We start from the raw sequence: 140434 nt of genomic DNA, 5'->3' as shown, positions 1-140434 counted from the left end.
AAGAAAGAAAGAAAGAAAGAAAGAAAGAAAGAAAGAAAAAGAAAAAGGGGAAGGAAGAGAGGCAGCCAGGGACTTTAAAAGCAGCATGTGTTTCTACTGCCATCTAGCGGTCAACCTGGGGTTCTGAGAATCTGGATTTTCTGAGACAATCCGGAGCGGTGGGGGTGAGATGGGGATTGAAAGAAAAACGTTACTAGATATGTGTACATCTTCCAGGTTCGTAAGCACATTCTGAGCAACAACGAGAATAAATCTACACACAAATGCTCATGCGCTGAAAAATAGTCACGAAGATGCTATGTAGGAAGACTGGAGGAGGGAGTGGGAATCCTGGGAAGGGACGAGCGGAATAAATATGATCAAAGCACATGATACACCTATATGAGAACGTCTGTGTGCGACCAATATCTGTTTAGGATGGATAAAACTTACATTTAAAAAAGAGCATCAGGGAACGTTAAGAAGGACATTTAAGGCCAGGGGTGGTGGTGCAGAGGCAGCCTGGCCCAGGCCAGCCAGGCCAGGGCTCTTTTACACTGATAAGCCCTGTCTCGAAAAACAAAACAAAAACAAACCAAGAACAACAAAAGCAAACAGACAAAAAGGGACGGGGGTGGGGGGGGGGGAGGGCAGGGCGCAGATCTCCATATTTTGAGGGCGTCAGCGTTTATTGTGCGTGACTATATGGCGTGTTCGTCACTCCCCAAAATGAAATCCCATTCAAACTAACACGTATTTTCCGCTGCGAGTTTTCCATCCGCTTGAGCAGCTGAACTCGATGTCTTACACAGAATTCAAATTAAGTGTGATACGTGTGCACAGATCTCTCTCCCTGCCTCCTTCCCCAACTCTGTCCTGACAAAGGAACAGGTTGTTTTTATGCCACCCCAGGTCTTCATATCCATGCACTAAAGGCATTGGAATAAATGCTAACGGGATCCTGAGGTGCCCTTTGCCTACTTGCTTGGCTCCACTGTTGTAAAGAAACGGAGAGATGCTGCCACCTGTTGGTGACACCGCGAATTATTTGCATTTTAGGCAAAACAATTTCTGCATTCAAATTCACATTCCGAAATTCAGCTGTGGTCTCCCGATGAGTGTATAAGATATTGAGTGCTCCCATTTAACCCCCTCTATGTCTCTTTGCCTGCTTTCTGTCTTTTGAGCAGTATTCGCTATAGCTAAGTGCGTAGCTGCAGTCCCTGAATTTGGGCAGCTAAGACAGCAGGATCCAGACTTAAAGGCCATTCTTAGCTTCAAAGTGAGTCAACTTGGCCTAGAAGAGACCTTGACTCAAAACAAACAAACAAATAAACAAAACAAACAAGCGCAAAACACCAAGTGTGTGGAGGCGGGGCGGCGTGGGGTGGGGGATGTATTGTTGGATGCTCTGCTTCTTGGTCACGTGACACGAGGCATGGGAGCTCACGGTTACTGGGCTTTTTCATAGGCCCAGAAATATGAAACCAGGTTCCCGTGGACTAAAACACGTGAAACTGAAACAAAATAAGTCTTCCCACTCTTTAAAAACAGAGTCACCACAGTGTTGATCTGCCAACACACGGCTGTTCATCTGCTCCGCGCGGGGCTTGCTCGCTTTGTTTACGCTACTGTAAATGGATTGCCTTCTGAACCTGTTGCCTGTGTCTGTGAAGACGGATGGTGTTTGCAGCCTTACAGACATCGGTTCTTGTTTACAGCCACTTTTCCTGTTGGTTCTCTTTGGTTTCCTGAGTTAAAATTATTAGCATTTACAAGTGTATGAATCATACTTCTTCCCCCCTCACCCCGCGCCCCCCGCCCCATGTTTATTTTCTTGCATTTATATATGTGTTGTGTTTGATGGGCATCTTTGGCCCTTTCGTAACTTTAGTGTAATGACTCCATGGAACAGGAAGTTGGGAGCTCTAAAGTTGGAAACTTTGTTTTTGTTTTGAAATACATGTAGGGCTGTGTGTGTGTGTGTGTGTGTGTGTGTGTGTGTGTGTGTGTGTGTGTGTGTGTGTGTTTTAACCATGCCAAAGAAGGATTTCAATCTCACTGGCTTTTAAAATCAAGACTGAGGGGTTAGCAGTGTAGGTCACTTGGTGAATGCTTGCCCAGCATTTGTGAAGCCAGCGTTTGCTCCTCAGGACCACGTAAAGCAGGTGTGGTGGCACTTTATCTCCGCACTATGGGGGCAGAGGTTCGGCTGCAGGGGGCGAGGGGGGGGCAGCGCCATGGTTAGGAGGACTTGCTGAGTGAGCACAAGAAGCAGCAGCCGAACATCTTCACCCACATTGCAAAGCCAGGCCACCAGAAAACACCTGCAGCTCCAGCTGGGAGGCGCCCAACACCCTTTTTTCTGGCTTCCGCTTGCACACACACACACACACACACACACACACACACACACACACACACATGCACACACACTCGCAGTCACTAAATCTTAGAGGAAATTTCTAGGTCACCCTCAGCTACATTTCAAGTTCAAGGCTAGTCTTGAGACCTTGTATCAAAATAAAAGACAAAGAACATTGACACACAAAAAAAAAAGCCAAAAAAAAATAATAATAATAAATCCCACACACAAAAACAAAAAAACAACCAAAAAACAAGAATAGGTCCTTGGCCAGGGTATATTGAATATGCTGATACTATTTTATTTGGAAATTTTCATTGATATTTATAAAATGCTGATCTGCATGTTTCTTCCTCTGCTCAGGTTTTTTGGTATTGTCATATGCACTTCGTGAAAATAATTTGAATGTCTTCCTCTTTTTGTTTTTGTAGGCTCTACATTTGCTAAGTAGCGTCCTAGTGCTGTGGTCCTTAAGGGAGGGCAGAATTATCCCGTGAAATTGTGTAGGCCTGGTGCTCTATGAGCGAGAAAGCATGTCTCTGTTAAATTTTTCCTTATTTCTCCCATGAAAAGTAGTTGCTTTAGATTTGTTTACTCTAAGGTAGGTCCCATTTTTCTATAATTAAAGCAACCTTACACCTATGTCTTTCAAGCTCATTAGCACAAGCTTGTGCAAATTAGTCTCTATTTAAGCAATTTTCTGTTGCTATTATTTCCCTTTTGTATTTTATTCTGTGTTTTTTTTTTCCACTTTCTCTTTGTTGTCAGTTTCTCTCCACTGCATCGCAAGGGCTACCATCAGCGGCCCTTGACTGGCCACCAACTTTCCTCCAAGAGCCGCTGACCCTTTAGCAACCACTGGAACCTACTAACTGAAGAGAGACGACGTTCTGTCGTTAAGGATTCTGAGTTGTTCCGGAGCAGAGTGTATCTGCCTGGCAGCATTGTTTCCGTGGGTGGGGGAGAGCTGGACGCAGTATCCGAGCACCGGGAAGGAGGCTCGGGAGTTCAAGGCCAGCCTACACTACCTGTCTACTTTAAGGCTATCCTGGGTTATAGGAAACCCTGCTAACAAAAACGTACCTACTGGACAGTGAGAGTACGGGCTCCTGAGAAGTTTTTCTAACTTCTGTCAGAAATGTTTACTTATAGGTTCTTGATGGTTTACGAAAGCATTCACCTTATGAGTTCCAATCTGTGTAACTGCTTTGACTATGCGCTATGAGCTCGGGTGTGTATAATTTTGTGATTGGTACTTTTCAGAAATAACTGTTTTTACATCCCGTTTCATACATACTTTTGAAAAGATTTCTGGTGGGTTTGTGTGTGTGTGTGTGTGTGTGTGTGTGTGTGTGTGTGTGTGTGTGTGTACAAGTGTCCTGCCTGCCTGTCTGTTTGCCTGCCTTGTCTGCCTGCCTGCCTGCCTATGTGTGTGTACCACGGGCACATCAGGTTACTCCTGAAGGTCACAAATCCCCTAGAACTGAAGTTATACACAGTTGTGAGCCACTACATGAGTGCCGGGAACCAAATCCGGATCGTCTGAAAGAGCAGAAAGTTTAGAGCTTTGCTTTATTTAATTTGTGCCTGAGTGGTGAATTGCAGTATCCCTCATTAGTTAAAAATACATTTTGAGGGATCTGGAAAAATGACTCTGCTGTATGAACACTTGCTGCTTTTTCAGAAGATCCAGGTTTAGGTGCCGGGCCCCACGTGGTGGCTCCCACCATCCATAGATGCAGGGGATCTGACATGCTCTTCTGGCCCGAGGGCACACACACATACACATACAAATATTGACAACTATACTTTGAGGCAGAGTTTGCCTAACCTGCTCAGGCTGGCCTTGAATATGCAATCCTCCTGTTTCCCCTCAGCCTCTCAAGAAACTGGGATTCCAGGCATTTATGAGCTCTTCCTTTGTTTTTCTTTGCTGCATATACATTGGTTTATTCTTTAAAAACCTTGTTAGTTGATACTCTTTGGGGTTTTTGTTGTTGTTGTTGTTGTTTTGGGGTTTTTGTTTTTTGTTTTGTTTGGTTTTTTGGTTTTTTGGGGTTTTTTGGTTTTTCAAGACAGGGTTTCTCTGTGTTAGCCTTGGCTGTCCTGGGCTTGCTTTGTAGACCAGGCTGGCCTCGAACTCACAGAGATCCGTCTGCCTCTGCCTCCCTAGTGCTGGGATTAAAGGCGTGTGCCACCACGCCCGGTGTGAATCAGTTTTAAAGAGTGTGTCCTATGTGTATCATAGAATGTATTTTGTTTTATAAAAAGAAAATATTTATCTTTTAGAGCGCCATAACATAACTGCTGAAAACAGTGTGGTAAGTGAGAGAAGCGAGACACAACTGGGCATATGCCTCCACTTTCTAGGCTAGCAAACCCATAGACAGAAAACCAGTTGCTGGCTGCCTGGGGCTAGAGGTACATAAAGGAAAATGCGAAGTGACTGCTCGTGGACCTGGGGCTTCATTTTGAGGTGATGAAAATGCTCTAAAATAGATAATAGATACGAGCGAACTGCTCTCAATATATATACAACTGAATTGTACACTTCAAATGGGTGAATTGTATCTCAATAAAGCTGTGTCTAAAAACTTTTCTTTTCTTTTTTTTCTTTTTTTTTTTTTTTTGGCTCTGTTCTGCTGCCATCAGCTCTACTTACTCTCCTGGCACACAGTTCTCTCAGCTCCACAATCGATTCGAGTGCAGGCTAGAACGTTGCCAGGAAGATGCCTGGCGAATACTCCATGGTAAATTTGCATTTCCTACCCAAGCCTCTGCCCTGAGCGGTACACAGCCTGGACAACCTTCTAAAGGCAAGCCTGACTGCAAGCCTTGGAAGAAGACAAGCGCTCTGCATGTCGTGCCATCTGGTCTCCCAACAAGTACAGTCCTCTGGACCCATCTCGCTAGGACTGCATCCCTCTGTGCACCCACCCTACCCGCACTGTCCTGCCTCTGGAACTCAAAGCCACCCTCTCTCTCTCCTGGTTCTGGACTAGCCATGCTCCCCACACGGTGGTTCTTACCCAAGCCCAACTGTGATAGGCTCTGACCTCATGTGTCATATTCTCTCCCAATTATGTCCTGTCCGGATCTTCCTAGACCACATGATGCTCTCATGGGGGACTCAACTGAAACTGCTATTTTAGGTTTTGGGGATCCTTATTTGTGGATCATAGGCACTGAGAACTGGTGGGTGGAATCCACTCTGAGCTACACAACCATTTTCTGTTATCTTCCTCACAAGTGTCAGGATAGCGTCACTTACTCTAATGGACCTCTGTCCTACATGGAGACTGGAGACCACCATCATAGCGTATTTCCCAGGATGGTACCCCAAGCAAACCTCTGTCCTGTTCATAATTCTCATCAAGTGCCTTTGAGATTTCCTGCCTGTAGGATATTTTGCTTTCGAAAGTGTGTGTGTGTGTGTGTGTGTGTGTGTGTGTGTGTGTGTGTGTGTATGTGTGTGTGTGTGTGTGTGTAAATGCATATATAAAATTTACTGGTTTTCCTCTTTTTTTCTCTTTCTCCTTCCCTTCTTCCCTACTGTTTATTATGCTTTGTTATCTTTTTTATCTATTATTCTCTCAGACAATACATACCAACCGAATCTTTCTCCTGCTCCTTCCTCCCAGCCCCCCAACCTTCCTTCTACCCCCCAGATCCAGTGTTCTTCTGTTTCCCTTCAGAAAAGAGGAGGCCTTCCCAGGATATAAACTGAGCACAGCATAGTAAGATGCAATAAGACAAGTCACAAACAAGACAAGGGACAAACCAAGGCTGGGTGAGGCAACCCAGGAGGAGGAAAAGGGTCTCAAGAGCAGGCAAAGAGTCAGAGACACTACCCACTCCCTCTCTTAGGGGGGTTCCACAAAAATCCGAAGCCAAACAACCAACACATATTTTCTTTCTCGGTCCTCTTGCCATTTGTATATAAGAGGGTTATTGGTTTTTTTAAATTTTTGTTCATTTACATACCAACTGTAGCCCCCTCCTTCATTGCCTCTGGGTCCCCCTCTCCCTCAGTAATCTCCTCTAGTCGTCAGAAAGGGGGCGCCCTCCTCCCCTATCATCTGACCTCAGCCTATCAAGTGTCATCTAGACTGCCTGCATCCTCTTCCTCCAGCCCGGTAAGGCCACCCCGCCAAGTGGAAGTGATCAACTTGTGGGGGCCAGAGTCCATGCCAGAGGTAGCCCCACTTGCCATATTATGGGACCCACAAGGAGACTATGCTGCCTTTCTACTATATCTGAGCAGAGGGTTTAGGTTTTCATCACGCATGGTCCATGGTGGATGCATCAGTTTCTGCAAGACCACCACACCTCCCTGGCCCAGATTTGTTGGCTCCACTGGTCTTCTTGTGGAGCTCCTGTCCCCTCCAGGTCCTTCTATCCCCCAACTCTTCCATAAGACTCCCTGTGCTCCACCCCCAAGTTTGGCTGTGAGTCTTAGCATCTGCTTCAATGCCCCACTGGGTGGAGTCTTTCAGAGGACCTCTATGCTGGGGCATCCTGTTCCTTCTCTTCAACCATTTCTAGTGTCTATTCTGTTTGTCCTTCAAACGAGAATTAAGCATCCTCCCGAGGGTCTTCCTTGTTATTTGGTTTCTTTATTTCTGTGTATTATGGTATGGTTATCCTGTGTTATGTGGCTAATATCTGCGTATAAGTGAGTATATACCATGCCCATGCATGTCTTTTTTGGGTCTGGGCTACTTAACTCAGGATGATCATTTCTAGTTCCATCCATTTGCCTGCAAGTTTCAAGATTTCCTTGTTTTTAATAGCTGATTGCAAATGTATCAGAGTTTCTTTATCCATTCTTCAGTTGAGGGACATCTAGGATGTTTCCAGATTCTGGCTATTACATATAACACTGCTATAAATATAGTTGAACATCTTTCAGGTATATGCCCAGGAGTGGTTATAGCTGGGTTTTAAGATAGGACTATTCCCAAATTTCTGAGAAAGTGCCAGATTGATTTCCGAAGTGCTTGTAAAATTTTGCACTCCCACCAGCAATGGAGGAGTGTTCCCCTTACTCCACACCATTGTCAGCATGTGCTGCCACTTGTATTTTTGATCTTCACCATTCTATTGGATATGAGGTGAAATCTCAGAGTCATTTTCATTTGCATTTCCTTGATGACTAGGGATGTTGAGCATTTCTTTAAGTGTTTCTCAGCCATTTGATAGTCCTCTATTGAGAATTTTCTGTTTAGTTCTGTACCCCATTTTTTGGGGATATTTAGTTTGGTTGTGTTTAATTTCTTGAGTTATTTATATATTTTGGATATCAGCCTTCTTTCAGATATAGGGTTGGTGAAGATCTTTTCCCAGTCTATAGGATGTTGTTTTAGTCTGTTGACAATGTCCTTTGTCTTACAGAAGGTTTTAAGTTTCATGAGTTCCCATTTATTAATTGTAGATCTCAGAGCCTGAGCTATTGTTCTGTTCAGGAAGCTGTCTCCTAGGCCAATGAGGTCAAGACTCCTCCCCACTTTTTCTTTTTCTTTTCTTCTTTTTTTTTTTTCTCAGTGTCTGTTGTTATGTCTCCCTTTTCATTTCTGATTTTGTTGATTTGTGTACTCTCCCACTGCCTTTTAGTTAGTTTGGCTAAGGGTTTGTCTATCTTGTTGACTGTCTCAAAGAATCAGCTTTTAGTTTTGTTGGTTTTTTGAATTGCTTTCTTTGTTTCTAATTTATTGATTTCATCCCTGAGTTTGATGATTTCCAGCCATCTACTCCTCTTGAATATGTCTGCTTCTTTTTGTTCTAGAGCTTTCAGGTATGCTGTTAAGTTGTTAGTATGGGATCTCTCCCATTTCTTTATGAAGGTGCTTAGTGCTATGAACTTTCCTCTTAGGATTGTTTTCATTGTGTCCCATAAGTTTTGGTATGTTGTGCCTTCTTTTTCAGTGAATTCTATGAAGTCTTTAATAAATAAAGTGTTGTTCAGTTTCCATGAGTTTATAGACTTTCTGTTATTTCTGTTGTTGCTAAATTCCAGTTTTAATCCATGGTGGTCTGATAAGATGCAAGGGGTTATTTTGACTTCTTGTATCTGTTGAGGTCTGCTTTGTGACCAAGTATATATGGTCAACTTTGGAGAAGGTTCCATGAAGTTCTGAGAAGAAAGTACATTCTTTTGGTTTTGGGTGAAACATTCTGTAGATATCTGTTAGGTCCATTTGATTCCTGAAGTCTATTAGTTCCATTATTTCTCCATTTAGTTTCTGTCTCAATGATCTATCTATTGGTAAGAGTGGAGTGTTGAAGCCAGGTATGGTGGCACACACCTTTAATCCCAGCACTCTGGAAGCAGAGGCAGGTGGATCGCTGTGAGTTTGAGGCCAGCCTGGTCTACAAAGTAAGTCCAGGACAGCCAAGGCTACACAAAGAAACCCTGTCTTGGAAAAAGAAATACAGAAAAGAAAAGAGTGGGGTGTTGACGTCTCCCACTATTAATGTGTGGGGTTCAATGTGTGATTTAAGCTTTAGTAATGTTTGTTTTACAAATGTGGGTGCTCCTGTGTTTGGGGCATATATGTTCAGAATCGAGACATTTTTCCTTTGGAGGGTATGAAATGTCCTTCTCCATCTCTTTTGATTAGTTTTGGTTTAAAGTCTACTTTATTAGATACTAGAACAGTTACTCCAGCTTGCTTCTTGGGTCCATTTGCGTGGAATACCTTTTTTCCAGCCCTTCTCTCTCAAGTAATGTTTATTTTTATTACTAGGATTAAATCCTAATGCTAGGATTAAAGGCATGCAACACTGCTGCCTGGCTATAAGATTTTTTTTAAATATATAATTACTATTTCCATAAAAATACTTTTGAGAGAAAATGTTGGGCCTTAAACAGATAGCTGTTTAGATTATGTTTTGAAATAAACACTTTGACACAGTAAGCATTATTAAGCTCACTGGACAGTGTTCATTTAAATTCTTGAGATTTGATTAGTAAAGCCTTCTTTATGAATTTCACCCATATTGCCTCACTTTTTAGACACCTGAGCTGCTGTATTCTTAAAGCCTGCTATATTTGGAAGCTAACATTAACATAAAAATCCAGGACAATACATATGTAAAGCGTGGCTGCCCTATATTGAGACAAGTAGCTTTGCCTATGGGCACGGAATTTAACAGAGCTATCAAGTTTATTTATCCACACCTGCCCTTCTGTCAGAGTGTTTATCAAGGGGGAGTGGGGAGGGGGAGGCCATCCTGAGAGGAAAACTAATGAATGCACTCACATCACTCCAGTGGTAAGTATACTTTAGGTAAGCAAACTTCTTATAAGAAATGTGACTTTTAGTGCATGCTGAAAATTTATTATTTACTTTGAGTCACTATCATGTTGACATTGTGGGTCTTCGTTAATTTTTTAAAACGGCAAATTTGACGTCACTGTCTATGTATTTTAAATTAAAATGCTTGAAATGTGACTTAAACATACCTGCTTGTAGAAAGAACAAGTAAGCAAGATGAGATGTTGGGTTTTATCATCAGTTGTATGTGTAAATAAATGTTGCGTTAAGAAGTGACTAACGGCGGCGGCGTTGGCAGCGGCCGCATCGGCGTCGGCGTCGTCGTCGTCGTCGGCGTTGGCGTAGTACACCTTTAATCTCAGCACTCAGTAGACAGAGGCAGGTGGATCTCTGAGTTTGAGTACAGCCTGGTCTACAGAGTGAGTTCCAGGACAGCCAGGGCTACACAGAGAAACCCTGTCATGGTGTGGGGGAGGGAAAAGAAAAAAAGTGACTATAGTTTAGTATTGATTATAGATGTATTGTGCTTGATATTTTAAAGCACAAACTCCTTTGTATATTTAGAAAGATTTGTTTAAAATGTATTTTTAGCCTCCAAAGATATAGCAAAGTTTCCTCTTCTTTGTCCCTATTTCTTCCTCTTTTCTTCTCTTTTGCAAAACTCAGTCCAAGACTTTTTAAAAAAGATTTATTTATTTATTATTATATATGCAGTGCTCTACCTGCATGTACACCTGCAGGCCAGAAGGGGGCACTAGATCACATTATAGATGGTTGTAAGCCATTATGTGGTTGCTGGGAATTGAACTCAGGACCTCTGGAGGAGTAGTCAGTGCCCTTAACCTCTGAGCCATCTCTCCAGCCCCACAGTGTAAGACTCTTAAAGGTGCTGGTAACTTACATTTCATGTCTATTCTGAAATCCCAGCTCTGTCTTCCTGCCTGCTGCTGTGTTATTCCCATGGTGCTAAAGCTAAGGGAATCCACGCAGAAAAATAACAATAGTAATGGATAACAAAATACCAAATAAGATATAAAGTCATGAGTCTGTATTCATTTAATTAAGAAGATAAATCAATTGAAACTTAGATGAATAATGAGAACACTTATGAAGCCTCATGTTGTCGCTGCAAAAAATCCCGACTTGTTATAATGATGGCAGACCAGCGCTATAGGACCCTGGATTAACCAACCTGCTAAAGAGAATATGATGAGCCAGACCAAGCTAGAGCACACATCACTCCAGCATCTTGCTGCTGTGTGGTTGTCTCTAACAAGTTACTCCAAATATATGATAGAAAACACAACTGTCAGCCGGGCGTGGCGGCGCACACCTTTAATCCCAGCACTCGGGAGGCAGAGGCAGGTGGATCGCTGTGAGTTCGAGGCCAGCCTGGTCTACAAACTGAGTCCAGGACGGCCGAGGCTACACAGAGAAACCCTGTCTCAAAAACCAAAAAAAAAAAAAAAAAAAAAAAAAAGAAAGAAAGAAAGAAAGAGAGAGAAAACACAACTGTCATGGGGTAAGGATTTGCATAAACCACAGCAAAGGAAGTTGCCTTATTCTACAACACCTGGGCTTTCAGCTAGAAAGACCATAACTTCCGGTGGTTGAAACAACGCAGGGGCAGAATAGTCTGAAAGTGTCTTTACCCAGTTTGTTGTCTGGCGGGGAAAATTCAAAAGTGCTGGTCTTGGTTTAGGCCGTGAAACAGAGAAATCTACGTACGGCATGTGTTCATTTTCTGACAGCCCTGACACAGAGTCATCTGAGAAGAGGAAATCACAGTTGGGGAAAAAAATGCCTCCATAAGACTTATGTGAGGGCAAGCCTCTTGGGTGTCGTCTCAATGAATTCTGGGGAAGGCATGGTGCCAGCCCGGGGCAGGTGGTCCTGAGAAGCATGAGAAAGCAGGCTGAGCAAGCCACGGTGAGCTAGCTAGTAAGCAGCACCCCGCCATGGCTTCTGCCTCAGCCATGCCTCCTCTGGGTTCCTGGCCTGCTTCAGTGCCTGCCGTGGTTTCCTTCAATCATGAACTGTGATGGGGAACTACAAGCTGAGATAAACCCTGGCCTCCCCCCGTTGATTTTGGTCAGTGTTTGTTGTTTGTGTGTTTGTTAGCATAACAATAGAAACCCTAACTAGGACATGTCTTCCCCATATGACTTTGGTGATGAGTTCTGAGATCCAGCATCCAAGAGGGACAGGAGAGATGTTTCAATAGGTATGAGGCTTTTTCTTTTTCTTTTTCTTTCTTTCTTTCTTTCTTTCTTTTTTTGGCTTTTTGTTTTTTGGGTTTTTTGTTTGTTTGTTTGTTTTTGTTTTTTGAGACAGGGTTTCTCTGTGTAGCCCTGACTATCCCGGACTCACTTTATAGACTAGGGTGACCTCGAACTCACAGCGATCCGCCTGCCTCTGCCTACCGAGTGCTGGGATTACAGGCGTGCGCCACCACGCCCAGCCACATCCACTTATTTTACAGCGCAGACTGGCCTTGAGTTTGGGATCTGCTGGGTTTACAGAGTTGGGTCATCTTGCTTGGCTTCAGGCTCCACTTCTTATTCTTTTTAAAAAAGATTTATTTATTTATCGTTATGTATACAGAGCTCTGCCTGCACGTACACCTGCAGGCCAGAGGAGGGCATTAGATCACATTGTAGATGGTTGTGAGCCACCATGTGGTTGCTGGGATTGGAACTCAGGACCTCTGGAAGAGCAGTCAGTGCTCTTAAGCGCTGAGCCATCTCTCCAGGCCCATCCACTTCTTATTAATAGAGTGATAAAGCCACATTGCTGAAGGTATGACGTAAGAGCAAAAACTAATGGAAAACTCATTCCCCCCTCTTCTAAGTGGCTCGGGATTTTTGTGTGCCTACCCAAATCTTTCCTCTTTCTTTTTTTTTTTTCTTTTTCTTTCTTTCTTTCTTTTTCTTTTTCTTTTTTTTTTTTTTTTTTTTTTTTTTTTTTTTCGAGACAGGGTTTCTCTGTGTAGCTTTGGCTGTCCTGGACTCACTTTGTAGACCAGGTTGGCCTCGAACTCACAGCGATCCGCCTGCCTCTGCCTCCCAAGTGGTGGGATTAAAGGTGTGCACCACCATGCCCGCTTTTCCTGTCTTTCTTAACCAACAGCTTTGATGAACATAATTTACATAACTCCTGCCTGTTTTGTGTGTACCACACAATGGTGTTTAGTAAATTTACATAGTGTACGGCCATTGCCACAAGCTACCATTGGAACATTTGCATCACCCTGACAAGGTCCTCATGTCCATTTGCAATAAATCTTCAGTCCCCTCCCCAAGCCGCCTCTGCCCTCCCCCCCCCCCAGGCCCAGGTAACTTGGCATCTGCTTTCTGTCAGCTTAGCATTGCCTTTTCTGGACATTTCATATAAATGAAATAATACAACATGCAGTCCTTAGCGTCTGGCTTCTTTCACATGTAGGAAACAACTTATTTAGGATTACTGGGGAGTTTAAGCATGCACCTAATCGTTATGTTACATGTACTCCCAGAGGTGACTACAGGAGTGCAAAGCAGATACCTGTGAAAACCAGAACACCAGCGTGAGCTGCATGGGGAATTATGAGAAAGATGTTTGGATCAGTTCAATGTGATCGCTAACAGATGTTGAAAAACTGCTTCTGCTTAGTAAGCATCGAGGAGACATAACAACGTATTTATAAACTAGTATGTTCCCTTGAGTCTCGAGTTCTCAGCTCCCTACATGTGTAGCATATTGCTTTCAAAATATGCACATGGTGTAATGCATATGAGTAGTGCTTCTTTGTATGGCCATACAGTTAATTCTCTTTATTTCTGTCGTTCATAAGTTTGCCGTGAATACTGAATTATATCAAACACTGAATCACTGTCCCAGAGGCAATGTAAGATTAGGTTCCTGTCACGTGTCAGACTTGCATCAATCAGTTCATCACCAGGTAAGGCTGGTGGTTTTGTTGCTGTTGTGATTGTTGGTTGTGGTGGTTTGACTAGGTATGGCCCCCACAGACGGATGCGTTTGAATGCTTGCTCCATAGGGGGTGACACTACTGGGAGGCGGTGGCCTTGTTGGAGGAAGTGTGCCAAGGTGGGGAATGAGCTTTTGAGGTCTCAGATGCTCAAACTAGGCTTGGTGTGGCATGCACGTCTGCTGCCTGCGGAGCTGGATGTAAAATTCTCCGCTACCCATCCAGCACCATGTCTGCCTGCACGCTGCCGTGCTTCCAGCCATGATGATAATAGACTAAGCCTCTGAAACTGTAAGCCAGGCCTCAGTTAGATGCTTTCTTTTATAAGAGTTGCTGTGGTCCATGATGTCTCTTCACAGCGATAAAACCCTAAGACGTGGTTGTTTAAAGAGATCGTATTTAATATAGACGTGTTGAACATGGCCAACAGCTCTCTTCAGGCTCTTGTCTAAAATGGTCGTTTAGAATCCCACTCGCCATTTCTATGCATTCTCACCAAGGCTTATTATTGAGTTTCTTCTTCCTCCTCTTCCCTCCTCCTCCTCCTCTTCTTCCTTCTTCTTGATAGGCTCTTGCTCTATGTGGTCCACATGGCCTCAGACTTGTGATCTTCCGGCTTCAGCCTCCTGAAAGCCAGGATAATAGGCGTGCCCTATAGCACTTGGCTTATTGCTTTTTTTGTAGCAAGTATTTATAGTATGTGTGATCTCGCCATGGTTTTGAGCAGTCAAGTGTGAAGGCCCTAAGTAAGAAGAATGCTTGGTAAGGATGAGGACCAGCAGAAGGCAAGGCAAAGGCAGATAAGATGGAAGGAGTACCACCAAGTCTTATGGGGCTTTGACTTCCACTCTGAATAAGATGGATGACACTCAAAAACCAGAGGCCTAGAACCAGACCAATAGGACTCATTGCAACGAACATGTGGAAGATGCGAGGGTATACTGTGGGACACGCTACAGCTTCCACGATGACATGTTTCCCGTGTTTTGTTTTGCTTGTTTGTTTTTTATTTTCTTTTAGGGGAGGTTGCAAGGGCAGAGGGTGGGTATGAGGGGATGGGGAGAGGAGTGGAACTGGGGGGTACATGGTGTGAAACTCACAAATATTTAATAAAAAGATTTTTAAAAGATGATGTCACTAGGGGCTGGAGAGGTGGCTCAGTGGTTAAGAGCCCTGTCTGCTCTTCCAAAGGTCCTGAGTTCAATTCCCAGCAACCACATGGTGGGCTCACAACCACCTATACTGAAATCTGGTACCGTCTTCTGGTGTGCAAGCTCACAATGCAGGCAGAACACTGTATAAATAATAAATAAATAAATCTTTTTAAAAAGATGATGTCACTAAATGATGTTTAGCAGATGAGTCGATGGATCTAATATAAGTTCTGAGAGGTTCACACTGAATCCTTTGTTGCAAACAGACTATAAAGAGCAAATAATACTGAGACTGTTTAGGAGGCTGCTAATATAATCCAGAGAGACATGGTAGGAGCTTAGGTCACAATAGTAGCAAGCAAAAGTGGTGCAAAGTTGATTGGGCTTGAAGATGTTAGTGTTAATTTTATAAAATTTTTATTAAAAAAGTTTTATAAAATTTCTCTCTTAACCCGGTTATCACACAAATACTTGCCATTTTTTTTATATTATTTAAACAAGCTTCACAGCACAAGAACTGAGCAGTTCTCACTCTATTCTTAACCCTCTAAGCTAATTTTGTTTCCTCCCATTGTACATTTCGCAGATACTTGCACTCTGTAGCCTTCCCTGTTCCATACCTCTTTCCTGGTCCCTTCTGGACCACTGCCTGTGGCTGAGAAGACCCTGGCTAAATTCTCTAACTCCTCCTCCCTTGGCTGGCAGGAAGTCCAGCCCTATTCTCTCCCCTGCTCAGTGATTGGCCATAAGGTGCTTTATTGGCATGTCAGCCAACAATTGGGGAGCAGAGTTTATTCAACATTGAGACAGGAGATTCTCAGAACAAGGCTTGCGACCACATATGGGAGGATACAGGAGTCAGCATTTGAATTACACAATAACCTTATGCCTACAGATGGATGTAATTGCACTTCCTCAGAATTGATAAAAGGTGAGGACAAAAGAGAGTGGAGAATTGAGGAGCCATAAGGATATAGGTTGCATCCCCCGGTTTAGTAAAGGGTGTTGGAAGATGAAATTTGAGGGGTAAACTCAAGAATTCATTTTGTACTCCAAGTTTGAAATGACTGAAATCTATAAAAGTTATAGCCCTCAGTGGGAACTTTCCAGTAGGTAGTTATTACACCTGCAAGTCTTTCGCCCAGGTCAAAGACCAGGGCTATGGATATAACTTTAGGAGTGGCCAGCACAGGGATATTTAAAGCTATAGTACTAAGGTGAGATGCAATGTGATGGATGGACTTGACTAATCGCTTTTGATTAAGGTGTCTAAACCTGAGCCCTGGGGCACTACAAAGCTTAGAAGTCAGGATGAAAAGGCACTAACATGAGAATCAGATGAAGTCCAAAAGACTAATGAGGTCTGAGGGGGAGAATTCAAGAATCTATTCAAACAGTAGCCACCCCACTTACACCATCATGAATTCAACTATAAAAACCAGGACGCTTGGGAAAGGAAAAGTGAAGACATCTGTAAAAGACAAAGGATTTATCCATAACAGGGTCAAGGTGACCTTAGAAGGCCTCTTTACGGTAGAAAGAGGAGAGTTAATAACTGGCAAAAATCGTTCTGTCCACGATTATCGCAAATGGAAATATGAAGTAAAGTTACAGGAAGTAGCACTGTGTGTCATTTTACATTTTGCTATGGTGATCAAGTGTGATCAAAGGCTTGGGAGCCTTCAGCCCAATGGACACTAACAGATCCAGCAGTTCCCATCTATGCCTAGGCCTTAGACCTAAAGGTCTAAGTACTTTCATACATAGTACTTTCAACAGTCTATCACAATATGGCTACTGTACATTGAGCATTTTCTCTGCTTTCCAATGTTCTACCATTGAGCTCTACCTTGTCCCTCCATTCACCTTATTTCCTAGAGTTTGGATCCCAAGTGTCCCGAAAAGGGCCATGAGGGGAAGGCTCACTCTTCAGGCACCACTGGTAGTTGGAAGAAAGTTCAGGACGTAGGCCAAGTGGGAGACCTTAAGTCACTGGGGTCTGCCCTTGAAGGGAGCTGCAGGGCTCCTTCCTTTCCTCTTCCTTTCATTTGTTTCACAGCCATGAGTTGAGAGTTTTTCTCTGCCTGGTGCTCCTGCTATGATGTGCTGTCTCGCTTGAAGCAACAGGGTGAAACAATCATTTACCAGGATCTCTCAAAACACGTGTTAGAATAAATAGTTTCTTGTTATGAATGGATCATTTCCTGTATCTGTTATAACAATAGAAAGCTAACTAACACAAGTATGTCCTTTAATCATTAGCACATTCTTAAGAGACAAGGACTATTAGCTCACATTTCTGAAATGACAGAAAAGAAGTCATGAGTCAAGAATCTTAACCAGGGCTGGGGAGATGGCTCAACCAGTAAAGGGCTTATCTCGTAAGCATGAAGGTCTGAGTTTGGTTTCCAGAACCCATGTGAAAATGCAGAGCAGGAAGCAGAGACAGGTAGACCTTTGGGGTTCACTGGCCAACCAGTCCAGCCTAATTGGCGAATTACAGGTCAATGAGAGACCTTGTCTCAAAAGAGGTAGGTAGTATTACTGAGGATGACACACCTACACACACACACACACACACACACACACACACAAACACACTCACTCACACACATCTATACCCATTAGAAACAAAGACAAATCAACAGCAACAAACTTGATCAAAGGAGCAGAGATGTGATTCAACACCGAAGTGTGGTTAGCACAACAGAACTTTGTTTCCATGCCATACTGCCAAATCATGGTGCTGTGGAACTCAAGTTTCATCTGTCAAGGCTCCTGAAATCTTGAGAGAAGACCAAAAGAGCTGAAGCTAAAATCTTCCCTAAGTGTAACAGGGCTGGCCTATATATTCTCTTTCAGCTTTGTTAGTCTTACAATCTGACCTTCTGTGAAACAGTAGCTGTGTGGTTGGTGTATTGGGGGGGCGGGCGCGGTTATTAACTAGCAAAGCACAGAGGCCCTGAAAAGCTAATTGTTCCCTTGGAAAAGAAACGATTGGATTCATATAAGGATGCGCCCTGAAGGCGAGAAAGGAAAGTAGGTCAAGTAGTCGCTGATACAAATTTCAGCTCGGAGAGATTAATGTTGGCTTCTTCGCACTCGTATAAGGATCAGTTGCTATTTTCCTTCCTGTTCAATGTGACTATAAAGGACAGACTCCAAAAGGTACCCTAAAGGAATCCTCACCATCCCTGGAGTCAGCTGCTTCTGCACCCTGCTCGATATTAGTGTTCTGAGTTAGTGAAAATCCATCTACACGGGCGGGAAGACTTGACGTAAGATGCGAGGTCTACTTAGCCTTCCTGTAAAAAGGAAGACCACGCCTTTTAGAATGCAGACTTCAATGCCTAAAGGAGACGATGGGCAATTACTTAGAAATAGAGGCCAAACCAAGAAGCTCTCTTACTCCAAGTTCACTTTGGGAGTTTTGTTTTTTGTTTTTGCTGTGGGATCACATGGAAAGAAAAACAAACACACAAACAAAACGCTACATCAGCAAGTCTCACGGCTCAAGGTGAACATCCATGTTCCCTCTTTCCAACCAGCTACAGCACATGGCAGCAAAGACCCCGAGGGTTAGTTTTGAAAGACTGGTTTTTAATAATAAGGCTCCATCTTGCTGGTTTTCGCCAATTCCCATTTAACTCTTTACCACTTGCCCTGACTGGTGTCGGCATTTTCTTAATTAATGATCAATACTGGGGGGGGGGGATGAAATGGGGGTTAGGGGGCAGCCCATTGTATGAGGTGCCACTCCTGGGTTGGTGGAACAAACCAGTAAGCAGTGCTCTTCCATGGCCTCTGCATCAGTTCCTGCTTCCAGGTTCCTGCCCTGCTTGAGTTCCTGTCCTGAGTTCCTTTGGTGATAACACTGGATGAGGAAGTATAAGCCAGATAAGCCCTTCCTCCCCAGCTTGCTTTTGTGTTGTGGTGTTTCATTGCAGCAATAGAAACCCTAAGGCACCATGGATAAAGCTAATGCTGGGTGAGTTCTGCCCATTTTGAGTTGTTTGCTTCAAGGTTAAGCAGAGGCTCATGTCAGTCCTCGTTGTAAATCCTTTGTGAGTGACAGTAATGGTTCCTCCGTGGTGATGTAGGGGAATCCAGCTCCACTCTTTATACTTGTGAAAAGGTGACGTGGCAGCCATAGGATGGAAAGTTTGAGAACATTCTGTGCTGCATCATGGGATAGGTCCTAACAATTTAAAATTCATTTTTATCCAGATACTTTTTCCAGTCACATCCAAAGCTATTATCTTTATGTAAGCACAGACCAGAAGACAAACTTAGGTGGGTGTCATTTCCCAGGTGCCTGCCCATTCTTTTTCTTTTTTTTGAGACACTGGTCTGGAACTGCCAAAGAGCCCCAGGAATCTTTCCATCTCTGCTTTCCCAGAACTGTGATTATAAACACACACACACACACACACACACACACACACACACACACACACCTGTTTATCTGTGTTTTTAAAGAAAAGAAGTCATCTCTAGAGCCAGCACTTGGGTCCTCGTGCTTGCCAGGCAGACTGAGCAATCTCCCCAGCCTCTCTATCTTTAAAAGGGCTTTAAAAAAATGTGTATGGGTGTTTTGCCTGCATGGATGTCTATGCACCACATGAAAACTTGGTATCCTTGGAGGTCAGAAGAGGACACTGGATCTCCCTGGAACTGGAATTACATATGGTTGTGAGCTTCTAGGTGTGTGGGGGGGGGGAGGGGTGAGAATAGAACCCCAGTCCTCAGGAAGAGCTGCCAGTGAGTGGTCTTAACCATTGAGCAATCTCTCCAGTCCCCATAGCTATCTTTTATACACTCAACCAGTCCCCATTTTTTAAAACTTCTCATTTTAGAGTTTATTCGGATCACCTTTAATATAATAATTTGTAAATGCTTGATGGACATGTCTTTTTTAAGGGAGTAGAAAACATCTGTCCTTCGCCTAGTGCTAATCACATGGGAAATATGTAAAAATACTCCTGGTTTTGGTTAGACTATCCTGGTTAAAACAAAAACAAAAACAAAAACAAAAAACCAACCACTGTTACAATTCCCTTAAGTAACGAGGACAATTACAGAAAAGGAATCTCAACAAAGCTCAGTTGTCCACAGGAAAAACATGATATACCTAGCAGAATTAGGCTGTAGCATATCTTAAGTTGCACTATGCAGGACAGAGCACAGACTCAAACAGTGGTAGTCCAGTTTCTCTACTTGCTTCTATAGAGGGGCATTTGAGAGCAGAAAGTAGCCAACTGTGGTCAAATCTGATGAGCAATTATGCAAAAACCTAAGAGCAAATGGAGCATTTTCAATGCAGCAGTATTATTAATACTCCCCCTGAAGGGCTGTCCATTAGGAATACGGGGGAGGGCCCTGTGTGCTTTTAGAAGGGCCTTACATTCATGGTGTCAGGTGGCCTCGCCTCATTTCAACTTGAATTTTCTTCCATTTCTACATTTTTTCCTATTTTAAATTGAGCTTACTGAAGCAGCATTTATGAATTAAAACTTATATGTTTTCATAGCTTTGACAGATACATTGTGTAGCAGCTGTATCTCAAGAAACAATAGCTCCCCTGCCTCCCCCAAATCTCTCACGTCCTTTTGGTCAACCTCTCCTACACCCTAGTCAACAAATGTTTCTTTCATATATATATACTATATATATGCGCACATACATAGGCTCACGCCATACCTATACTTTTTAGTTTCGAGTATTTCACTGAGAATGGTATCTATTCATTTTGTGTAGTTTGTCTCCAAGTAGATTTCACTGACCATATGTGCCAACATCTGTCTATATAGTCACTAATTAAAGGGCTCTCAGAGTGCTTCTAGTTTTAGGCTGTTATAAAATAGTATGTCTTTGTTTTTGTACATATGTGTATCTGCTTGGATTGATATCTAGTGGGATGTCTGGGTCATAATGTAAGTGTATTATTGATTTTTTTTTTTAAAAAAAGAACTGATTTCTCAAGACATTTCCCCAAGTGTTTGTTCAATTCTGCATTTCTACTAATAAATGTTTTGGTTGCTCTCCATTCATGGCATTTGGACAAAAAAAATAACAAAGTAGACTTTCATTGAGAGGTATGTATGTGTGTATGTATGCACACATGTGTACAAACACATGTAGAGGCTATACGTCTACTAGAATCTTCCTGGATTGCTCTTCACTGATTGGCTAGGCTGGTCAATGTATCCCAGGGATCTGCCTGCCTCTGAGACGGCAATCCTAGGTTCACACCACCAATATATCTGTCTGTTATTTTCTAGTACTAGATAGGTTTTTACAGAGGTGCTGGGGATCCAAACTCAGGGTCTCAGGTTTGTATCTCAAGGCAAGTAAATAGCAAGTGAGCCATCTCTTCAACACCTCTTATAGATTTGATGTTCATTTCCCTGATGGCCATGATGTTGAACATCATTCCACGCACTTACTTGCCTCCAAAGTATCTTCTTTAATTACTAGTAATTCAATTAAGCACTCATTTTAAAGCTGGTTTTCTTTGAGGGGTAAAACTTTTTTTCATATTCATTGGATATAACTTTACTGTGTTTTAGAAATATTTTCTCCTAGTCTGCTACTTGTACTTAAATGTTCTCTTTTGCTTTGTTTTTCTGTTTTTTGAGACACAGTTTCTCTGTGCAGCCTTGGCTATTCTGGACTCGTTTTGTAGACCAGGCTGGCCTCGAACTCACAGAGATCCGCCTGTCTCTGCCTGCCTGAGTGTTGGGATTAAAAGCCTGTGCCAGTGCACCCAGTTGTGTTTTAATTTTCATAGCAGTATCATCTTAAGATCAGTGTGTGTGTGTGTGTGTGTGTGTGTGTGTGTGTGTGTGTGTGTGTTTTGAATATAGATGGCTGGGAGAAAACCTGTTGGTAAACTGCTTGTTATGCAAGCAGAAAGAAGCCCTGAGCTCAATCCCCAGAACCCATGTAAAAATGCTTAAACTGGTGGCAGGCACACACTTGAAAACCCAGGCCCGGAGAGACAGCCCCACTGACAGACTTGCAGTCCAGCTGGACTATCCTTACTTGGCAAGTTCCAAGTCTCTGGGTGATCGTGTCGTAAAGAACAAGGTGAATGGCACCTGAACGACACCGGAGTCGCATCTCTGGCTTCTACACCCATTTGCATCTATCCTTTATCTTTTAGTGTTAGCCCTTGCCATAATGTGTTACATATATCATGCGCACACAAACACACTTACTTTAATGGATTATGTTTTATGTTCTGAAAAGTGGTTTCCTAGCCGAAGATCATCTAGATATTTTTTTTCCTAAAAGTTTTATAATTTTACATTGAGACTAAGTCCACTTTAAGTTGTTGCACAGGGTACAAGCCTTGAGCTGATAGGCTGAAGTACTTTTTTCCTCTTTGAAATGATATATACAGGGCTGAAGATGTGACTCAGTAACAGCCTATTTGCCTTGCATACCTTGATCCGCAGCACCTAGAAATTTTTCGTTCAATAATTTTAGCCTCATGTATTTCCTTTACTATCTTGTTTTGTTTAAATCACTCTTGCTATGTAGCTTAGGCTGCCTTGAACTGTCAACCCTCTTACCTTAGCTTCCTGTTGCTAGCACACTCGGTTCCTTTTTGGAGAAAGTCAGGGAAGATATCGTAGTTGAACTGAGGGTTTTTTCACATGCAAGGATGTGCTAGACCACTGAGCTGTATCTCTGTATTTTAGGTGGAACTTCAACTTGCCATCTTTCTACTTAAGTCTCCTGGGTAGTTTGGGATTACAGGGTTGAGCCATTAGACAAGTTTTTTTTTTTTAGTGATCTTCATTTAACAGGCAATGTATGTATAATCCAAGGAAAGAAAACCACCTAACTTTGCTCTGACAATCTGATAGCTGCTGATGAAAGGGTGCTTTCTAATCTCATTCTTTAGAAAGGCTCAATAAGTGTTGGTAGGGGGGCTTCTTGGTTCTTGTCTTCCTGAAGGACTCAAGAAGCAGAAAGTTTCAGTATAAGATTATCAAAGCAAAGCATATGGTCCCAAGATACAGTGGGATATACACACAAGGGGTAGGTTGTAGCCCAGCAGGTGGATTTTGAGGAAAACTTTTATAAATCTTTATGAAGTGGGTGGCATATCAGAGAGGTAAGTTGTAAGGGTTAGTGCTGTCAGTTAGACAGAATTGAACACCTCCTTGGGTGTAGGTCTCTAGAATTGGCTGCAAGGGATTATCTTATACTAACTGATGTAGGAAAGTCCGTCTTAACTATGAGTAGGGTCACTCTCTGGGTAGGAGACCCTAAATTATATAAAACGGAGAAAGCAAAGTTGAGCACTGGCTTTTATTCATTGCTTTCTGCTTTCCCACTGTGGACTGTGATTGGCTGCTTCAAGTTTCTCCTGCCTTGACTTCTTTGCCACGATGTACCTTTGACTGTTAGAATAAACCCTTTCTCCCTCAAGTTGCTTTTGTCAGACTATTTCATATCACAGCAAGAGGAAAAGGAAGACATAAGGTGATCCTCTTTCCCCCCAAAATCACGGTGAATAGAGCCTCCTTTCTTTCTTTCTGTATGGCTTTCGTAAGGCTACACTGAAATGCTAAATAACAACAACGGACAAAATGTGGCACAGGCATTGATGGCTACTCCTTTAGGAACGAGAGGTACTCTCATTTTGTTTACTTTGATATTGTCTCATTATGTGTGTGTGTGTAATACCATAACGGAGAATACAGTAGCTAGGTAATCTTGTATTTCGGAAAAGTAGGTGGTAGTAATCTATGAAGTCCACCTATGAAGGACTGTAGCCATCCACACCTGAAAGCTCTAGAACAAAAAGCAGACACACCCAAGAGGAGTAGATGGCTGGAAATCATTAAAGTCAGGGCAGAAAGCAACAAATTGTAAACAAAGAGAACAATTCAACAAATCAACAAAACCAAGAGCTGGTTCTTTGAGAAAATCAACAAGATAGACAAACCCTTAGCCAATCTAACTAAAAGGCAGTGAAAGAGTACTCAAATCAACAAAATCAGACATGCAAAGAGAGATATAATAATAGACACCAAGGAAACCCAAAGAATCATTAGGTCTCACTTCAAAAGCCTATATGCCACAAAAATTGAAAATGTAAATAAAATAGACAATTTTTTGACAGCTACCAATTACCAAAATTGAATCAAGATCAGGTTAACAAATTAAATAGTCCTATACCTTCTAAGGAAATAGAAACAATCATCAAAAGTCTCCCAACCAAAAAAAGCCTAGCACCAAATGGATTCAGCAAAGAAGACCTTCAAAGAAGATCTAATACCAATTTTCTTTAAACTATTCCACAAAACAGAAACAGAAAGAACATTACCAAACTCATTCTATGAGGCCACAGTCACCTTGATAGCTAAACCACACAAAAACCCAACGAACAAAGAGAATTTCAGACCAATTTCCCCTATGGACAACAATACAAAAATAGTCAATAAAATACTTGCAGGCTGAATCCAAGAACACATCAAAAATATCATTCACCATGACCAAGTAGGCTTCATCCCAGGCATGCAGGGTGGTTTAATATATGGATATCTGTCAATGTAATCCATCATATAAGCAAACTGAAAGAAAAAAAAACACACATGATGACTTTCTTAGATGCTGAAAAATACAACACCCATTCACGTTAAAAGTCTTGGAGAGATCAGGGATACAAGGCACATACCTATACACAAGAAAGGCAACATAAAACAAGCCTATAGCCAACATCAAACTAAATGGAGAAAAACTTAAAGCAGTTCCACTGAAATCAGGGACATGACAAGGCTGTCCACTCTCTCTGTATTTCTTCAATATTGGACTTGAAATGTTAGCTAGAGCAATAAGACAGCTAAAGGGGATCAAAGGGATACAAATGAGAAAGGAAGAAGTCAAAATATTACTATCTGCAGATGACATGATAGTATATATAAGTGATCCCAAGAATTTTAACAAGAAACTCCTACCGCTGATAAACATATTTAGCAAAGTGGCTTGATACAAACTCAATTTAAAAAGATCAGTATCCCTCCTTTATACAAAAGACAAACAGGTTGAGAAAGAAATTAGGGAAACTATGCCCTTTACAATAGCCACAAAAAAACCTAAAGTGTCTTGGTGTAACTCTAACCAAGAAAGTAAAAGATCTGTATGAAAAAAACTTCAAGTCTCTGAAGGAAAAAAAATTGCAGAAGCTATCAGGTGATGGAAAGATCTCCCATGCTCATGGATTGGTAGGATTAACATAGTAAAAATGGCCATCTTACCAAAAGCAATATACAGATTCAATGTAATTCCCATAAAAAAAGCCAATACAATTCTTTACAGACCTTGAAAGAACAATTCTCAACTTCATTTGGAAAACCAAAAACCCCTGAATAGCTAAGACAATCCTATACAATAAAAAATCTTTTGAAGGAATCTCCATCCTGGATCTCAAGCTGTACTATAGAGCAACAGTAACAAAAAACTGCATGGTACTGGCATAGAAACAGACAGGTGGATCAATGGAATCAAATCAAAGACCCAGAAATAAACCCACACACCTATGTTCACTTGATTTTTGATAAAGAAGCCAAAACCATACAATGGGAAAAAAAAGACGGCATCTTCAACAAATGAGGTTGGTCTGACTTGTAGAAAAATGCACATAGACCCTTATTTATTGCACTGCACAAAACTAAAGTGCAAGTGGATTAAAGACCTCAACATAAAACCAGACACACTAAATCTGCTAGAAGAAAAAGTAGGGAAGAGCCTTGAACTCTGTAAGGCAAAGGACACTGTCAACAGAACAAAACAACAGCCTACAGACTGAAAAATGATATTCACCAACCCTACATCTGACAAAGGGCTAATATCCAAAATATATAAAGAGCTCAAAAATTTAAACACCACCCAACCAAATAACCCAATTAAAAAACGGGTACAGAACTAAACAGAGAATTCACAACAGAGGATATCGAATGGCTGAGAAACACTGAAAGATATGCTCAACATCCCTAGTCAGTTGAAACTACTCTGAGTTTCCATCTTACACCCATAAGAATTGCTAAGATCAAAAACTCAAGTGATAGCACATGCTGGTCAGGATGTGGAGAAAGGGGAACACTCCTCCATTGCTGGTGGGAGTGCAAACTTGTACAACCACTTTGGATATCAATCTGGTGCTTTCTCAAAAAATTGGGAATAGGGCTTCCTCAAGACCCAGCCATCCCATTCCTTGGAATATACCCAAAAGATGCTCCACTACACAATAAGGTTCAAAGCAATTTTACTCGTAATAGCCAGAACCTGGAAACAACCTAGATGTCCCTCAACCAAAAAATGGGAAAAGAAACTGTGGTTCATTTACACAATGGAATACTACTCAGCTATTAAAAACAAGCAAATCTTGAAATTTGCAGGCAAGTAGATGGAACTAGAAATGATCATCCTGAGTGAGGTTACCCAGCCCCAAAAGACAGGCATGGTATATACTCACTTATAAGCGGATATTAGCCAAATATACAGGAAAACCACACTACAATACACAGTCCTAAAGAAACTAAATAACAAGGGCCCTATGGAGAATTCAGAAGGACAAATAGAACAGACACCGGAAGCAGTTGAAGAGAAAGAATAGGAAGGAAGTGGCCCACCAAGGTCCTTGGAAAGATTCCACCCAGCAGGGGATCCAAGCAGATGCTGAGACATACAGCCAAACTTTGATGTGTAGAGCAGGGAGTCTTATGGAAGAGTTGGGAAACAGAAGTACCTGGAGGGGTCAGGAGCTCCACAAGGAGACCAACGGAGTCAACAAATCCAAGCGGAGGAGTTGTAGTGCTGCAGAGACTGATGCACCAACCAAGGACCATGCATGCTGAGGACCTAGACTCTCTGCTCAGATGCAGTAGATAGGCAACATAATCTCTTTGTGGGTCCCATAGTATGGGGAAAAGGGACTACTTCTGACATGGACTCTGGCCCCCACACGTTGATCACTTCCCACTGGCAGGGCAGCCTTGCCAGGCCACAGAGGAAGAGGATACAGGAGGTCCAGATGAGACTTGACAGGCTGAGGTCAGTTGTTAGGGGAGGAGGGCTCCCCTTTCTGAGGACCAGGGGAGGGACAGAGAGGGTACAAAGGAGGGAAGGTGTGACTGGAAGGCAATGAGGGAGGGGGCTACAATCTGGATGTAAAGTAAAAAAAAAAAAACCTAAAGCAAAATATCATTAATTTAAAAAAGGACAGGAGGGTTAATTTTGTAAGCTTCTAGTAGTAGTAATTGTTAAGATGCTTGAAAACAGGCTTGACTTCTCAGATCTACTTAGAATGTTCAAATCACCTGCATTCCATGTTTTAAAATGGGGACACCTATGCTCCTTGTATACATCATGTGGCTATGTGGTTAGCACTTTTGTAAAAAGTACTTAAAAAAGGAGAAAATAAGCCACATAGAACAATTAAATGTTAGTTTGTGGAAGAGGTCAGCTGAGAATTATGGCTAAGTTCAAAATGTTTATTTTCTGGAAATTCCCAGAAAGGCCAAAGTTTTGATGAGGAAGCTGAACCATACATTCTGGATAATTCTTTTTCTGTTCACAGAAGAGGGTGAGCAGTGAGTTTGAGCAGTTGTGTGATGACACAGTGAGTCCCAGCTGATGCCGGAACATCTCAGTGGATGTTTTCTTATTGCACACGTTTCTCACATCATGTGGCTACCTAGTTAGTACTTTTATCATCTATAAGAAACATTCAGAAGAGTCTAAGTTTTTGGTTTCCTATTGCAGCAACAGGGGAATTATTTTTGCTGCAAGGTTGTTGAATCCTAACATAATCACTGTACACTCTTAGCTGAGCCATGCTGTAAAATGTAAGAGAAGACGGAGGGACAACTTCATAGAGGCGAAGGCCCACTCTTCCCCTATGGTTGGAGCAGGGCAGAGAGAGTAAGAACACAAAGCATGGGTCAGACGCCATTTTATAGGACAGGAGCTCTTGCCAAGTTATTGCTTTTTGGCACATTCAGGACAGTACACCTGCCCGCCATGAAACACAAAGCGCTTGCTCGCCAGGTTTACAGAACAGGTTTTGCAGTTGAAGCAGAAGTCATGCCAGCAGTATTCTTCATGGCTCACCACATTGGAGCCTTTCCCAAACCCAGTGATGGGGTTGTTGCATCCAGCACACTTCTTGGCCACAAAATTCTTGTAACAATCCACACAATAATACTTGTCTTCCACAGCAGTGAAACGTTTCCCACCCAGCTCCTTAGAGCAGGAAGCACATACAAAGCACTCGCTATGCCAGAGCTGATCCTGGTAACTGACTCCTGCAGCTATAATGGGCTTTTTGCATTTTGAACAATACTTGGTAAATACGTTCTCATGGCAGGACACACAGTAGAATTTTCCGTCTTTAGGGAAGAAATTTTCGGTTCCAATGACTTGCTGGCAGATGCTGCAGGTGAAGCAGTTTATGTGCCAGATGGTACCCTGGTACTCCACATTCTGGTCTCCTGGCACAATATCCTTGAGGCACGCGCTGCACTTTGGGGAGGCCAATTGAGTGGCACACTCGTTGCACAGGATCTTGTTTTCCCAAGACACAAAGGCCTCAGTGGCCAAGGGTTTACTGCACTTGGCACAATGGAAACAGTTGTTGTGCCAGTAGCGGTTTTTATACTGCACCTCCTTGGAATCTGCACCTATCCGGTTGTGGCATTCCTCACAGGTGTTGGCACAGTTCGTGTCAAAGCACGGGAGGCAGCAGTACTGCCCGTCCTTCTGCACGTACTTCTTCCCCTGCAAGGCAGTCTGGCAATAGCGGCAGGCGAACTTCTCAGACATGGTGCCTTACCGCTGCGGAGACCTCACACTGGATGCGCAGAGAACAGGATGTGTTTGGGATAGGCTGGATACAGTTAAGAATAGCTCTCAAGCTGATGCCCGGAGATGCTTGCCCATGCACAGTGTAGGCAGTCTGCTGCGTGATGGGTATGAAGCTGGGGTTTTACAGTAGCTTATCAGGCTGTACAAACAGGAAGAGGTCTTGGGCTATCCTCTAGGACCACTCTTCCCAGCTCCACTACTCATGTCTATCTTCTACCTAACAGCATGTTTTCCACTCCATAGAAATAGAAGGTACAGATAACACAAAGAATTACCAATGCACTTTAGCCAAAGATCACCAAGAATTCCTGCAAGCTGAACAGGTTGAGATTATCGCTCATCAGAGAGATGGAGAATCACACTGCACCTCAGCAGTAGGATGTAAAGCAGAGCCCTTAAGATTTAGGATTGTGTTGGGTGTTTTGATGGAGGGTTTAAGGAAGTAGAACCTTCTTGCTTTTTGTGATGAAGCAGGAGTGACTGTATGATGTTATCTTCACAAATTTTACCTATAAAGAGGAAAAATTACAATGAGTAAAGCTATAACCTGTGAGGAAGCAACAGCCACTTACTAGTTGGCATATTCTATTGTGTATTCAAAATCATAGATTTTGTTCAGGCTCAAATTTTAGAAAGCAGTCTTATTTTTGCTTTGACCATTACTGATTATAAAGTGGCCTTGCTTCATGCTGTCTGGCTTAACTGGAAAATACCAAGGCCTAGTTATATCAGGCCAGCTCCTACCAACACTACAACCTCCTTGATACCATTGGGACATTGGCTAGATTTCAGGGACTGCTTTTATCTCTCAGAAGATAGTGATTAAATTTCAGTGTAGTGGCTTATACCATAAGCCCATAACTTATAAAGATCAAAAGTTTGAGGCCAGCTGGCTTATATAGAGAGAGCTTATCTCAAACAAAAATATGATAAGTAAGAACTTGGGCTGTGGTCACAAAATTGGATTTTATAATTTCATCTTCAACAGTTGTGAGGGTGGACTAAACAATCTAACTTATCTGCTTTAGTTTCTTTATATGAATATAGAAAATATAATAGTTCTTATGTTATTATTGAAAGAAGTGAGATGACACAGACTAACAGCATGTGTCAAATAAAATTTAAGTTAAAAAGGGTAGTGAGTCAAGGAAAGGAAAAAAAAACAAAACAGTTTAAGTGATTGTGCCAGGAAACCAAGTATGAATGTGAGAATAGAAAAGTATTATTTACATTGGATGGTAACCTATTCAAAGCTACTGATTATTCAGTTCAATTCAAAAATCTAAAAGAATGTATTATACAGGAAGCAACAAAAAAGTGTTTCCTTTATTCTAATTTGTCATATAAAGTCCAATAGGAACACTGTGAAGATAATGACAACTAAAAAAAAGGGGGGGGGAATTTATTTATACAAAGAACTGGAACAGGCTTAGGCAAAAGGTTGGATCACTTTTTCAACCTCAGTGCTATCAGCATATAATTTATGTCTTATTTTTATAGTTCTGTCTTCTGATTTGTTACTTTCTGGTCTCAACATTTTGAACTAACTTCCTCTGTTAAGCTATCTAGCTAAGTACTATCTAGATAGCTAACTACTATCTAGAAATATTACAGAAATATTATAGAGATAGTACAGAGTAAGAATCAAGAACTACAAGGGAGGTCAGTCTATAAGATAAATAGGGCCTTCTTTCATTGGGACTCCTTCTGGTTGCATCAAGGTTTTTGAAATCAAAATAGAAACAATTCAATCAAGATCTCCATACTTATTCTCATATAAACAAGAGTGGGTGAGAACTGAATGAAATGGCATTCATTTTCAAAGATATGTATATATATATATATATATGTATATATATCTTTAAAAGGCTATATATCTTTTATACATACATGTGTGTGTGTCTGTTTGTGTACTTTTCTGCATGTACATCTGCACACCAGAAGACAACATCAGACAGTTGTCAGCTGCTATATGGGTGCTTGGAATTGAACTCAGGACCTTTGGAAGAGCAGCAAGTGCTCTTAACCTCTGACTATTTTTCCAATCCTGGTATTCATTTTTATAGGTAAGAAAACTGAGGTAATAAGAAGTGATGGAAGTCAGATTAAAAAAAATACAGGCCCACCTATATTTGTAGTTTCAGAAGGAACCAAAAGCTCCCCAGTATCTCCATTGGTTTATGAACTAGAATAAACCACTGCTCTGAATTAAGGCCTTAATAACTGGCAAAATCGTGCCAATTTTGAGAAGAAAGTTGTAAGGTGTAATTCCGCACATTGTAACTTTGCTTAGTGTTCAATCTTCAAACTCACCTATTAAAATCCCATTAAGAACTCAGTATTCTTTGAAAATAAAAGATAGGTGCTTGGTAAACACCACAGTTCAGACTCTCCAAATCATCCAACTCATGTGAAAGTGATAAGATTTGTATTCTTTTTACATTCTAGAACAAGATTATCATAATTTCAGCATAGTGGTCTAAATCGATTTAAATCATTGATTTGGGAACGACTGAGCTGAAGCCATAGTCTAGGTTATTCTAAGAACTGGAGCAAAGTTAGCTCCCTCTCAGGATTCTTTTGGGGAGTCTTTGTCAGCATCCCCCTTTCTGAGCCTTGTCAATACTCACAACAGTTACACACCAGGCTGATTAATTTCACTTAAAAATCGAGGTCTCACAACCTGTGGATGCTTCCCCTTGTTCATTAGGCTTTGAAAAAGAATCTCACATTTTGGTAGGATTTCACAGTTTATAAAGCCCCTTTACACCCACTTCTTATCCTCTCAAATGTTTAGGGTGGATTTATTGTCATCTTTATCTTTTTTTTGTTTTTTTTTTTTTTTTGATACAGGTTTTCTCTGCGTAGCCTTGGCTGTCCTGGACTCCCTTTGTAGACCAGGCTAGCCTGTCATCTTTATCTTAAAAGGTGTTTGAGAGTCAAAGAAAAGCTAATAGCGTTTATCTAGTTTATCTAGACTTCTCTCCTTTGCTCTCTCCCTTGAAAGCTCTCTGCACTGCTCTTCCCACCAAAGGCTGAGGTAGCGCCGAACGTGCACAACTCCATAGATGACAGCATTGACTGATGCTCAAGACTTTCCGGGATCCCACCAGGAACTTTTTCCCAAGGTCGGACAGAGTGAAGGGTCAGAGACTCGAAGAAGCCCTAGTTAGGCAGTGACACTAGGGCAGGTTTTCTCACTTCCAGTTCATTTCTCACAATGGACCTATTTTTGTCACCAAAATTCAAGCCCCCCCCCCCCCGCCCCTGCAAGACCTGGGCACTCGTTGTGTGACGAGGGCAAACTTGATGGATTTTTACTCCAAGAGGGAAAGGAAACAACCAACCCGCCCGCCCCCCCCCCCCAAAGAAAAAAAGAGCCCACACACATTAGCTAGGCCTCGCCTCACCCTATCACTTGGTGACACAGGCGCGCAGGGTGCCCTGGGGAGACTGGCTGACAGAAGGCCCTGCCCGTCACTCCTTTAGGGCGCGGCAGCTAAAGAAGGACGCAGCCCCCGGGCGAAGGAGAGGCAGACACTGGCGACCATGCCGCCCTCCTCAGGAGGAGAAGTTCTAAATACCCATAACCGTTACTCCTCTCGAGCCCAGCACCGCGGCTGGAGGCTCGGGCGGAGGCCGACCGGCCCGCGCGTCCCAGGGTTGCGCCCCTCGCCCGCTCTGATTGGACGCCGGGGCGGAGGGGGCGGGGAGACCCTCCCCCCTCGGCCTGCCTCCCCCCTCCCCCCTGCAGGAGGCGCGCGCAGGCGGGCACGGTGGCTGCTGGGAGGGCTGCGCGCGCCGAGCGACCGGTGGGCGCGGGAGGGTGGGGTGGGGTCGGGTGGGGTGGGGGCCCGGGGGCGCGAGCGCGCGTGCGCGTCGGAACCCGAGGCGCGGGAGGAGGCGGGAGCTCCGGAGGCTGCGGAGGGGGCGGGTCGCGTCAGGCGCCACGTCCGCAGCCAGAGGCCGCCGCCGCCGCCGCCGCAGCTGCTGCCGCCGCCTCGGACCGAGTCAGTCTTCTTGACTCCGGAGCCTGAGGAGAGCAGCATCTGGATCGCGCAAGCCGCCCCGGGGCCGCGTCACACGGCCTCTGCTGTCCCTCTCCGTGCCACCGTTCCAACCTCCGCCCGGACGCCGCAGCCCCTGGCCCCACCACCCCGCGGTGAGTGAGTCGGTCCCGTGTCGGGGATGTGTGTTGTGGGAGGGTTGCGGGGAGGGGTGGGGGTGCCGGCCTGGATGGCTGCCCTCCCGGTCCTTTCAGTTAGCCCTTCTCCACCTCACCTGCGCGACCTGGGGCCTGGCCCGCCGCTCCAGCCTGGCCTTTTTGGGGGGCACTGAACGTGAAGGGGAAGGGGGAGGGGCAGGGCGTCGTTGGTTGGGAGGGGGGGGGCGGATGGAGGTTGTGCTTTGGGGGGTCACCCAAGTGGGTGCGTGAGTTCGCGGACGCGGTGTTTGGAGTTGGGGGGGAATCGCTCCTGGAAGCCTGCGTCTGACCTCTTTGCGTTGAGTGTTGGGCTGGCGTAGTAGTGGAGACGATGGGGGGCATCCCAGGAGGAGCCCAGCTTCCTTGCCCCTCTTAACTTCAGACCTGTTGATAAACGGTCCTGGTGGGTTCAAGTACACAGGGCTTGGCTTCCCGCGGAGATTCCCGCTGCTCTTCCTTTAATTGGGAACTCCACTCCCACGCCTGTTCCAAACCCGCAGGTGTGGGAGCGAAGGGGGGCGCTGGCCGTGTCAAGGGACGACTGTGGGGAGTCCTGGAGCCGCTGTCAGTGCAGTCACTGCCGACCCCCAGGCTTCATCCACAACCGAACCTGCCCTGTACATTCATGGCAGCTTCTAGACTGGTCCCGGAGCTTCCACTCCTGATTAAATGGGATGGTCTCTCTTAAACCGGTCATCCTACGTTGGAATTCCGCAGGAACTAGGGTGTGCTGGGTGGACAACGGAGGAGGAGCTGCCCAAGCCAGCACTTAGCCGTCAGGGTCATTTTCTGCCTCTCCTGCCACGTCACTTCTCTCCTAAGGGGGAAAGAAAAAGACTTGCTTGTGTCTAAAGGCTAAAGGTGGATTCAATGAGGAGAGCAAAGGCTGCTGGAAAGAGTTAGAAACACCTAGACTAGGAATCAAAATCTTATTTGATTGTGTCTTTTGTATCTTATGAACGCTGCTGATCCAAAAGGAAACACAGTAGTTATTTGTATCTGCTTTTGGTTAGTGTTTAAACCTTGTAGTTGTTTACCCCTCAAGGGCTATCAAGCCAACAGGTAAGTGTCTATTTTCACTCCTGCTTTAGCAACGTTTAATAAACTCATATACATCTGCTTTCATTTTTCACTTTCATCGTTGTGGTCTTTGTTATTGCACTTATACCAGAAACTAAGTTCAATAAAAGCATCGTTAGAAAAGTTTAGGTGATGTTTACATTAGCCAAACATTTAAGTCAAGTGTTGGTGGAAAATCTTAACTTTCCTGTTTCAGTCCTTGAGTCTTTGACCTTTTCCTACTTCCTGATGATATTGCCCCAGATTACATAGAGTTAAGAGCAGGGTCTTTGTATGTATGCTCACACATTGTCTCAGTGAGATCTAGCACAGAGTCCGCCGGATGCTGCCAGTATCGAGTGAACCAATGAAGTGTTTATTAGTGAGGATGACTGAGGTACTGCTTCTCTGGCCTGGAAGACTTTTTAAAATCCTATTTCATATTTCTTTTAAGGAAAACACTTAAAATTCTATTTTGACACTCGGCATTATTTGTATTTTGTGTGTGCTTTTAAAACTTTCTTGGATATAGACTCACTGCCTGTAGTCTATTTGTTGTTGATGTAGTTGGCAGGAGCCGCCTTTTACACAAACAGTGTTCAGCATTGTTAACTCAGAAGCATACACCAGCAAGGTGCTGTCTTTGTACATTGCTTTTAGTATATGTGTAGTTTTGAAACTCCTCGGAGTTGGTGAAGACGTGAGCATACGCCAGCTTCTATATAGCACATGCAGGAGAGTTCCCTTCCTCCTTCCCAGGCTTTCGTTCCTGCTGGCCTAGACCTCACTGTGCAGCCAGGCTTGCCTAACTGAGGCAGTCTCGCTGTAGCTGCACAAGAGTTGGGATTATGGGGGTGAGCCACCATGCCTAGCTCAGGCTTTTTCTTATACAGGAAGACAACTTGTGTAATGTATTTTAAAGTGACTTTGAAGGTAAAGTATTGCTCACTGCATTTTGTAGTTGAGCTTTATATTGTTAACTTACTTGACTTTGGAGGGTTATACCTAGAGGCTTAAAACAAAACACCTTTTAGATCTTGTTTTCTTTGTGAACCACAAGTTAAGTTTATATATAAAATGCTGCTGAAACCCACAAACAGCATTTCTTCATAAATGATTTTATTTTTCTTAATGCACACATAGAAGAGAAGGAAAGGTGCCCAACAGGTGTTTGGTTACTTGTTTCTATTATTGGACTAAATTACTCTCTAGGGAATAGTGGTATTGATATTTGCGCAATATATTTGCCAGCTGCTGTAGTATTTTGTACTAGATAAGAACTATTCCTTTCCCATTAAAGTGGCTGCTGCTGAGTTCACTGTCATGTTATACAGTCCGTAGTAAAGAAATCTTTTATAGTTGGCATTATAATGGTTTATCTTTTTCAGGACCAAAAGATTGAACTGATTATATTTATAAAATAAATTAAGCCCTTTGCTTTGAACTAAGGTTGTTGTCATCATTGCCTTCTTTAGAAAAGCTTTTTTTTAAAAAAGTAGAAACTTGTATGCATTATGAGGTCCTAAAAAGCAAATAACATATTATATATTTTGTTTCCAGGAATAATCAAGGTGGCAATTGCTTGGAAAGTGTATTCTCACTTAAGGAAGTTCTAGGTTAGAATAGTACCTGTGTGTGTCTTAAATGCATAACAGGGTGCAGGTAATTAGTAGGGTTCAAGTGTTAACGGACTCAAGAATTTAGAACAGATGGCTTGTGTGTACAGAAATTAATAATTTGGGGAGCTAGAGAAATGGCTTAGTGGTTAAGAGAACTGAGTGCTCTTCTAGAGGACTGTGGCTCAACTCCCAGCACGCACATAGCTCACAACCACTGACTTCCGTTCCAGTGGATCGGATGCCCTCTTTTGGTCTTCTTGGGCACTGTATGCATATGGTGCACACACACAAACACACACACACACACACACACACACACACACACACACACACATTTGTGCACATAGGTCAAAACATGTACCAATTTTTTTTCTTTTCAAAAGGGTAACTTTTATACATTGATTTCTTTTTGAGATACAGTCTTGTTTTCTAGCTCTGGCTGGTCTGGAGCTCACTGTGTAGCAGGCTGACCACAAACTCATGGCAGCCCTGCTTCAGTCTCCAGGATGTTGGGATTACAGGATTGTAGGACACCTGGCTTTCAATTTGCAATTTTAGTTAAAACTTTAGTATTCAATCTTTTTGTGTGCATTGTTAGAATAATCAGATCATATGATACTAATCTTTTATACTAATCTTTGTGTTAATTAGCACTCCCCTCTAGTATTTGATCCTGATAAGTTGTTTAAATGCCCGCATTAAATTTTTAGTAATCTTTAGGAATCTTATAAATTTCTATCTCGCTCTCTATGAAGCTATACTAGCTACTCAGCGACTATTGGTTACTCACTTGAAGGTTTGTTTTGCTAAGTTATCTTATTCAGTTGACTTGAATATAATCTAACAAAGGCTAGAAGCCTGTTTCCGTCAAGCATTAGTATGGTCACATCACCCACCCTCCATAGACTAAGTTATCACTTAGCGTTGGCTAAGCCTCCACTTTCTCAGACTGTCCCACCTTCTTAAGTATAATTGCCTAATAAATATCTTCTGTGGGTTTCCTGAAGACATCGTATACAACTTTCTGTAGATGTTCTGAATGCATCTAAGATACAACTTGTTTATCTTTTTTAAAAAAAATTATTTATTATGTATACAGTGCTCTGCCTGCATGTACTCCTGCACACCAGAAGAGGGCACTAGATCTCATTATGGATGGTCATGAGCCACCTAATGATTTCTGGGAATTGAACTCAGGACCTTTGGAAGAGCAGCCAGGGCTTTTAACCTCTGAGCCATCTCCAGCCCCAACCTCAAAAAGCCCATTATCAATTGATGAAATGGTTTCTTTTCTAGTGTATCTTGTCTTGGTTATAATTTCTGCATACTTAGTTGCTCATTCTAGAAATCTAATATTATATGCTTGTTTTAATGCCCATGTTGGCTTTATAAAAAAATTCAAGTATTTGACTATATGAGACATGAGGATCTGAAGATTAAGTAGTGAACAAAAACCCTCAAACCCTTGTTCACACAGAGCTTACATTCTAATAGGGACACAAATAAAATAGATATTAAGTGATAATACGAGCTGGGAAGAAATCAGAGTAGAGTAAAAATGGTAGGCAGTGCGGAAGAGAGTTTTTGCCTAGAGATCTTATAAGGAGATATTTGTACAAGGACCCCAATCTCTCACAATCCTACAGCATATATTTTTTTTAAAGATAGCATTTCTGTTTGGGTTGATGGGATCTGCAGTTTTGATAACATTTCCTTGCTGGCTAAGGATAGTAAATGCTTTTTAAAGCATGTATTGGTTATTTGTAGTTCTTTTGCAGATTGTTTAGTTCACTTGGTCACTTACTGATTATAGTATGTGTTCTTTTGGTGTTTAATTTTATTTACATATTCTGGATATTTACGAGAATATATAGATTTTCTGTAGGCTGTCTATTCACTCTGTTGGTGTTTCCTTAGGTGTGCTAAAGATTATAGCTAGCAGATTTTTTTCTTAAGGGAGCGGGGGTTTAGTTTGGGTCAAGGATTTGTATGTATATAGTCCTCCATAGCAAGGAAAACATGGCAGAGTTAATGGTATTAGAAACTTGTAGCAGAGACTCCTCACCTGGTTATGAATAAGAAATCTTAGCTACCTTCTTAAAGCACAGACATGACATTGTTACTCTGCACATGGTTCCTCATTGCCCCTCTGCAGTCAGTTCATGTTGTTTAGACTACTGTTATGTCTTTAGACTGTTATAAAGCAGCTATGATCTGTAAGTGGTGGTATTCTATTTTGGATATAAGATACATATGGAACACTTTGAAAAAATATGTATTAAAAAAAAAGTTCCCTAGCTGGGTATGGTGGTGCATGCCCTTAATACCAGCACTTGTGAGATCAAGGCAGGATTTGAGTTCCAGGTCAATTTTGGCTACATAGGAGACATTCCCTAAAAAGAAAAAATGAAATGAGATGTATATACTGTATATATAATAATTTTGTATTTTGTGCTTCTATTGATCATGTTGACCATCAGCCAATTGACCATGTGTTTCTATGTATATAAGTATATGTATGTAGATCTGTTGTTATATAGTGGGATATAATGAATAATTTATTAAGAAGTGTCTCAAATTTAGCCAGTCTATTGGGGGAAGAAAGTAGCTATACAATAGTCATTTCTCCCCCTCCCCCCCTAGAAGGTACATACATATCTTTCCAGGATTTTCTGCATATTTTGCTTTAGAATTTGTTAAATAATATTCTCATTTTAGGGTTAGGAATATATTATTTCTACTGTAAATCTCTAAAATTATTTTTCCTTTGCCACATACTTTATGTCAGTTGGGATTCTAACAGGCATTTCTAATACTAGAGTCTTGCACACGATGCTGTATAGTTTGTTATGTTCTTACCATGAATATAGATATAAATAGAAATAAAATAGCTTTCTAGTTTGAGACTTTGCTAATTAAGTCAAGTTAGTCAAGAATTTCATTTTGGTGCAATGTACAAACTGATACTTTTGTTCTTTTCTGTATATGATTATATAGTTGTATTGTTATGTTTTTTAATCATATGAAATGATGTGCTAAATTCATAAATCAAACCAGATTAGGTGCTGCTACTAAGTGTCTTGAATCAAGACTTTCACCAGAGCAACTAAAAGATATTTACCAATCACACTGTCTGTGTTGATGAATTTTAGAGGTTGTAAGACATCACAAGATGTAATGTATGAAATTAAAATTACCTTTGAAAGCCTCTCTTTTTTACAGTCTGATGTGCCACCATAGCCAAATCACCATTTTTATTTTGTTTTTTGCCTTGGATATTGAAATATGGTATAACAGCTCTTTCTGCCACTGCTTGTGCTTTCGTGCTCTTTCCACCGTAGTAACCAGGATGATTTCTCTTCTTTCTCTTTCAGGCAGGACGTAGCTGGGTAGCTCAGGGTTGCCTTGAGCTCCAGGCCTTCCAGCTTTAACTTCCCTATGCTAGGGTCATGGGCCTGAGCCACTACACCTGTTTTAATACCATAAAAATGTAAATCAGAAAACCTCATTCCTCTCTTCAGTGTGTCTCATTGCCTTCCGTCTCCCTCTGCTAAAAGCCGCTCCCACCATTGTCCGCACGTTCTCTGATTTCATCTCCTAGTGCCCTTTGCAGTGGTCTCTTCATTCTTATTAGCTGTTGTTCTAGCTGCTCCAGGTAGCTCTCACCTCAGGGATTCTTTTCTTGCTGTTTGTTCTGCTTCTTCATCTAAATATCTAAATATCTGATGCCTCACCTCTTTGAGGATGCACCTGAAACAAAGCCTTCACAGAGTCTCTTCTCATCCGTTCCTCACTTCTGCAGCGTTTTGCACTATTTGACATACACTATAGTGTTAGTCTGTCGTCCTCCCCAACTAATGTGTCTGTTGCCCTAGGGCAGGCTTTCACTGCCCTTTGTACCTGGAGCATCGTTTAGCTCATGTTGATGCTTAATCACCACTTGTTAATTAGTGTATTAAAGTTCACTCTACATTTTCACAATGCCTTTTAGAATTCATTTTGCATATGTGTGTACATGTTTGTGTGGGTGTGATGGCCAGCAGGTGTGTAAGCATAGGTATGTGTATGTGTGTTAGAGGCCAGAGGTCAGTATTTGGTGAGTTCTTCAGTCAGTTCTCCATTTTTTTTTTTTTTTTTTTTTTGAGACACAGTTTCCCACTGAACCTGGAGCTCACTAATTCAGTTAGACTGGCTGGCCAGCAAGCCTCATAGATCCTCAGCCTCCTCAGCAATTCTGGGTTTATAAGCATAAACCTAGATTTTTAACTTTTTCCTCTAAAGTGGGTATTGGGATTCAGAATTCAGGTCCTCAGTGCTTGTGTTGTAAGCACTTGACCCACCAGCCATCTGCTCACCCTCCTCACAATATCCTTTTAATATCTGTTGTTTATGCATAGATATAATAACCGAGTCCTCAGAGACAGAGGACTAATACTTGGTTGACTGCGAGGCCTTAGAGACACAGGACAAACACTTGACTGCTGGAACCACAGTCCTTGTTTTCTTTCAGGCATGATCGTATAGCACAGTCAGTTTTAGCCGTATCTTGTCTTACCTTTCAGATCATAAAGGGATTGGGAAAAGGAATTCTTACATTTCTTTCATGCCTTTATTTAGAATTAATCATTGATTATGGTTTTCTACAGGCTTTTCAATTCTGTCCTATAACCAAGAAATACAGAAGACACTCCAGGCTTGCTGACTCAGGTTAGGCGTGTTGTCAGTACGGCAGGGATCTTACTTTTCCACGCTTTTTATTCCTGTCCAACTCTCTTTCATGTGTAGTTTCCAATTTAAGTTGAAGTTCCACAGTAAAAACAATGAAGGGAAACTTAAATCATCATTGCCACTTTCCGTTAGTGTTGCCAATGAAATTTATATTGTCCATTGGTGTAATTTCAAGTCTTTTGTAAACTCTACAGTTTGAAATAGGGGATAGCATGTTACTGTCATGGTAGGTACTTAAGAATGTCCTCTATCTAAATAAAATTGCTTAAGTTAATTTAAAACAGCATTGCGAAGTGGTAGTTTACTCTGAAACATGTTTTATCTTACAGGTGATCATGAATCAGGCAGATAAAAATCAAGAAATTCCATCTTACCTTAGTGATGAGCCACCAGAAGGTAAGCATGTGCCGGACACGAAGATTGAAAGGAATATAATGGTAATTTAAAACTAGGATAGTTTAAAATGCTCAGTGTAAAGAATCATGGCCTTTTATCTGGTCAATAAACATGTTCCAAACATAATTGAGCTTTTAATAAGAAAACACAGACCTTGGTGAATAGGTAAAATTTCTGTCATTTAAGATATTCTAAGACCTTGACAAGCAAGAACATTGTTTTTATTTGCGAAAGTGTGGGAGGCACATGGTAGACTGTTTAGTTTAGATGTCCTGCACACAAACACACCTAATTCAAGACTGGAGATTTAAAGAATTCCTGTCATTCATTATATTATAATTGACACTGCTCTTTCTGTTCATACATGGTTTTGGGTTCTGCTTAATTTTTCTCTCTAAGTTACATCTATTTTATTAGCTTAAAAATTGTGACATGGGTTACTCTTAACTTTCTTCTGAAAGCCTTGGAAACACTATTTGTGTCCTCTCTCCTGTCCTAACTCTGTACATAAAATGACTGTAGTCATTTTCACTTGTGTTTTTGATACAGACTTCCTAAGCATACTATAAATAATGATCTCCCTGGGGAGCTGTACGTTGACTCCTGAGCTAGATGGCCTAACTCTAGTTACTGCATTTCTTCCCAGTTCTCTTCTCCTTGCCTGAAATTTTCTTACGTTGTAAGGTACAAATCAAATTTCTGAGAAGCTATATATATATAAAAAAAGAAAGAAACCAAAAATATAAAAATAGCAATAAAATCTTACAGGTAAGTCTAAAAGAAGATGTTTGTCATGGTGGCTGCTGACCCATGTGCTCCCAGCAGTGTGAGATAGAAGCCAGAAGATAGCAGCTTCACCACTTGGCTACACAGTGAGACTCTCCCACTCTTACCCCACGAATGAGGAGGAACTATCTAATTGGTTTAATTTAGTTTAGTGGAAAAAACCTGAAAATTATTAGCTCAGTTTCTTGCTTTTTAAAAAATAGAACAATTTGTATAAGTTTATTATATACTCTGGGTAATTTACAAATATAAATATTTTAAATTTCTGTTTCCTATTTCTGTGTCTTGCTTTTTAAAAACTTGTTAACTAGGTATAGTTATTTCCGGTACTCAGGAGCCAGAGGCAGGCAGATCGCTGTGAGTTCAAGGCCAGACTGTTCTACGTAGTGAGTTTCAGGATAGCCAGGGCTACGTAGTGAGAACCAAGTCTCAAGAAAAGAAAAAACAAAACAAAACAATAGCCTCACTTCTTTTGTTTTCTCTGGAGATAGGATATCTCTCTGGCAAGTATGCATTACCATTCCCTGGTCCTTATCTTCAGGAAAAGATTTTGTATTATAATAAAGTTAAGCATATGTATTTTTTGAGACAGGGTCTTCTTCTATAGCCTAGGCTTCTCTCAGACTGAGGTCCTTATGCCTCCTCAGTGCTCAAATTTTATAATATATTCAAAAGCTTACTTGTATCTTAAGTACTTTATTTTTATCCAGTTAAAAATTAAAAATTTATTATTCTTAGTAGTTTTAATATTTGTATTTTAAAAACAAATTTAGCAGTGGCTATATCTTATATTTGTGTGATACTTTGTTGGTTTTAAATATTTGTTTTCCATATTTAATATACAAGTATCATGGGATTTTTAAAGCAAAATTTGTTTTAGCTGATTTCCCTTCCCTCATCCCTCAGCTCTTTTTCCCTGTCTCCTGTCTCTTCTCCCGGTTACATGTACTCCTTTGCCTTCATGCCCCCCTTTCCTTAGCATCTCTTCTTGCCCTCCTTTGACCTCCTTTTTAGCTGTTAGGCTTTATCTGCATTTCCTTCCACTTAGATACACACATGTGTTATAAGCTAGGATCCAGTAGGAAAGAGAGGACATGCAGTTACCACTGAATTTGGGTCACCTTGCTTTCCAAATCCACTCACATTTCCTGTACATTTTGTAACTTAATTTTTCAATTTTGCAGCTGAATATAATTCCATTTTATGTATGTACCACATAATACATCTCTCATACATTTTCAATATCATCTCTTGATGGGCTGGTTCTTTGTTGTAGATAGAGTAGCAGTGAACATGATGTGCAAGTATCTCTGTGTTATGCTATGCTATCTTTGAATATGTGCCCAGGAAGGGCATAGCTGGGCCATATAACAATTCTTTTTTTAATTTTTTGAGAGGCCTCCATACATAATCCTTGTACTGGTTTAACATTCCTTCAAGCAGTGCACAAGGGTTTTTCTCTCCTCAAATCCTCACCAACATTTGCGATTAGTTTTTAATTTTTGTTTGTTTGTTTCTTTAGAGACAGTACTTCTCTATGGCTGGCTGGTCTAGAACTTTTATGTTGATGCGGGAAATCAGATAGAACCAATTTTTCTTGCAAATGACATAATGATCCTTTGTATGTTAATGTGGAAAATAAGTATTTAGGGAAAAAAAAGTATTACACAGGTATATATCTGCCTTCTGCCTTCTGCCTGCCTTCATGTGGCACCACAGTGTACTAGTTTTCACGGTACCAATTCTTACTTAGGTGGATGGTATCTCACAGTAGTTTTAATTTACATTTTTCTGGAGAGCTAAGGATAGGAAACACTTTGGCTGCATAGAGCTTTTTTATTTGTTATGATTTTTTGTACTTTAAGAAAATAAAATCTGGCCTGTGGCACAGACCTGTGATCTTAGATCTTGGGAGGCAGAGGCAGGCAGATCTCTCTGAGTTCAAGGCCAGCCTGGTTTACAAAGCTAGCCTAGGACAGCCAAGGCTACACAGAGAAACCCTGTCTTGAAAAACAAACAAATAAAGGAACGAAGAGAGAAAGAGAAAAAAAAATGAAATCTGTATATTAATTCTCTGCTGTACAGCTGGCAAAGATGTTCTCCTGTTCTGAAGGCTGTTTGCTCTTCTGATAGTTTCTTGTGCTGTGCAGTAACCTTTTAATATCATGTAGCTCCAACTGTTAATTCTGGGGGCTCTTCCTGCCTGATGCACTATTTGGAGTAATCATTTAAGATTTCCTCAGTTAGCATGTGTAAAGCTGCCAAGCAATGAAAAAAGTTCTTAAGGTGAATTTATGTCTTGTGTCTTAGAAAAGCTCAAGTTTAGAACTTTCAAATAAGATTTGTTACCTTTTTGATACTGTTTATATATTTTTATAAATCTCTTTATTGTTTGGAGTGATAGAAGACAGGTACATCCTTGCAGCTGCTTCTGTAGTCAGTTTCTTGTGTTCTGGAACTCTTAGTTATAGATTTGTGGGAAAGTGAAGTGAAAAGACAATGCAATTTTAATATTATTTTGAAAGAGGGTTTACCATGAATCCCCTCCCCTCAAAGTCCTTAGAGATATCCTGAGTACCTTGAGAACCACATTATATGAAGATGATTATTTTGGTGATTATTGGTTGCATCTTCATTGAGAAATTGAAGGCTATATATATTTATGTTTTTATTTTCTCACATTTTTTAGGGTAAAATTTTAGGCTGGGCGTGGTGGCGCACACCTTTAATCCCAGCACTTGGACAGAGAAATCCTGTCTCAAAAAACAAACAAACAAAAATTTTAGTAGCAGAACTATAAATCAGGGAGACATTTAAAACACATCTTTTAAAATGTGATCCTATTGTATATAGTGTTTTAGATTCTACAGTATTCTTTTTATAAAAGCTATTTCTTTTTATGGATAAGATTTAGCACTGAGCCACACATGTTGTGTGACACTGTTCTTGGGATGTAGTCTACATGGTTATTTGTCTAATTACTCCAGATAGAGAACCACTGATAGATCCAAGTCCAAGTTGGTGAACCAATGAGTTTAACTGGAGTTACTTATAGGAGTAGAAGTGATTCAAATACCGCTGCATCACTAAAATCCACCAGTGTGGGTGACAGCTCAGGGAAACTGGAAACATGGAGCATGCTCTACAGCCTGCAGGCAGCTCAGCAGGTTGGAGAGTGACCCTTTCAGGTAGCTCGCTGGTTTCTGCTTCTTGCAGGCACCTCAGCTTGTCTGAATGTCTTTTAGCAGCACTCACAGTTTATATATGCTTGGGAAAGTGAATGTAGTCAGTTCCAGGAACTTCTTGAAACTGTTTTTATTTGTTTACTTTCTGAGCTTAAGGAGCTTCTATGTAGAATGGAATTTTCACCTTCCTTTCAATAAAATAGTCCGTATCTTATCTTAGCCACCCTCCCTCCAAAATGGAAGCTTTTAATCTCTGAAAAATGCTACACAACACTGTGCATACTGGTGCACACCTATAATCTCAGTGTTAGTGAGGCAGAGATAAGAAAATTGTTTGAGGAAAGCGTGGGCAACATTAGCAAGACCTTGCTTCAAAAGATGTAGCTCTGGACCAATGTATAATATAAAACTTCTGCAGTTGTATTCAGACAAGGGCCCCTGACTGTGTACTGAGTAGAGTGGGGTTTCTCAGATTAAGCTGGATGTGAGGAAGGTAACTTAATGATTTTTAGTTAATGTATTTGACTGTCATACCATTTTCTCTCATTAGGGTCAATGAAAGATCACCCACAGCAGCAGCCAGGCATGTTGTCTCGTGTGACTGGAGGAATCTTCAGTGTTACAAAGGGAGCTGTTGGCGCCACCATTGGTGGTGTGGCTTGGATTGGTGGAAAGAGTCTGGAAGTGACCAAAACAGCTGTTACAACTGTGCCTTCCATGGGAATAGGGCTAGTGAAAGGAGGCGTGTCTGCTGTGGCCGGAGGTGTGACAGCTGTTGGGTCTGCTGTTGTAAACAAAGTGCCCTTATCAGGAAAGAAGAAAGACAAGTCCGATTAAGAGACAGGTACACTTGCTCTCCACAGCATATGATGCCAATGGCATTGAACTGCTCAATTACAGACTACAACCAGGTCAACCGCTAAGCTGTGTTGAAAGTATTGGTGACTGGCTACATCTAAAACAAGAAGAGACCAATACTATCACAGTGTATGAAGGCTTCTCATCCTTAAATTCAGCTTTTTATCTTGTAAACTGTTACACTTGCTCAGTTGTAACTCAAGATATAGTATGTTGAAAATATTTGCTCTAAGTCTTTCAGTTTGACTAAAAATGTGAAAGTTCCACTTAGTAGATGATTTTACAGTTCCATGTTGTGTACAGTGTGCCAGGTAACTCATAGGACCCTTACAAAGGGACTCTTGAACCACATAAACTGTACCTTTGATGTGCCTAATAGTTTCAGATGTCTTAGTTTTTTATACCTATAGTGGTTTAGGCCAAGAGGCATTCTTATTTAAGCTCACAGAAAAGTAGCAGGAATTGAGAAGTTTAGAAGATAAATGGTTTTATGATACTGTTAATTGTTTTTTGTTAGATAAGTATTCTATTTGTTTAATCATTGATGCCTTACAAAAGAAAACATCTTTTCTAATACCTTAAATATGTGCAGTTCTTACAATTATCAGTGGATTCTTTTAAAGGTTGTAAAGCTAGTTTTCACTCTTAAAAATCTCAGGAGTATTGAGGTGAAGGCATTGCCTGGTGTCAGTGGGTGAGACAGTGCTTGTTCCCTGTTGTGAGTGGGCATGGAACGTGGGTTTAGTACTTGGGCTCATGGTCCCATCATCAATACACCCCACAGTGCCTAGGGAACATTTCTTAGCTGATCAAAAGCTGTGTGGGAAGTTTCATATTGAGAAAGAACAAATAATTAATTTTTAAGTTCTTATAATTATCTGAAGCTTATTCTGTCTTTAGGATGTCCTAAATAAATTATCAGTGGTAATTCCTTTAAACATACAATAAAAGCAACTATTAACTATATGAGGATTGACTCTTCAAATGAATGAGATGGGCTGCATACATTGGCTTTGAATAAAAAAACCAAAAAACCAAAAACATAAGTGCTTTCAATTACTTATATAGGTTTTTGTTTTATTTTTTGAGATGGGGTCTCCTGTAGCCCAGGCTGGTCTTGAACTGGGTATGTAGCTGAGGATTACCTTGAGCTTCTAATCCTCCTGATTTCACCTCCCAAGTTCTGGGGTTACAGGCAGTGGACACCAGGTCTGCTTTATGTGATGTTAGGGCTGGGACCCAGGGCTGCATGCATGGTAGGTGTATCATACCCACCGAGCTGCATCCACAGAGAAATGTACTCATGCTTTTAAATTATGTTCTCTTATAACCCTTTAAAGCAGCTGTAGACATACCACATCTCAAACCAGCCTCGGGTAGGGAGCTGACGGTTTTTGATATGGATGGTAAGTGTGTTGTGTCTTAATGTATCGTCACAGCTCATTCATTCTCATAGAATGTAACTCTAAAGTCCATTTCTTTTTGTTTTAAGTTTCATGGAAACTTAATAACTGACATACATTTGGCATTTATTTTATAATATACCCCCCTCATCTTAATTCTCTTTATACCTAAAACTAGAAATCTGTCTCCATTCTGCCCTTGGAGAGAGGAAGGGGGTGCAGCCTTGACATATGTCAAAATGTAGTGTCCTCGAGAACACAGGAAGATCACCCTAACATGTAGTTTTAAATGTTTGTAACTCTTATGAGTATTCTGTTAGTAATGTGAACCAACAAATGGGTAAAAATATATAACAGCAGGACTTTCCAGCAAATTTATAAATATTCTTCAACTTTTATACTCATACAAAACTTAAAAAATCACTGAGTTAAATTCAGAAGGAATTAAATGGTCATTTATTTCATGCAATATCATTTAAGAGACATTTGTTGATACATCGGGGAAATGTCTTAACAAATGGTATTTTTTACATTTTAAAATTAATGGACCCATTTTCAGTGATGTAAATAATGGTATTAGAGAACTTGTTTCCTGCTATTTAGAAGAGATTATTGACTCATTGCTGCTTTCTATTTCTAACTTAAAGGCTCTGCTGTGCTTTGTACCTGAGTTAGTCTAAGTGTAGGCGTAGTTTATATGCTTGCATATTTATTTTCAACTTTGCTTATCTTTAAAATCACTTGAGGAAGAAAAATGGCTATAATTGATTTCTGCTATGAAAAGCCACCTGGCAAATACTTTAAATTGTCTTAAATGCTGAAGTACAGTGTTATTCAGAGGGGCTTTTACAAGGATAGCAGAGAACTGTACAGTTGTATAGTTAGCTGTAGTTCTCACGGAAATGAACTTGCCATTTGATGTTGTGTACAGCTATGTACTTGAGTCTCTTCCAGTTTATTTACATAGACTAGTAATTTGACCTGTTAAACAGGACTAGTTCACTTCAAAAAACTATTGTTGTATACACCTGGAGGCATCTGTTAATTTGGCTCCTTTTTTGAGTGGGTTTGGCACAGCGAAGATATATCTGTGTGGCCACTTGAATGACTGATCTAATAATGTTGACATGGATACTGTATTTAGTGAAATGTCAGATAAAAATACCTGATTGAATAATGCGGGGCTTTTTGTATTAAAGGGATGGGAAAGAACACATGAATCTGATAATAAAGGACTATGATCTGCAAAGATGGAATGTTGCCTAAAGATCTACAGAAATAAACGGAATTTTTAAACAGGATCGTATTAAAAGTTAAAATTACAGAGCAGTTCAGGAAGTGCTGTAGCCAATTTTCTTTGTTGATAATTTACAAACATGATATTTGGGTGTAGACACAACAGTAAAATACAAATACAACTTAAACAACTAAAAGACTGAAAATTGAGATGCTTAGGTTCTGTCACCTCAGTTTGTTCAGTTTCTTTAACAACCTTTGTGGGTTATTGTTAGGCACACTAAAGTGTGAAAGCTGAGGAGTTACAACTACGGAACCTTTTCTATTGTACATAGTTAAGAGGCCAACTTAAGATTGTTGCTGCAGGGATCCCATACCTACTTTGCCGTGCTGGGATTACAAGTGTGTGTCACCACACTTGGCATTTTTTTATGAGTTTAGGAATCAAACCTAACTTGGGTTCTAATGTCTCAAGAGTTTTGTTCCGAGCCCTCCTCTTCCATTCATGCCCACCCGACAGAGCCTTCTTACCTCCCTACTCTGCCGGTTACTCTTGACAAGGTCAGCCAGTGCCTGCCTTTTTCATTACTTACTTCTCTATATCTTAGTTGCCTCTTTGTGGCAATCTCATCTACAGCCATGGTGTTAAATGCCTCAGCAATGCGATTGGCACTGATGTTTATCTCCACTTCTGACATCTCACAGCTCCACACTCGGCCATTTGCCTGTTACTAGCCACTTCACAGTTGGCAGGTAACTGTAGAGGACCAGGTAGCCTGTAATACATTCCAGACCTGCTTTGAGAAAGTAGGCGAGTGCATGCATTCTGATACTTGCCAGGACAAAGCTCTAGAGGTTCCCGTGCACTTAGAGTTGAACTCCTGCACCTTAGATGGACCAGCTTTGAATGAAGAGCGCTCTCCCTCCCCCCTCTCGCTGTTCCCCCGTCACACACACATGTATATATTCAAGTACACACTTGTGACTGCATCCAAGGTGAAGCATGCATTCTGCCGCTAAGCTACAGCTGCCACTATCTGGTTTTAACCTTTTTCTTGACAGACCTGAGTGCTTTGGGTAAGTGCCTTACTTTTGAGTCCTACTGTAGAACATATCTTTGCATTCCTTCCTGTTGCTGTGCAGGGAAAGGTGGAAATCTTTTTCTATTCCTGAGGCTGAACAGAATTCAGATCTTAATAAATCTGGATTCTGCCATGAACCTCGTCTGTAAAATGAGGAACATAATAAATGTGTTTCTTAAGAAATTTCAAACTAGTCCTTCTGGATGAGTAACAGTCCTCAAAGAGACTGATTCTAAGTGAAAGGTGAAGTTAGCTCTCTCTAAAGGAATGTGGTGTTGGCCTGTGAATGACTCAGGGCTGGGGCTGCGGGAATTACACTCCATGAACCTTTGTACTATGTACACTTCATGTACCCTGATAAAGAGTATGTACTTGTCAGGTCCTCCAAAATGTGTGAAATATCACATTCCAGCCACTTAGTTTATAATGTTTTGGAGTAATAATTCAAGGACAAAGTTATTGTTTAAATACAGTTTATAGTTTAAAATACAGCAAATGAATCAGAAACCATCAATTATGAGATAACTTCAACACAACTGAGAATCTCATTAGGTCCTGAGAATCATTAGTGCTTATAAGCTGAATTGCTTAAGTCTTTGTGAATTGGTCACTTTGCGATCACTCTTCAACATTTAATGATGCCACAGGGTTAAATAATGGCCTTCTTTGTTTGGGTTGCATTTTACTAAAGTTAGCTTCAAACTCCTTTTTTGTTCCATTTAGACTTGCTAGATGTCCATCTTCTATTCTGTAGCCTAAAGAATTCAGCTTTCTTATCCTGTATTGAATTATCTGTGGCGTTAACTCGAGCACCATCGGTGACTCTCTTATTTGAGCTATGGAGATCCCTTCTTTCTGCAGTGCCTGGATTCTCTCTCCTAGAACTGTAGCAGTAAAATAAAGAAGCGCCGGGCATTTCACAACTAACTGACGGAGGTCACAGTCTGTGCACTCAAAAGTAGTCTTAGTGAAGGAAAGACTGTTCTGGATGCTTCCTGGCTGAAGTTGGAAAAGAAACCCTTTAAGTTTGGACAAAAGCTGAAGAATCTCAGAGTTTGTGAAGCCTTGTCCTTGAAGAAATTTTAGTATTTCATCTACAGTTGTAGGAGAATTTAACACAATGAATGGATTTTGGCTTAGTAACTTTAGTAGCCACACTTTGGCATTAGCCTCAGAGCCACCTAAGTTTAGGTAGCTCTCCTGGAGAACCCCAATCATCCGTCTGTTGTTCTCTACAGGATTGTGGAAAATGCTAGAGGCTGTTGTCAGAAACCTGGTGATCACCACATTCTTGAGTCCCAGCTCTTGGAAGAACTGAACATTGAGCTTCTGGTTCTCCTGGTCCTTGACAGTAAAGAAAGGTTCTGGAAACTGCTTGATTAGCCGGATTAACTCAGTCTCATTTCTGCAGACCATCTGCCACAGTTTCCTTTTGCTGTCAACAGCTGCAGGACTGCAGACAATTGCTTCTGGGCAGCGTTCTAAAATACTGGCTATTACAGTTTTGTTGGCACCTAGTTCTTTCAAAATATTTGTAATCTCTTCCACGTACGTTTTGTCCTCCAAAAGCACCCATCCTTTTAGCCTGCGGATTTTCCTAATGTCCACTGAACATGCATGGAGCTTTTCTACTGTTCTCGTGTTTTCTCTGTTTGACTGGCCATCCGTTTTGTAGGTGAAACATGCTGAAGGTGGTTTGATTTTCAGAGCTGGTTGAAGCCTTCTGAAAAGGCATATCCTGCAGAGTGGGTGCCCTGTCGGCAGCCTCCACGACATGCTGTGGGCACTGGCTAATCTGCACGTCCTCAGGCTGAGAACATCCACACTGCCTGGGTGGAAGGGGAAGACGATAAAGGAGCACTGGCTTTTAGAGCAGACACTTGGAAATCTGAGTTCTAAGCAATAACTAGAAAGTCCTCTTTCATTATATTTTAAAGTAGTCTTGCTGATGAGCTATCATCCAAACAGGTCAGTTGACTTTACTTGAAATGAGTACATAAATGCATATTTGGCTTACTATAACTATGAAAATGAAACTTGTTTTTATAAATTTAGGGTTAAAGTAAGTCTTAGCCAGGCAGTGTGAGAAGTGTTATGTGACGACCTTAGCGAAACCTCTGGAAATGAGGTCAGCTGTGTTGGTGATGGTGCTGTTGGCCTAATGGTACTCTAGCACATGCCTACACCTGGCTCTAACTCAGGCCGCAGTGTTGGGTACGTTAGTTGCCTTCAGTCAAGCGCAGGAGTGACTTGAGCAGTTCCGCCCAGTGTCCCCAGATGTCCCCTGCCACCTTCATCTATTAGGAGCCGGCTGCACTGAAGCATTGCAGCCTCTGCTGATGGGAGGGGCTGCAGCACTCGCTTGAGTCCCAGGGTCCTGGCTGGGCCCATGCAATGAAGTAACAGAAAATGGTCAGCAGGAAAGCACGCATGTTTATGTCATACAGGTTGTATACATCATGGAAGCCCATACAAAGACGAGACCCAAAGTAGGAGAGGCTACTGTGGTGGACAAAGGCAGCAGATGCAAGGAGCTTAAAAGCTGTGGCATTTCAGTAAGATTTGGTGTCAAGTTATCCTTAAAAAGGGTGTTACTCCTCCTACTGTAGTAAGGCTGGTTTTCCCCATCAAACTTTCACCAGCTCTTGAACAGAAGAGTCAGAATGGCCTAGCACCTACTTCCAAGTGGCATTCATTTATTCGTCTGTGTCATGGTATGAAGTATTATTATATAAACCCCTGCACTTGTTTCTGGTAACATGCACATGCCCTCGGGTTGGGTAAATGTTCAGTTCCTGGGAGTGTTGTTGGAGTGTCAGCCCTACCACACAGGGCTGTGTCCTTTACAGCTTCCTGTACTCAAAGATTGGAAGGGGTGAGTCCAAAGACAGCCACTTGTAATCCTTGTAACCACCAGTGCTCTTGCCATACAGGCTGATGGCTGTCAAACCTGTCCTAATCTGAATGAATCCTCTGAGGAATGTTGGTTTGGAGTGGTGGTTCACTGTTGGGGCCCACAGAGGCAAAACTGTAGGTGTAGCTTCTGTTTTACTCACAGTTTAGTTTTCTTTAGGTCATTCTTAATACCATGAGGTAAGATAAAAATATATTTTAAAACAATTTCAAAGAGAACTTTGAATTCTAACAGGAAGGAGGTGGTAAGTGTGATGAAGCCCAGGCAGATCTGGGTTGGGGCTACTCCCTTCTCACTGTGTGACTCTACGGGTTCATGCCTCCCAGTTACACTACATGCTGGGGAGAGGGGAAGGGTCTGCGGCTGAACTGCCTACGCCAGCCCTGGCTGTAACTTACGGAGTTATCCTATAGTTTGTTAGCTTTAGACTAAACATAGTAATTCAAGCAGTGCCTCATGGAAAACTTGTCAGAGAGCATTAAAAACAGCCCTACTCTGTAAAGGAGAACAGCACCCACACCTTGCAGTGGTCAAATGCATGTCAAGTACGTGAAGACAGCCTGGTACATAGTAAGTATTTAACAAATGGTAGTTATCACTGGGAACTATCAGGAGCCAAAGTCTTGTAGTGATACAACTTTAAACTGAATTTTAATGTGACTTGGAGGAGGTGGATCTGGAAAAGGGGTCAGGGTTAAGAAGTAGGAGGGATAAATATGACCAAAATACATTGTATGCATATATAGCATTCTCAAGGAATAAAACTATATTTAAAAAGGCTTTGAAGAGGTTTCTTTTATTGTGAGACACATAAAAGATGCCATCTGTGAGGAAGAGGCCATCCCCAGAGTCTACAGGTACCCTAGCTTTGTCCCCTGCAGCCTCCAGAAATGGTGGGTAATAAGCCCTTGTTACTTGTGATTAACAAATGTACAGCCCACGTGCATTAAAGCAAAATGTTTTCTTCTGCTAAACAAACAAACCCCAAATCCTGAGTTTTAGATGGAAGTACAATTTACGAAAGGCAAATAAGAATGTTTAAGTATGCCAGCTTTTCAAAAATAACTTCATAAAACTAATATACACTGCAGAGTTGCTGAATTTCTACGGAATATAAGCAGGAGAAAAACTTACAACCCCATCACTTATAGATAATTTAATACTTTGTTGTTGTTGAGATAAGGTCTTGTTATTTAGTCCTGGATGGACGGATACTTGATATGTAGCACAGGCTAGACTCAAACTCAATAGCACTCATGCCTCAAATTCTTAAGTGTTGGGATTCCAGGCATGTGCCATGCTTGAGGACAGCTGTTCATATTTTACTATGTTTTTTTAAAAATAAGTCTCACTTCCTTGTAATTCTTTAAATCTACAGAGCAAAGGTACACATGGGCATTAATTACATCTGACTCCTGTCTACAAAGTGAAACTGCAAAAACTCAGTCTGCGCAAGTCCCAAACAGCCAATGGTTCTTTGAGGGTTGGGCAGCCCTTACGTAGTTCAAGCACCACATCAAATCGCTGGCTTCGCTTTGAGGGTCTCATCTTGCAGAATTACAGGCCATCAGAACCACATTTCCAGGGCAAGGCATTCCCACTGACAGGCGCCTCTCAAATGAGGCGAGGGAGAAGGCAGACCGTAACCCAGTTTCTACTGCTTAAAGCATCAGAACAGTCAAGGCTGCGCATCTTGCTGCCTTTCTTCTGCCAGGCACAGTGTTAGCAGTAAAGCTGGAAAGCCTGAGTAATAAGTGTATGTTACAATTCCTTAGGAAGTCCAACCATGGCTTTAGAATGCCGGAGAAGCACCTAGAAGCCACACCACTTAGGCCAGGTGTGCTGACTATGGCTCACGCTTGCTGCTGAGTGGCTGTGTTACCTGCAGGTCTGCTACGTGACGAGCATCCATCTGCGTGCATTTCGTGTTTGCACTTTAAAGTGAGTTTCTAGAGTCCCAGAGAGCGGAGTGGAGAGCCACAGGTCGCTACACTTACAGTTAAGACACCCTTTTCAGATGCCCTCCTAGAGAACATGGGCGCATAAGTAATTCTCGGCTGTTCTGAAGTGTGGAAAATAACTCTCTGGTGAGGTTTGGTTAGTGAGGCTGACCTTTGGCGAATATGTTATTTTTGGTCTAGATATCTGACTTTTTGTCCTTGATAAATCATAAACATTGACATAAACTAATTATAGAAGAAAAGCTTGCATTTTCAGTTACTGCTATCTTTTAACACTTCAAAATAACCACTTTTTTTTTTAAGTGGGGGTGGGGAGAGGTTTCTACATTGTAGTTCTGTTTTGGCTCCCAAATGCTGGTGTGACAGGCATGGGTTGTCAGCTTTTAACAAGTTATGTAAGGTGTTAACCGAGGCATGGTAGGATTTCAACCATGTTCAAGCATATAGCTCAGTGGCAGAGGGTACTTTGGCCGTGCTGTATAACTTTTAGGCACTACATCTAAGACTTTTCCTGTACTCAAGAAACAGTAACTCTCCACTCTGCTCCCACACCTGGAAAGCTCTTCTCCACTTTCTATCTCCACTCCTCGGTAGGTCATGGAAGTGAAACATATCACACTTTTTTTTTAAAAAATTTCCAGCTTATTTCATTTAGTGTAATGCTTTCAAAGCCCATTAATGCACAAGTGCCAGGACAAGGCACATTTCTCTTCAGTTGTAAGGTTTTCACAACAGATTTTTTTTTTTTTTTGGTCTGCGTGTATGCTTATGAGTGGGTACCCATACAGAGGTCAAAGGACAACTTGAGGTGTTGGTCCTCCCCTTGCACCTTGCCTGAAGCAAGGTCTTCCCATAACTTAGGATGCTTCCCCCTCATACTTTCCACACAGGCTTTGATTGTAGGCAATCTCTTTCCCTGTCTGCCTAACTTGCAATTCCCTGCATTGGACAGGGTGCTGGGACTCCTAGCCTGTGCTGCACACGTGGCTGCTTCTGTTGGACCATCTTAATCTGTAGGAAACTCCCTCTTGAGTACTGTCTTCTGATGGGTAGTTTCAATTCTGGGCTTCTGTAGCTTCCATCATCCTTCGACCATTTGTTTTTCAAAATATTGTCTTGCCTGACTTCCAGGCAGCTCTGGGCTCCTTGCTCTCCCCACACCGCTACTCTGTCCAGCCTGTATTAACCCCTCTCAAGACTCATCTTTAGGCTTGGTAGCCTGGAATTACAGCACTAGGAACGCTGAACCCTGAGTGTTAGGGCAGCCTAGTCTACCTAGAGTTTCCAGGTCAGCCTGAGCTACAAAGTAACAACTTGTCTCAAAAAACCAAACTATTTTACAATGAAAGAAATAGAGACCAGGAATTTGAGAGCAAGGTATGTGTGTGCTTGGGAAGGGTTGGAGGGAGAAAGGCGAAAACATTGTAATTATATTTTAATTAAATGCATTAAAAAGATGGACAGGTTTTTCTAATAATAAAAAAAGTAAATATCCATTCCCTCTTACCTTAAAATCTCTCCTGAAAGATCCCGTCCTTGTCCAGGGCTTCAATCAGTCCACTTGGGACTTCTTTGTAGTTTCTCAAATGTGATCCTGTCACCTCTCTGTAAAAGACTTTTCAGCGGCCCTTTAGCACAGACACAATAATTTGTAGGCAAGACTCTGGGCTTTGTTGCCACCTGAATCCTCATCTGACAAACGGCAATCACTTCTCAGTCGCTGGGGTTCCCACTAACATAGTCTTCAGAGACCATGGACTATTCTCACTGTGCTGTCAAATAACTCCTGGAACTAAGTGTCACTTTCTCAAGGAACCACCTCAAGTCCCCATTATTGGCTTCTACGGCACCACAGACAGCAAACGTACCTGGGTTGGCTGTGACTGTTCACGTTTCTGCTTCAGAACCTGACCGGGGCAGACCCTTTGCATTCCCATATTCTAAGAAGTTGATTCCCTGTCCTTCACGGGCTGGCATCACTGACTCTGGGAAAGTAGGGGGCAGGCCCCTTCCCGTGTGCTTTCGATTTCACAGTAGCGTTTATACAACTGTTTTTTGTTGTTTTTTAAGCTCAGGCTGCCATCAGGGATGCTAGACACTACTCTCCTGGGGAAACACTTCATACTTCTGTTGGGATCATTGAGAATATGAGAGTTACAGAAAAATAAGGCCCACCACACTTTTTTCACTTCAAAAGTGACTTTAGCAGGAAGCATGGGCAGCCTGTAGTAACTGTGTAGGCACGGGAGGGTAGAGGCTAAAGACTGTGGTTCATTTCCTGTAATGAGCAAGGAACATGATCCACAAAGCAATAATATCAAATTAACAATTCAAGACCATGAAACAGCGCAGAGGGCAAAACTGAGTTACGTCAGCCCAGCCGCGCTGCCTCGGGATTAATTCCTGATTAGCCGTGACTTCAGGAAGTTACCGCATCTTCTTCTGTGTCAGCAGTGTGGGCATTAGGAACAGTGGAAGGCTAAATGAGTTAATAGAGTAAGTCATTCGGAGTATCAAAGCAAAATAAAACAAAACCCGCACATCTACTGCTCCACCTTAAAGATAAAGTCAGGATGCAGGTGTAGCTTGCCCAAGACTGCCCATCTGATAATGGCAGCCCTGTTCTTAGCCCTGGGTCGAAGGGACAGTAATGCTCTTGGTAAAAAGGTCACCTAGTATTGCTCTCTACAGTTTAACGTCTCTTAAGCAATCTTGATGTGTGAAACACATTTTGCACTTAAAACAGTCCATTCGATGATACCAACTGCTCTGACAGTTTCCAGTGAATCCCAATTTTGCAAGCAAAGAACCACCAAGTTGGTCAGAGTAAGAGCACTGCCAGGCCCTTACAGAGGCTTCCTCCCTTTCCCCAGAGAAACTTCGTACCCATATTCTCGTTGAGCAGCTGCTAACCCTGACCGCGGTGGGCTGGCATGAGGTTCAGCCCGAGCTGGAGGAAAAGGGTGCTCACCTGAGGGCCGCAGTGCAAGCACAGCCGGGAGCCCCCAGCTTGGCTTTGTGCATTGCTTTCTCACCCTGCTCTGCCTGCCTTTTCACCCTGGAAACAGATGGGCTGATAACCAATGAGAGCTCGGGAAACTGGAGCCGGAAGTCACGCCCCCATCCCTAAGCGTAGCCAATTAGAATAAGGGTACAGGCTCCCGTGGGAATTAACGTGCCACGCAATAGCCTATTGCCTGCCACTCCTGTCACCTGGCGCGTGCCGGAGCGAATCTCTGGTGATTTGGTCGCTTTGCGCCTTATCACAACCAGTTAAGCAGGGGCGCGGGGAGGGGAGAAAGAGAAAGAAAAAAGAAAAAGATGCTGTTGTCTGTAAGATGGAGCCATTCAGAATTCTCTGAAGTTTAAAACGTTGAAACCTGACTTTCCTGCCCATTCCCACGGCTGCCATAACCACCAAGGCTGGTTTCCTAAAAGCTATTCACCCCTTTCCTTCCTAGATATCTTTGCACAAATAATCGTGCTAAACTTGACATCCGTGATGGATGCCTAAACTCATAGAGCAAGCAAACTAAAGAATCCTCCTCATCCATCCATCCAACAAATATTTACAGCCTGCTGCCACAGCGTCAAGCACGACAGGAAGTGAAACATATTAACAACATATTAACCACAATTAGAGTAACGTGCTAGCCATGCCTACCTGCTCACGAGGCCACTTGCACTCTTGGCTGTGGCTTTTCCTTTCTTAATAATCTGTTTACTTACATTTCACTCAACTTAAAAGACATGACTTTCTCTCTCCCCTCTTGGTGCTGCCAGGGTTTTCACATAACCTGTACTATATTTTCTCTTAAACTCTAATAAAATTGTTCTTTAGCTAATTCAGGAAGCCAAATAAATAAAACTATTATTTTTTAAATTATGTTTTTATTTTTATTTATTTATTCTTGTGACAGCGTTTGGTTCTCTGTGTAGCTTTGGCTGTCCTGGAACTCTTATGTGTACTCTGCTGGCCTCGAACTCACAGAGATCCACCTGCCTCTGCTGGGATTAAAGGTGTATGCCACCATACCTGGTTTAAACAAATGAAATTTAATACTTCAGCCTCTGGTAGGACTTTGATGACTTAACTCTGCTTTATTACGGAGAATACTGCATTCAAGGATGGTGCTGAACTGGAACTCTGATCCATACCTCGCTTTCCCTTTTGTGATTCCGTCTGGTCACAGTGTAGACCACCTGGGGCAGCTTTCTCTGGAAGAAAACACATCACCCAACAATACCCAGTTGCCCACATGCAGCAGTGTTTCTATGCCAAGATGCTCATTTACTTATATTGAAAGTGAATCTGCTCCCACAGGTGGTGATGACTCTCAGGCCTATGACTTGAGGTTCTGCACAATACAGTCAGGTCCATAGGAGGATTTGGTGAAAAACAGCTGGAATGCTACTGTTTTTTAACAGTGGTGAGGAGGAAGGTGGGGCCTGGTCTTCTTGACTTTCTTATTGTTCGAATCTACTGAGCATTGTTCATTTGTCATAAGGCACCCACGGCCTTACACACTCTAGGCAAATGCTCTACTACTGATACCCTATTCCCGCTCCACTATGCTGAATGCTTATACTACCGAAGGTAGGAAAATGAGAAGCCAGTGCCTAACACTGCCTGCAGTGCCAAAGTGTCTGATGGAAGAGAGCAAGGAGAGCGGCAGTGGTAAGAAAGGCAGCGGGCCCACAAGGCCCTGAGAGCACGCAGCTCGCAGGCAACATTTACTGGGCTCAGCTGTATGTCCTGCAGTACTTATGAGCACTTTACATGAAACTGGACTACAATGCAGATACTATTCTTATTCCCATTTAAGAGGAAAAATGAAGACAGAAAGGAAAGGTCTTGTTCAGGATTCCAAAGCTAATAACTGGAAGAGACAGGCTTTGCATTTCAGAACCCACACTGTTAGCTGCTGCCTTACAAAGCCTGACTTACACCAGCAACACATCTCATTATGTGAAAACAAATCAACCACGTTTGAAATCTTTCTTCTAGATAACTGTGAAAAATACCACTTTGCTAGATTGATAGTATCTATTCTCTCATTCAAAATAGCGACATGTGGTTTCTATTATTTGCAGTCTATTCTCTGTAATTACACTTCACACAACAGTTCTCTTACCAAGGACAAACACCATCTAGAAATGAACACCAAGTACACAAGGCTCCATATTTGCATATACTTTAATAACAAGTCACTTGAGCTGTAAATTCAGCACAATCCACAGTGTGAATCCAGCAGCTGTACATGAGGCTTAACACAGACTGTTCACGCTGACAGAGGCATACACATTTTGATTACACATATTTTCTAGAGCATTATCAAAGGCTGCAAAATTAGGTCAAACGATGATGTCAAGAAAATGTGTCCTAAAATGTTAACAAAATCTTTTAAGAAAGTCTAAAAACTTCCCATTTTCCTGCAATGACTCTCAAAGCTTTTGAGTTTTGTATCAGAATATCTGTTAACTTTAACTTTTACCATACATGAAAAATTATCAAAAATATACCGATGAGTCTATACTAACTGTGACTGTATTTACATTAAGCAAATCTTTTACCAAGTTCGTTATATACAAATCACCACTTGTCCTAAGTGACATTCGTTAAAAAGTTTAAAACCACAGAAATGTTATCAGAATAGGTTCGAAATGTAACTCTTTTCCATGAATGAATGAATGACATTTTTAAATAATTGAAATGAAAAGTACTGACTTTCCCACCAATCTCAGCTGCGGCAGTACTCCTCCTGCATGCTTTCTGTGATTTAAAGAGGGAAAAGACAAGTAAAACTTCACTGCAAAGAGGTAAGCAATAAAAAACTGCTGAGCATTTACTGACTTTAAGTTCAAGAAATGGATAATTAGGTTGTCACAAAACTAAGTGGTACTATAAACAGTTAGGATAACCAAACATGAAAAACCTTTAAAAACTGGCAAAAAGCAGGATGTAAATATTTTTCTTATTAAGTCACAAAACAGTATCACAAATTGAATTGAACTTGATGTAGGCATTAGCTTTACTTCTTCCAAAAAAGGCCCAGCTTTGCTTAAAAATTAATGAATTATGTTTTATAAGCAGCACAACAGACGGTGAAAGAAAGCATCAGCAGAGCACACTGTGTTTGAGAATCCTAGCATTTGTGAGGATGATGCGGAAGGATTGCTGCAAGCGTGAGGCTGTGTGTGAGTTCACGGGTAGCCTGCACCTCACAGTGAGACCTGGTCTCAAACCCTTCCCTCCTTAACTATAAATATTTACAGTGAAGTTTTGGGGAAGGCTTGAGAGGAATCATGATAAGGTTATTAAAACAAGGAGGCTCCTAGTTTGGGACTTGTAATTCTATCTTATGAGATCCGTGTCTTCCTCAGAACCACAAGCTTTTTAAGTTGACAACACAGTGGGCTCAGGAGCATGGCTCCAAGTGCATGGCTTCTCTCCTGGCTACTCATCAGCTGCATTTGTAACAACTGCTCATGTGCTGGACGACAGATCAGTCCTCACTTGGAAATCAATTATATATCAGTCCTCACTTGGAAATCAATTATATACTCTGAAAGCGGGGAAGAAGAAAACCCAAGAATTTACCGTGTCAGTTACTGCTCTGTCGCTGGACTTTGGGACCGACACTCTGTGTGTCCTCCTCCTGACTAGGGCGCTTCCCACTGCCGAGGCCGGAGCCCACAGAGCTTCTCCCTGCACATTTACAGAGGCGCATGTGAGCTGGGCTAGGAGGAGAGCACAGCGCGCCCGTGTGCGTCACCCTTACCTTGCTTTAGCAGGTGAGTTTGCTGACTGTCTCCGTGAGTGTAATGTAAGATACCACTTCCTTGAGAGCAACCTGCATTGAAAACAAAAGAAAACAACTTAAGAATGTATCAGGACTGTAAAGCCAATTTTTAGTGTTTTTATTTAAGTTTACTTATATATCTTCCTCAATCATAACTCAGCCAAAATGAGTTCCAGGACAGCCAGGGCTACACACAGAGAGAAACCCATTAAAAAAACAAAAACAAACAAACAAACAAACCAAAATCACTATCTTAAATCCAGAAAACCTAAATTCACATTGACTGTTGACAGTTCAAGGCAAAGCCACTGGTTGTCTTTTATTCTTATTTTGAGTGCAGTGTTTTCTTTTTTTTTTTAAATTAATTTATTCATATTACATCTCAGTTGTTAGCCCATCCCTTGTATCCTCCCATTCCTCCCTTCCTCCCACTTCCCCCCTACTCCCCTCCCCTATGTCTGTGTCTGAGGGGGACCTCCTCCCCTGTATATGCTCATAGGGTATCAAGTCTCTCCTTGGTGACCTATTGTCCTTCCTCTGAGTGCCACCAGGCATCTCCATCCAAGGGACATGATCAAATATGGGGCACCAGAGTTTGTGTGAAAGTCAGATCTCCTTCTCCACTCAACAGTGGAGAATGTCCTGTCCATCGGCTACTCTGGGTAGGGGTTCGAGGTTTACTGCCTGTATTTTCCTTGGCTGTTACCATAGTTTGCGGAGGACCCCAGGGCCAAGACTCGCCCGTAGTTTTCCAGGACCCGCTGGATCCTTCTATTTCCTCATTCTCCCAGGCTTCTCACAACTAAAGTCTCAATAGGATGTCCTCCCCTCTTACCCACTTTCCTGGTAGGTACAGTTTTTCAAGGGGACGTACAACTTGGACTAGTGTCTCGATATAAGTGAGTATATACCATTTAACTCTTTTTGCTTCTGTGTGAACTCACTCATTATGACAATTTCTAGTTCAATCCATTTGTCCACAAATTTTGGAAATTCCTTGTTTTTAATAGCTGAGTAGTATTCCATAGTGTAGATGTACCACAGTTTCTTTATCCATTCTTCTACTGAGGGACACGTAGGTTGTTTCCAAGTTCTGGCTATTATGAATAAGGCAGCTATGAACATGGTTGAGCATATGTCCCTGTTGTGTGGTAGTGCATCTTCTGGGTATATTCCAAGGAGTGGAATAGCTGGGTCTTGAGGAAGCCCTATTCCCATTTTTCTGAGAAAGCGCCAGATAGCTTTCCAAAGTGGTTGTACTAGTTTGAGTGCAGTGTTTTCATGTAAGTATTTTTGTGTGTATGTACATGTCATGTATGTGCTCATGTATGAAGACCAGAGGCTGATGTAGGGTGTCTTTCTCTATCCTTTCCAACTTAGTTTTTCAGACAGGGTCTCTCGACTGCATGGCCAGTGAGCTCCAGGCCCTGTTTCTTGCCAGTGCCAGGGTTACAGATGTGCACTGCCACACCTAGGTTTACACGTCTGAGTCCTTGCACCACAGGCACTTTGCCAAGTGAGCCATCTCCTATTATTTTTTTAAGGTTTATTTTATCTTTGGTTATGTAGGTATGCGCATGTGAGTGCAGAGGCGTCAGAAGTCCCTGGAGCTGGGGTTACAGGCACTTGTGGGCACCTGAGGTGAGGCTGGGAAGTGACCGCAGGCACAGCACGTCCTCCTAACGGCTGAGCCGGCCCTTCAGCCTTTCTTTTCTAGCGTACCTTTGCTTACCAGATACAACTGGAAATGTGAACACAAGGGAAAACAGCAGTGAGAAAGATCCGCTTCCTCCTTCCTGCCCTTCAGTCCCCATTCCTGTCAGAGCCCCTTAAGAACACACTTCAGTGGATAAGGAGAAAGGGTGGGCTAGCTGAGAGTGAAACAACTCAGAACGCAAGGACAAGACACTGACGTGCAACAGTTACGCAATTCTATCAACCCTTTCAACAAGAAAAATATGTTATAAGGAAACTGACTTCCTACCACAGAAAAGCTTTCCAGAAACACTTTTTTAGTCAGTGTGCCCAGATTATGAAAAGCATATGCAAGCCAGGTGTGGTATATATTTGTAATCCCAGAAATGGGAGACCAAAACATGAGGTATAAGTTCAAGGGCATCCCTGACAAACACACAGTGAAACTATCTCAAAACAAACAAACAAATGAACTAACTTAAAACAAACCATAGAGAAGGAGAGACAAAGAGCAGATAACCGCATGGTCCATGGGATAGGTCACTCCAAGACTATACTTATTTTTGCTGGGTATAGTGCTGTATACTTGCAATCCCAACACTGAAGGTCAAGGCAAAAAGATTGCCACAAGTTTGAGGCCAGCCTAGTCTACGTAGCAGGGTCCAAGTCAGCTATAACTATATAGCAAAACGCTATTTAGTAAATGAATAAATAAATGCGTGTTTTTTCCTTTTACTGACAATAGATTCTTGCTGAATGGTGGATGCACATGCTTTTAATCCCAGCACTTGGGAGGCAGAGGCAAGAGGTTCTCTTTGAGGTCAATTCCAGCCTAATCTACAAAGCAAGTTCCAGGACAGCCAGGGCTACAGAGAAACTCTGTCTTGAAAATTAAAAGAAACAAACAAAACCCCAACTTTTCTCATACAATATATTCTGATTACTTTCTCCATCTCTCTACACTTCCAGTTCCTCCCCATCTGCCCTCCCCTCCAGATCCACCCCCTTTCTGTCTCTCATTAGAAAAGAATGGGTTCCAGGAGATAACAACCAAAGACGACAAAGTAAAATATAGTAAGACAAGGCTGAAAAAGGAAACGGAACAGAAGGAAAAGATCTCCCAGAGCAGGCCTAAGAACCAGACTCACTCATCCACACTCAGGAGTCCCATAAAAGTTCTAAGCTGAAAGATGTAACATATATGCAGAGGACCTGGCGCAGACCCAGGTAGGCATGCACATGCTGCTTCAAGATTACTTATTTCTTTTTTTAATTTCTTTTTTAAAATGTATTCACTTACACCTCAACTGTAGCTCCTCCCTTGTCTCCTCCCTGCCCCACCCTCTCTCCTTCTTCTCCCCCTATGCCCCACCCCTAGTCCTCAGAGAGGGGGAAGCCCTTCTCCCCTACCAACTGACCCCAGCTATCAGGTCCCATCAGGACTGCTTGTATCCTCTTAGTCTGTGGCCTGGTAAGGTACCCTGGCAGAGTTAAGTGATCAACGTCCAGGCAACAGAGTCCATGGCAGGGACAGGCCCTGCTCCTCTTATTAGGGGACCCCTATGGGAGGCTGAGCTGCCTATTGGCTGCATCTGAGCAGAGGGCCTAAGTCTTCTCCATGCATGGCTTTGTTTGGTGCATCAGTCTCTGCTGGGCCCCCTGGACCCAGATTTGTTGCCTCTGTGGGTCTTGTGGAGCTCCTGTCCCTTCTGGGTCCTTCTATTATCTCATTCTTCGATAAGACTCCTTGCACTCTGCCCAAAGTTTGGCTGTGAGACTTGGCTTCTGCTTCAATCCCCTGCTGGATGGAGTCTTTCAGAGGACGTCTATGGTAGGCTCCAGTCCTGTACCCTCTCTTCATCTGCTTCCAGTATTTATTCTGTTTGCCTTTCTGAATGAGAATTAAGCATCCTCCTTAGGGTCCTCATTAGGTCTGTCCATTGAAGTATGGTTATCCTGTATTATATGGCTACTACCAGCTTATAAGTGAGTATATACCATGTGTGTCCTTCTACTTTGGGTTACTTCACTCAGGATGATCTTTTTCAACTCCATCTATTTGTCTGCAAATTTTATGATGTCCTTGTTTTTGATAGCTGAAAGTATTCCATTATGTAGATGAACCACAGTTTCTTTATCCATTTTTCAGTTGGGAAACATCTAGGTTGTTTCCAGTTTCTGGCTATTACAAATAACACTGCTGCGAACATAGCTGAACAAATGTCTTTGTATGATAGAGCATCTTTTAGGTATATTCCCAGGAGTGGTGTAGTTGGGTCTTGAGGTGTAGCTGTTCTCAATTTTCAGAGAAAGTACCAGATTGATTTCCAAAGTGGTTGTACAATTTTACACTCCCATCAGCAATGGAGGAGTGTTCCCCTTTCTCCATATCCTAGACAGCATGTGCTGTCACTTGAGTTTTTTATCCTAGCCATTCTGATGGGTGTAAGATGGGATCTCAGAGTCATTTTGATTTGCATTTCCCTGATGGCTAAGGATGTTGAGCATTTCTTTTAAGTGTTTCTCAGCCATTCAATATTCCTCTGCTGGGCATTCTCTGTAGAGATCAGTACCCCCATTTTTTTTTTATTTTACAAATTCATTTTTATTATATTTATTTTAAAATGTATTCACTTTATATTCTGATTCTAGCCTATTCCTGTCTCACCGCATTGCTAGCATCTCTTCCTCTTTCCCTCTCACCTACACTAGTCCACAGAAAGAAGGAGACTTCCTATCAAGTCATCTGACCCGAGAGTAGCACTTCTCAAGTGGACTGTCTGCATCCTTTTCCTCTCTCTCCTGGCAAGTCTTCCCCACCATTGGAAGAGATCAAGAAGTGGGCAACAGAGTCAATGTCAGAGGCAGCCTCTACTCCCAATAATATGGGATTCACATGGAGACTATGCTGCCTATCTATTACATCTGAGGAGGTGTCTATATCTTCTCTGCGCATGTTCCTTGGTTGGTACCCCCATTTTTTAATTGGGTTATTTGGTTTGTGGTGTTTAACTTCTTGAGTCCTTTATATATTTCTGATATTAGCCCTTTGTCAGATGTACGGTTGGTGAAGACCTCTTCCTAGTCTGTAGGCTGTCATTTTGTTCTGTTGACAGTGTCCTTTGCCTTACCAAAGCTTTTCAGTTTCATGAGGTCCCATTTATTAATTGTTGATCTTATAGCCTGAGCTATTGGTGTTCTGTTCCAGGAAGGTGTCTCCTGTACCAGTGAATTCAAGGCTCTTCCCCACTTTTTATTCTAACAGACTTAAGTGTCTCTGGTTTTATGTTGAGGTCTTTGATCCACGTGGACTTGAGTTTGTGCTGAGGCTGATAAACACCTTCAGCAAAGTGGCTGAATACAAAATAAACTAAAAAAAAAGTCAGTAGCCCTCCTTTATACAAAGGACAAAAGGGCTGAGAAAGAAATTAGGGAAACAACATCCTACACACACACACACACACACACACACACACACACACAAAACAAAACAAAACAACAACAAAACAACCAAAGTATCTTGGTGTAACTCTAACCAAGAAAGTGAAAGACTTGTACAAAGAAGAAGAAGAAGAAGAAGAAGAAGAAGAAGAAGAAGAAGAAGAAGAAGAAGAAGAAGAAGAAAACCCTTCAAGTCTTTGAAGAAAGAAATTGGAGAAGATATCAGAAGGAAAGATCTCCCATGCTCATGGATCAGTAGGATTAATATAGTAAAAATATCCATCTTGCCAAAAGCATCTACAGATTCAATGCAATTTCCATCAAAATACCAACACTTTTTTTTTTTACAGAACTTGAAAGAATAATTCTCAACTTCATTTGGAAGAACACCCTGACAATAGCTGAGACAATCTTGTACAATAAAGATCTTCTGGAGGTCTCTCCATTCCTGATCTCAAGCTGTACTTGTAATAGTAATAAAAACTGCAAGGTACTGGCACAGAGACAGACAGGTGGATCAATAGAATTGAATCAAAGACCCAGAAATAAATCCACACACCTACAGACACTTGATTTTTGACAAAAAAGCCAAAATCATACAATGGAAAAATGATAGCATCTTCAACAAATGGTGCTGATCTAACTGGATGTCTACATATAGAAAAATGCAAAAAGACTACTTATTTCTAATGAATGCTCATCAAGTTTTTTGTTTGTTTGTTTTGATAACAAATTCCCTTTTTCAGGTACGGAGAATCTGGAAACTGGTTATCTTGGATAAGAACCTCCACTCCTGGGAAGATATATCTTTATACTAGAGTAAAGAAGCAAGCCAGGCATTGGTGGTGCACACCTTTAATCCCAGCACTCAGGAGGCAGGGGCAGGCAAATCTCTGAGTGACAGGCCAGCCTGGTCTATAGAGCAAGTTCTAGGACAGCCAGAGCTACACAGGGAAACTCTGTCTCAAAAAACCAAAACAACCAAAAGAGAGATGGAGAGGGAGGAGAGATGGGAAAAGCAGCACTCTCACTGACACTTTAATTTGCATGTAAAATTTTTTTGATCCTGTCACTCGCAGAGTGGCCATTTTCAAATTATACCTAAAGCATCCCCATGTGGACTTGTAATGGGAATAAGGATGACCGCACTTAGGACTTGTTGCACGCGATACTGCACAACACTATCTACACCTTCCTGAAGCTATGTTAATGTTTTTAACGCCACTGAGATGTACACTTTAAGATAGATACATGGTATCTATGTATCATGTTCTATGTATCATATTGCAACAAAAGGTCAGAAAATACATTTCTTTTTGAGACAGTGTCTCATCATGTAGTTCAGACTGGCTCTGACCTCGAGAGCCATCCCGAGTACTCATGTGCATCAGTGGCCCTGCTAGCAATACGTCATCACTACTGTACTTACTTATACCTTTCCATGTAGCTTTATCTGTGGTTTACACAGCTGCTGACGACACTAGGGATATAAGTATTATTAAGACACAGGCTCTACACCACAGGGCTCAGAGTAGCATGTAGAATATAAAAACTATAATTACAGGCTGTTATTAGGATAGGGTGGTGATTCTGAGGGGGAAAGATCAACTTTCAGTAAGTGTCACAGGAAGGTCCCTGGACAAGTGACAAAATAACCTTGGTTTCAATTCCTCAAGTTAATCAGTTCTATTTCTAAGTGAAGGACCTCAAAAACAAAGTGCAGAGTAAAAAAAACTGGACACACACACACACACACACACACACACACACACACACACACACACAGTTCCTTCTCACACAGAGACAGAGACACACAGACAACAGATATACACACACATACACATCACACAGAGAAAGAGCGTGATACAGACAGAGCCACACAGAGACAGACAGACAGACAGACAGACAGACAGACAGACAGACACACACACACACACACACACACACTCCCTAATGCATGTCTTTGGGATCTTTACTACAGTTATACTAAAAAAATGCTGACAGCAGGTAAGATATAGACAAATGAAAATAAGTGTTTTATTATACTTTGTATGTGTGAGGGGGGATGAAGAAGGGGAAAAGGAAGGGGGAGGGAAGGAGGGAAGAAGAGGAGGGGACCTGTGAGAGTTCTGTCCTTCTGTCATGTGGGTCCTAAGGATTAAACTTGGGCCAGGCTAGGCAGCCAACTTAACCACCAAAGTTAACTTTTTAAGAAAGTATTTCCTACCAACTGTGGTGATGTACGCCTGGAATCTCAGCCCTCAGAAGGCTGAAACAGGCTGCTCGCCAGCTTGAGGCCAACCTTGGCTATATAATAAGACACAATCTTGAGAACATTAACCAGCTTCCTTCTGGGACCAAGGCATGGCTCATGTGGTAACTACAGAGCATGCGCAAGACTGTGGGTTTGATATCAGCATTGAAAAAAAATCTTGTTACACAAAGTTTTGTATGGGCAAAAGCATTGCCCATTGCTTGTTTTCCCTTTATGTTATACAATCAACAGCACAGATGGGTTTTTCATAAAGCTTTGAGTTAAAAACGCAAACATATTGGGCTAAAACTGCATAAAACATACTGGAAGTTGTCTGGCTATACCAGGCAGCCTCACACAGGAACCACAATGACCTTGTCTGCATGAACAAGACCTGCACAAAATAGGGCAGACAGAAGCCCAGCACCGATGTGGGGGCAGCTGTGAACTTCCACGCCTGGCGTGAGGAGCTGTTGGCGACTCATGGCTGCGGGAGAGGGGTCAGCTTCCCTGAGGAATGTGGGTCCTGGAGACCACGCAGGCTCCTGCAGACGGCTGTGCATGGGCAGCACCGCGTGGACTCAGGGCACAGGAATTTTGAAGAGCGTGGGTGAGGGTGAGGGACTGGAGGAAAGGGGAGGAGGAGGATTTGATCAAAACATGGTATACATGTATGAACTTCTCAAAAAGATTCTGAGAGGAGATGCACTGAAATTTTAATAGGGACGGTGTTAGCTGGAACTACATGAGGCATTCCTTCTCTTTTTTTATAAATTTCTCAGTTTTCTAGACTGCACTGAAAACTATAATTTTATTGTGTTCTCCTAGAATGATTCACTAATGCCTACTGTTCATTATAGGTCTATGTACAGTATGGGAAAGGAACTTTTAAAGGCCTTCCAAGACACAGCATCTAAATGGCTATGGTGGTTAGGACTGTCAATGCGACAGAATCTAGAATCACCTAAGAGGTACTATAGGTCTCTGCTCATGCCTGTGGGCTCCTAACTGCATAAAAGGATACAGTGAGATGAGCAGCAACAGCCACCATCCGCTTCTCTGCCGTGGATGTCACGTGACCAGCTGCCTTAAGTTTCTGCCACCACCACTTCTTTGCCATGGCAGATTCTATCCTTGATTATGAGTTAAATAATCCTGCTCCCTTACACTGCTTCTGTGAAGATGTTTTATCATAGGAAAGTGAGTGTTTGGCTTCAGACATCCTTTGGTCTCTACCTGCTGCAGTGTGTGCCTAGGACACCCTGCCCCCTCCCCCAAAGTCTCCAGGCCAGGGACAGAGACCCCGCCCCTCACTACATAATGCAGATATTTGGTTCCCACTCTCTTTGCCTCCTTCTCTCTGCTTCTCTTCCCTCTCCCCCTCCGTCTCTTTGTACCACTCTTTTCTTCTCTCTCTTTTCTCTTATCTCCTCAATAATGACACCCCAATGCCAGCAGCAAACAGTCACAGATGAATACGCTGCCCCTTATTCATTTATTATCAACAATGGCTAAGAATGTGGTGTAAGCTTACAGTTTTTGTTTCTACGTTAATAAAATTCATTTGAGGCGTGTGTGTGTGCATGTGCCTGTGTGGCAGTCAGAGGACAACTTTCAGGAAGCTTCGCCTTTAACCAACGAATGGGTCCCAGGGAGTGAACTCAGTTCATTAGGTATCCAGGAAAGGAGAGCTACTGCTTTTTAAACAAATCCATGGTGGTTATAATTTTTTTGAGATCTCATTTGCAAAACAAAGCACCACACCTGCCATCTATTTATCATGTCCATAATCACAGCCCTACAGGCTGAGGGAAAATGAATTTGAGGCCATAGCCTAAGACAAAGTACCAGACTCTGTCTCAAATGAAAAAACAGGAGGTGGGGCAGGGGTGTAGCTAAACTGGAGCTCTTGCCTAGCACACAGGCAGCCCTGGGTGTAATCCTCAGCATCTCCAAAGAACTAGGTACACGGCTGGGCCTGTGATCCTGGCCTCAGCAGGGAGAGGCACAAGACTATGTAAAGTAGCCCTCTACATTCAGACTGGGAGCACTCTGTATGCCTTTTAAATGCCTCAGAGAACCAGCCCCCCAAAAGTAGTGTAGGCGAACATTTACACGACTATAGTGACTTCATGATGAATTCTTCTGTGACATGAAATAGATTGTATTTTACAAATGTATGAAGCAAAAGTGGCTCGATTTAACTTGCTCTCATGATCAGCTTTTAGGATAACTCCAGATGAAGGGCTGAGCTCTGAGGGGACTAAGGAGCAGTATGCACTGTCACTGTGCACCAGCCAGGCACCTGGTGCCAACAATCCCATCCCTTAGCTTCCAGCCTGTCATCAGAGCACTCCACAGAGCCTCTGCCTCTTGCACTAGGGTGTGGGCTGATGAGGCAGGCTGTGGACTGAATCTGAAAGAACTTTCAAAATGACATACTGAGATTTACTTCAAAATATTGGAGACCAGCAAAGGAACATTTCTGAGGTCAACTGTCATCCTGGCAACTCTTTGGGTGAGTCATGTCCCACCAATGGAGTATAGCATCTCATAAGGCATACACACCACACCACATCTACACAGCTGGCCCCCAGATGCAGGAGAGAGACAGAGCTGGACTGCAATCTTACGCAAGCACTAGCTGTGAGATCTTGAATGAACCAACTAGCTTTTCTAAGATGACTTTCTCAAGTACCAAGTGAGGATCCCACTACTAAACCTCCCCAGACTGCCAAGATGTAGCCACCCCACCCCCCATTTCAGGGTACAAGACTGGCAGTATAAATAGGTTTTTCTTCCCCACAAGACTAGCATGCATGCACCTTTCATAGAGACACAAAAACTTTCTGATTACAAATATTTACTTTTAAAGGGATTTATTCTCAGATTGGGAATATAGCTCAGGGTGTAGAATACTTTCTCCTAAGATAAAAATTCTGGCTTTAATTCTCAGTACCACCACAAAAAAATGCTTTATTTCTAATCCTAGCTTAGAACATATACCTTAAAAAAAAATGATGTATTGAATCTAACTACTCAGCCTCATGTGATTTTTGGTTGTAACCTTAGAAACTAATGTAATGACTTGAATTTCCAATATACACTGGCTTTTAAATATTATAGATATGTATGCATGTGTGCAGACAGCTAGAGAGGCCAGAAGAGCGTGTCACACTCCTGAAGCTGGAGTTACAGGCAGTGCGAGACATCTGACGTATGTGCCGGGAATGTGACTCAGGTCCTCTGCAAGAGCAGCAAGCGCTCTTAACCACTGAGCCATCTCTCCAGCCTTTAGACTGACTCCTGACAGCACCGCCACACATTAAAAACTGTTTAGTTTCACAGGCAAGACTTTGTAAGGAAAACTCATATGCAAAAGGATGATGCAAGTCTATGCTCCATGCTTCAGCTGTGCTCACAGGACTACCGACCTTTTAAATGACCTTCTAGCTGATGTGTTCCTAGTGAGAGTAAAAGGCAATGGACATTCTGAAAATAGATCTGGACTTCGTTTTATACCTCAGGCAGATCTTGATGGTGGTGCTGCTTAGTGGGAGACCACTTATGTCAGCTTGCTTCCCAGTACGATGTGAAAACAAAAACAAAACAAAAACAAAGAACAAAACCCTCATCATTCAGCTTACAAGAATTTTAGCTGGACTCCATATCCACTCCATGTAATGATGTTTTGCATCTTTAACATGTTACCAAGGGAGGGAGGGATGTATACATGGACACTTGAATGTATGTACACGGACAACTTATAGTTTTAAAGGCAACTTTTAAAAAGGTAAAGCCTGCTCTAATACGGCCCCTCAACAGTGTACTTGGTCATTAAGCTCCTTGGTTACCGACTGTAGACACTTGTCACGTACTTGCACTGCTGCTGCAGCTTGGCACACTTTCTCCAGGCGCGTAGCCCATGAGCCCTCCGTTCCCGTTAGGATTAGAAGGGACTGAGGCGAGAAGACCTGAAGGGAGACATGTTTGCATTAAATTATGACCAAGGAAAGAGTGACTGAGAGCTGCGCAGCGGCGGGGAGATGCGGGGCGGCGCTGGTGGCGGCTTACCTAGGCCCCGATACCGCGACAGCTGCTGGTAGATCTGCTTCATCCTTTCAATGTTCAGGCGGCTCGCCTCCGCATGGTTCACCATGGGCTTTGGGTAGTTGACGCCTATCAAACACTTAGCTACCTTCTGGATCCCTTCTGGTGCATTCCAAGGATCGTAGATGTATTTTGCAGGGAAGCCTCTTAGGACAGGCAAATAACGCCTTTTGGGAGAAGAAAAAGTTGTTTGTTTTTTAAATGAACTGTTCTATAAGCACATTATAACAAAATATGAACCATGAGTGACAAAAAGCAAACCAGTATCACTTCATGATTTGTTTATTCTTCTCGTCTCTACTGTCCACTAACAATACAGAGTATCTTGAATTCAGAGATGAGTCTGCCTCCCAGGTGCTGGGATTAAAGGTATGTGCCACCATGCCCAGCAAGACGAAAGACCACTCTGAAGTGTTGCTTAAGCAAAAACAGCTCTTCTTTGGATTAGCTAATTTATTATTATTATTATTGTTGTTATTGTTGTTTGTTTGTTTTCAAGACAGGGTTTTTCTTGTAGTCCTTGGCTGTCCTGGACTCTCTCTGTAGACCAGGTTGGCCTTGAACTCAGTGATCCGCCTGCCTCTGCCTCCAGAGTGCTGGGTAAAGGCGTGCACCATCACGCCTGGCTGGATTAGCTATTTTAAATTGAACAAGAATCTCCCTTGCATTACCTGATGTAGTCGCCATTGGGATCTGTCCTCCTACCAAAGCCAACAGGGCAGTAGCAGTGGAAAAACTGCTGGAAAAAGGAACTACAGGACAGCCACATCCAGCTCCCAGCATTTATGCTCCAATCTGCGTCAAGCAGTAATTCTTCAAAGACCTTCGAAGGAACAGCAGCCAATTATTTTACACACACATTTACCCAAAGCAGCATTTCTAAGGTCACTATAGATCAAAACTCAAGACAAGAAAATCTGGGTAGAACTGTAAAGATTAAACATTCCAGAAACTTACGTTCTGTTCTAATAAGCCATTTCAGGGAAAGACTAGCCTGTAAATACAGCTTTCTGGATGGAACGTACTTCCATAACTGTGGAGGTTGGAATGAAACGGGCCCCCACAGGCATGCACACAGATGTGTGTGTAGTGTATGTGCATGTGCGCGTGCGTGCGTGCGTGTGTGTACATACACATGCTTGTTCTGTAGTTGGTGGAGGTGTTTGGCAACGATTAGAAAGTGTGGCCTTGTTGGAGACAGTCATTGGCAAGAGGCTTAGGGTTTGAAAAGCCCACGCCACTTCCTGCGTGTGCGCTCTCTCTCTCTCTCTCTCTCTCTCTCTCTCTCTCTCTCTCTCTCCCTCTGCACTGCACTGCACTGCACTTGTGGATCAGATATAAGCTCTTGGTCCCTGCTCTAGTTTCACATTGCCTATCTACCTGCTGCCACACTCCTGTCAGGATGGTCATAGATTAACCATGGCCCCAATTAAAGGCTTTCTTTTATAAATTTCCCTGGTCATGGTGTTTTGTCTTGACAATAGAAAAATAACTAAGATAATAACTTTGGAAGTGCTTCTGTAGGGAGAGTAAAAAACTTACTCAAAGCATCGGCTTTTAGAGAACTGTAAGACATAAGTACATTTTAAAAAGATAGTATCTCATTTTAAGAAAGTAAAAATATTACAACTAAAGCACACCAAAAAAAAAAAAAAATCTAGAATCTTGGTATGCTGCACAGACAAAGGGGGCATGCCAATATAAATGCAGTAGCATTATAGTTTAAACTTCAAATTCTTTGATCCAAAAGAAAATATAACTAAATAATGTATCAATACATTTATGCTGGTTCTAGTAGATATGAGATGAAAAAAAAAACTCTCAACAATTAAAACACAAAAACCAGATTAGAAATAGCCCTTGAGGAGGTGAGACGGCTCGCTGGGTAAGGAAGGGTGCTTGCTGCCAAGGCTGACGATGTGAGTTCAATTCCCAGAACCTACATGGTGGAGAGAAGCAACTTTTACAAGTTGTCCTCTGACCTCCACACATGCACAAACAATTTAAACATTTTAAAATAAGAATTAGTTCTTGAATTGAAACATTTATGATGTAGCTCAACAAGTAGAAAGTGTGGAGGTCTTCTTTGTAACTACATGGTGACGTTATGAAATGTAGCATATTCCAATGGATGCATTAAAGGATTACTAAAATGGTAAAATGAGGTAAGATGACATAGTGTAAATCTCATTAATATGAACTGTTTCTAAGAGCTCATGGCTGAATATGACAGAAAGTGCCACCTATAAATCCCTTTTCTTACTCTTGAAGGTAAGCCTATGATGTGGTCCAGGCTGGCCTTGGATTCCAGATCTTCTCATGTCTATCATGCAGTATGGCATGACAGGCTCGCACTACCACACAAGGCTAGACAGAAATAGTTCTCTTAATGGGAGGATGGTTTAACCACAGAAATGACTTTTGGTTAAGCAACTCAACTAGTTCCTGCCTGAGTTTAACACCTTGCTCTCAGAAACTGTCTACACTGTGGGTATTATATGCTTTATCCACTGGAAAGCTAAACCACAGAACAGACAAGTGCACTCGACCCCTGCCAGCCACCCTCTTCCCCATCTCACACTTCAGCCCCATGTGGCCTTGAATTTGTGATGCTTCTTTGAAGGAGAGAGAAACCTGTTTTTGTTATGATCCCAAGTGTGGGATGGGGAACAGTCTTGTGAGAACAGGTGAGGTTAATTCACTAGAAGACAAACCACCTCATGCGGGAGCTTGATTGTTGCCAGCTAAATAGATCTATGAACAGACTCTGGGAGGAGATATGTAAGTGAGCCAGAAACAAGAGGTGGGCCTTTGTGGAGACTTGGGATAGTTTTGGCTGTTCATCACTGCACTTCGAGATGTTCCTGGAGAGAACCGCTCGAGGGAAGGCTTCGGGGCTCCGGGCTCCAGTGAAAAGACTACACCAGGAGAATTGTTCCTTGGAACTGATATCCTTACGGTTTCATTATTATATTCTTTAATCCTCTTTTCCTATTGTTTTGGTTAGTTGGGTTACTCTCGGTTAATAAGTTAGTAATAAAATATATTTGTTAAGAAAACTGAGCCTACACTTCTTTCCCTCAGACTCCCAGGTTGCTCAGATTTCAGATGTGTGCTAGTAAAACAGACTCCTGGAAATTTTTGTAATAGCTACCGATTCCTTCACATGCTACATCGATCAGAGCATTTACCTTCATCCCTTCTTCCCAACTAATCCACAGGTCACCACGTGTGAGGAAACATGCAACTGCATGTCGGGCTAAATGGTGGATCCAGCCCTCCTGACGAAGCTGGGTCATGATGGCATCAATCCACGGGAAGCCTGTCCGGCCTTCTGCCCATTTGGCCAGAGCCTCAGGGTTCTTATCCCAAGGGATCTGAACGCAGATGGGGTTCCCTTCCATTTTATCAAAGCGTGGGTTGTTTGTTGCTGCTGTATAAAAAAATTCACGCCACAAAAGTTGCCCATAAAGGGAAAGGGGAGGGGAACTATTTTTCTTCACCTGTGATTAAAAAGCAAAAGGTATTGTCAGAAAAATATTTTTTAAAGTATTTAAAAAAGTATACTCTGACTTCAGATAATACCTTTTTGTAGAGATCGGTTAATTTGAAATAAAATAGCCGACATGATAAACAACCAAAGCGGAGATAAGGACTGAGTCCGGTTGGGCTTGCAAGCAGGGAATTCGCGTTCATTCGAGGTCTTTCAAAGTTTGCCACCCAGGCCTGGAAAAAGAGACAGTTACATTAATGTCTTTAATCACATTAGACGAATGCTCAGGGTGATGCCAGGGCGACAGCTCAGGAGTCTGTACAAGCACCTGCCACCAAGCCTGAACACATGGGCTCAATCCCCCAGGCCCACAAGGAAGGAGAGGCCTAGCCCTGCGGTGTGTGTGGAGTTCAAAACTGAGAGTTCTGAGGAATATGTTATTACCTAGCTATAAATCCCTGATTTATTAATTTTAGAAAGAGACTTTAAAAGGTGCGTTCTCGTTCACTGATGCCATCCATGTGCCACATGCACTCATGTGCAATAAGTGACTTTCAGATCCCAGCGTCCGGTGTAAAGCACCTGCAACCTGTCTCTTTGGATACTGAGGTAAGAGTAGAACACAACAGCGCCCCCTTGTCCACCAGTGCTTTTTCTAAGAGTTCAGATGCTCATGGCCAAATAATGGTAGTTACAGAACGGTAAAATGAAACTCCACAAGTAACTTCAGGTTCTGAATAACTTAATATAGCACAGATCATAACTATTCTGTTTTGCCATTCGTGATTGTATTAATCTCCTGATGCATCTAATTTACAAACTAAGCTTTAGTCAAAAGTGGCCTGAGAGTGTATGAGGGTGACCAGCAAAGGGAGCCGTGTATGAGGGGGTGATGAACCGATCAATACCTGTGTGTCTTGTTAACCTGTACAATCAGTAACATTAATAAAGAAATAAATGAGACTGTATTATGGTATGGCCATAACGGCACAGATATGGTGAGCAGAGGGCTTTCTACTCTCTGCCTTCAGGAATCACTGGCGTCTTGGGCAGAGGAGCAGCACTGTAGGCAGGCGCCTGCTCCAGCCCGGTCTGCTCAGCTGACGCGGGTGGACAGAACAGAAGCAGCAGCCCGACACGAGCGATGGGCACTCATCAGGAGGGAGGCAAACACTTTCAAGTGATGGCTCAAGGTGATTTCAAAACCACCAGACTTGTGCTGTCTTAGCCTTTTCTGTCAATCATCTTCTTTTCTCAGCAGTCCTTTCTTGTTTTTTAAAGCCTATGAGTAAGCCACTCTGGATATGCCGATCTCATCTACACAAGAATGAATTCATTTTATTTTTGAAATGCCCGTTTAGAAGTATGAGCAGGTACATGATCCACATCGCACCTTCCTTTCCAAATGCCTTTCCAAACGTGTGAGTGCTTCAGTTTCTCCTCCAGGCCACACTGCAGAGGACAGGCCATCTGTATCAAAGCCTAAAGAAAACAAGGAAGGGAAAACATCATTATTATTACGAAACAAAAATAATGTTTTACCCAACCACAGGAACTTGAGGAACAAATTACTCTGGAAAATAAAATAAAATAATTAAATAAAAATGATGAGAGCCGACTACAACTCTACAGGCCTGCACAGGCCTACCGAGGACTGACTGCACACGACTACAGAGGCATCCAGAGGAATGACTGCACAGGACCACACAAGGTTAAATAGGTCTACACTGGCTGCATCCAACCTGGGACTCCTGCCCCAAGGGCTACAATGTGGCTATCTTGAAAATTCACATCTTCTCATGACAGCAGGTCATACATTAAGAATGCACAAGATATTTCCTTATGAGATTTTTTCTTTTATTTCCCCTCTGCTTTTCTCTTCTTCCAATAAAAATGCATTAGACTTGAAATTTTCAGGTGATTTATGATTATTAACTTTTAAAAATATATTTGTAAATTATTTCAGAATTGGATACAATGTATTTGATCATATTCACTTCCCTTACCCTCCCCTAAGGCTTTCTAGATCTACCCAGATCGCCCTATCCATCCTGAATTTGTGTTATTTTTTTAACAACCCATTAGGTCCACTTTGTGCTGCCCCTATACTGTGGGTAGGTTATTAACCTCTAAGCACAATATTTATTAACAGTTGCACCCACCTAGCTCTTCCAGGGAAGGAACTCCGTATTTCTCATCATGGTCATCAGACAGAGGGGTCGTACACTTTCCTATCACATCTGAGGTGATGGTCTCTGCTGGCATCTCCAGTGGCTCCATTTTGCTGACGAGAGTCTGAAACCTTTTATAAGTTAGAGGTGGCTGTCCACCATTGAGTTCTATGATCCTATTAGAAGAGTGAGTAAAGCACGGTTAGTAAATGGCAACATACTTTGGCTCAAAAAGGGTTAATACCAGAAAATTTATCAATTAAAACCTTTCGGGTGTTAGCTTCTGCTATGACCAGAAATGTGTTAAAAATGATTAATAAACCTAAAATCCATTTTCTTGAATTCGTAGGTGTCTATTAGGTGTCAAATAATATACTATGCAAACATCATATCATTGATGACAAGTATTTGGGATTATGAGTGAAAATAACAAAGTGGTTCAACTAGCCTACAGGCTACGTATATAAAAATTAATATAAATGGACAAGTGAAAAACAAGCCAATTCAAGAAATCTCAGAGGCACCAAAAAAACTAAACTAGGCTGATAATTACACTAAGAAATAATAAAAAAATTTGCTGTCCACAGTGGTGGTGCACACCTTTAATCCCAGCACTCGAGAGGCAGTAGCAGGTGGATCTCTGAGACCAAGGGGCCAGCCTGGTCTATAGAGAGAGTTCCAGATAGCCAAGGCTTTTATATAGAGAAACCCTATCTTGAAAAACCAAACAAGTAAAGAAAGAACAAACAAATAAATAAAATGTGCTGTGTATATTTGAGGTTTACATCATGTTATAGAAAGCATACAGTCATACTGAAAAGCAAACAAATGTGGTTTATTACTGTTTTGTGGCTAGAATACTTAAAATGTACTTATGTAGCAAAACGCCCAGTGCAGCACTATGTCATTAACTACAACCCTCACGCTGTACCTCTCCTCTCCAGATGTTCTCATCCTATGTATCTGTTCCTCTTGTCCTTTCTGCTGCCTCCATGTCCTCTACCGACTTGAAGACTATATTGCTGTTCTCTGACTTCTACACCTACATGTCTGTTACACAGTAGCAACCCTCATCTGAGCTTTAGTTTTCTGTGGTTTCTGCTACGTGTGTTCAGTTGTGTTGCAGAATTACTAGTCTAGCCTCATACAGCCTACTGTAGCATGCTGTCCTAACAACAATACTGGTGTTAACCTCCCACAATTTATAATTTCCGACAAGCTTTATCACGGTGTGGTGTTTGGACAGACAGCACAGTGAACTCACTGGTGGTTCAGGGCACTCACAAGGGCGTTTGGAATGCCTCGCTCATGGACAAGGCGAGAAGCACCATAGATACATACGCCCGAAATGCCAAGTCATTCAGATTTAAGCGTGTTATGTAGTTATTGCTGACCACTAGATGCCTCAATCCAGTCATACTCTAGGAAAAGAGCAGCCAGTAGCACATCCAAAGGTCTGAATTAAGTCTAGGCACTGTTTCCGAGGAACTAGCCAGACTTTTCATTCCAGCCATTTGCTTACAGTTACAGTTTAAAGCCAGCTTTCCCATTTACAGATGTAGAGATGGAAGCCAGCCTTCCGGAGGGTGGAGTAAACTGTTATCATCCTTCACGTCCACAGGGAGACGCCACCAGGAATGCTATCCTCCTGACTCTAAGGAAGTCTGCTTTGGTTTAGTACCTTGAGATACATATACTGAATTTTGTTGAATGCAATGATGCAACAATGACACTGTTAAGTGTCTCTTAGTTACCTATCGGCAAACTGAAATTCATAGACAAGATTTTTATATAGAACATATAAATATGATAGCTTTTGGTATATATTCACAATCAAACCAATAAAAATTAATTTACAACATAGCTGATTCTCCCACTTAGAAGCAACTTCTCTTATCCTATTTTGCCTCCTTATAGTCACTCACTGAGGTTACAAAAACCGGTAAGCCAGAAAGCAAGTGTTTTTTTTTTACTGAATAAATAATATTTATTTATTTATTATTATTACAATGTATTTATTACTTATACAGTATTCTGCCCACATGTGAGCCTGCCCACCAGATCTCATTACAGATGGTCATGAGCCACCATGTGGTTGTGGGAATTGAACTCGGGACCTTTGGAAGGGCAAACAGTGCTCTTAACCTCTGAGCCATCTCTCCAGCCCCAAGGCAAGTGTTATTAGCAAGAGGGCTTAGCACATCTACTTTAACACCAAGGGAAGACATTTTGTCTGAATCAAATCATGATTTTATTCATCCACTTGCTAAGGGAAGTAAAATCAGTTCGTTACATTTCTTATAGAATTAGTTTAACTTGTTACAATAGGTAAGTAGCTTAAAAGGTAAAATCATTTAATAGGTACATAAATTGTGATGTTTTCATATTTATGAAGTCAATTTCATGCCAGAAGTTATTGTAAGCTCACCCAGCTTATGAACCCCTTAAACTCAATCTGGCCAAAGCTTCCCAGGGACTGACTCGTGCTTCAGTAGACACAGTGACAGACAGGGCATGATGCCACGGTGCAGAGGGCTCTAGCTGGCTAATTATGTTACTTCAGTTTTTATCTCAACTAAATGAAAGAACAAGATAGTATGCACATAAAACAACCACACAAAATATGTCAAAGTAATCTATGGCTATGTGTCAAATAAGCTATAAGTTTAATAATACTAACAGCCCAGAAATGCAACAGGCCCAGTTAGCAATTGAATAAAATGTGTAAGTGTAAAACTGAAATGCTAAATATTTATCTTATGCACTATGTCTACAATTTTGGTATTACATCTGAGTGAATACAAATCACTCAGCTAATTACATAGCAGCTAATTAAAATGCCAAGGGCTGGATATACACCCATTTAATTCTTCTACAATTCTCATTTGATTATTTCCATTTTTATAACCTAACGCAACTATGTACTTAATATCACCCCTCAGAGTACCTAAAAATGTCTAAGATGGTAAATGCCATTATGTATTTTCTTGTAGTTAACAAAGAAGCCTTACTTGTCTAGGTCGTACAGCGTGTGGGAAATGCGCACGATGACTTCCACTCCGGCCTCAGTGGCCAGCTTCTTGATAGCTGCATCTCGTTCCTTCCCAAAAGGCTCAGAATCATACTCAATAGAAAGTTTAGTAATGTTCCATTCCTAAGACAAGACAGGAAAGGGGACAACACTATATTACAATTTTATAGTTATGTTCATCTTGTAACAGTAACTGAGAGGTTCAAAATCTACAATTATACGTAAGTCAAATCTCAAATATGCATGAGGAAAGCATACAGTCTGTCAATGTTAAAATATGCAAATGACAAATATATGCTAACCAGACTTCAGGCACTGTGCCAGGCGTGACCCAATCTAGTCACATACTTAAATGTGCTCTCTATACTAAAGTGCTTAGGTAGTGCTTCCTCAATTACTTACATTACCTTATGTGATTCTGAATGAAAACCACCTCAGTTTGGCATCATGCATATAAAGTTAATTTTTTTTAGGAGGGACATGCTTGAGTTCACAGAGACAGAACACATGAACTTATGCCTGCTGCCTCTACGAACTGCTCTTCAGCAAACCTTGGTAGCTGATATGGTATGAACTGTTTTGCTGAGAATGAGCATTTTATTTCTAACTATTACAACGTTGGCAGGAGCAAACTCGGAACCAGGAATAAAAACAGCAACTGCTGACTGATATATATATCAGTAACTTATATCTCTTAGTAGTAGCTATAAATAAGGAAACTTTGACTTAAGAGAATTAAGTTATTTTCTCAGGAAGGTAGTCAAATTTTTTTGAATTCTAAAATCTACCTGGATTTCCTTCAAAAAATAAAAGAAATCCTATAACTTTACTATTATTTAACTGACCATATGATAATATACTGTAACAACCAAAGGTGTTTCCAATGGTACCTTATACAATCATATTATACATTTACTTTGTTATTAAGAACAAAATATAAATAAGGGTAGAAACATTGTGTACACACATTTATGTATTTACGTGCTCCATGGTAAGGCATACAGACTAGTAGTAAAAGCACAGGCTGTACAGTTGAGGCTGCCCTGGTGAAAAGACTGCTCACTTGGCTAGGCATGCTGCTAACTGCCCTTAGTCTGCACGGTGCACTAGTGAGCAGAAAGCACAGAGCGCAGGTCCCTAAGCGTCGTGCTTCCATATGCACACGTCTGTACACTGCACCCACTGTCCTCTTAACGCTGCTGTGTTAGTTGTGTGGTTAGGTAGGTCCTTGTAGTCTAATGACCCTTTATTGTCTGGGTCATGAAAACCTTTTGCCTAAGGAGCATCTTGCAATTAGTTCTGTTTTGTTGTTGTTGCTTTGTTTTTTGAGAAATAATACATCAGATGGTGGTTGAGGTGAGTCAATAAATAATACTCCCTGCTACTTTTGCTGTTTGAGTTCACGCACGTAAGTCAGAGAGCTAAAGGTAAAAATATAAAAAGCCTTATTAGTAAAGGTAAATTGGAGAACCTATTACTAGGTTTAAGGACAAATCAGTTCTCTGTTAGTTCACTACTGGACTGAACAGCAGCGTACTTAACACTCCCTGAGGAGCGCCTCCCTATGCTCTGGTGCCTCTCTAAGACAGTGCACAGAAGAGAAGGAAATGTGTGTGTGGAGGAGAAAAGGAACTGTCCGCGCCACACTCATCCAGTTCTCCCTCCTATGCTCGCCAGCACGCCTCTCACTTCTTCCCTGGGAATTAGTGAACATCTCTATAAGGGAAACTGAAAACTCCAGGGAGAAGAACAGTCCCTGAACATTAAATGTTATTAATCCACACACCAAATACTTTAGGAAGTGCCTTCTCTGACATATCCTTGCACAGAACAACCAGCAATGGCTACTGAAAAAGCCTAATGTCATGCCACCTAGCAAAGGAGAAGCGCTTCGGGTGCCCAGCTCACTCACAACGCCTGGCAACGCCGAGCATCCGAGCAGAGGTTCAGCACACTGAGGACTGTGCTGATGTGTCTCCAGCCTTGTTTAGTTTCATTTCTCTCCAGTCCTTTGTTTCCTTTCTTCTACTTTGGAATTGGCTTAATTTATTCCTTTTCCATTTTTAAGGTGCAAAGTTATTTCTTTGATTCCTTCTTTTTTATACTAACCCTGAAAACTGCTGCCTCCCCCTGAGCACTAGTGGATGTCAGTTATACATGTATGGCATTATACAGTTATACACGTATGGCATTCTCTTGCTACTTATTTTTAACTTAATTCTGTTGAAGTCAGAAAGTTATTATGATACTTCAGTTGTTTAAGGTTTTTCTCATCTATTTTATGAGTGCGTATGGTCCGTCTGGGTAAATGTTTTCTGTGCATTAGAAATGCATGTCTGTTCTGTAATTCCCGGATTCTCTCTTCTACAAATACCAGTTACATCAAACTGATAGGTGACAGAGTGAATAAATCCAAAGGAGTTCTTCACAACTGGCAGTTTAATAAAGACGTTTTTAAGCAGCTGAAAGGAAAATCAGAATACATAATGCTTTTCCATAAGTGTATATTCACGTACCTACCTTACGTTAATTAATAAATGTATTTATTTAGTACGTGAGAGAAAGAGAGAGAGAGCAGGTGCCTCAACCTCCAGGTGGAGGTCAGAGGAAAACTTGCAGGAGTCAGTTTTCTCCTTTTCCGATGTGAGTCCCGAGATCAAACTCAAGTTGTTGGATACAGTGACAAGTGGTTTTCCCTGCTAAGCCAGCTCCCTGACTCTGTGTAAGGTAGCTTGATAAAGTCAGATGCTATTCTACCCAGAAATTAATATGTAGATTTAATTTTATTTTATTTGTTTTGAGTATGTTGCCTGCATGTATGAAGTGTTTCACAATGCATGCAGTGTCCTCAAAGGGCAGGAGAGGGCACTACATCTCTTAGAGTTGGAGTTACAGATGATAATGAGCTGTTGTGTGGGTTCTAGAAACCACATTTGGGACGTGAGGAAGAGCAGTTAAGTGTGTAGTCACTGAGCCCACTGTCCAGTCCCAGTGCTACTGGGGTTGGCGTGCTGTTGCTGTGTGTTTAAATGGGAAATACTGGTCCCCAAGGTCTGGTTGCTATCCAGATGAGTACATGTTGTGTAAACTTTGATCACCAATATTCTCTGATGGGTTAAAATAAAGAAAGGCTGGAGCCTGTAGCTCGGCAGACTAGAGGTAGGTGGACTTGAGTACCCAGGCTGGAGGTCTCAGGTAGGGACCGTGAGGCCAGGGAAGCAGGACAGGGAGAAGGAAGAAGGTGGCCTGATGGAGCAGATGCAGCCCAGACAGGAGGGCTCGGGAAGTAACCTGGGAAACAGCCAGACTAGCTTAGAAAATTTGCTTGAATCGTACCTGCCCTGCTACTGTGGTTCTAATATATGATTAGGCCACACAACATATCTGGAATAAGAAAGTTTATTTGGGGGAGGGAAAAAGGAGTTAGGGTCCAGAGGAGAAGTAGAGGCAGATGACTGGACACCTGGACAGGCAGACAGATGGGGACAAGGCCATGAGGACAGAGGATGACAGAGAGAAAACATGTGGACAGAGGGAAGCCGGAACGAACACACACACACACACACACACACACACACACACACACACACACCACACACATACACACACACACACACAAACACACCACACACACACACACACCCTCCCTGCATGGCAGGCAGTCGAGAGCTGCTTCTAATAAACCTCCATTTACGTACTCTGACTTGCCTTGGTGTGGCAGCTGAAGACTACAACACCCGCTCCTGCCCGTCATTGCCCTTTCCTAGCTCCCCATGTTCTGAAAGGGAGGAATGTCAGTGTCCAGCGGTCCAGCGGCTTCCTTCAAGGGGTAACAGGACCCCTCCCCTCTCACCACTCCAGCTTTCTTGGTCTCTGTCTGTCTCTGGGTCTCTCTGTTCTCCCTCTGTCCCCACACTCTCTTTCTCCTTTTCCCTCCCTCTCTTTCTGTCATGGATGCCCCTTTCTCTCCCTCCCTGCCCTCATGGCTCACTCACTTCATCCCTTCCCCAGGCCACCTCCCTCTTTCCCTCCTTTGCCACAGATGTGTTGTGTGGCCTGTAATTCCTCAGGGGGTGCACCTTGGCATGGTGACCCCACCACCCCATTATGCCACAACTGTGCTGCTTAAGCAAACTGAAGGAGGGGGAAGCTAGCTGGGTTACAGAATAGCACTCTAAAGTTTAAAAAAATATTCAACAGCACAGTGCAGAAAATTCAACACAATATAAAAAAAAATTGCTGGCCTGAGAAAAGTTTGTTTAAAAACAAAATGAAAACCTTGGTATTTGTAATAACAATCTTAGAAGACATTTTACTTATACCAAACAGACTTAGACGCAGCACTAATGCGCTTCTCTCCACACACTGCCGCTCAGATGAGCTGTGGGTGAGGTGTCACCATTATTTCCAGTTTATTTTCCTGTCAAAGCTCTTCCACACGCCTAGGTTACATAAGAATTCCACTGTAGTGAACAGTTTCTACTAGCTAAGTATTAAATGCTTTTTTCATACTAGCAAAAAAATAAAGTAATCCTGATTTGTTTCCCAGCACTGGAGACTTTCTCATTCATGCAAAGGAATGCCTCTTTTACATTAGAAACATCACTATTTTTACTGCGTATAGTGGCACAAGCTTTTACTCCTAGTACTAAGGAGCCAAAGGCAAGATGAATTTCTGAGTTCAAGGCCAGCCTAGTCAACAGAACAAGTTCCAGGAAAGCCAGAGCTACAAAGAGAAACCATGTCTCGGGGCAGGGGGCTGGGGGGGGGGGGGAGAGCACAAAAGAAATTTTTCTTTTTTTTTTTTTTTAACCATGAAAAAAAAATCAATTCAAAAATGCGATGAATTTCCAGGCATGGTAGTGCATGTAGTCCCAGCACTCAGGAGGCAGAGTTTGAGGCTAGCCTGGTCTACCAAGTGAGTCTGTGACAGTCAAGGCTACACAGAGAAACCCTGTCTAGCAAACACACACACACACACACACACACACATACACACACACACACACAGAGAGAGAGAGAGAGAGAGAGAGAGAGAGAGAGGTATTAATCACATAGTTGCAACATAAGCAGACATACAGTTAGGAAGCTTATATGTAGTAAACAGGAAGGGAAGAATATAAAAGGACAATCAGGAAAATCATCTTCTGTCTGCTCTGAGATACTGAGATGAGCTAACTGTATGATATTGGTAAATTCATTTAAGTTCCCTTAGACCAAGTTTTCCATTTGAGAAGTTTTCATTGGAGTAAGACCAGGAGATACGTTAAGACTTTTAAATCAAATCAAAACAAACCCAACTCCCCCAATACTGTAACTTTATATTATTGGTAAAATGTCAATTTTACACTCCATTGACATGAGAAGCCCTTGTCTTCTTGTGTCTTTTCCTCAGCTGTGATAAACTATTTTGACATAAGCAACTTAAAGAAGAAAGGGTTTACTGTGACTCAGGCCCAGATCATGGTCCCTTGAAACAATCTGATCGCATCACATCATATCCTCAATCAGGATGCAGAGAGTGATGAACCACGCTGCTTCTCAGCTCCCCTTCTCCATTTGCAGTCCAGGATCTCAGCCACCTCAGTTACCACAGTCAAGACAACCCCCACAGTCCTGCTCAGAGGCCTATCTAAAGATCAAGCGGACAGCTGAGAGTGACCGTCGCTACCCTCTTTAAAAGATAGCTCACAAAGAACATAAATGTGGACAAGGATGTTTACTGGCAATGCCTGCATTAGCACGAGACCCAAGGGACGAATAACCAAACATTTAGTAGAAAACCAGCAGAAGAAATTATAATGCACTGAAAGATGCTACTATACATTTATATATGTCAATACTATGAAGCCATATAAAAGACCCAGGAAGTATTAAGAAATGATCCCCACCATGTGAGTCAAGCACGGGGCAGAAGGCCGTGTATACTTCTCACTTAGCTGTTAAAGCAGAGGGCAATCAACACAGACACAGATGTCTAAGCACTCAGAAATTCTTGCTCATACAAAAGATATTTCTATTAGCACACACAAAAAATGTAAATAGTTGCTGCTTTGAAATAGTTCTCTGAGGTCAAAGAAGGAACTTTTCATTTTAAGTTTTTTCTAATGTCTAATTTTATAATTGGTATGGTCATTAAAGAAAAGAGCTGCATTTTTAAAATGTTTATTTTTTTTTCCCAAGACAGATTTCTCTGTGTAGCCCTGGCTGTCCTGGAGCTCACTTTGTAGCCCAGGCTGGCCTTGAACTCAGAGATCTGTCTGTCTGTGTTTCCCTAGTGCTAGGATTAAGGGTATGGACCACAACTGCCTGATCATAATTTTTATTTAAAAATACTATCTTCTATGCTTTTGTTATTTACCAAATATGTTAACTTTTTACCAAGTATGTTTAGTTACTTACCGAGTATTTTATTTTCTCTGGCAAAAATTATTATTTATATATATATTTTTTTCAAATTACCTTGAAAAGCCTGGGAAATACATCAGCTGGCTGTCCACGAATCACAAACAGACGAGAATTTAATTTTCGTAGATTGGCATCAAGATCCTCAAGACACTGAAGCAAAAATCTAGAGAAAAAATATTATAACTCTTAAAAATATATATTTAACAGGTATAAAATATTGTAACATTACATCATTTCTCAAGTGAAAAATGCCAACTCGTCATCCTATTTACCAGTAACTCAGTATTTTCAGAAACCATACTTAAAAGTGTTTTTGATCACATCAGAATATCCAGTATTTTAAGCAAGTCCTGAATTAAATCACTAACTTTTATAAATAACCTAATAGAATTAACTTGTAAACATAAAAATTATGTGAACAAATATCAAAGCAATTAAATGAATTTTCATTGTTCAAACCTGATAAAATTAATTTTTTCTTCTTGAAAACACCACTTAGAAAAATCTAGAATATTTTTTATTAAGAAAAATGGAAATGTTCTACTTGGAAGCTCTGACCACCACATGAGTAATTTAGGAATCTGGGGTGTGGCGTGGGGCTACACACCAGTAATCAGAGCACTTGACAGACGTATGGCCACAGGGCCACAGGGCCAAGGTCAGCCAGGGCTACACGAGACCCTGGTTCAGAAAACAAAGCAAGCAGATAAGCACTTTCCTAGGGAGCACTGCAATCACCCAAGTGAGAGAAACCATCACGTCCTTCTCTAAATCTAATAGTGTCTACTACAAGAAGAAGGAAAAAACGACTGGAGAGATACTGGATTGAGTTTCATGGAGTGGGTGAGACTACCCAGACTTTTTCAGTGACGTAAGCAGACATGAGGTTTACAGATGACAGACACGGGGAAAATTCTGGAGCTGTTGGGAGGACTGCTTACTGTGCATGTCCTGTTGTGAGGAAACAGCATCCCCAAGAACAAGTCCAAGAGGGCTGCTTACTCTGCAAAGTTCAGTCCCACTGTCTGCCCAGCTAATCCCGCCCAGATGCTGCTCCTCTCGGCTGGCAGATCTCAGTTTGCCTCTACTTTGCTTCTTCTATGTTCTTTAGGTTAAAGTTGATTATTTGTTTGCCTTTCCCACAAGTGACATCCTCACTGAGAAGTAACTGTGAGGAATATGCTAAGAGGAAATGCAGAGCATTCCAGAAATGCATGATACAGTATGGTAACCAAAAACTAAATGGACCAGCCACACATCCAATCCTCAATGGCCAGCAGTTCCCACACTACCAGCACAGAGCGGAATATTTCTGTCATTGCAAGGCTACACCACACAGCACTGTCTTGAACGTTGGCTTAGTCTAGAGATTATTTGTGTTCTTAGTCCACTCTCATGTCATTGACACCCAAAGTCTTGCTGAAATTTTCACAGCTGTAGTTACTAGTGACATAAGTGGACCAGTGTGGTCTGACACGCTCCTCCTTTAGTAGTACCCTCTCCACAGCTTTGGGTGTCTGACATACCCATGCACAAACGAAAGACACTCACCATTTCATCTTAGGAAGTCTTATGGTGTTGTTAAACAGGAAATAAAACATCGTTCCCACCTTTCAATTTCAACTCTCATCTTTCTGTCTTGATTTGGAGTTACTTCCACTCCAAGTGACCCCCACTCCAAGACCTAACTATTTGAGGGAAGGCTGCTGTTAGTAGATATACAGTAATACAAAAACACCTGAGGTTCATAATATTACCTGTATGTATACATAATCTAATAAGTGAGATGTGTTTGTGGGTAGTCATGTAATTTCATGTGTTTTCTTAGCAAGATTGTTTTGGGGTGGGCATGTGATACTGTGTAGTTCAGGCTAGCCTTGACCTTGACATGAAGTAAGGATGGCTTCAACTGGCGGATCTGGACCCAGGCAGGTCAGCTCAACTACTGCACCAACCAAGGTCAATGCACGCAGTAAACCTAGAACCCCTACGCAGATCTCAGTCAGCACATTCTCCACAGTTGTGTGGAGAGTGGGGACTGACTCTGACATGAATTCTGGTGCCCCTTACTTGACCACTTCCCCTTGGTGGGGAGACCTAGTGACACTCAGAGGAAGAGGAAGCAGGCAGGAAGAAACCTGATAGGCTGTGATCTTATAGTGAGAGATGAGGCCCCCTTCTGTCACAGACCTAGGAGAAGGGACTAGGTGGAAGAGGGAGGGAGGGGTAATGGGAAGATTCAAGTTAGGGGATAACAATTAAGATGCAATCTTAATAAATTACTTAAATAAAAAAAAGAAGAGAACAAAATAATTTAAAAAATAACTACTTCCATAACATGGGCTGAAGGGAGGTCTGTATTGCAGTTTCCTGTTTAGTGATTAATGGTAGGGCCCAGCCCACTGTGGGTGGTCCTGGGTTCTATAAGAAAGCAAGTTGAGCAATCCAGGGGAGCAAGCCAGTCAGCAACACTCTTCCATGGCCTCTGCACCAGCTCCTGCCTCCAGGTTCCTGCCCTGCTTAGTTCCTGCCCTCACTGCTTTTGATGATGAATTGTTATATGGAACTGTGAGTGAAATAAACAATTTCCTCCTCCGCCCACAAAAAGAGGGATGGCCTTAGGCTCCTGACCCTGAGTTCTGGGATTCTAAGTATGTGCCACTGTGCTGCCAGAGACTGAATCCAGCACATCTCACATGCGAGGCAGGCATTCTAAAAACTCAGCTACAGCCGTGGCTCCAGAAGACATAGTTTACCTTTAAAATAATTGTTAAAGATTGTCTGTTTGTGAGTATGTGGCTGTGAGAGTGGACATTCATTTGGTGTGTGGGTATGTATGTATATATAATATAATATATACATTTACACACACACACTGGATATATCACTGGAAGGCAGAAAGGGATGTCAGGGGCTCTCCTCTACAACTCTCCTGTTCCTGAACCTGGAATTCAGTTCTGCCCTGCTGGTTGGCAGCAAGCCCCGTCATCCTGTTTTTGCCCCCCCCCCCTCAGCACTGGTATGGCTGGTATTTGAGGGGCACTGATTTGTTACATGCTTCCTAGGATCTGAGCTCTGGTCCTCACAACTGTGCTCTTAACTACTGAGCCATGTCTCCACCTCGCCCCAAGGTATATTTGAGATATGTTAGATGTAATAAAGATCAAAGAATTATCTGATAAAAGAAATGGAATGAACTAATTTTCTTAAGTAGAAACAGCACAAAGCTTAAACGTCCAAGGCAGAGGTAATCTCTTAATCTTTGCTGTATCATTCAATCCACATTTTCTATTGAAACTGGCAGTAAGAATTTTTCATACTGAACTTAGTGGTAGATACATGCCTATAAGATGTAAGGTGAAAAAGAAAAAAATGGCAAAATGATATAATTAATTGATAAGAAGAACAACCAAGTCTAGAGTAACATCATGCACATGAATCCATATTCACACACCCACCCATAAAAGCACATACAAATGACACACAACAAACACAAAAACATGTGCATGTTTTTTAATAAAATAAAATGTTTACTGCATGCATCAGTTTATGTTTAGATGTGTGTGGAAATACCAGGAAAGTTACTTATCAAGGTACTTATTACATCTACCACTGAGAAATGGAGTTTTGGGAAGAGATAAAAATACACTAATTTTAGCTTCACTAAAAACATCTCAGAATTGACAACCAGTGCACATTCCTTCAGCATAGAAAGAGTGGGACCCTTCCTTCTGCACCTGGGTAACTGGCGCTGAGCACTTTTACAGAGCAACAGGCAAAGTTCATTTTTCTTAGCACCCATTGTACAGATGCTCCATAATCTTAACAGGTATAGCAGGATTATTCACCTGAATTTCCTTGTCTACAAAACTGGAGTATAATAGGACCCACATCATAGCTATTTCTGTGAGAGCTGAATAAAGTAACATTATGTTAGACTCACCGAGCAGCACCTGTACACGGTGAGCGCTATTATGTGTTATTTAATACTTTCTAGTCTCCTCCTTGCCACTGACTTCTATTTTTACTACAATAATTCTGGTTGAATTTACTGTCTTAAAATAGATCACCTATAACAATCTCTGTCACCTAAATCCATTTCAGTACACATTATCAAATCACTGTGAGGCACACGTTCTTGTGCAAAGGTCTTCAAGACTCACTCCTTATACAGTAAAGAGCAAAGTGTGGACTCAGCTCCTGTCCAATGGTTCCAGCTTCATTTCCTACCCGACTCTCTACTGCTCTCACTAAACCAAGCTACTATTCTTTTAATACACATCCATTTTCTTGGAACATGTGATGTACTTTTTCTCAGTCTGAAATAATTTTGCCAATTCCCATCTCAAGTTTATATCTCACTGTTAAGTCTTAGAACTAAAGGTTTTTATTCTCTCAACTGTACAGGAGAATGAATTTAATCCTAGGGAAAATTCAAAGTGCTTCTTATAGCACAGAAACCTGCATGTAAACACACACACACACACACACACACACACACACACACACACACACAGAGAGGGGGGGGCGAGAGAGAGAGCACCACCCCCTTCTGTGAACTTCATATTAAGTATTTGCTTATGACTCTTGCATGCATGGCTTTCTCAACCTATGTTTCCGTTTCTACATCTGACAAGTGTTATCATGGCATGTCTTGCACAGTCTACTGAAAAGACTTGAGGTAGAGTAAAATGCTAACAGGCTTGTTTTACGTAGCCTTTGAGAGGATCAGAAACACATAAAACCAGCTAGTTTCACATGGCTAATATCCATCATACAGAAGTTATAGTTACTTTTCCTTCAGAACAATCTATTCTTAAGGTGGGCATGGAGGTGCACACTTGCAATCCCAATACCCAAGATGAGGAGCAGGGGGATCCCGAGCTCAAGGGCTACATAGGCAGACTCAACCGACCCACCTTAAAGAAAAAGAAAAAAGCTAAAATACCTGTTTCTGAAAACAAAACCGGCACATTCTTATATATGTAAACACTTGGGCATGGCAATAGAAAAGAATTATTAGTTGGATGCCCGGCTATACAGAATCTCATGAATGTGTGCCTTCATCTGCATGTGACTGTGGGCCAAGGTTTTATCATTCCAGTGACAAGGCCAATGCTAATATAAATATCTATTTATTTAAAGGTACAGTACAATAAAAACTCAAAATTGACTAATCTCAAAGCCTGTAATTCTGTGGTTGCACGACAGGAAAATAAACCTTTAATAGTGTGGGTTCAAAGTGTCAAGTCACCGATCAGTGACATTTCTTTCCAGTGATAAGTGAGATCTATACAAACTCTAACCCTTGTCCTTTGCCTCAGGTTAGAATAGAACCACTCAGAGTTCAGACTGTGTGCTCCAGAGGACACATGTCAACACTCATGTTATAAAGACACGTGCCCTAAACAGCAGTCAACACTCAACAGACGAGTTTGGCATACACTGTACTACTCTCATATTAAAGCTTGGCTAATAAAGCAACAGACTGGTTTTTAAATAGGCCAAATAGTGGGAAAACCCACTACAATCCTTTACTGTACAGAAGTACAACTTAATTACATACCGAGTGAACCACTGAAATGGCGAGAATTAACACACTTTCTCACTTTAAACATTAAAGAATGTTCCCGTAGGAAGCACTACCTTTCACTACTATAACAGCGTACGTGTAGTAACTTCCTTATACCACTTCCAAAAGATGATTTCAACATGAATCAACAGAAATAGTTTCTAAAGTAGGTCATCGCTATAGCAACCAGCGGGTGGTTTAGCATCCTCCCATCACAATGACCTACTTTCTAGTCTATGCTAGAACAGCTTATATAACTAGTATTTCTAGTTCTGTCTATAAAATAGTCTGAAAAAGGCAACGGCAAGATACAGCATAATCCTACTGCTACTGAAAACAAGGCATTATGCATTCACATAATAAAGCACAACAGAATAAAGCCATCTGTTCTGTGTTGTAGTTTCTGTACTGTGTCTTATACGGTCATCAATGGAAACTACTCTTAGAATTTCAAAACCAAAACCATAAACTGTTGACCCTAGACAACTGACTTAAAGAATATAAACTAAAATAACTAAAACCACATGAAGAACATCTCCCTGTATTCTCTACATATGCAACAAAAGTTAAATTAAAAAAAAAACCAACAAGATCTGGACCTACTATCATAAATAAAAAAAGGATATTCCCAGCCATACCCCAAGTATTTTATTAGAGATTTAAAAATTATAAATAGCAACTGGTATCTTTAAGTATGGAAGGATGCTTTCATGTGCCCCGCTTTGCTTTCCTGTAGTCGGCCAGCTGTAATACATTTTCTCCCCAGACAAGGCTTTAGCATTTAATACAGGTAAAGTATACATCATGACGGTGAATTCTGCCCTTGTCAGACTCAAAATTAAGAGCACAGATCCACAGACTCACATCAGAACACAGTTATTTTTACAACAAATGTTTTGCAATACTTTGTTTAAAATCCTAAAACAAAATTTATAGATGTCCCTCTCAGACCTCCTCTCAAAGAAACCAACAGGGGCAGAACAGGGCTTCTGGTGTGGTGCCCAAGGCAATGATGGTGGGCGCATTCCAACAGTACAACACTTGCTCGGCATGCTCAACGCTCTGGGTTCACTTCTCAAACATCAAAGATTAAGAACTTAAAGAAGTAATGGAAAAAAAAAAAAAAGAAAGAAAGAAAAGAAAAGAAAATTAAAAGAGACCAGGCCTGGCGGTGCACAATTGTATTCTAGTATTCTAGGATACTGATAGAGTATCTAAATTCAATGCCCTCCTAGAGAACATAGCAAAACCTTGACTGAAAAAACTAAAGACAGTACATGATAATTTTAAATTCAAACGCTGCAAAAATAGACTGGTGTAGCCGTGTCACTGGTATCTCAAACAGGATGGGGACCATTGTTTTTGACGACTCTTTTTTGTTTTTGTTTTCCAAGACAGGGTTTCTCTGGGTAGCCCTGGCTATCCTGGACTCACTTTGTAGCCCAGGCTATCCTCGAACTCACAAAGATCCACTTGTCTCTGCCTCCATGCCTGTCTTATGCATGACTTTAAATTCTGAAGCTTCCTTGATGTGCACAGGTAGTAAATAAACCCAGAAAATGTCAGTATATAAAACAGTATTTCCATACCTGTGGCTTGATATACAATGACAAGAAACTTTGTGCTGGAATTTAAATGTGAGACAACACAATTACTGTCTGAAGCACCACATGCTGCACACTAAGGAGAGCACCCCACATGCTGCACACTAAGGAGAGCACCCCACATGCTACACACTAAGGAGAGCACCCCACATGCTGCACACTAAGGAGAGCACCCCACATGCTGCACACTAAAGACAGCACCCCACATGCTGCACACTAAGGAGAGCATCCCACATGCGGCACACTAAAGACAGCACCCCACATGCTGCACACTAAAGACAGCACCCCACATGCTACACACTAAAGACAGCACCCCACATGCTACACACTAAGGAGAGCACCCCACATGCTGCACACTAAAGACAGCACCCCACATGCTGCACACTAAAGACAGCACCCCACATGCTGCACACTAAAGACAGCACCCCACATGCTACACAGTAAGGAGAGCACCCCACATGCTGCACGGTAAGGAGAGCACCCCACATGCTACACACTAAGGAGAGCACCCCACATGCTGCACACTAAAGACAGCACCCCACATGCTACACACTAAGGAGAGCATCCCACATGCTGCACACTAAAGACAGCACCCCACATGCTGCACACTAAAGAGAGCACCCCACATGCTGCACACTAAAGAGAGCACCCCACATGCTGCACACTAAAGAGAGCACCCCACATGCTGCACACTAAAGAGAGCACCCCACATGCTGCACACTAAAGAGAGTACCCCACATGCTGCACACTAAAGAGAGCACCCCACATGCTGCACACTAAAGAGAGCACCCCACATGCTGCACACTAAGGAGAGCACCCCACATGCTGCACAATAAGGAGAGCACCCCACTTCTGGCCTCTCCACTCCAGTCCTCTCGATTCCTTACATCCAAAATTGCCTCAGAAAAAAAAAAATTCTAAAATGCCTTCTAAGGAGTGATGACTAATTTCATTCACCGACGTAGGAGACAAAATAGTGATGCTCTGATGTCCACAGCCCGAGGAAAGGTACTTGAACATGCACATGATACACAAAAGCTCATTATAACCTTTTATGATGAAAGACAGCACGTGTAGCCCGAATGAGTAATACTGATACACTATGAAAAAGGAAGAAAACATGTCTTGGCTTCTCCTCCTTTTCTACTAAAAATTCAAGACTACAGTGATGGTGGGTAAGAACCTTTTACTAGCAATACAGTTTAACAGAGGTGGAGAAAGAGAAGGAGAACTGCTGCCACTAGTCTGTAACTTTCAACTAAGGCAAGGTTTGCCACTTTCCAATACTCACACAATTCCTGCCATACTGAAGTGCGATAAATTCCTTCCCAAGGAATCCCCAAACAAATGAATTATGTCATGAGAGGGATTTTAAAGGCTTGACTCAATAGTCCATGGAGAAGCGTGACAGGGAAGCAATATTTACTGCATGTCCATTTTGCTAGGTACTCGTCATGCAACCCTACAAAACATGCCGCTTAAATATCCTGAGGACCTGAGCTCAGTCCCCAGGACCCTCATGGCAAAAGGAGAGAACAGATTCCTGTGGTTATCCTCTGGTCCCCAATCACAGGCTACACAGTGTATGCATGTGTGTGTGTGTGCAAGCCCACGTGCGAACACACAAATACATGTAAAAAAAATTTAAGGGCTATAACAATGTCTCAGCAGTTAAAGGCTAAGTAAGTTCACAACCAAAAACCAAAACCGTGGAATTTAGTACGAATGTGTGTGACTCCAAAGCTGTGCTCTCTGCACTGTATAACACTACTATCCTATAGAGCATGAAATAATGTATTGAAGTGGCTATGGCAATGCCATCCTGTGCTGACTCCATGTTTGTTTACTTCTCAGTTCTCAGACCTCTACTCACAAACAGTCACATCTGCCTCGGCAACACATTGAGATGTCTATGACCCTGACCATAGTCCAGATACATTAACCAAAATAATTAATGTAAACTAAAATAACTAAGGTTTATGTCAAAAATAATTATCATGTTATGTTTTGAATAATTAGTATGCTGTGCCAGGAATGAACATTTCAGTGTTACTCTAACTTTGATATAAATTGTGTTCTCTGTCTGTTTTAAATGGACTCAACAATCCCTGAATTTAGGCACCAGGAGACTCTGAGGCATGAACCTACTCCTGGTTCCTGGCTAATAAAGAACTCATATGCTTTTAATTGGCTTAATCAGGATGGTTGTCAGTATATTTCTCACATGAATTATTATAAGAAAATGTTTCGGAACAACTAATCTGACAGCTTTAAGGATACAAAGATGGATAGTTTTCTTTTTTCCCTTGAGGTGGGGATAAGTAAGCACCGTGTCCATTCCCTGTCCCGGGCTGTGACAAAACACCTGCAAAGACAACTTTCGAGAGAAAGGCCGCATTTTGGCCCAAAGTCGCACAGCCTGCAGTCCGTGGGATTTTTGCTTAAGTTGGAAAATGAAGCCTGAGGTGAAGCAAATGGCTCACATTTTGGCAGACAGGAAGCAGTAAGAACGGTGATGCCTGGGAAAGACCTATCTTTTCAGGCCACGTCCCACCCCTACTCCATGATATACGTTTCCAACTAGGCCACACCTAGTTTCTACCACTTCCCAATAATGCCATCAACTTGTGAATCTATCAATAGGCCATCAGGATCGAACAGCCTTTCAATAGGGTCACAAGGCAGAGACCAATGTTTCAACACCTAAGCCACAATGGGTGGGAGGTAAATGGAGAGCGAAGAGCTCCAGTCATACTATGGAACAAGCTACTCCCCAGGCCCCAGGTGCTCCCCTGGCAGTGGATTCTTCACGCATGCTCTGTTACACATCTGCTGAGGCACTGCTACTCACAGAAGAGACCTGAATCCGTGTGAGCATGTGTGTGCGCGTGTGTTTTGGGTTAGGAAAGAATGGCATCAATCAATTAAGATACTGAAACAAGAAAAGTAATCAGAGAAAGCATGATGCTTACCTAAATCAAGTAAACTCATAAATGCTAAGAATGGTGGGGAAAGTGTTATTGAAAAATGACTATAAAAGCACCATACTTTGTAAAATAATGTGTCTGTACCTTAGGCTTTACCATTTAAAAATACATTAAAAGTCGATGCCAAATGAAGCCTTTTACTAACCTTGTTGACGGTACACTGGATTAAGATACTCTAACAGAAATAGCCAATTAGCTCATAAACAACCGAACTGAACATTTCTTAAAATAATTCCCTAGGCTGCACTAAAAGCGGGTGCTAGAGTCAGCATTAGCCTGAGGATTTCTACAAAGCTCTGGAAAAGTTGAGCTTAATCCAGGTTAAGGAAGACAGAGAGTACAAGCGCCCGGCTCATCAGAGTAAGGAAGCTAATAATAGAATCTCCTTAGCTAGTCAGAAACCTTCACTCCCAACTCAAATGTAAATATGAGCAATACTAAGTCGCAGAGTAAGTCAGGGTAAAAAACTGCCCATTTCTTCCCAGTCTTGGAAAGATGTAAAATTTAGCCTTGAGTAGAAAGAGTAAAATAGCAAATTCACAGTGGGCAACAGTGGCGTGATCAGAGTGCAGCCTGATTAAAGAAAGCAAATACAGCAATGCTAAGTCAGCTGTGTCAGTTACCATATATACTCTGAGGCAATGTGATAGGAGACCATTGTAATAGTTATTCCTAAGTTTTCTTTTCTATGTGTGAGCGTGTGTATGTATGTATGTAAGTGTCCGGTTCCATGGGAACAAAAGAGGGCACTAGATCTCCTAGAATTGGACTTACAGATAGTAGTGAACTCCCATGTGGGCACTGGGAACTGAACTTGGGTCCTCTGCAAGACCTCCAAGGACTCTTAACCACTCAGCCATCTCTCCAGTCCCAAGAACACCATTTTAATAGGACATTTTCCCTAATCCTATATTTCCAGTCTAATCACGAAAAGGAAATCACACAAACCCAAACTTAGGTCTATTTTCCAAAATATAGAAACAATATTCAAAATTTGAAGGTCATTAAAATGTAGACAAATCTGAGGTGTTGCTATACAACAGATGAAGGAGATATTTAACCAGATTCAATGTTGTACTTCATATGGAATTCTAGGACAGAAAAAAAAAAAAAAAAAACCCACCACCACCAACAAAACACAACCCAATCGTGAAATCTGAATAATGCCTGGACTTTAGTGAGTAATGTAGTCTCTCAGTTTTGACGAGAAAAAATATTAATATTAGAGGAGACTGGAGATAGCACAGCAGTTTTCTATATTATTAGCATACTTTCTACATATTTAACATAATTCAAAGTAAGTTTTATTGACAAATATCTTCCCTGAGAATGTGTCATCTCATTGAAAGTCAAGGAATTTAAATGATAGAAAACACTTGAAATACAGCATTGCATTTAAAGTAGAGTCAGGCTTACAGTAATCTGAGTTACCTAATGTCTATCTATGCCTCTCTATGCCCCTCCAAAGGAATGCATGTGACTCCCGCCCCCATACAAACATGCATACACAAATACCAAATCCTTTCAGATTCTTAACTTCAATACATGCTACAAAAATTCCACCAAAAGTTCCACAGAAAATCAATCACAAAACAGAGAAGAATAAATTGAGTTGCAAATTGAGAGATCTGAAAGTAGCTGAGAACTTTTTAGAACTCACGAAGGGTACTAAGTCAACAAAAACATGAAACAAGGTAGCAAATAGAAAGATTTAGGCAGGTTGTTTGGGGAAGGGAAGAGTTGGAAGAAATGGAAACAAAAACAAACCCAAAGAGATATGGGGGGGGGTGAGATTATGGAGACAGTAATTTAGAAAATGCTTAGATCTGAAAAATAAGGAAGACACACCTAAAGCTTGCTGACTGCAACTTAAGTAGTACTGACTGTGTGAGTCAGCTTTCCCTCACTACATCCAAATGTCCGAGACAACCAACTTCATAAAGAGCAGCAGTGTATTTAGATCATAATTTTAGAGGCTGAGTGTAGACTGGACAGCCCAAGTGGTTTGGGCTTCTGTGCAGTGGAAGATTATGGGACTGTCGAGGGAAGTGAGTCACATCTGTAGCTGGGAAGCAGAAAGGATGAAAGGATGGGTGTGGATCTACGGTCCCGTTGAGAGCAAGCCACTAATGACCAGAGGACTTCCTAGGAGGCACCACCTCCCCTAAGGTTCCACCATCTCGCCACAGCATCTACCTTGGATCCAGTCTTCAGCCATGCAACGTTGGGGAACACACAACCCAATGTCTAAACCACGATAGGAGCTTAGAAGAAAATATATCAGCTTAAATACTTACTAGAAAAGGAGACTTTAAATTAAGTTAGAAAACAGCAGGAACTCCTAAAAAAGTAGAAAAGGGAAATTATAAAGATGTGAAAACAGAACACAATTTCATAATAGAAAAAAGGTCAAAGTTATCATATGAAGAAAGGCATATAAGCAGTAGTAGAAAATACTACTAGTAGTAATATAAAAAATATGGTAGTTCATGCCTACAATCCTAGTACTTAGGCAGCTGAGTGAAGACAGTTACTATGAGTTTGAGGCCAGCCTGGCCTACAGAGTGAGACCCTGTCTCAAAAAACAAAATAAAGTAAAATAGACTTCTGGCAAGAGTAATTAAGAAAATAAGAGAGGGCAAAACAAGCAATATTAAGAGGGGGGAAAAGGCGTACTCTCAGATATTACAGTACAGTATGAAGAAGTTTTATGCAGATAAATTAACACTTAAAGGCCCGTCCGTGGGAGATGGCTTACTCAGCAGACATGAGGATGCAGTCTGATCCAGGTATCCATGTAAACATTAGACAGACAACCCCATGCTGTGGAGGTAGAGACAAAAGCATCTCTGGGCCTTGCTCATCACCCTGTCTAACTGAATTGGTAAGCTTCAAGTTCAGGGAGAGACCCTGTCTCAAAAACTAAAATGGAAAACAACTTGAAAAGACACTGGACCGCTGGCCTCCATATTGTACATATATGACATACACACCAACACAAACTCAAGTGCAAAAAGAACACATTAAATAATTCTAATAGCTATTAAGAAAATTGAAGTCAGGGGTGGTGGCACACACTGAGGCAAGAAAACTATTGAGGCACTGGACCAGTGTGGGTTATATAGTAAGTAGGGGGCAGGCCAGGACTACATAGCCAAGCAAAACAACAAACAATCAAAGCTGGCATGGCAGTGCGTTCCTATAATCCTACTGCTCAGAAGGTAGAGACAGAAGGGCCAGGAATTCAAGGTCAGGCTGGCCTGCATGAGACTGTCCCAAAAAACTAGGGTTGGGGAGGTGGGGATTAATAGTTTAAAAGTTACAAAGAAATTAAGGAATGGATAATTTTACAGAGGTTCTTGTTTCATAAAGAGAAGAGATCAAAAACTAAAATTTCCTCATTCCTCTTTGATCTAAAAAAAAAACCTCCACAGCTATTTATAATCTAGAAACCATATTCCTTGTCTAATTTTAGACACTCCTGCGCTGTGGCTCCACAAAGTCAGTCTGAATCAAGTATAATATACACTCTAGACTTTAGAGGGCTTATATATAACTAAATAGCTTCTGCCTAACATGTTCTTAAAAGCATGCTGTCCTAGATCTAAATCTGATGTTTGTTGTTGTCTAACAGTCTTATTTGGCCTTCAGATTAATAAGTTAAAAAATTATACTTACAAAGCCCCCATAACCAGCATATGCTAACTATTCAGGTGTGATGAGGAGTTGAGCCACATAACCAACTATACATTCAACATCTACCAAAAACTCACTGAGAGAGAATTCTGTATCACACACTGATGTGGTCCCTGGCGATAGATAAAAAAACAACATATGTTTAGTGTCACAAAGTTTGCATGTTAGAAAGTGTCTGTCACTATCAGACAGGAATCTCTTTACATACTCATAGTAATACTTTCTGTAAGTACTTCTTAAATTCCTAATCATGGAAAACTGAGGGATGTAAAATCTAGTAAAATTTCTTATATTAAAGTGGCAAAATGAGGACATTAAACCCTGTCTGTTTGGCATAAATTCCAACCTCTTGAGGCATCACAGTATATGTTAATGGTCTGAACTTCCATAAAGAAGTAAAAAACAGAGTAAGGGGATATAGAGGTGGGGGTACAATTTTATCCAGCATGCTGCTCAGTTTTCACCGTGTAACAAATACCTGAAGTAAGTACAGTCCTAAAAGGAAAGCCTTTCTTTGGTGGATTCAGTCCATGATCCAATAGAGCCTGCTGCTTTTGTTGCTGTTGTTGGTACAGCAGCACACCATGGCAGAAATGTGTGGCTGGAACAAAATTGCTTTCTCAATGATCTAGAAACAAGAGTGGAAGAAGAAGAGACTGGAAAGATCCATGGCTCCACAGTCCTCTTCGAAAGCATACCCCCAGTATGTGAAGTAATTGACTCTGGACCCCAAACTCTTAAAATGTTTAATCAACTCGCACAGTACCTGGCTGAGGACAAAATCTTTTACATAAAGGGCAGCCTTTGGGGCCCATTCCAGACACAGCTGAGCCACACAAGGGTTTACTAATGATATGCCACTGACAATCAGACACCTGCTTTAGAAGGTGGCTTCAGAATAGCTTCTGCCAAACATCACTAACTCCACTCTTCCTTCAACTACTCAAGCAAAGCTTAACTTACTTGTCGGAATATGACAGACAGGCTTGTGCTGCAGAAGGTACCAAATCGTGACTTTTTAACTTGTTTATCCTGTAGCTCCAGGCAGTTACCCTCTAAATAGTAGCTTTACCGTCTCAGTTGCTTTCATCTACCGGGCTCTGTAATTTTGATCCATGGAGCCTCCTTCATAGCAGGGAAAAAGCAGAGAAGAACACAGAGGACTTCATAGTGCCTCAGCAAAGCACATCCTCACATAATTCAGTCCGTACACAGACTGCAGTCTGTGTCCGTACACTTGACAGATGCAGAGAAGGCTGAGGAGTGAGTAGGGTCAGAAAGACAAACTGGATAATGTCCAGCACCATGCCAGCATCCTTCCTTCTCTCTCTTCCTAGCCCCACTATGGCAAGTCTCATCAGTTTGCCTTTAAATACACCTGCTGCACTTACAGAACACCACAGACAGGTGAATCACTATGAAGCTCTTTGGGTTGTCCCCAGAGTGAGAGCAGGGGCACATGTGGTCAGAGCCGTCTAGCTGGGCAGTAATATGGCAACAAGCTAGCAAGCACACGGCAGGCAGAAGAATTGGGCAGAACGCACCCTTTTATCAGGAGTCAACTCTCAGCCTACTCTGAAACAGAGCCTTAATTAATTCATGAGGGAGACAGGCACAGGCCCTAATCACCTCTTAAGACTCTAGTTAGTATTGTCACAAAGTGAACGAAATTTCAATAGGAGCTTTGGCAGAAACGCGTTCAAACCATTACACCTAGGATGAACAAGAACCAAATGGAGCCGATGTATTCCAAGGTCTTTATGTGGTCAGAGAAGAAGTAAAAATATTGTTTATATTGGCTTTGACCAGTCAGTTATGTTTGCTGTTGTTTTTAGGTACCCACCAGAAGAGCATTAAAACAACACTGAAATAAATTGTAACCATTATAGAATAAAGGAAAATGGTATAATAAAAAGGTTTTCTTAGAGGAATACAGCTTAAAATAAATTCTGGCAAGGATAAGAATGAAGGGAATGTTCATGGATTGAGGCAACACGGGCATCGCACCAAGTGAAGCAATCCAGATATACTAGACAGTATGTGGGAGCTAAAAAGGCTGGTTCCACAGAGGCACAGACTAGGCTACTGACCACCAGAAGTTAGGAAGGAGAAAGGAAGAGAGGACAGAGGGAGACTGGAAAACCGCTATCAAAGAACAGCTCCATAGAAGGAACAGTCCTAGTGTGTAGCTGGATGTCTATAGCTTATAATAATTATTATGTAGTTCATAAAGAGCTAAAGGGGAAGAATCAAAGGGTCTCAACATAAAGAAATAAAAGATGTTAAACATGATAAATATAGTAATACAATTTGATTATTTCATACTGCATACAAGTATAGTGATTAGGGACTATTATGTCAATTAATTATTTAATTGAAAGAGGCTAACATAAAACATTTTACTACATAAAATAGAGCCTATAGATACAAAATATAAAGAATGTATAAATATATAGTAAAAACAATGAATACATACAAATGGATTTCTGAAATGAGAAAAGAGAACAAATCAGGAATGAATTTTAAAAGGTAACAGCTAAAACATTTTCTAAACTGACAAAAGATATCAACACACAGGTTCGGAAAGCCAGACACTTCCATAAGGAATATAAAGTAATATACAACTTATCATTTAAAATATTGTACAGCATCAGAGAAAGGGAATAATTAAAGCCAGACAAAGATGGTATGTCATTTTCATAGAATTAATATTGGGAGCAGCAGCTGATGACACACTTCTAGTATGTGGGGGAAATTAACTGTTACCTCTAGTCCTACACCACAGTGTAAAGGAAGCTGGGATCTGGTACGGATGGGATATTTTTGAGCACCAAAGCTCGTATGCTAAATGCTTGAGTACCAACTTGTCGAACCATTAGGAGGCAAGAGAATTTTCTGGAGCTAGGGTCTGGTCACAGAAGGACTACTAAGCACTAAGGGGTCACATGTGACCTGATCTCTCCTCCTCTCCCTCTTGTGGCTTTCTAGATGCTGTGAGGTCATCAAGCATTTCTGCGCTAACACACATTCCCATCATGCCATTCAACATGGGCCCAATCCATGGAGCCACACAACTGTAAACTGACATCTCTAAGGCCATGAGCTAAAGTACAACCTTTCTTCTCTAGTTGACTCTCAGTGTTCTGTGAAACTCTACTGCACAATCTTCAGACACAAGGAAGGAACTTGCCCCTAGACCCCCACTACAGTGAACTCTGAAGTCAGGCCACATCAAAGTAAAGTATCCAAAGTGGAAGATGTGACATGCGCGGAGGAATGACGAGCACAGAATGTGGCAAGGTATGTGCAGAGTCATCGCTGGCCTTATAAATGATGAGAAGGCCAAAATGACTAGAAGTATATACACACCAGAAGGGGGTGAATTAGTGTACAATTTAAATGTAGGATACTACCCAATAAAGGACAAATTATTGATTAGCTACAGACATGGATCTATATGCACTATTAATAAACAGTGAATAGTTAAAATAATGCATACATTCCAAAGTAATAGAGAGATATTAATAAAACTTAAACAAGTAAAAATTAAAATAACAGAAGATAAAGCAGCAGCAGAACAGGAGTAACAACACCAACACCACCCCTATAAAATAAGATGATGACATAGGGATGTAAAGATGGCCCAGCAGTTAAAAGTACTTGCTGCTCTTGCAGAGGACCAGGGTTCCATTCCCAGCACCTACATGCAGTGCAAAACCAACTGCAACTCCAGTTCAGTGTACCCAACATCCTCTTCTGGCCTCCCTGGGCACGGCACATACACGGCGCACAGACATATATGCAGACAAAAACCCCATATGTTGTGAAGTTTTGGTTTATATCGAAACATGTTTTTATTTTAAACCTAGGTGCGCGATATGGGGACTGCTCCAGTTTGTTACGGTTGATAGCAGCCTCCTGAGAGGGCACAGGATCTTAGTCAGCTGTGAACTACCTTGTGCAGGGCACAGTCTTTGTCACTGAGGATAAAAACCAGACCCAGAGAGACACTGGGGCTCCAAGAAAGAAGGCTGCTGGGGTTCTCCCCTTCTGCTCCTGGTTGCTGTTAATGCAGTATGACAGAAGTTGGACATATCCTGAAATGGAGACTGGACTTGCCTCAAGGAACCCCACAACCCTAAACAGCAAGTAGCAGCTAAAGAAAACTACGCCCTCTCTCCCCACTGACCTTCTTTCTCTCCTACCTGGTGTTGGGGTGTTGGAAGGGATTCGGGTGGAATAGGGAGAAAGAGATTAAATGAGCCCAAAGTAAAAATAGATTTTAAAAATATGCCAACACTCATACATGTAAAATGTATAAATGAATAATTTTTAAAGGATGACATATAAATCCAAATGCCTTAGTAATAACAAAAACAGGCTGAAGAGGCGCTTTACTCAAAATAAAAACTATTCAAATAACTGATAAAAATGGAAAACCATGCTATTCACAAGAACGTCTAAACTATAAGAGCCTAGAAAGGATGAAAAATAAAATATAAAAGTTTGTTATAAAACTATCAAAGACCTTGCTATAGTGGTATTAATTATAAATGTAACAGAATTTAAAGCAATATACTATAAAGTTCACAATAATAGCAGAAAAAATATCATTATCTATTTTATATATACAACTATAACTCATAATAACAAAAATGCTTCAATTTATGGGATATTACATTATAATAACATTTCTAATACTATAATCTCAAATGTGTAAGGTAACAGTCAACAGAGCCTCACATTCAGGTCCATGACTCTAGGGATTTTTGCCAATAGTAACTAACTGAGGCGCTAATCCTCATTGCCTATTTTGACTGGACTTAGAATCACCTAGGAGACCGTGAGACATATCTGGGTGTGGCTGGACAGGCACTTCTAGCAATGATTAAGTGATGAGGAAGACCCGGCCTGAATATAGGGGATGCCATCCCACGTACTTACAATGTAGGAGGAAATAACTACAAAACACCCAACACACTCTAAAGTACTGTACAATATTTAATGATGCTTCTGTAGGCAAGATTAACAATATGAACTGAAGAGACAATCATAAAAACTGAATTAAAAAAAAGCTCAAGAAATGCTGAGTAGAAAGATTGCTGAAGGGCCTGTATGTATAGGAAACCATGACACTGATGGCACTGTGGTAAGAACTATGTTCTGAGTGTGTCCTTGGAGAGTTCTCGTGCTTGACCCTGGTATCCCTGGGGGGGCAGGGAATGGTGCTGTGGTGCACGCGTTTAGCCTTAGCACTTGGGAGGCTGAGGCAGATGTATCTCTATGAGTTTGAAGCCAACCTGGTCTACAGATCAAGTTCCAGGACAGCCAGTGCTACACAGAGAAACTCAGTCTAGAAAAACTAAAACCAAACAAAACAAGAGGAAGGCCTTATTAGAAGCTGACTAAGCTGCACCCTTTGAAGGGGTAACTTGCGCTCTCCTAAGAGCAGGCTGGTTTTCATGAGAGCAGGCCATCACAGAGCAAGGCCACCTGCTGTACTCCGTCTCTTCTGCATGCGGCTATTTCCCTGTCTACTTTTCACTCAGGTTACAACCTGGCAGGAAAAACAGGTGACCTGTGAGAACAGCACCGTGTTATTTAGAGGAACTGTGATACAAATAAACCCCTGTCTTTATAGTGTCTAATACTTTATAATAGCAATATAAAACAGACTAAGATTGATAAAGTAGCCAGCCAATCAGGAAGCAAAATAATACAACAGTTTAAAAAGGTAGCCTGTCTATCCAATCACGAATGAGAATAATGAGAAAACTGTGATTGACAGTGGGGAAGCAAAAGAATACCTCTTTCTATCCCTAAGAGTTTTCTCATAGGCCCAAAGCCTGAAGATGAGAGAATTAGCTCATAGGCAAGTAAAATTAACAAGAACTTTTATGTGTTAGGAATTTTAAAATAAATTTTAAGTGCAAAAATTGCTAATAATGCTATTTATTTATTGTGTAGCTGTGGTACGTGTGTGTGGAAGTCAGATCAACATGGGGTGCTGTTGTCCTGCTATCCTGCTGCCTGTCTAGCCTCGTTCCTTCTCTCTCCAGCAATGGGGCTACAGACATAGCATATGTCTGGCTGTTAATATGGGTGCTACACATCTGAACTCAGGCCTTCATGCTGGACAAGCTCTTTTTACACACTGGCCCACCTCCTCAGCCCCTAGGTCACTGTTTAATCAGGGTTTGTCATAGTCATACTAGGGTAGGGGAAAAGCAGTTTATGAAAGAAACACCAAGCCCCACCCTAAGTAATTATTTGATAGATGTAGGTCAGAAACTGGAGGTGTATTTTTTTTAAAACTGCCTTCAAAAGACTGGAAAAGGGCTATGAGTAAATTTTCTATGGTAAAAGATATGTTCTATTATAACTGGGATAGTTGTTTCCTGGACATATCAGTTTATCAAAATCCATCAAGTTATATACATTTAGGATCCGAGGCAGGCAAATGTGAGAGGCAGCCTGGTACCCTGGGACCACCGCTTGCTATTACATCACATGCATCTTCTTGTACCTACTTGGCAGCCCAGTTCCTTCTGCTGTGGGTGCACATCCTTCTCTAAGCAATGCCGATCCCAAATCACCATTTACACCCCTAATAACCAACGTGGCAGCTGCTCTGGACGTCACTCTATACCTTGACATTCACAGTGTGCACGTATGGTTCCTCTCTATAGTGCTATATTACCCTCTGTCAACCATTCCATCTCCGTGGGATATGGGGCTGCTTAGTGCTGAGAGGAAGTGGGGTTGAGTAGTTTCAGAATGGAAAGTTTGTGACATGGTGACCTATTTAGGCAGATCCAGATATGGACATCACAGTGGACTTTGATCTCCTGCAGCTAGTTAAATGAAAACTAAGGAGGGCTTTCTCTTTTGCAGAAGGAATTATAGAGCGGTTGGAAACAAAAGGGAGGAGCTGGGTGGGGGCAGGGGCAATGAGCAGTTTCTAATTAACCCCTGTGATCATGTAGTCAACAAGATTAGAACTTCATAAAAGGTTTTGGATTTTTTTCCCTCGAGACAGGGTTTCCTCTTTTAGTCCTGGCTGCCCTGAACTCACTTTGTAGACCAGGCTGGCCTCAAACTCAGAGAGATCTACCTGCCTCTGCCTCCCAGAATGCTGGGAACAAAGGCGTGCGCCACCATGCCCTGTCGGGTTTTGGGTTGTTTAACTATTACGTTTATGTGTATGAATGGTTTGCCTGCACTTACATGTAGCACATGTGAGCACTGCCCTCAGAGGTCAGAGGAGGGAGGGCGTCAGATCCCTATGAATAGAGTTACAGAAGGCTGGGATCTGCCGTGTGGGTGTTGGGAGCCAAACCTTGATCCTCCACAACATCATAAGTACTCATAACCACTGAGCCGTCTCTCCGGTCCCATAGATTACAATTACATTTTTTTCATTTTTAAAAATTATTTTTGTAGTGTTGATTATCAAACCCTGACCCTCATGCCTTGGTAGGCCAAACATTCCATCACTAATAGCTATTCTAGGCCTATGACATATCTTTCAACCTGCATTCAACTGTAATGGACACTCACTGGTTGTTTCCAAACAGACACTGAGGTATACATTCTGTGGTGGATGTTGCGTCTGTTTCTAAGAGCTATCCCCAGCCCATTTCTTGTGCAGATGATCCTCACAGCCTACTTAGATTATTTAATAGGAGACTGCTTTGCTTTGGTTGGTTGGTTGGTTTGTTGTTTTTTTCCAGACAGGGTTTCTTTATGCAGTCCTGGCTGGCCTCAAACTCACAGAGATCCGCCTGCCTCTGCCTCCCTGAGTGCTGGGTTCACAAGAGTGTACCCACTGAGACTGATTTCTAGAACTAAGAAAAGGTCTACCTACTGGCCCTGGGCTGTGGCCTAAAGTAGCAGAGTGTGGGCAGAATGAAGTTAGAGAGATGCAAAAGAGAATATGCTTTGGAGTTTGTGCTAATGATGCCGGCCCCGCAAGGTGGAAAAGTGAGGAAAGAGCTCTAAAGCACACCGCTTTGGTTTATTCATGATAGTAAAGATGTGCAAACTGAAGTCCCCAAAGGGAAAAAACCAGCTTGGTCTGTGTTAAAGTCTCTACGAGGCTAAATGACTGAGCTGTGTGATTATGGAGAATAAACATGTTACAACAGGCCATAAACAAACTATCTTGGGATATTTTCAGTCCCTTTGAAAGCAGTCATTGTCTGACAGGAAAGCCTGGTCACTATCAAACCCTTTAAAATGTGTTAACAGACCACCAGTTTTAATCAATCCGATGGCCAAGGATATCACCAGCTGTAATCTGAAACCTCTAAGGACTTTCCTTGCTTTGCTGTAACCTGCCTAAGGTCCACACCAGTGCTTGTTAAATTCCCTAATTAATGACTTAATTTGTTCTTTAACTAATAAAACTCATACAATTACTTCCACAGTGAAGCAGGGTATTTGGGGCAACTGGAATCTGTGACCTGTGTCCCCAGGCTAGGTCACTCATATTTGGATGCAGAATAAACTCTTCCCTTTGAGGTGAAAGCTGGGGTTTTGTTTGTCTTTAAATGACGGATGTAGTATCTAAAGCTCCTTGTGTCCTTGTCATCTTTTTTACATTTAAATTAAATTTAATTTAATTTTGCTTTGGTGTTTTGGCTACATGTGTGAGGGTGTCAGATTCCCTGGAACTGGAGTTGCCGACCCTTGTGAGCTGCTGTGTGGTTGCTGGGAACTAAACCTGGGTCCCTGGAAGAGCAGCCAGTGCTCTTAACTGCTGAGCCATATCACCATCTCTGTCCTTGTCATCTTATAATCATAAGAGGAAAATACATGAGCTTCCATTATTTTTTTCTTTTCTCCTTCTTTCTTCCTTTTTCTTCTTTTTATTTTGAGATATGGCTTCTATTTGTAGGCCAGGATGGCCTCAAACTCTCAAGATTCCTGCTTCAGCCTCTCAGATGCTAGGTCTACAGGGTGTAGCCTCAGCTAACATCAGAGAGTTAACTGGCACAGTCTGAGACTTGCTTCCTCAATAAATGTCTTAACTCAAAGGAATCCCAGGCACATACTTACTATATATTTACAGAAATCAATCAACTGGTGCATCTTTCTTTCACCCTCCCCTCTCTTGCTAGCCCACTTTGTCTCTACAGATGGCTTTATCACTTTCATGCAGAGCCCAATCTTTAATAGCAATAAAGTAATTATGGTAGTTTCTTCCTTATCTATGGTTTCATTTACTATATTCTCAATTACCTAGAGTCAAGAGAGGCCTCAAACATTAGATAGAAATACCAGAAATTTGTGGCTTTTAAATAGCTTTTATTGAACTATATTGTTTAGATTATTCTATTTTATTATTTATTGCTAATAGTCTCTTAAGCATTATACATTATCAATAGGGTCTGATAAACACATATGGTTATATATTTGGTGGTGTTTTGGGACACCTGGGAACATCTTAAAAAGTATCCCTGTAGATAAGGGAACAAATGTATTCTTTTCTTTTTTGGTGTTTGGAGGCAAGATTTTTCTGTGTAGCTCTGGCTGATCTGTAACTCTCTGTAGACCAGGCTGGTCTTGAACTGAGAAATCAGTCTGTATCTGTCTCCTGAGTGCTGGGGTTAAAGGTGTGCACAACCACTGCCGGGGTACTATTTTCAACAGTACAGCTCATGGTGTATATCCACTTGGATGCCCTCCCCTCTCTGTAGTGGTAGCACTGAGCATTAAACCTCGGGCAAGGGCTCTACTACTAATCAACCTTGCCCTGCTAAGCAACTGAGAAGGTGATGATATTACTGACCACACTACCACCATTTTATAGTTCAATAAAACAATAATTCTGAAATTTGTATCCATTTATCCCATTGAGCAATTCCTGTATCTTACTTCCTCATGTTCAATTCAATTACATCTTCCCCCTCCCCGACCCCACCTGCTCTCTCTCTGGGAAGGGGCTGTTCACATGTGCTGTACAGGTGTGTGCATGCTTATATGTGTTCATGTCCATGGTCAGCTGTCTTCTAGATCTCGTCTTCATTTATTTGACAGAGATCTGAGTCTCTCTTTCATGTATCCCTTGGGCCTAAATGAACTCACAGAGCTCCTGTCTCTTGGAGCTGAGATTAAAGGTCTATGCCACCACATCCAGCACTTTATTTTTTAATGCAGGATTTTTCACTGAACGTGGAGCTAATCTCTAGGTGTCTGCTTGCCTCCACGCACAAGTGGTATGAAGGCTGGCGATCCAAACTCAGATCTTTCTGATTGTGCAACAAGTACTTTAACACCTGAGCCATTTCTGCAACCCCTGTTTTTTGAAAGTCTCATGTGGCTCAGCTAGACTCAGAGTCCCTATGTAGTAAGGATGACCTTGAACTCCCCATCTTATTGTCTCCAACTCCCAGGAGCTGGATTACAGGTGTGCGCCACCATGCTTGGCATTAGATCCTTTTGTTATTAGTTATATAATATGAGCCCATATTTTGTTTTCCTATTCAAACTTTATTTCTCAAACTTCTACCTTTAAATGTGTACGAAGAGATATCTGAAATATTATATACCATTTAACATGTTATTTCTGATTGACAGATTTAAGTTTTTAAGCCTCTGTGTACTATTATGATTTGCTTGGCTTCTATTATAAAGAGTACATACATTAAAAAAAAAAAATTTAAAGTCTCTAACGTCATCTAAATCTTACAACTATTTAGAAATCCAAAGGCTAGCTAGAGTAGTGGGTGGTGTGTGTCTATTACCCAGGACTCAGATATTTAGAGCAGGAGGGTTGCCGTAACGTCACCTTGGCTATATAGTGAGACCGTATCTCAAAACAAATGAATAAATACCTTGCCCCAGCATGCAGGGAATAAGAACAAATCCAGAGAAAAGGAAAACAATTGATGGCAATTTCTGGGGCTCAAAATATCAAAATGGTACCTACATAGTGGTTATCAAAAAGTTAAAAATGCAGTTTAATTACAAACAAGCATGAGTAATGTGGCCATAAAAGTTTAGTATAACTGCTGAAAAATATTTTAGAAATAAAATATAAAACTAAAATTTGGAGAGAGAAGATAGAAAGAAATATGTTAATAGGTTTGTTTATCCTATTGAGGGTAAGGTAACAGACACTGCTTAATTCTTACTTGTATAGAAGATAAAATTAGGTCCAAATACACTGCTAGAAATTTAAAGTAAACATTTCATTTTACCAAAAAGGCCAATAAAAGTAGAAAAAGAAAAATATGGATGAAAAGAGGCAAGAATAAAATTCTGAAGACAGCAATAACAATAAATGTGAAGGGAATCATATTTTGCTATCAAAGGCTAAAAACTCAAAGCAGGTTATTCATCTATGATATAGAGGAGTCATTCAAGCTGGACCTGGTAGCATGGGCCTAAAACTGTAGCCACTTGGAAGGCTGAAGGAGGAAGGTTCAATGGTCAATGAAAACCTCACCAACTTTGTGAGATCCTATCTCAGAAAATTAAGATGAGAGCTGGGGTGTTGCTCAGCCATACAGCATGTGTCTAGCTTGTGTGAAGCTCTGCTTTCAATCCCCAATACTGCTTCCTGACAACCCCCCCCCCCAAATAAAGACCAGGAAGAGGAACTAGCATTCGAAGGAAAAAGAAAACCAAAGATAAATCAGATAAACAAGAACAATACCATTCAAAGCCAAAAGTACTCACATAAGGAGTAAACTACAGAAGTATTTGTAAGCCACAGTCCATAGGATGGATGCATGCAGTCCATTGCTTGCTTCTGTGAGGACTATAAGCTAAAAGCCATTTTTATATTTTTAAAGAGTTGCATAAAAATATAAAAGAGATCCGACTTATGGTTTACAAAGCCTGATACACTCACTTTGCACGTCCTTTAAGAAAAAGAAGCCATTTCTAGCATCACAGCCCTCATGGCTAACCACCTCTTAAAGCATCTTGTCACACTGAGGGTTATATGTCCATCCAACACATGAACAGTAGGGAATGTGTTCAAACCAAAGCAGCTGCCAACTTCGCCTATTCAATCGATAGACAATAGATGGACAAAAGGTGTGAGACAGCATGATTAATAATTCTCTGATGCACAGAGGCCTCTGTATGTTAAGAAAATCACACTTTTATTATATATACTGCTGTCACTTAGGATGTCCAGTAAGTTTTTTCTTTAGTGAGTTGATATTGGCTTATATAACTTTCATATGATTACACTAATTTGCCAATCTTTTATTTTTGTTTTCAGGGATATATATTGGAAAGAGGTTCTCCACTTCAACAGTATTTTGTTATTGTTGTTTAAATATTTTACTTCTGACTTTACATTTTAAGTTGCAAGAAATTAGCTTTCCCAAGACACTTTTGAGACCATGAGAAAATGACAAAGCTCTAACAGCAAGACAGCAGAGCTCATATTAATGCAGGGAGTTTGTGAGGTGTTGGACTGAGAGGAAGGAGAAGGAGGGCAGTGAGCAGGAGTGGGTGACGGGGCTTTGGAACATCTCGAAACTCTTCTTGCTGGAAAGACTCAAGCTGTGCTCTGCTGAACCCCCGAGGAACACTCACAACTGACGCAGGCCTACTACCTCACACCTCCCTCACCCTGCACTGTTAGAGAACAGAGCCTGGGCGAAGAATACAGCACCTTTTTGTCTCTGCATCTAAATGCTGCTTTTCTGCAGTCACCTACTACCTTTGGCTCTGACTACCTTCCCACTCCTCCTTCAGAGATGATCCCTGAACCCCAAGGAGAACAAAGAAAAGGAGGCCTTTTAAAATGGGTACTGCTAAACTATACATCACCCCCAATTTTCTGTAATTTAGATTAAGAAACACCGTACCCAGCCGCACTTCTGAACTGCTACTGTGTGCCCCTGGGAATTCACATCCACGGCCATCTCATCCACAGACAGCAGTAACTCTCCTTTCCCTTCGTGTCTGCGCTCCTCACGTTGCACACGTCTCTGGCGTGTGGCTCTGGCCAGAGCCGTTACCCTGCTCCAGGCTTGACAGCTTGTAACATTACCCACCAAACAAGAGGCTTTGAGTTGCTTTTCTGTATCACCAAGTATCCTTTTGTTTCTGGCTCAGAACTAGTTTTATGAATAAGCCATGCTGGATTTTATTAAGTGTTTTCAACATCTCTGGAAATGATTTTTTTCTTTGATCTATTTACTTATATTAATAATCAACAATTTACAAGAGTATATTTCCAGTACTGAATTATCCTTGTATTCTTGAGATGAATCTAAGGTATTCTTCAAAAGTATTTCTATATTCTATTTAACAAATCTTTATGTGGGTTCCTTTTATTCTTACTGTGTTTAGAAACCATCTGCGAACACTGACTTACCTGTTCTCAGAACCCTGAAGGGTTGCTGTTTCCTCTGGGTTGGGCCTGGCTGTCCCTTTTTTATAGCTGAACAGACCACAAGACCTCACAAGATCTGGCTATTAACACTCCTCCAGAGACAGAGAGTAGGGGGTCACAAGGTTCATGAGACTCTTACCATGGCCACCCTCTTCCTAAGGATATAAAGAAGCAAACAAGTGATTGGGGTGGGACTTCCTGCTGACACAGCTAGCTGAGTTGACATGCTCCTGTAAACACATCCATTGGTTCAACAGGCTGGACTGGGCGGAACCCTTTCCTTGTTTTGTCAATTCCCTCTCTGAAAAGTCAGCAGATGTCACTTTACATCTCTCTGGGAAGTCACTCAATAAACCTATGAAACTATCTTGACCCTGGACCTCATGTTTTTTGTAAAGGTGATCCTTTTAATATTACTATTATTTACTATTTTTATAGGAAGTTGTTTTTCCTCCCTCCCTCCTTTCGACCACATCTTGCAGTGGAGTACAGGCTGCCCTCTAACTTTCAGCAGTCTTCCTGCCTCAGCCTCCTGGGTCCTGGATTACAGAAGTGTACCATCATGCTGGGTTACAGAAGTGTACCATCATGCTGGATTACAGAAGTGTACCATCATGCTGGATTACAGAAGTGTACCATCATGCTGGGTTACAGAAGTGTACCATCATGCTGGATTACAGAAGTGTACCATCATGCTGGATTACAGAAGTGTACCATCATGCTGGGTTACAGAAGTGTACCATCATGCTGGATTACAGAAGTGTACCATCATGCTGGATTACAGAAGTGTACCATCATGCTGGGTTACAGAAGTGTACCATCATGCTGGATTACAGAAGTGTACCATCATGCTGGATTACAGAAGTGTACCATCATGCTGGATTACAGAAGTGTACCATCATGCTGGGTTACAGAAGTGTACCATCATGCTGGGTTACAGAAGTGTACCATCATGCTGGATTACAGAAGTGTACCATCATGCTGGGTGATGAGCAATAAAACAGAAAGGCAGCTAGTAAACCCTAGACCCAAAAAAGAGAAACCCTGATGCTTGTTAGCAGGATGCTAACAACTGGAAAGTAAGAGTTTAAATGTGCTATGTATTGCCGGAATACATATAAAAATAGAAGTTGCAGATTAAGTGTAGATATTTGAAAAATATGAGTATGAAGTTAAATAATCAAACTAGAAAAATATATCAAACATGATCTATGTTTTCCACTGAACTCATATACTAGAAGGAAAAATGGGTAAGCATATAGGTGCATTTGTAGATTTAGTTATGAAAAATTAAAGTCTTATGTGTAATAGCTTCAATTATGAAGTTAAAGTTTAAATGATAAAACTAATGTATTCATTGAAAAAATTTTTATTTTGTTTTCTGAACTAGCCTTTAAAATAATTCAAGTTGACCTCAAAATCACTAAGCAGCTGAGGGTGAGTACCTGAGTCTCCTGCCTTTTATCTCCCAAGTCCTGGGTTACAGGCATGTACCATCATACCTGGCTAACAAGTTTTCTCAGTTGCAAATTTAAGATATATATTACAGGCTGGACCGGTGGCTCAGTGGTTAAGAGCACTATCTGCTCTTCCAAAGGACCCGGTTTCAATTCTCAGCACCCACATGGCTGTAACTCCAGTTCCAAGGGATCTGACACCTCACACTAATGTGCACAAAATAACATTAAATAAATTATTTTTTTAAATATATGTATTACTGGGCTGAAGAGATGCCTCAAAGGTTAAGAGAACTGGTTGCTCTTCCAGAGGTCCTGAGTTCAATTCCCAGCAACCACATGATAGCTCACAATCATCTATAATGAGATCTGGTGCCCTCTTCTGGCGGGCAGGCATACATGCAGGCAAAATACAAATCAAATCTTTTTTTATTTTTTATTTTTTTTTACTTAGTTGCCTTACTATCTAAGTCTTAAATAAAGTAGCTGCTTCATTTTTAAACACTAGATCTATAAGAAAAAATAAACCGATAAATATCAGGTGACTATTACGCTATAAAGAATGCAGACTCCCCCACAATACCCTACAGTTTGTTTCCTCACTTCCTTTAGGTTTATGTTTTCAGACTGCTTTATATTTCTCTCCAATAACACCACACACACACACACACACACACACACACACACACACACACACACACACTTCTACAAGAATGGAAGATCCTCAACGGCAGTAAGGATTCACTGCTGTAAATTCCTAGAAAAAAATAGGGAATCAAATTTTGATGTAATGAAAATTCTAGCTTCCCTTCAGGAAGATACAGTCTGCTAAATGCAAAAGAAATAAATACATACTACATCTGCTAGGGTCTGAATGCTGCATTTTCATTCTCTAAAATTCTTATAATAAAGCCTAACCTCTAATGGGATGATGTCACGGGGCAATCAAGTCAGCAGATCTCTACCTTTAGGAGTGTGACGATTCTCATGATCAGACCTGTGAGAGTCTTTTCAATTCCTCCACAATGTGAGAACATATAGAACACGCCCTCTAGGACGTAAAATGCCCTTGCTAGATATCAGGTCCACTGGTGCTCTGATCTTGCACTTCTTAGCCCCAAGTACTGAGAGGTACATCTATTATTTGTAGTTTCCTTGATCGAAGGTGTTGTTATAGTAGCCCAAGCCAGCTAATGATACAAACACTCGTTTACAAGAGCAGTTCATCCTAAGCAGGTATAAGAAGGAATATCAAACAAACGGTGTCAGAGTTCAGAAGACTATATCATCCTAGACCAGATAATGAAGGTACCACAGGAAAAAGTGACATCTGGGCTGAGTCTTGGAGAGGCAAGTAGACTTTTTAAAGTTCGCGGTTTAATGACAACTCATGGAGGTGTGCAGACAAAAAGCTATGTGCCCGTAGCTGTACCTTCCCAAGCCCCTAGTTTCCCCAGGACTCAGCCGACACTAAACTTCTCTCTGTGTCTTTGCCCGTCGTTGTGGACAGCTCATATAAGCACAGCCATGCAATGTACAAAGCTTGATGACTAGTTTCCTTCACCTAGCATGCTTTCATGGTTCACGTTTTACTGCACTTATCAATATTTCACTCCTTTATGGCTAAGTAGCTGGTACATGGATACACCACATCACGGAGCCCAGCAATCAGCTGGTGGATACGTGGGTTGTTTTCACCTTTTGACTATGGTGATATAGCTCCTTTTGACCATGCTCAACCCCACAGGCAACTTGCCAGCCCATCCTGTGCAAGCCATTTTCTCATCTTCCACCTGGATAAATGAAAGCCACCCAAGTGGTTTCTCCACTTCCTGTCCATTCCAATGCTCTCGATTCCCTGTGTTCTCAGAACCACAACCAAAGGAAATGTTTTCTAACGTAAGCCAGATCCCGCCACTTCTCTACTCGCAATCCTATAGTCACTGCCACTTGACCGAGTAAAATCACAGCCCTTAGTAACTATTATCGGGCTCTGCTCATCTGGCGCTGTTATGACTCTGACTTCATCACCTGCTACTTTCCCCATCATCCCGGTTGGCTGTTCCTTCCAAAGGTCAAGCACATTCTCGACCCAGCCTTTCCTGGAAAGTTCTTCCCGTAGGTAGCTGAATCCACCAAGTCTTTCGAATCTGCTATCACCTTCGCCATTAATTTTCACATTAACCAACACCCCCCCCCCCCCCCCCGCCCCATGGTTCCGAGTACGGAACCTCACACTTACTAGGTGCAGTCCTCTTCCAGGGAGCTATATGCCCGTACAGCTGACGTTATTTTACATTCTGGCCCCATCCCCGTCCCCGGCTGCCTTCTCTTTTTCTTCGCGGCACTTCTCAACTCCTAACAAGCCTACATCTAGGTTTTCCTTTCTCCGACGTAAGCCCAAAGACGACAGACTTTTCGTTCCCACGCTATCCCTCACGTTCAAAGCTACGCCTGGCGCGTGAGCTACCAATACATCTGCTGAACTGATGCTTTCATTTCATTCAGCCGCACAATCATCTATTCTGCTCCCCCGCCCTCTCCCCCAACAGCTCATACGACGGCCGGAGGATCTCTTCCAGTGGCGACTCCCTAGAAGGATTATACTTTGCCTCGAAAGAAAAACTGTGCTTTATCTTGTCAACCACAAGGAGGAGTTGAGAGAGAGAGAGAGAGAGAGAGAGAGAGAGAGAGAGAGAGAGAGAGAGAGAGAGAGAGAGAGGAGCAAAGAGAAATCCGGTAATTCTTTCCCTTGCTTTTCCTCCTCTAACCTCAAGGGGGAAGAAATCTGGAGCCGACTATAACAAATGAATGGTTTTCCTCCACACTATGAGTTACCTAGACACACACGTCAACATTAAAGATTACAACCCTTTAGTAGCCCGAAGGAATCGAGGCCATTCAGGTCTGGGAGTGCTTAATTCTACTAGTGATTCTTCACAGATCAGGGAAAGAGTTCCCATCAACGCAGACCCATAACTTCCCGGTGACGGCCAAGATGTTCTAGGTCGCCAGTATTAACTCTGTACTATTTAACATCGACCACATTTACAGTTCTCAAACGGTGACAGCAATTCGGTCCCTGACACTAGCTCATCGGCACCGGGTTCGCGTCTACCGCGATCCATTTCCCAAGCGCTTCGGACTCACCGCCACCTGTTGATGCCCACGTTGGAAGAGCCGGCGAACCAGGGGTCGAGGATGTAGACGCAGCGGATGGTGTCGGCGCCCTGGATGCACTCCTTCAGGGCGGGATTGTCGTGGAGCCGGAGTCCCTTTCGGAACCAGTGCACGGCGTTCACCCCCATGCCCAGGGCGCGGCGGGTCACCCCGACTTCCTTTACCGAGAGGCTTCAAGGGAGGCAAGCCGGGCTCATAACCGACACCTGCGCTTCCAGGAGAACCTCCGCACGCGAGGAGTCGGGAAAGGGCGGCAGAGAGGGGACGGGACGAGGCGACGCCGAGGCCGGGCGCGGAGGCGGCGAGCGCGCAGCTGGCAGATGAATGGAGGCTGCCGAGGCGCCTGGGTCCACGCGCGATGTCCTTTAAGAGCCCGCTCCCAGCGTCCGGAGGACACGCATACCTTCCAGGGCCTGCGACCCCCGGAGCGTAAGCGAGCGCGCTGGGCTCGAGCCGCCACGACGGCCCGAGCTGGCCGCAGCAGCCCCGGGAAGCTCGTCACGGAAACCTCGCCCTACCGAGGCGGCCCGCGAGGAGACGGCGGCGCGCCCGAAACGGCCTCCACGGGTGTTCGCGGCCTCCGCGCGACGCGGCCTGTGCGCCCCGGAGTGGGCAGCAAGCTCGGATAGCGCGGGTTAGAGCTCCAGGCCGCTGGACGCTCGCCGGGCCGGTCACCGGTCCCGAGGCTGCCCGGGTGACTCCGCCGCGTCAGCGGCCTCAGCCCCGCCCCCGGCCTCTCATTGGTCGGCAGGCGCCCCACGTGACCACCGGCACCTCACGTTTCTGAAGTGTGTTTACTACGCTGGCTCGGACCCCGGCTCGAGCCGCGCCCGTCGGTGCTTCCCGACCCGCGGCGATCGCTGGGCGCTCACGACCTACGTTCTCGCGCGGGAGTCCGGCTCGCAGCCTCTGCGGGTCTCCCTCAGCCCCAGGACGCTCGCGGGGGGCCACAGGCCGCGGGGAGGGGAAGGGGAGGAGGCGGAGTGCCGCTCCCCGGGGCCGGGGACCGCCTCCATTGGCTGAGGCTCGCGGGGACCCGGATGAGCACGGGGCTGCGGGGAGCTCGCGGGCGCGCGCTCTGCTGGGCACGGCGCGCGTGCGCCCTCGCGGTGTAATCGGAGGGAGTCAGGGGACGGGAGCGCGCTCAGGACTCTTCCTGTCGGGTGTGAAGAAGGTTTAGGGCCAGTTGGGTGAACCCCGAGTGTTAATCGCGGAGCTGGATGAGAGGCACTGTAGGAGGAGGCACCGCCGAGTTTCAAACCTCGGTTAATCCGAGTTCCCTTGCTCGAGAAGGAACGGAAACCATCCCCTTTAGCCTTTTTTTTCTTTCTTTCTTTTTTTGTTTGTTTGTTTGGCTCTGGCAGCTTTGCGCGAGCTCCTGAGAAGACAGGTCCGAGAGCAGATATTCAGCTCTTCCCGGTATTTTATAATACTGTCGATCAACTTATCAAGCCTACTCTATTACACGAAGTGTAGTTTAGAAGGCATCTTGTTCGGTTTGGTTGGTCAACTGAAGTTAATTTTGAGAAGAGGAACCTCAACTAAGTAAAGGCCTCCACCAAGTTGTCTATGGGCGTTTTCTTGATTAATGACCATGTGCGTGGTGGCCACCGCGAAGCAGCTAGTCCTGGGCAGGTTGTATAAGAAAGCAAGCCGTATGAGAAAGCAAGCTGTGCAAGCCATAGGGAACAAACCAGTAAATGACTTTCAGCCTCCATGGCCCCTGCTTTAGCTCTCTTCCCAGGTTTCTGCTTTGAATTCCTGCCCTGACTGCTCTCCAGGGTGGACTGTTAACTGTAAAGTGCAACAAAACCCTTCCTGCCCAAGTTGACTTTGCTCATGGTGTTTCACTGAAGCAGTTGGAATCTTCACCGGAACACAGGTCCACGTGTGCACCTTTGCCAGACCTTCCAGCAATATTCTAGGTTGCTCAGGCAACCCTGTCTTACCTTGAGCCTGCCTGCTCTGGAACTGAGGGTAACTCTTGATTCTCCCGTCCTCATCACCCAGGAGCTTCTGTTCATTTAGGATTATTTATTTATTTATTTATTTATTTATTTATTCATTCATTCATTCATTCATTCATTCATTCAGGGTATCGTTGAGTTGTCTAGGCTAGCCTTTAGCTCATTCTGTAGCCCGGGGGAGCCTTGAATTTAGATAACTCCCTGCCTCAGCAGCAGGTGTGTTCAAAAGAGAGAACAAAACAGACAACCCTACCGACCAAACCCCCAGCCCTCGTGGAGCTTATGATTTGTTTCTTACGCTTTATCTGTGCTGGATTTTTTTTTCTTCTGATAGAGGAATGCTTCTTGAGATCTACAGCTCAGTATAATCATCTTACCCTTTTGGACCCCCCCCCCCAAAAAAAAGGCTCCCTAATTTGTGAAAAACATTCTTTACCTCTAGTGTAAGCACAGCACCTCCCTGAGCCCTTCAATCATGCATCTGATATCTCGCTTGTCACACTGTTAAAGACTAAGGAAACATTTGTATTATAATTCCTAAGACTAAGGAAACATTTGTATTATAATACCTAGCTGTGTGGCCTCAATAACAAGACTTACGGTATAAGGGTGTCTCCCGCTTTCCTCCAGAGTGCAGCTTCTCAGGGACAGGGTCTCCGAGTCCAGCGTGTGTCTGTGCGTCATCAATACCCACTATTGATGTTTCAAGTGTGTGGTTGGATGGTAATTGAGTAGGTGAGTGAGTGGAGGAAGGCGGAGTTGCTGGGCACCTGTGCTCCCGTATGTCTGGCACAGTGAAAAGGGGGAAGGAAACAGTGATAGTTCCAGGCTGAACTGTGTCCCCCTCAGATTCTTACCATAGCCCCCTTCCCTGTGAAAAGGGCCACATTTGAAAACAAGGTTGAAGATAATCAATTTAAGATGAGGTAATTTACTAAACTGTCCCCTCATCCAGTGTGTCTGCACATGGAGACAGACATGTGTACAGGGAGAACACCACGTGAAGACTGAAATTCTGCACGACCACAAACCAAGGGACCAGCAGAAACCAGCAGTGCCCTGGGACAGACTCTGCCTTAGTGCTTTCAGAGGCAACATGGCGCTCCTGAAGCCTGCTTCTGGACTTCTGGCCTTTAAAACTGACACAGTAAATTCCTGTTGCTTTGAGCTCCATAATGTGCAGCACTTTATTATTATGGCAGCTCTAACAAACGACAGCAGGAAACTAACTTCAATAATTTAGGGAACCAATGTCTAAAATAGCCTTCTCTGCCTCCGCTTTGGTTGCTGTAGTAGGAACTCTTCCTTTTCTCTTTTAGTTTCTGCAGAAAAAAATGTGTAGGCTCAATTTTCTTAACCAATATATTTTATTAACAAGTTAGTGACCGAGCATAAGTCACTTATAACCCGACTAACCAAAACAATAGGAAATGAGGATTAACGGACACAATAACAGAACCGTAAGGATATCAGTTCAGAGGAGCGATTCTCCTGGTGCAATCTGCAGGATTTCTTCTGCTGGAACCTAGAGTAACCAGAACCCAGGACCTCAGCAGGAGCTGGAGCCCCGAAGCCTTCCCTCGAGCGGTTCTCTCTAGGAGTGTCTCGAAGTGCAGAGATGAACAGCCAAAACTATCCCAAGTCTCCAAAAAGCCCCTCCTCCAGTTCTGGGCTCATTTATATATCTCCTCCCAGAGTCTGGTCACGGGATCTTTTCAGCTGGCAACAATCAAGCTCCTGCACGAGGTGGTCAGTCTTCTAGTGGATTAACCTCACCTGCTCTCTCACAAGACCGTTCCAATCCCGTACTTGGGATCCTAAAAAACAGATTTATCTCTTCTTCAACTATGTGCGTGAAAGCCATAGAGAATTAAGCATAGTTTTCATTTTGGTGGGGAGGCCTGATGTTTTGTGGTCCCTTACTGGGGACCTTCTGAGCCTCACATCACCTATGCAGAAGATCTGAAAACAGATCCATGCCTCTACTTGGACTGTGCTGTATTCCAGGACCTTATTTGTATGCCTTTAAAAAGATACAGTGTTGGCAGGCGGATCGCTGTGAGTTTGAGGCCAGCCTGGTCTACAGAGTCAGTCCAGGATGGCCAAGGCTACACAGAGAAACCCTGTCTCGAAAAACCAAAAAAAAAAAAAAAAAGATACAGTGTTTTACATTTTGTGTTCAGCAGTTTGAAAGGAAGCAGATTGTGGTCTAAAGACTGCTTTCAACCAGGTGTGGTGGCACACGCCTTTAATCTTAGCATTCGAGAGGAAGGCAGATTGCTGTGAGTTCGAGGCCAGCCTAGTCTACAAAACAAATTTAGGACAGCCAAGGATACACAGAGGAACCCTGTCTCGAAAAACAGAAAAAAAAAAAAAAAAAAAAAAGACTGCTTTCAAGCATCCAAATAAAATGGTGGGAAGAGAAGAGAAAATCAATCCATGTAGAGATTATTTCTGTTTATAGATTGTTCATTTAATAGAGATGATTTTTTTAAGCTGGGTGGTTGTGATGTATGCCTTTAATCCCAGTACTAGGGAGGCAGAGTTCAAGGCCATCCTGGTCTATAAAGAAAGTTCTAGGATAGCCAGGGCTGTTACACAGAGAAACCCTGTTTCAATAACAGACAACACTGAGTGCATTCCTCAAATGCAGAAGGGTTTTAATGACACACAGACCATTACTTTAATATCTTTGGATTGGGGAATGGAAATTGCCATTTAATAACAACTTTGACTCACTGAGCATCTGCCATGTGCTATGTCCTATATACAGTGTATTTGTAATATTTGCGATAATTTTTTTATCTATAGTATTTTTGTAGGTATTGGGGGGTTGTGCGGTGGCATCACAGAGAAGGTAACTTTCAACTTCTTCACACTGAAAAACACTTCCAGGTCTTGGTAGTAACTTCTCTGTATTTGATGCCATCAGTGGACGCCCAAGTTGTGTCTTTTCAAACCATATTGCTGGTCCAGTAAATGTTCTAAGATGCTCTGAGTATGGTGGCAGCTTGGGCTTTCAAAATGATGGACAGGCCCCAAACCAGGTCCGAGAGCAGCAGGAAGAGCCTCATGGTGGCTGTAGGGACATCCTGTATCTGTGAATTAGTGGAAAGGCATGTTGAGTGTAATCTTTATAATACTATTAGGGTACGGTTACATCTATTAGGGTAAGTTAAATCTTACTGATAAAGTAAAATTCCAGGGCATAAGTAATAACACTAGATGAAAAGCCCAAACTGTTTCTGAATCTAACGCTCTTCTCTTGACATACATACAGCCCACCTCTGACCATCATTCTTTTAGAGTGAATTTTATGTATAAGCATTGCCACCAACTGACTGTGGTGTCACTTGGAAGGCTGAGGTAGAAAGATAGCAGAACAATACACACACACACACACACACACACACACACACACACACACACACACGTGAAATTCTGGTTGGGCCCAAAATCATGATGGTAGCAGTAGAAAGAATATAGGACCAGTAAATAAGAAGAGACTACTTCAGTCTCTTGCCGTTTAACTGCTGCAGGACTGCTGTGATTTGGGAGTGGTTTGTTCCTGAGGGTCCATGGGTCTTCCGTGTCGTGAGATAAGATGTTGGGTCATCTCTCCAGCCCTACAGTCAAGTCTTCTGGAGGCTATGCTAATACCCACTGGTCATGTATCACACTGTACTTAATTGACACATCAGTTATCAATTACTGCATCTCAGCTCCAACTTCACCTTTCGTTACCTCTCGGTGCTAGAAGACCTTTGTCAGGAAGTCTCCTTTACCTCTAGCCTTAGGTTACACATTACCAGTGGAACGCAGAGATGGAGCCTTGAGACAGGTGGAGCGTCTCTTCTGAGTTCCGGTGAGCTTCTGGTTTTGTTTGTTTGTTTGTTGTTGTTGTTTTTTTTCTGTTTCTTTGTTTTGTTTTTCTGATCCCTACTCAGTGGTTGGCAGAAGCCCTTGGAAAACAGACATATGCACCAATTTTTAGCAGGTTTCAGTAGCAGGGCTGGCTGGTGGCTTCCCGATGTGTCTTGCAGACATCCTGGAAGTTGGTTTTCCAGCCTCAGCCGAACTGCATTTTGGGAAAGTATTTTCTGTGGTGACTCCCAATCATGGTTTTCTGCCTACAAGCCTCTGAGTAGTGACTGAGGAGTGGTTCTGGTGAATTTCCGTACCATCTAGCACCCATAGCCACACCTTCTCTAGCGAGGTATAAATCCTACCGTTGGGGAAGATCTCTGGCATCACCCTTCCAAACGCATCTTCAGTACTCATGTCTTAGGACTCAGACACAGGTTTGAGATGTTAGTCTATGTTTCCCTGCCAATCACTTATTATAACTCATAATTCCTCTCAATAATTTGGCAAGTCATATTGGTCTCCTGGTTATATACTGATGCAATCTATAGCTGACCCAGTTTATAAGGATGTACATGGGAATAGTCTTCTCTCTGTTCTTAACCCTCCTTGCTGACTGAGTGCATTTAGAAAGTGTAGTTACAAATGTAGCAACATGATATTGTGAAATATTAGCCATGTTGTTCCTCCTTGAAGACATTTTTTTTCTCTATCCTATGATGATCTTCCTGCAGGTCATTGGATACCAGTCCAAACCATTAGCATCTGTGATCTGGCCTGATCTTGAGGCAACAGAACTAGAGGACAAAGTCTTGTTCTGAACTCAAGCCCTGGTCCAGGTGGAAATCAGGAATGTTTTTCTGCTTCCACTCTCTTTCCTCAAACACTATATAAGTGCTCTCCGTGCTGGACAGCAATAGAAGTACAAGGGAAAAGATAAAATGAGATGGATGCACCAACCAAAAAGCATGCATGGACCGGACCTAGGCCTCCTACAAATATGTAACCGATGGGCAGTTTGATCTTCATGTGGGTCCCCTAATAAGTTGAGCGGGTGCTCTCTATGAATGGACTCTGTTGTCTGTTGATCGCCCCAACAAAGCAGCCTAGCCTGGCCTCAGCAGATGAGGAGGAGTTCAGTCCTGATGCAACTTGGTATGCTGCGGTAGGGAGGTGGGTGTGCTGGGGGAAATGCTCCTGTTCTGAGGACAAGGGAAGGGGGTGTGGGGGGAAGAGGGTGGGAGAGAGGGGCTGGGAGGAGAGGAGGGAGGGGGCAAAGATCAGGATGTAAAGTGACGTAAATTAAAAATAAATAAAAAAGATTCTTGAGGGCACTAGATTTCTTACTTAGAACGGCTGGTGAGTGGGTGTGAAGGAGGGCGGTCTTCATGACTGGTGAGCAGACAGCGACCGACACGGTTCCGGGGAGAGAGAAAGGTGGAGCTGGCTCCAGTGATCCTGGTCCCAGAGCTGTGGCTGTTCAAACAGTAGCTGCAGAGCCATGTTGCAGCCTCAGGCTATGGATCATCAGTAACACTGACCTTATCTTCCTCATCAAGTTTGCTCCTTTGTGCACTGTAGACTTTTGGGGGTACTAATAATGATTTAAAACTATTTCATCAAAATATGCATCCTGATTATTATATGTTTGACACTTCACTGGCATCCGCCATCCCAGGCTTATGCGTCGTCAGTTTTGTCATCATTCATGGGAATCTTTTGCTCCTGTATTTGTATGTCTGCCACAAAAAAAAAAAAGAGTAGACCCCATTGGTTTGCAGTACGGGTGGTTAAACTGTCAGTTACGCCTAGGGGACTGGTTAAAAACGGAATAATCTGGCCCTCCCCTGGGAAGTGCCTGGGAATTTGGACGTTTACCGTATTCCAGGTGTTGTGTCTATTGCTGGTATATAGGCCACCCTCCAGGGATCTGATAGGGAGATTCCATTGCCTATGACTTCCTAGCACCCATCATTAGAAGTCATTTCTTGTTACCCCTGAATAGTATTTCATGATTGCGATACTACATCACGGTTTGTTTATCTTTGCACCTGCTGAGAAAAAAAAAAACTTGCTTGCGGCCAAGCTGATGCAATTATGAATAAAGCTTCTTTAAACAATAACAACAAAATCCCAAACAAATAAAAACCAAATTGAAAATGTGATGAAGAACGTTGAAATCTGCAGGGGGGGGGCAGCGGGGGAGTGGGGGTTAGAACTGTAGCATCGACACAGTTGGTTAGTAGGGAGGCGTGAAGGGATAGGAAACACAGATGGGTAACAGGGGACTGTGTCTCATGTTTCTTGTGGCTGTAGAAGTGCTTCCTAATGGGCATGGGTCACTGAGGATTAAACCAGCCGCGGGCCGTTGGCATCGTGTGCTGAGATGGTAGCCATCACAGAGTGGTCCAGACAGAGCAGCAGATTCGCAGATCTCTTCGGAGAGTAACCGAAGCCACAAAAGAACTGTTGGGAGCTCTCGGAATGACAAGCATTTTGAGCTCAGGGTAGAAAATAGACAGAATGACCTTTCTTGTCTGCAAAGCCAAAGGCACTATTCGTTGTAAAGACAGTGTTGGTCGGTCTAACACTTCCGCCTCTTGACCGCGGGGGATTGTAGGTGTGCGCGCCAAACCTGGCTAGATTTTTAAGAAAGAATAACTACTGGGTAAAAACTGAGAGGCAATCAAAAGGAAGCCAAGACACACACACACACACACACACACACACACACACACACACACACACACACACACACACACACACGGGGGGGGAGAGAGAGAGAGAGAGAGAGAGAGAGAGAGAGAGAGAGAGAGAGAGAGAGAGAGAGAGAGAGAGAGTGCCAGAACAGACACTTTTCTCACCCTTAATCTCACCCTTAACTGTTTGAATTCCAGGAAAGCCATGAAGTTACCGGGTACTGGGTGGTGCCACCTGGAGGCAAGAGAAAGAAGTACAAGAAATCCGTGAGACTGTACAAATCTGTATGGAAATCCACCATTCTGCAAGATGGACAGATAATTAAGGCAACAAGGTTTATAAAAGATGAGGTCGAACTGGGCACTTAACTACCTGCAATTTAATACCTGCAGCATCAACAAGAAAGAAAGAAAGAAAGAAAGAAAGAAAGAAAGAAAGAAGGAAAGAAAAAATCCCAATGAGCTTAATCTCCATGTAAACAATTAAACACAGAGCTTTGCTTCTGAAAATCAGGCTAAATGCAGACAAAGGAGAGCACGGATGAATTCACGGGTGTTCTGCACAGTACTGTGCTCCTCTCTGGCCCACAGTGATCAGCAATGTGCACCTCCTGAGTGTCCTTCAGCCACATTTCTCACTGAAGCAAATTGAAACGAAGCATCTACAAAGGGGTAAAAAAATACATATGACAGGTTTTGCCATCCATTGTCATAATTTCTGCTTTAGCCAATCATCTATAAACTAATTTTCATATCACAAACGCCTGTTGGGATGGAGGCACCGTATTCCTGCTTTCGCTTTCTATCCCAACAGTAAAGGAGATCCTGTCTTATCTGAATATTCGGTGTCTAATCCCAACAATGCACTCAGCTGCCTCCACCTCCACCCATGGGTTTTTCTAGAATCTTGGCAGTTAAGCTCTTTATTGCCTTTTTGTTAATCTGAATCTTATTCTTTAACGGTAAAGAAAAGAAAAGAAAAGCTCCCCCTCTCTGTCTCTCTCCCTTCCTTCCTTTCTCTCTTTTTCTTTCCTTCTTTCCCTCTTTTTTAAAAGAACGAGTTATGTAGTCTTGGCTGTCCTGGAATTCTCACTATAGACTAGGTTGGCTTCCAACTCAGAGAGATCTGCCTGCCTCTGTCTCCCTGAGTGCTGGCATTAAAGGCACACACCACCACTCAGAGACAGGTTTTCTCTGAGTAGCCCTGGCTGTCCCTGGAGTTCACTCTGTAAATCAGGCTAGCCTCGAACTCAGAGATCCACCCCTCTGCTTCTGTCTTCCAAGTGCTAGGATTAACATCATGGGCCTAGCTTGGGAAATTATTTTCTATGTATCGATTCAATTTCTTCTCGAAAAATAATTGTTTTTGCTGTACACGTATGAGTGTATGTACATGAATGTCTGCATGTGTGCGTGTGCATCAGATCCCCCAGAGCTAGGATGACAGATGGCTGTGAGCCACCATGTGGGCACCAGGAGCTCAACTCTGGTCCTCTGCAAAAGCAGTCCATGCTCTTAACTACCTCTCCGCCTCTCAATTTCATTTCTCTACTTTGCCGCGTTGGCAAGGAGTTTACCCGCGATTCTCAACGCTTCCCCGTCGCTTCCTGGGGACTGTATCCAGGCATATGGCACAGACGGTATGTACCATCTGGGGCCCTCAGTGTGACCTTACTGGTCTCTGCACAAATGGTCGCTGTCTCCTTTCAGATTTGGGTGCTACTTGGTGACTTTGAATGCATAATAATAGTTTGTTCTATGAAATCTTTTTTAAAAATTTTTATAATTTATTCACATTATATCCCAATTGTTACCCTCTTGCTCGTATCCTCCCGTTCCCATTCTTCCTCCCTTTTACCCCCTGCTCCCCCTCCCCTAATGCTCTGACAGGAGGGACCCCTCCTCCCCTACCATCTGACCCCAGCCTATCAGGTCTTATTCCGATAGCCTGCATCCTCTTCCTCCGTGGCTCCATATCTTGGGCACCAGATTCAATGTCAGAAGTAGTCCCTGCTCCTCTTATTAGAGGGTCCATGTGGAGAATGAACTGTCCATCGGCTATATCTACACAGGGGTCGAGGTTCTCTGCACGCATTGTCCTTGGTTGCTCCATCAGTTTGTGCAGGGCCCCCTGGTCCAGATTTGTTGGCTTTGATGGTCTCCTTGTGGAGCTCCTGTCCCTTCTTGGTCCTCCTACCCTCCCCCCCCCCACTCTTCTATAGGACTCTCAGTGCTCTGCCCAGAGTTTGGCTGTGAGTCTTAGCATCTGCTTTGATCCTCTGCTGGGACATTTGCTCAGTTACGTTCATAGCAGCTCTATTCGTAATAGCCAGAATCTGGAAATAACCTAGATGTCCCCCGAACGAATGGATGCAGAAATTGTGGTACATTTACACAATGGAATACTACTCAGTTATCAAAAACAAGGAAATCATGAAATTTACAGGCAAATAGATGGAACTAGAAAAGATCATCCTGAGTGAGGTAACCCAGACCCAGAAAGACACACATGGTATATACTCACAAGTAGAAACTGGGCTTTATTGCTGACATTTGTATTTTTGTTTGTTTGCTTTTTGTTTTTGTTTTGTTTTGTTATTCGAGACAGGGTTTCTCTGTGTAGCCTTGACTGTCCTGGACTGGTTTTGTAGACCAGGCTGGCTTCGAACTCACAGCGATCCACCTGCCTCTGCCTCCTGAGCGCTGGGATTAAAGGCCTGCGCCACCATGCCCAGCTTATTGCTGACATTTCTCACAGTTCTGACAATGACCTGTCAACTCCTGGGGACACTGCTACTGTGCACTGTGGGACTCTGTTCTCCCTCTGTTGCTGGTGGCAGCTCTATCTAGTCTTTGGCAATCTAGATGCCCCTTCTTGACCCTCTGAGTTACTTTACTCCTGCCTTCGTACCCGCCTCTCTCCCCAAGCAGTGGGAACTCTTTAGCTAAGCATTGGTAGTTAAGTTGCAAAAACATAGCACATACTGACTGGGGATAGGAGTGGACAGCATTGTTTCAAATGACTGAAAAGCCTAGAAGTAGGGCTTGTTTCAAGAGTTGGTTGAGCCAGTCCCAAACATGGCAGTACGTGTTTGTAATTCAGTAGTGATGAGGTCACAAGTGGTCTGGACCCCACTCAAGCATGGCCCCCATGCCCAAGAGATAAGCCGTCCCTCCCAATACTACCCAAGTGCATATCAATGAACAAATTAGCAAACTGTTTCAAGCCGTTTAATTTTGTAGTGCATGCATAACAATGATATGAAAACACCATTTGCTTGCTGGTTTGTTTGAGACAGGGCTTCTCTGTGTAACAGCCTTAGCTGTCCTAGAACTTGATGTGTAGACCAGGCTGGCCTTGAACATAGTGGGTTTTGGGGCCATTCAGGGCTACATAGAGAGAGACTGTCTCAAAAAAAAATTTAAAGTTTTTATTTATAATTTTTTGAGAATTTTATATATACATACTGTATCTATGCTATTTCTATACCTCTTGTTCCCTGATCCATCTCTTTCTGTGCTCCTCTACTCCTTCTCAAATTCAAGACCTTTTCTTAAATTATTATTTTATGCATGTATGCACCACACATACACATGTATATATTTAGGGCTGACCGCTTGGGACTAGATAATCTATCAGGAACTCTTATCCTTACCAAACCTGAGCCTTCCTTTATAGCAGCCATTGCTGCTTGCAGCTCTTCACCTAGGGGCGGAGCTTGTGACACTTCCCCTATGTACATTGGCATATCAGCTGGCACTGCTGTTACGTGAGTCTTCCATAGACAACCAACCATACTGTTGCACTTTCAGGATTCAGGGTCCTTGTCTTGTTGGGAAGACACTATCTTGTAGCAGGCATCCCAGTCCTCTGGCCATTTCAGCCTTTTTGCCCCTCTTCAATGATTTTTCCTGGGTCTGAGGTGCAGGGATTACATCACAGGAAGGGTAATTTGGGTTGGGCACTCCACTTTCACTTCCTCTGTGCATTTTGATCAGTTGTGGACCACTGTAGCTGCCTCCATCTGCTGCAAAAAGAAGCCTTTTTGATAAGGGGTGAGAACCTCAGTTATCTGTAGGTTATCAGAATCAATACTTAGAATACAGTTAGAAATTATATTGGCTTAAGAAAATGGTGGTAGTAGTTTCTTCTTGGGGTCAGTGACCTCTCCAGCCAGGGGTAGTTGGCTAGGTTTACAGAAATGGCTAGTACCAGAAATGAATTCCCTCCCACTGAACGAGCCTTAAGTCCAATTAGGCAGTTTTTAAAAAGTTTTATACATTTGTACATTATATGTTGAGCATATTCTCTCCCATTCTTTTCTATCCTTTCTTTTCTTATCCTTCTCTTATAAATTAGTCCCCTAGACAGTTTAATTTCTACTTAAAATCAAGAATGAAATGGGAAGAAAAAGGAAAGACCCAAAATGAAAGGAAACATATAATTCTGCCGTTTTTCTGAAATTGGCTGAATTCACTTCAGCCAGTGATTATATCCAGTGGTAACCACTGTGAAAGATTCGCGTCTTGGAATAAAACAAAATCATGTCTACTATTGGCTCCTCTGAGCCTTGGCACGGTCGGTAGCCTCTGCTGCTGCTGGTCCCACCAGACTCTGAGGCATCATCACAGTCCTTCCAACGCTGGCTTTCCCTTGTTGAAAGACTTTAATTGCTGGATCTTCTGGCATAGTCTTACATTCCTGCTGCGTGGGAGGGTGAGGCAGGAGGATCAGAAGTTCAAGACCTGCCTGGGCTTCTGGGTAAATTCAAGGCCAGCCTGGGTAAATCAACAACACCCCTGTCTCAAACTAAAAATGATGAAAAGGGATTGATGATACGGAAGGCGATGAGAGGAGCTGAGTAGGACCGAAGTGTATGGTGACATATGTTTGAAGATGTCACAACGAAGCCAACTAAAACACGAACTGAAACCGACAGGGAGTGCTAAGAGTGCACTGGCAGAGTACACGCCTAACACTGTGGGGCGCGTGGACCGCGCTACCAGGGAAACCCACACGGGGCTAGAGCGAGGCTGAGACTTATCCAAACCCTGAAAAATCTCATTCTTGAGACTGCCTGGAGTTAAAAATCGCTCCATCCCTGTTTTGTGCCTGCACTTCCCGACTCCCTACCTCAGTCATACTCGAGGTAATTGCGTAGCCTAGCACCTGGAATTATTCTTCATACAAATATAAAGGATTCCCAATACCCCAGCCCCAACCAAAGATATGAGCCCAGTCCCCGAGGCTTTGTTCATCCCAAAATAACATACACAAGCTGTTTCACCGATAATCTTCTGAGAGTTCCTGCGTCCCTCGGAGAGCTCTGAGCGAAAAGGCTGAAACACTTGAAGAGCTGTTTCCCAGAGGCTTTCCTTCTCCCTGGACTTTCACTGCCGGACAGGGATCCGTCGGACCACCCACCCGACCTAGGCTTCATTCCTTCTTCCGGTGCCTGGGTGCTCCGAAGGGAAGAAACCGACCCTGGGCTGTTATTGCCCAAAAGAACTGTAACACTAAAAACCTTGGAGAAGGCTTTCTTCCTGTGGCACTCCCATCTGGACTAGGATCCCGCAGACTCGCCCGGTCCTGCTCCTCTTCACCGTTTCCAGCCCGGTGGACTGGACATCCTGAGAGAGGAAGCAGGATCACACAGCACACGTGAGACCGTAAGTTCAGTCCCCACTAATGATTTTTTTTTTAAAGAGAGATATTCTTATTTTTTGCCTAGTGTCTAATCAGCTCAATTGCTAGCAGTTTATTGCGTATTCCAGGAGGAACCTTATCACGATGCTACCGAATCAGTTTTCCAGATGCAAAGAAGTAGCACTTAAATAAAAAGTTATTCTTTGTAAATGTAACTTTCCAAATCTTCATTTAATCACTCATTAAACACAAGTCTATCCAAAATCAACTTTCAAGATAACATTTTCTTCTTTAATTTCAGAGATTATAATTCCAGACACACCTAACGGTTGGTGTCTTCACGTGCTTAAATGCATTTTCATCGGCTTTCTGGGTTTGTTGGTTTCCTTCGTTGACGAACTTTGGCTGTCCTGGAACTCATCCTGTAGGCCAGGGTGGCCTTGAACTCAGAGATCTGCCAGCCGCTGCCTTCTGAGTGCTAGGAGCAAAGGTGTGCGCCACCATGCCTGGCCCCAGGCTTTTGTTTAATTTCCCTTCATTTTTCTTTAATTCCTTTCACAAGTTGGAAGCTTAGCTGGGTCTGGTCTTGCTCTGAGGTCACCACTCCATTTATTCCACTTAGCATAAGGCTGTTCTTTCATCTGTTCACACTGCTTGGTGCTCCTTTTCTGCCCCAACTGTGCATTTTGTATTCGTATTTGCTCAGCTTGCTCCTTTTCGTTACAGATCTGCGTAAGACTGGCCAGTAATAGCCACAGGACACAGCCAAGGCTAGATTGTTTGGAAATGGCCTCTGCCAAAGTCATTAATCCATGACCGTTCAATTTAGCCTTGGGCAGATTATTTTGGACAAGAACAGAAAGCAGCCACAATCTTTGCCAAAAAAAATAAAAATAAAAATAAATCACAAGAACAGTCTCTAGGCCACATAGTAATGTCCTTCTCCCATGAAACCGCTAGAGCAAGGCTGCCCCGCGTGGTTAAAACCACCCTCAACACCATTGTCTTCCACACTCCTATTGGTATGGCCCAGTAAATCACTTTTTCTAAGTCCAAAGTCAAAGTAGTCCATGTTCCTCCAAACAAAAAGCATGGTCCAGCTGGTCACAGCAGTAACCCAGTCCTTCGTACCAAACCTCTGTCTTCATTAGGGTTTCAGTCGCTGTGAAGATATAACATTAGCTCTTATAAAGGAAAACATTTCACTGGGGCTTGTTTACAGTTCAGAGGTTTAGTCCATTATCATCATGAAGGGAAGCATGGCGGCTTACGTGGCGCTGCTGGATCGGCAGGTAGCAGGAAGAAAGAGACTGACATTGGGCCTGTCTTGAACGTCTGAAACCTCAAAACTAGTGACACACTTCCTCCAACAAGGCCACACCTATTCCAACAAGGCCACGCCCACTCCAACAAGGCCACGCCTACTCCAACAAGGCCACACCTCCCAGTTGTACCTTGGGGAGCAGGGCGCGGCATTTTCATTCAAATCACCACATTTGGGAATCTAACAATTGATATAGGCATAACCCTGGTCCTGGTGCGGCCCAATGGGACGGAGTGCGGAGAAAGTTGTGAGCCGGGTAGGATGCATACGCTTGGGAGGCGGCAGCAAAGGCGCCCGGAGCTCAGCGTCCGCATGGGTTACTTGAGACCCTGTGTCAAGGAAAGAATCAGGAAACAGAAACAGGAGGTTGTTCCTTAGAATCTGGGAACGCGCAAGGAAAGGAAGGGACCAGCACAAACTGAAAAGCAACGGAAACTCAGTCCTTACAGTAAAGGTGGGACAAGCAGGGGAAATAGGCAAGAAGAAGCTAAAGGCGCTTCGTGAAGAAAAAGCAGTGAGGAAAAGGCTATCGCAGAGCCACGAGCAAAGGGGACAGTAGGAAAGGGAGGAGGAGGTGTCACAGCCAAAACAGGGCAGGCCACCGGAAGGTCACATTTCAGCGAGGGATTTTATTAAAAATATTATCTGTGGTGACAGCGACTCTCAGATCCACCTGCAAAAACAAAACAAAGCAAAACACAAAAAAACAACAAAAAACCCCAGGAAAGATTTTCCTTCAGAAGTTCTGGAATAATAGAGTATTCGAAATACCCAGTGTCGAGGCACACCTACATTGAGACATGTCCAGACATGGCTAGGCCATAACTACAGCCATTTTGTTTTTAAGTCTCCATTTTGATCATAAGGTGAAATTAAGTTCAAGTTCTCCGGCTCTGGCTCTGCCTACCTGAATACTTGTGTTAGCATTCTGCTTCAGTCCGCCTACTTGTGATGTCATTGCTTCACCTGCCACTGGGGCGTGACCCTGCCCGGGGCTATATAAAGGATAGCCCCTCCTTGTGCGCAGGCGCGCGCGTTCTCTCTCCCCCCCCCCCCTGCTCCATCCTCTTACTTTCTCCCTCTCTCTCTCTTCTTCTCTCTTTCTGGGGTACCCCTACCCCCTTTCCTTCTTCTCCTATTCTCATTTAGTAAACTCGTCTACAACATAATATCGGCTGCCTGGTGCCTTCTATCTATGATTGCTTATATCATATATAACAACTTGAATAGCCTTTTACTTACAATTCAATACTTGTTGAATGTCCTGCTTGCATTAAGGATATATGTTCTACAATGCCTTGCTACGTTTTCTCCCAGAATGGTGGGGAACTGGAAAATCCCCATGCTCCCGTATCCTATATATCCTATATCTTAGCTAGTCAAAATGATGCAATGCTGCCCCCCCCCCCCAGCCTTGCTTCCTATACCTGGTTACTTGGTTATAAACTGGTTACAGTTTTTCTTTCTTCCTTTTTTTTTTTTTTTTTTTTTGGTTTTTTGAGACAGGGTTTCTCTGTGTATCCTTGGCTGTCCTGGACTTGCTTTGTAGACCAGGCTGGCCTCGAACTCACAGCAATCTACCTGCCTCTGCCTCCTGGGTGCTGGGATTAAAGGCGTGTGCCACCAGTTTTTCTTATGAAAAGCCTGCCTCAGAAACAGACCGGCATCACAGTTTGGGTCCCAAGTCCACTCCGTGTCTCTGACCAGTCAGCCTTTGTTCAGCGTTCAATAAACTTTCATCCTTCTGAGTCTGGTGTCCTAGTGGTCAGTGTGGGGCTATTTCTCAAACCCCAACACACAGTACATCTTTCCATATAGCAAGATGAGACCCTACGCAGATTTTCCACTGCCGCTACCACTCTGGTAGGTGACACAGGTTATAATCCTGGTCAGGGTTTGAAGAGATGAGGAGAGGAGAGCTAGAGCAGGGATCACAGCCTGGGCCATGGCCATCACTATCTCTCCTGCCAAGCATAAGCTGCTGAGTGTATGGCACAGACACCGCTCACATGTACACAGTGCCTCTGCCTCTCCCTCCTTCCTCTTCCCCACATCAAGCTGAATTTTAGTATCACATAGTTCCCAGGACTCCATTTCATCCTCAAAGCCATCACCCACCATCAATAAAACGTCAAACTCGTACAGATGGCAGAGATAAATGTTGAAAATATGCTTAATTTAATCAGACAGTACAACTATTGATTGGATCCTATCAGTGTGGAGAAGCACCATAAAGTTGGGGGCGGGCAGGCTTCTAACGCAAAGAGAAGGCACAGGAGGCAGGTTCACAAACCCAGTCATTGCCTGCTTCATGCTTTGCCTCCTGTCACAGGACAATCCTCCGGGCTAAGCTGCTCCCACCTTCAAGACTGCAGCTGCTGCTGTTCGCCAAAGTCATCACAGCTGGACTTGTTGACTGCGGACATTCCCTCTAGGGAGAATTGTAGGACCTTCATCTGATATCAAGCCAGCCCTCCCAACCAGTTCTATGCAATTCTGACCTAAGGGCAAATAGCCTCAAGGTCTCTGGGAGGGGCTTGAGGATGTACGTGGGCAAGAATGAAGGAAGGATGCTCTGTCTCTCTGTGCAGCCTTGGGGAAGCCATCACGCCTGCTGGGTAATGCTCCAAGATGTTTGCTTGTACTTCCGCCCATAACCTCTTCCTCACTGTCCTGTAAGTAAGTCTAATAAACTCATTGGTTTCCCCAGGTGAGCTTATGTGAAACCATACCTTAGTGTGTTGTGCTGGATAGCTTTACATCAACTTGACTCAAGCTAATGCTGAGAGGAGGGAGCCTTGATTAAGAGAATGCCTCCACAAGATGAGGCTGTGTCAAGCCTGTAGGGCATTTTTTAAATTAGTGATTGATGGGGGATGGCCTACCCTGTTGGTGGTGGTACCATCCCTGGACTGGTGGTCCAAAACTAAAAAATACAGATAAATGGCATTGAGATGGAAGATTTAATAAATACAGGAAAGATGTAAGAATAATTTCACCAAAATCTTGGCATCCAGATTGGTCTCTTCAGAAGGTAAAAATTCAGCTTCTAGGGACTGGAACTTTACCTCAGGTAAAACAAAGTAAATATGAGTTGAGTGTAGAAGGGCAGAAAGACAAATAGAAAAATTAAAGCCATGTGTGGCTAATATAGCCATGAATTTATGGGGATGTGATTCATTGCAGCAATGGAAAACACAGATTAACATTCCTCTAATCTCAGAAACAAACCATAAAATAAAGAATGCTTCTGTTGTAGTCCAAGAATAGCCATTCACTGACTAATCAGACACTGGACTCAGGTAAATGGAAGTTTATTGAATGCTGAACAAAGACTGACTGGTCAGAGACAGTCTGGATTCAGGAACCAAGATTGTGATTCCCAGCAGCTGGGAGACAGAGGCAGGCGGGTCACTGTGAGTTCAAGGTCAGCCTGGTCTACAAATCGAGTCCAGGACAGCCTGGGCTACACAGAGAACCCCTGTCATGAAAAACCAACCAACCAAACGACCAAAAAATAAAAAACAAACAAACTGTAACCAGCTAACAACCAGAGAACCAGTTGTAGGAAGCAAGGGGAGGGCAGCATAACATCGTTTTGACTAGGTAAAAAAAAGTGTTTCTAACTGACCTTTAATTTGATTTGTCCTGTAGTTTACAGACTTTACAGAATGTCCAGGCAACCAAGTATACAAAGTTTGAGTGATGAAACCATAGAGACATAACAATATAAGAGGTTATTCTGACCTTGTGAATTGTCAGCATATTAATCATTGGAAGGCAGAGCCTGAAAAGTTTAACTTAATTTTACCTTATGACCAAGATGGAGACCAAAGACAAAGTGGCTACAGTTATGCCAAAGGCAAAAGCAGGCATTAACACAAGAGCTAGAGTTATGCCAAAAAAAACTAAAGTAGATCTCAACAGAGGGACTATAGTTATGCAGAAAGTTAAAGCAGGCTTCAACACTTCTGAGAAAAATATTAAAAGGTACTACCAAGAACAGTCACAAACTGCCCAGGTTGTCTGTCCATAAGCAGGACACAACAGCTGCAGAGAGACATTGGACAGTAGAGGAAAAAAAAACCTGCTGAATTAAATCAACCTGGATATTTTAATGATGTGCTGACTTCAGAATGGAGACTGGGATATGTGTTACATTGGGGAAAAGGTTTTGCCTTTGTTTCCACAGGAGAAGAAAAGAAGCAAAATGGATAAAGATTAGATTCAAACGGGAGAAATCTGAACAAAAAGAGGCAATAGTTCACCAGACAGCTTGGTCGTTCAGTCCAAACTAATAAAGACTAACAAATGCCTTTCATTTGGTCAGGCATGAAAAATAAAAATAAAAAATAATATTTTGGAATGATAATTTACGAAAGACACACTTGCCTTCCTGGCATGAAATTTTTTTTTTTAAAAAAAGGATTTTCTTTAACTACACATCTTAATTCCATGTTAGAATATTAGATTGTAGATGGCCCCTTGGCCCACTCCGTCTGGGACATCAGCTTTTGAGTTTTCTTCTCAAATAAAAATGATATTTTTGTTTGGTATTAAACAGTTAATAGGTTTAAAATGTTTTAAGTAAATTCAAAAGGTTGCTACAGCTTAAACTTGTATTCTAAATCTCTAAGAGCTGGAGTGATTTGGAGCTAAGATAAAATATTTGAGCAGGGCGGTGGTAGCCGATGCCTTTAATCACAGCAAAGACTGGCAGAGCTCTTTGAGTTACTTGTTTTCTAAGTTCTTGAGTTCCAGTGAACAAGGTGGTGGTGGTGGTGGATGCCTTTAATCCCACACCTAGAGACAAAACTCAGATACATATCCTAATTTGTACATCCTCACACTAGAGAAATCACATACCATATTTATAGATTATTCTGAAAACACTGTACAGGGTTAATAGGAAGACAGCCGATTTCCAGTGAGGACAGGAAGAAAGAGCAGCTTTTGTGACTGCAAGTGACCTCATCTCCATGAATACAAACCTGACCGACATTGAACCAGATGATACCCTAATTATGGGTTTTTAATTTATTGGTGAATTGGCAACTGAGGACTCTTCCTAAAGCAGAAAGGAGTCCACCAGCCTTTGGCTGTTGGCTTCTATTGCAAACGCTTTCCATAGATGGAGAATAAACATTCTCTCTTTTTCCTTACACTCAGTCATCGCTAAACTACCCTGTGGTCATAAGGTGGATTCGATCTGTCGGAAGGCAGAGCCCTTTGCAGGCTTAGCCATGGGAAGAAAGGTATCCCAGTGAAACTGGTACCCATCTGAGTTCCTTTGCGACCAGGATATGGTAGCAAAGGGGTCTGTCCCTTCCCAAACTGAGGAAATAGCTCAGTTGCCTATAATCCCCATCCCTAGACCGCTCATCCCTCCCCCAAGAGAGGCGCACACTGGACTGTGGGGACTGGTGGACCAGTCACAACATTTGGCTAACTCGTGGTTTGCTGATGGAACCAAAAGCAAAGGAGAGCTGCAGCCTACAGACTGGGGGATAGGGATGGCCAACATTGAGGAAGGAACCACAAACCCACTGCAGCACTATTGGTTTTATGATAAACAACTAAGAAAAACAAAAAGAAAATCTCTACCTCCTCC

General features: G+C 42.4%; 4 protein-coding genes and 1 long non-coding RNA gene across 8 annotated transcripts; 1 reads left to right on the top strand and 4 right to left on the bottom strand.

Annotated features, from left to right (window-relative positions):
* Positions 1–27237: 27237 nt before the first annotated feature.
* Positions 27238–32299, bottom strand: LOC311606165 (four and a half LIM domains protein 1-like). Of its 2 annotated transcripts, none has more exons than XM_084797257.1 (2): positions 32016–32299; positions 27238–29135 (listed from the first exon to the last, which is right to left on the bottom strand). In XM_084797257.1, exon 2 carries the CDS (start codon positions 28582–28584, stop codon positions 27742–27744), a length of 843 nt encoding a protein of 280 aa, XP_084653383.1. In that variant the 5' UTR covers positions 28585–29135; positions 32016–32299; the 3' UTR covers positions 27238–27741. The 2 variants fall into 2 exon arrangements, with proteins under 2 accessions (XP_084653383.1, XP_084653382.1); XM_084797256.1 differs by having other exon boundaries at positions 32037–32297.
* A 180-nt stretch (positions 32300–32479) lies between these two features.
* Positions 32480–48113, top strand: TMEM263 (transmembrane protein 263). The gene is made up of 3 exons (XM_084794239.1): positions 32480–32788; positions 40566–40632; positions 45154–48113. The coding sequence occupies exons 2-3, from the start codon at positions 40572–40574 to the stop codon at positions 45438–45440; spliced, it is 348 nt and encodes a 115-aa protein (XP_084650365.1). The 5' UTR covers positions 32480–32788; positions 40566–40571; the 3' UTR covers positions 45441–48113.
* Positions 33094–57151, bottom strand: LOC311604396. Of its 2 annotated transcripts, none has more exons than XR_014781472.1 (3): positions 57029–57151; positions 55565–55685; positions 33094–33647 (listed from the first exon to the last, which is right to left on the bottom strand). It is a non-coding gene; the product is annotated as an uncharacterized lncRNA (long non-coding RNA). The 2 variants fall into 2 exon arrangements; XR_014781473.1 differs by lacking the exon at positions 33094–33647 and adding an exon at positions 53757–53839.
* On the bottom strand, positions 49639–51030 carry MTERF2 (mitochondrial transcription termination factor 2). The gene has a single exon (XM_084794238.1). The coding sequence runs from the start codon at positions 50956–50958 to the stop codon at positions 49801–49803; it is 1158 nt and encodes a 385-aa protein (XP_084650364.1). The 5' UTR covers positions 50959–51030; the 3' UTR covers positions 49639–49800.
* A 2085-nt stretch (positions 57152–59236) lies between the features above and the next one.
* Positions 59237–120272, bottom strand: CRY1 (cryptochrome circadian regulator 1). Of its 2 annotated transcripts, none has more exons than XM_084794362.1 (13): positions 119293–120272; positions 87518–87626; positions 81036–81178; positions 78016–78155; positions 77247–77335; positions 75946–76086; positions 75552–75863; positions 73032–73183; positions 72325–72527; positions 72129–72224; positions 60840–60911; positions 60659–60766; positions 59237–59830 (listed from the first exon to the last, which is right to left on the bottom strand). In XM_084794362.1, exons 1-12 carry the CDS (start codon positions 119448–119450, stop codon positions 60663–60665), a joined length of 1719 nt encoding a protein of 572 aa, XP_084650488.1. In that variant the 5' UTR covers positions 119451–120272; the 3' UTR covers positions 59237–59830; positions 60659–60662. The 2 variants fall into 2 exon arrangements, with proteins under 2 accessions (XP_084650488.1, XP_084650487.1); XM_084794361.1 differs by having other exon boundaries at positions 78016–78200; positions 119293–120269.
* Positions 120273–140434: the final 20162 nt, after the last annotated feature.

The sequence above is a fragment of the Acomys minous genome, assembly GCF_964271855.1.
Source record: "Acomys minous genome assembly, chromosome: 9".
Lineage (NCBI taxonomy): Eukaryota > Metazoa > Chordata > Mammalia > Rodentia > Muridae > Acomys > Acomys minous.
Note: the sequence above shows the minus strand (reverse complement) of the source record. Positions and strands in the feature narration are given on the sequence as shown.

Bases quoted from the DNA above. Each gene is read 5' to 3' on its own strand.
- LOC311606165 (XM_084797257.1), bottom strand. From the start codon at position 28,584: ATGTCTGAGAAGTTCGCCTGCCGCTATTGCCAGACTGCCTTGCAGGGG.
- TMEM263 (XM_084794239.1), top strand. From the start codon at position 40,572: ATGAATCAGGCAGATAAAAATCAAGAAATTCCATCTTACCTTAGTGAT. The intron at 40,633-45,153 runs GTAAGCATGTGC...TTCTCTCATTAG, and splicing joins TAGTGATGAGCCACCAGAAG to GGTCAATGAAAGATCACCCA.
- MTERF2 (XM_084794238.1), bottom strand. From the start codon at position 50,958: ATGTCGTGGAGGCTGCCGACAGGGCACCCACTCTGCAGGATATGCCTT.
- CRY1 (XM_084794361.1), bottom strand. From the start codon at position 119,450: ATGGGGGTGAACGCCGTGCACTGGTTCCGAAAGGGACTCCGGCTCCAC. The intron at 77,336-78,015 runs GTGGGTGCAACT...TGTTTTCTTTAG, and splicing joins TCCTTCCCTGGAAGAGCTAG to GCTTTGATACAGATGGCCTG. The intron at 76,087-77,246 runs GTGCGATGTGGA...CTCTTTTTCCAG, and splicing joins AAAGGCATTTGGAAAGGAAG to GCCTGGGTGGCAAACTTTGA.